Source organism: Desarmillaria tabescens, assembly GCF_030435595.1.
Source record: "Desarmillaria tabescens strain CCBAS 213 chromosome Unknown EV420scaffold_87, whole genome shotgun sequence".
In the NCBI taxonomy this organism is placed as follows: Eukaryota; Fungi; Basidiomycota; class Agaricomycetes; order Agaricales; family Physalacriaceae; genus Desarmillaria; species Desarmillaria tabescens.
In genome coordinates, this window is record NW_026848386.1 from 18177 (window position 1) to 158076 (window position 139900).

Consider the following 139900-nt stretch of genomic DNA (forward strand, 5'->3'; position numbering starts at 1 on the left):
TTCCGATATCAATCGATTCCTCCATCACTGCAAAATGTACTTCCAGGTTTTCCCCATGTACTATACAATGAACGACCAAGGGCAGAACCCTTACCGGATTACATTCGCCCAAGGATACCTACAGGGGAAGGCCCAAGAATGGTGGGGAGACCAGTACTATCGTTACTGGGACCCACGTGGACACTGGCAGTTCCCAACGTGGGAGGAATTCTCCCATGATCTGACTGTCCAGTTCTGCGAGGTAGCCGAATTAACCATCTGGAAGCAGGAATGGAAGAAGGTCCACCAATCGGACTTCAAATCGGCAGTGGAGTTCTTCGCGAAGTTTGAATGACTGGCTCACAAGTGTGAGGAATTCAGAGACGAAAAGCAGATGTTCGAGGCAGTTGAAGCGGCTATCAGGCCCACGGTCCACAATACGGTTATGCATGGGGACAATGAGCACCCCACAACCTACGCAGAATGGAAGGCGCGCGTCTTGAGGATAGATGCCAACTACCGATACGGCGTGGCCCAAGGATTGGGCAGTAAGCCCTCCCAGAACCAAGGAGGTTCGGGTCGAGGCAATCAGAATCAGTTGAAGGGCAGCGGCCAGAGCTTGGGTGGCGATAAGAAGGATGCCACGGGAACCACTTATGGTGGAGCTGGCCAGCCAATGGAAATCGACAAACTTCGAAGTGATAAGCGGTGCTTCAAGTGTGGGAATACTGGGTGGAGCCAAGACCATAAATGTCCAACGGACAAATCAAAGTGGCTCCCCGTCAAACTCCCACCTCGCAAGAAGATCCCCACACAACATCTACACCAGCTACTCACAGAGGCCGAGAAGGAAGAATTGGGAAAGGACACGAAGGTCAAGGAGGTCAAGGATGATAAGTCGTCAAAAGACGAGCCGGCGTCGAAATAAGCGATTCGACGGCATCGGCAAAGGACTTAGTTTCATCTGGTGCGTGCTCCTGTACTATTAGTCAGACTTATACTACGTATGTAGGTACTCCGTATGAACAATATACCAACTTTTTCGCCATGTTACCAGTCGAAGAAATTAAGGATGAAGAATCGCAAAACCCTCACGGCGTAGGAGGGGATTCCCGCCGCTTAGCGCAGTCTGCATCTAGCAATGAACCCCTAGGGGCTGGTCCACCTCTGACACCCCTGCTTGACCGAATGGGGAAAGTTCTGGAGCACCCAGCGAGCGCCTCAGGTCAAGACAAGATGGATGCCAGATGTGGTGGTCATCGCCCCAGCAGGGTTAATCGGCCAACGACTCCGATGGGTGGGCCTACCCCAATTGTTCCTCCCGTCAGTGGCGGAAAAGCAGCTGAGGCCAGGAACCAAGGGGACCACCTACACTCAGTAGTGGCCTCACCCGCAAACGGTGCCGACCCCCTTGGGGAGCCAATATGTGTGCGTCTGCCTAGAGTTTCCGAGAGTACCGCCGGCATTAGGAATGAGGATGAGTATGGATCAAACGTAGAGGTTACAACGCTGCGCACAAGTGCCCTTGGCCAGGGCCGAACACAGGGCAGAGAGCCCTCCTCTACCAACTCGATGGAAGGTGACCAAGTGCCACCGAGGGACCCTCTTCGGTCCAGTGACCAAATGCCACCTCGAGGCAAGAAACCCTGCATTTCTATAGAAGAAGTCGAAGATGAAGAAGCCCACTTACAGTCCGACATCCCGATCACCATGCCTAAGGGGACGTCTAATGTGACCCCTGAACCCGAACTGATGCCTGAAGCCAAGTGGGCCATTCTTGATATGTACTACGAACCTTTCAGAACCCACTGGACCCGGAGGGCTCTACGACTTGCCAAGGACGAATCGACCGCGTTTGCCACCCTAAAACGATGGGCACATCCACACTGCCAAGAGGAGGTGACGAACGAGTTGTGGGATTCACTAAAAGAACAGCCAGAAACCGCGGCCGAGACTAGGAGCAGGTGGGAATGGATGGAAGATTTGAAGAAACCCCCCATGTACATATGTGGAAGGAAGGGGCGCAATGTATCGATTAGTCTGCAGTTGGAAACCCTAGACACCCGAGAGGTTTTCTCTCTCAAAGTGTTAGTAGACAGTGGAGCCACAGGGAGTTCCATCGACCAGGCCTGGGCCCAAGAGCATGGTCTAAACCTTAAAAAGGCAGCACGCCCCACTCCGGTCTATAATGCCAACGGCACGAGGAATAAGGGAGGGGACATCACCGAGTATGCCGAGGTACGCTTACAGATAGGGGACCACGTGGAGAGGATTGAGTTGGCTGTAGTAGACCTGAGTACCATGCCCCTGTTCTTGGGACATGATTGGCTACAAAGGCACAATCCGCTTATCGACTGGGACACTGAGGCTGTCACCCTTGCCCGATGTACCTGCCGTAAGATCCCGTTCTCCCTCCCGGACACAGACCCTACTGCCTGATGGGAGGAGTACAAGGAAGGAGATACCATCCTGGTAATTGACTTCGATGAAGCCTTTCATGTACGAGCTATGGGGACTAAGGCAAACGAGTTAGCCGCCCAAGCTAATGCCAAGAAGACTGCCAAGTCGTTTGAAGAAATTATGCCGGAGGAGTACCGGGAGTTCAAAGATGTCTTTGACAAGGAGAACTTCGACGAGCTACCCCCACGGAAGCTGTGGGACCATGCGATCGAATTAATCCCCAATGCCAATGCCAACCTCGACTGCAAAGTCTATCCTCTCAATCCTACTGAACAGGAAGAGCTGGACAAATTCCTTGACGAGAACTTGTCTACTGGTCGTATTCAACCCTCGAAATCACCCATGGCATCACCTTTCTTCTTTGTAAAGAAAAAAGATGGAAGACTACGTCCAGTTCAAGATTATTGCAAGCTCAACGAAATGACTATCAAGAACCGGTACCCATTACCGTTAATTGGGGAGTTGATGGACCACCTCAAAAAGGCCAAGTACTTCACCAAGCTGGACGTACGGTGGGGCTATAATAATGTCTAGATAAAACAGGGGGATGAGTGGAAGGCTGTGTTTCGAACCAATCGCGGTCTCTATGAACCCCTGGTGATGTTCTTCGGACTCACCAATTCACCAGCCACTTTTCAGTGGATGATGAACGACATTTTTAAGGACCTTATAGCTGCCAGAGAAGTGTCGGTTTACCTGGACGACATACTCATCGCGTCCCAAAGCAAGGAGGAACACCAACGCATTGTATGCAAGGTGTTAAAGATACTCCGAGACAACAAGCTATTCCTGAAGGCGGAGAAGTGCGAATTCGAGGTGGAGGAAACCAAGTACTTAGGAGTCATCATCAGTGAAGGAAAGTTGCGGATGGATCCCGTGAAGATAGCAGGCCTATTGGAATGGCCAGTTCCTCTCAAGAAGCAGGAGCTGCAGTCCTTCCTAGGCTTCTGCAACTTCTACTGACGGTTCATACGTGATTACAGCAAGCACATTAAACCCTTGACCTCGCTTACTGGAAAGGTGGAATGGAAGTGGGGGAAGGCGCAACAGGAGGCATTTGACAAATTAAAAGAGTTATTCCGGGAAGACGTAGTTCTGGCTATTCCCCTCAATGAAGGAAAATTTAGGGTGGAAGCCGATTCCAGTGAAGGAGCGGTGGGGGCAGTCCTTTCTCAATTACAGGACGACAAATGGCGCCCAGTTGCTTTCCTCTCCAAGGCCCTCTCCGTGATGGAATGCAACTACAAGATATACAACAAAGAACTTCTGGCCATTATGATCACTCTGGAAGAATGGCATCAATATCTCATGGGTGCCCAAGAGAATTTTGAGATCTGGACGGATCACTCCAACCTCCAATACTTTTGCAAACCTCAAAAACTCAATCGACGACAAGCTTGATGGGTGACTGAGTTAGCGGAATATCAAATTTCCCTACATCATAAACCAGGAGCCCAGAACCGCAAAGCGGATTTATTATCCCGACGAGCAGATCATGATCAGGGGAAGGAGGACAACAAGGATGTGATCGTCCTAAAAGCTGAACATTTTTGAGCCTTGATAATGCCCATGCAGGAGGAGCTACACGAGAAGGTTAAATTGGCCACCCATAACCCACGCAAGTGGGACCGAGGCATCTCGGACTCTCTTAATCACGAGAAAGGGGTCACTCAAGACAACGACCTCCTGTTGTATGGGGGACATATCTATGTACCCATGGATAGGCAACTTCGAGGGGAAATCATCATGTTATGACACGATCACATAACCGCCGGGCATCCAGGCATAGAAAAAACTAAGGAGCTCGTTCTACGAGACTATTGGTGGCCTCGCATGTGCCGAGAGGTGGAGGCATATGTCAAGGGATGCGAAGTCTGTCAATGAACCAAAGCAGACCGCCGCCCTAAAAAGGCGCCTCTTCACCCAAACGAAGTACCCGCTAGGCCGTGGACCCACATATCGGTCGACATGATCACCAAACTCCCTAACTCAAAAGGATTCGACTCCATTCTGGTAATAGTCGACCGTTTCTCAAAGACTATCATCCCAATCGCATGCACTGAGGAGATTACCTCCCTCGCCTTTGCCAAAATTCTATGTGACTATGTTTACGTGCCGTATGGGGTGATGCCTGAGAAGGTTATCTCAGACAGGGGGGCTATTTTCGTATCCAAGTTCATGAAGGAATTTTACAAGCTCATTCAGGTTGAAGGTAACCCCTCAACTGCCTATCACCCTCAAACAGATGGGCAGACAGAGCGGGTCAACCAAGAGATCGAAAAATACCTCAAAATGTTTGTAAACTACCGACAAGACGATTGGAGCGAATGGCTACCGTTAGCCGCCTTCACTCACAACAACCGAAAGCATTCGGCAATGGGTTTCTCTCCCTACAAAGCGGTCTTCGGAAGGGATGGACAAGTCATCAAAACAGCCCAACACCCAGATAGCGTCCCAGCTGCCTCGAAGCTGGTGAAAGGGATTAAAGAAGTTCAGAAAAAGGCTAAGGAATCCCTGGAGCGAGCGGCCGAGTTGATGAAAAGGGCCTATGACACGCACAAGGACAGTGCAGTGGAATATAAGGCCGGCGATAAGGTATGGTTGGACTCTACCAACCTAAACCTTCCTCGACCCACGAAGAAACTCGGTGACCAACGTGTAGGACCCTTTACCATCATAGCCAAGAAGGGCGCTTCCACCTATGAGCTTAAACTCCCAGTGGGCTGGAAGATTCACAACCGCTTCAATGAATCGCTTCTAACCCCGTACCACGCACCGGAGTTTTCTAACCAACCCCGACCCGAAAGGCCACCCCCAGAACTAATTGATGACGAGGAAGAATATGAGATAGAGGAAATAGTCAAGCAACGAGATAAGGTGGTGGGATGCGGACAAAACCGCCGAACAATCACCCAGTACCTGGTGAAGTGGAAAGGATACCCGATGGAGGAGAATTCCTGGGTGAACCGCTCTGACATGGCCAATGCAGAGGCCCTAGTCAACGAATACGAGGCACGCATCCAAAGAATCCAATGGGAGATCAATAAAAGGGGAAGGCCAGTGGGAATCAATACTAATATTCCCCCAAACACCCTAGCAAAATATCATGAACCAGACACCCCGTGCATCACTGACGTCAAAACCGTCTATTCGTCCCAATGCTCAAATCGGAGACACTCGGACACCCAACAAGACTCTTATCCCTCTTCAGAAGTTATTGATAACATCGAAATTCCTCCAGAGCCACAAGTCGCAATCAAGTTAGATGAATGGCTCGATACCCTAGCAAAGGCAAAAGGAGGGGACTCACATCCACAAGAGTCCCAACCACAGCAGGAAAATAACATCAGCCAGCTCCACTTTACAGAACAAATCATCACTAACTCGGCGAACGACGAGGAGGAAGAAGTAACCCTTCAAAACCTCGAACGGATACACGAAAACTGGAATACAGATGAAGAAGATGACAACGACATACCATCTTTCTACTCTGAATCCAGACATTCCTCTTCAGATGATGACAAGTGGGAGTCAGAGGACTCATTCAGGACGAACGAGTCTTAAGAAGGGGGTAATGTTACGGTTTATTCATTTCATTTCTTTTTCTTCGTATTACTCAGCCTGATTACTTGTATGCGATCATGACAGATCGCTTCTCACAGTACTATTATTAGCATATCAACATGTATTTAAGTAGAGCCTCAGCTGGCCTAAACCCCAGCTTTGGCTAAGGTTTATTCTACCCAACTTGAACTCCCTGCTTTCTGACTATCTAAGTCCCTGATTGACTTCTCATATCTCCTTTGACCTCTAAGAGTGTCGACCACCGAAGTGCGAGTGGCGACCCTTAGTTGATCTAAGTCGATATTAGTTGGTTGTTGACACACAAGAGAGTACTTCCGCAGAGACGACCTTGCAGAGGACAGTGGAGAACTTGGCCTTGGGGCCTCCACTGCAACTACCACCGGTCCAGCTGCCACAGACCCCTATGATAGAAGAATTGTGCCAGGCAGCAGAAGAGAGTGGCAGGGGATTCCTGTGGCATGGTACCCCCACACAAGTTGGGTCTTCGCCAGGGAAGAGGCTTTTGTGGCCGGAGTATCAACCCAAGCTGCAGGGCCTGAGGACACCCCCATCCCAAGGACCGTTACCCTCCCTGCTGAAACAGAGCAGCGTATCTGGGACACCATTGAGGCGTACAACCTGGACACCCAGGAAACTCACTCTAATACTGCTGGAGGAAGTGCCTCCACCAACGAACTCCCCAGAGTCCCCGCTTTCACTCTGTCAGTCACACCAAGAGCATTCACCACCCCCGTCCCCTTCAATCAGCGACCATGGACTGATGAGTACAACACACTCGTCAAGTCTAACTTCAACCCTCAAGCTGCCTGGCTCACCCCAGAGAGAGCGGCCCAAATGGACAGAGCAAGAACAAACAGTGTGTAACGAGCATCCCGACGGAAACCCGACTTCCACTCAACCCAACAAGCCACAGCCCAGAAACCTACGGATCTCGATTCCCACTTTCTATTTCATACTCCATTTCATATTCCATTTTATATTTCACTTCTCCATATTAATTTATCAATAGCCCGACATCGGTAGCGAACATGTCATCGGACCCCATCGGCTACCGACTGGTAGAATACATCCTCCGACAACCCTAGAATGTAGACCACTCCGAGTAGGAACTAGATCGGACTCCTAACTAGTATATAAGCCTTAGAATTACACTGTAGATACTCACTTCAAATATCAACTTGGTTCAGCCAAATCTCTCTCTCTCTAACTCTAAGTCTAACTCTCGTTCTCCAGTCCACGGAACTCCGATCCGTTAGACTTATCTCTTACCTCGTCCCTGCCACTCCACGGACTTCTGTCCGTATCCATCTTAGGGCTTCGGCTCAGGGGTGACGTTGCTAATAGCTTCGCCTATGCCCGACGCATCCCGCGGCATTCCGCTACGTGCACTTACCGCCGCAATCCTATTGGCACGATCCTAACAGTATATTCGAACTCAAACCCTTGAGTCGAAATTTCTTCCTAACCATGTCTTCTACTTTCACTGTTCCTCCAGAAACCAGCTGCAACTCCACAGTCAACAACCGAACCTACACCATGGACGATATCCCTGCCTCTGCTTCAAAAGAGGGTCCCCTTCTCTTTGGATCGGATTCTGCCCCTCGCCAACAATCCCGTAGGGAAACCTACCTTCACAGTGGCTTCACTGCTCGCCAATCCGATGTTAACTGATCGCCTAACCCCTTCCTAGCCCAGCGATCAGAATCCAATGGCTGGGGTGAGTATTGAAGCAACCCCCCGCGGAACCCAACTACCTCTCTGTTCGATGACATCCCAGGTCGGGATGACGACGACGACCAAGGTTCAGAAGACAGGGAATTCCCCTCTCACATGCCAATGAATGGCCATGGAAACCCATCAGGAAATCCTGGCGGTGGCCCACCCAATCCAGGTGGCCCTGGAGGTCCTGGAGGTCCTGGTGGTCCTGGAGGAGGACCTAACAACAATCCTGGTAACAACCCTAATCCTCCCAATAACGATGCCCAGATCCTCATTCAACTTATGAATGTCCTCCGTGGTGTCTCCGATGCTGTCAATGGCAATTGACAACGTGCTGTACACACCAAGGTCAAGGAACCAGATACCTTTGACGGTTCGGACTCCCGAAAACTCAAAGCCTTCATTGTCTCCCTCCAGTTAAACTTCAACGACCGTCCCGACGTGTTCCGCTCAGACACAGCCAAAGTCAACTACGCCATCTCCTTCCTCTCCAGTGTCGCACTTGACTGGTTCGAACCAGATATCCTCCACCCTAATCACCACAACCCTCCTGCCTGGGCATACTCCTATGCCGCCTTCCTTTCAGAACTCCGAACCAACTTCGGCCCCTTCGATGCCGTCGGAGATGCCGAAGATGAACTCGAAAACCTTTGGATGCGTGACGGAGACTGCATCATGAAGTATATTGTCAAATTCAATCAGTATGCTGCCATTATTGGCTACGGTGACAACTCCCTTCGTCACGCCTTCTACCATGGCCTTTGCTCCCGCATCAAGGATGATATGGCTCACCATGGGAAACCCGATAATCTCCGTGATATGCGGAATCTCGCTCAAGAGCTCAACGCTTGCTACTGGACTCGGAAAGCCGAAATCTCCCGAGAAAATCGCAGCAACCCATCTTCCTCTTCCAGCAACAGCAACAAGGCGAAGGGTTCCAACTCCTCGTCTCCCAACTCCAACTCCGCGAGCCAAAAGTCCTCCCATTCGGGCTCCGTGGGATCATCTTTGTCTTCCTCCAACAACTCTCCCTCTTCCAACCCTAAGCCCTACGCTGACAAGTTAGGCAAAGATGGCCATCTTACTCAAGAAGAAAAGGATTGCCGTCGGAACAATAACCTCTGCATGTTCTGCGGAGGTAAGCACAAGACCGAAGATTGCAACAAGCGCAAAGCCGCGGCCTCCGCTCGGGGTCGTGCAGCCGCAGCTACTCCTGCCCCTACTCCCGAGTCCACTGCCTCTATTGAAACGGTTCCATCGGAATCGGAAAACTAGAGAGCAACCCTGTATCCTCTGCACTAGGACAGGGTTGCGTTGACTGTCACAGTGCACTGGAGATCGTAACCCTCAATGCTGCCGCTCTTTCCAATCATTCCTTGACTGTCTCTCTCTCATCTGAAGTCGGCTCCGGATCGGAGTCCGACGGTTCACCCATTTCTACTATCCTTTGTTTTCTCGCACTCGTTGATTCTGGCTCTAGCCACTGCTTTGTTGATTCGAAGTATGTTGAGGATCACAATCTCCTTACCAAATCTATCCCACCTGTCCAACTTCAGCTTCTTGACGGCTCCGTCGGATCTCACATCTCCCAATCCATTTCCCTTCCAATCCGTTTCCCTTCCGGAGACATCCTTCCTATTGACTTCTACGACACTCATCTAGATTCATCTTGTAATGTCATTCTGGGATACAACTGGCTCTCCTGCTACAATCCGTCGATTGACTGGGTAAAGCACAGTATCACTTTCCGTTCACCATTATCGGTTGTTTCTTCATCAAGCGCTTCCACGGCTGCCGACACACAGGTGCCAGTCCGCTCGGACTCTTTCAGTCCAATCCAACCATCCCAATTGTTAGCCACTAACTCTAATCGACTTAGATCGTACTAGGATCCCTACTCGCACTTCGGTAGGAGATACTCTAGCAAGTCAAAGGCGACGAAAGTCGATGGGACAGATAGTCGCGAAGACCGGAGTTCGATGTTAGGTAGAATAAACCTTAGCTGAAGCTGGGGTTTAGACCAGCTGAGGCTCTACTTAAATACAAATGAATGTGCTAATAATAGTACTGTGAGAAACAATCCGTGGTGATCGCTCTCGCATAATCACGCTGAGTAAGAAAAGAAAAGAAAAGAAGAGAAAAGAAAAAGAAAAAGAAAAAGAAAAGGAATAAATCGTAACATTACCCCCTCCCTAAGGCTCATTCGTCCCGATGAGACACTGAAACCTTCTGTTCTCCTTCCTTCCACAAGAGCGAGTATGAGGGTCTCCCTTCTGCTTTAAAACGGTTTTGTTTGGGCCTCCACTACACCATTAAGAGTCACTCCGTGTGTTTGGCTTCCGACCCGCCCGCCACCTGGACTTAGGCGTCCGTTAGAAGTCCTAAGCCACCTTGCGCCGGTTAGGCCTCAACTGTCTGTCGGGATCCGTGATCCCTAAGGGTTCAATGCTCGTAGTTGAGCGGTGGAAATCCCCTTCTACACCATAAATAGGCTTTTATGACTCGTTCGTTCCGAACGAGCTGTTTGATTCCTCTTCAACGTTTGATGTTGATTCTCGTGACTGTGAATAGAAGGACCAGGTATCATCGTCGGTGTCTTCATCTTCATCAGTATCTGTGTCCCAGTTTTCCCGTATGCGTTCGAGGTTTTGGAGGTTTACCTCTTCCTCTTCATCAGGACAATCGTCGGGAAAGTCAATGTTGTCAATGATTTCAGAAGATGGATAAGAGCTTTGTTGAGCGTCAGAGTGTTTCGGATTCGTACATTCGGATGAGTAGACTGTTATGATGTCGGTGACACATGGGGTGTCAGGGTCATGGTATTTGACAGGTAGATTACGGGGTATTTTGTCGTCGAATCCGATCGTCTTCCCCTTCTCGTTGATTGTCCACACCATCTTTTGAATCTGGGCTTCATAGTCATTAACGAGTTCTTCGGCATTGGCCATATCTGAGCGTTTGACCCATGAGTTTTCTTCTATAGGGTACCCTTTCCACTTGACTAAGTATTCGGTAATGGTGCGACGGGTCCGTCCACGGCCGACGATTCGGTCTCTCTCCCTTACGATTTCTTCAATCTCGTACTCTTCTTCATTGTCGATGAGTTCCGGAGGCGGTCTCTCCAGGCGCGGTTGATCTGGGAAGTCGGGAAGGTGGTATGGAGTTAACAAGGATTCGTTGAAACGGTTGTGGATTCGCCACTTTGCTGGGAGTTTCAGCTCGTAGGCTGAGGCCCCTTTCTTTGCAACGATGGCGAACGGTCCTACTCGTCTATCCCCTAGCTTTTTTGTCGGGCGAGGAAGGTTTAGATTGGTGGTGTCGAGCCAGACCTTATCACCGACTTGGTACTCCAACGCTTCTCCTTTATGCTTATCATAAGCCTTCTTCATTGACGCAGCAGCTCTTTCTAACGACTCCCTTGCCTTTTCCTGTACCTCCTGGATCCCCTGGACCAGTTTGGAGGTGGCTGGTACTGTATTCGGGCGTTGGGCTGTTTTGATGACCTGCCCATCACGTCCGAAAACTACTTTGTATGGAGAAAAACCCATGGCAGAGTGTTTGCGGTTATTGTGGGTGAACGCGGCAAGTGGTAGCCACTCGCTCCAGTCGTCCTGTCGGTAGTTGACAAACATCTTGAGGTACTTTTCGATTTCTTGGTTGACCCTTTCCGTTTGTCCGTCCGTCTGAGGGTGGTAGGCGGTTGAGGGGTTCCCCATCACTTGGATGAGCGCGTAGAACTCCTTCATGAACTTGGATACGAAGATGGCGCCTCTGTCTGAGATGACTTTTTCCGGCATCACGCCATAGGGTACGTAGATATAGTCCCGTAAGATCTTGGCAAAGCCTAGGGACGATAGTTCTTCGGTGCACGCAATGGGTATGATGGTTTTAGAGAATCTGTCAACTAGTACAAGGATGGAGTTGTGCCCCTTCGAATCGGGGAGTTTAGTGATCATATCGACCGAAATATGTGTCCACGGCCGATCGGGAACTTCATTAGGATGAAGAGGCGCCTTCCTTGGACGACGATCCGCCTTAGTCCTTTGGCATACCTCGCATCCCCGGATGTAGGTTTCCACTTCCGAACGCATCCGCGGCCACCAATAGTCTCGCAGTACCAGCTCTTTCGTCTTTTCTATCCCAGGGTGCCCCGCGGTTATGTGGTCATGTCACAGGGCTATGATTTCACCCCGTAGTTGCTTATCCCGGGGCACGTAAATACGTCCATCATACCATAACAGGTCCTGGGCTCGGGAAATCCCCTTTTCGTGGTTAAGGGAGTCAGCGATGCCTTGATCCCACTTGCGAGGGTCGTGAACTGCCTGCCTAATTCTCTCGTGTAACTCTTCCGTGGTGGGCATGATAAGGGCTCAGAAGTGAGCCGGCTTTAAGACGGTCACGTCCTTGTTGTCATCTTTTCCTTGATCGTGATCTGCCCATCGCGACAGTAGGTCCGCCTTACGATTCTGGGCCCCAGGCTTATGGTGTAGGGTGAACTGGTATTCGGCCAGCTCTGTCACCCACCGAGCCTGTCGTCGATTGAGTTTTTGGGGCTTTCGGAAGTATTGGAGATTGGAATGATCCGTCCAGATCTCGAAATCTTCTCGAGCGCCCATGAGATATTGCCGCCACTCTTCCAATGCAATCATAATGGCAAGGAGCTCCTTGTCATAAATTTCGTAATTGCGTTCAGTGACTGATAGCGCCTTGGAGAGGAAGGCCACCGGTCACCACTTCTCCTCCTGCCACTGGGATAAGACCGCACCAATGGCTCCTTCACTGGAATCAGCCTCTACTCGGAACTTCCCTTCATCGAGCGGGATGGCTAGGACTACATCCTCGCGGAATAATTCTTTAACCTTTCCAAACGCCTTTTGCTGAGCCTCCCCCCATTTCCACTCCGTCTTTCCGGTAAGGATTGTGAGGGGCTTGACGTGTTTACTATAGTCACGAATAAACCTCCGGTAAAAGTTGCAGAAGCCTAAAAAGGACTGGAGTTCCTGTTTCTTCAATGGAACGGGCCAGTCCAAGAGGCCAGCAATCTTTACGGGGTCCATGCAGATCCTTCCTTCACTAATGAGCACTCCTAGGTATTCCGTCTCTTCCACCTCGAATTCACACTTCTCCGCCTTAAGAAACAACTTGTTCTCTCGGAGGATTCGGAGCACTTCGTGCACTATGTGTCGGTGGTCCTTCTTGTCTTTTGATGCGATGAGAATGTCGTCAAGGTAGACCGATACTTCTCCGGCGGTGATGAGATCTTTGAATATGTCGTTCATCATCCATTGGAACGTCGCCTGCGAGTTGGTGAGTCCAAAGAACATCACCAGCAGCTCATAGAGACCATGGTTAGTTCTAAAAGCGGCCTTCCACTCGTCTCCTTGTTTTATCCGGACATTGTTGTACCCCCACCGTACGTCTAACTTGGTGAAGTATTTGGCCTGCTTTAGTCGATCCATGAGTTCGCCGATGAGAGGTAATGGGTATCGATTCTTGATGGTCATTTCATTGAGCTTGCGATAGTCCTGAACTGGACGAAGCTTCCCGTCCTTCTTTTTGACGAAGAAAAACGGGGATGCCATTGGCGACTTAGAGGCCTGAATACGTCCGGTAGATAAGTTCTCGTCCAAGAACTTATCCAACTCTTCCTGCTCCGCGGGATTGAGAGGGTAGACTTTACAGTCCAGGTTAGCGTTGGCGTTGGGGATTAACTCGATAGCATGGTCCCATGGTTTCCGTGCGGGTAATTCGTCGAAGTTCTCTTTGGCGAACACGTCTTCGAAGTCCCTGTACTCGGCCGGCACTATCTCTTCGAAGGACTTTGTCTCTTTTCGAGCATTAGCCCAAGCGGCCAGCTCGTTGGCTTTGGTCCCCATCGCCCGCACATGGAATGCTTCTTCAAAGTCGACCACTAAGATTGTATCCCCTTCCTCATATTCATCCCATCGGGAGGTAGGGTCCGTATCCGGAAGGGAAAAGGGGATCTTTCGGCAAGCACAGCGAGCCAAGGTGACAGCCCCTGTGTTCCAGTCGATCAGTGGGTTATGCCTTTGGAGCCAGTCATGTCCGAGAAATAGAGGCGTGGAGCCTAGATCTACTACGGCTAGTTCGATCCGTTCCACGTGGTCCCCGATGCGAAGTCGCACTTCGGCATATTCGGTAATATCACCGCCTTTATTCCGGGTGCCGTCGGCATTGTAAACCGGGACGGGTCGAGCCGCTTTTTTGAGTTTGAGAGTGTGTCTCTCGGGTATCTAAGGTCTCCAATTGCACCGTAACTGATACATTGTGCCCTTTCCTCCCTCGTATGTACATGGGCGGCTTCGTTAGATCCTCCATCCACTCCCACCTGTCCCTGGCTTCCGCGGCGGTTTCCGGTTGCTCCTTGAGCTTCTCCCACAACTCGGTCGTTACCTCCCCTCTGCATCTGGAGTGTACCCAGCGATAGAGGATGGCGAATGCAGCCAATTCATCAGAGGCGAGCCGTAGCGCCCTTCTAGTCCAATGTAGGCCAAAGGGCTCGTAATAGGTGTCCAGGACGGGTTTACGAATCTCATCCTTCGCGGTAGCGACGGGGGTCACGCGCGACTTCCCCTTCGGTGCGATGGTCGGTATGTCGGACCGTAGGTGTGCTTCCTCGTCTTCGACTTCCTCCACAGAGACGGGGGGTTTCTTACTCGTGAGTGGCAGTTGGTCACCGGGCCGGTCGATAGGGCCCCTCGGCGGCACTTGGTCACCTTCTGACGAGTTGGTGGAGGAGGGCTCGCTGCCCTGCATTCAGCCCTGGCCAAGGGCGCTTGTGCGCGGCGTTGTAACCTCCACAGTTATCCGGTACTTATCCTCATTCCTAACGCCGGCGGTACTCTCGGAAACCCTAGGCAGGCACACACGTATTGGCTCCTCGAGGGGGTCAGCATCGTTTGCGGATGAGTCCACTACTAAATGTAGGTGGTCCCCTCGATTCCTCGCCTCAGCTGCTTTCCCGCCACTGACGGGAGGAACAACCTGTAGGGAAGGCCCACCCATCGGAGTCGTCGGCCGATTCTCCCTGCGGGGGCGACGACCACCATGTCTGGCGTCCATCTTGTCCTGACCTGAGGCGCTCGCTGGGTACTCCAGAACTTCCCTCGTTCGGTCAGGTGGGGGTGTCAGAGGTGGACCAGCCCCTAGGGGTTCATTGTCCATCGCTGACTGCGTAGGACGGCGGAAATCCCCTCCTACGCCATTGGCGTTCTGCGATTCTTCGTTTACTTGTTCTACGGGTAGCGTGGCGAAAAAATTGGTATATTGCTCGAACAGAGTACCTACATATGTAGTATAAGTCCGACTAGAAGTACATGAATGCGCACCCGTGGAAACTAAGTCCTTAGCCGATGTCGTCGAATCGCTTATTTCGACGCCGGCTCGTCTTTTGACGACTTCTCCTTTTTGACCTCCTCAACCTTGGTATCCTTTCCCAACTCCTCCTTTTCGGCTTCCGCGAGCAGCTGTCGTAGGCGCTGGACGTTGGGTTTCTTGCGAGGTGGGAGTTTGACGGGGAGCCACTTCGATTTGTCATCGGGGCATTTATGCTTGGGGCTCCACCCGGTGTTCCCACACTTGAAACACCGTTTGTCGCTCCGCAGCTTGTCGATCTCCATCGGCTGCCCGGCTCCTCCATACGTGGTGCCAGTGGCGTCCTTCTTGTTGCTGCTAGAACCCTGTCCCTTTGACTGACTTTGATTGCCTCGACCCGAGCCGCTCTGGCTCGGGGAGGTCTTACTGGCGAGGCCCTGGGCCATGTCATATCAGTAGTTGGCGTCGATCCTAAGGACTCGTGCCTTCCACTGTGCGTAGGTTGTGGGGTGCTCATTGTCCCCATGCATAACCGTTTTTCGCACTGTTGGCCTAATCGCCGCTTCGACCGCTTCGAACATCTGCTTCTCGTCCCCGAACTCTCCGCACTTGTGGGCCAATCGTTCGAACTTGGCAAAGAACTCTACTGCGGACTTGAACTCCGACTGTCGCACCTTCTTCCACTCGGCCTTCCAGATGGCTAATTCAGCGACTTCTCGGAACTCCACAGTGAGGTCACGGGAGAATTCCGCCCATGTGGGGAATCTCCAGTGCCCTTGGTCGTCCCGGTACTTGTAGTACTGGTCACCCCACCACTCCTTGGCCTTTTCTCGTAGGTACCCTTGCGCGAATGTGATGCGGTAGGGATTTTGGCCTTGATCATTCATGGTGAAGTGTAGCGGGAATACCTGGAAGTACATCTCGCAGTGATGAAGAAATCAATTAATGTCCGTGGACTCCCCCGTGAAGTATTCCGGTTGCGTAATTAACTTGGGTTTTACGTCATTCCACGGGTTGTTGTCCTTCCCTGCCGCCAATGTCCATGGCGGTATTGGATCCGGAGGTGAGGGTGCCCTGGGTGGTACCGGAGGGTTCGGGGGTCGCGGTAGTGATCGCAGGCGGTAATTCTCCCCCGGTGGGGGGTAATCGCCTGGATACGCGGGTCGGCGTGGCGGTTGAGGCGGCAGTTGAGATGGGGCCTCAGGCTGTTTTCCCTTATCAGAGGGTCCCGCGCCTGGGTCGTCCATATCGTCGTCATTGGGCCCGGCGCCCGCCCAAAACTCTTTGGTTTCGAGCGGGTTAGGCATTGGTTGCGGTCTTCGATAAGCCGCACACTCCTGTTTTGGTTGATCAGGGTTCGCTGTGTTCCACACTAGCGCAGCCCTGTGCCAGGTCTCCACCTCAAGAATATTCTTCATGAGGTAGACATCCCCTGACCGTTTCGCGTCTAAATAGTCTTCTCCTGCCTCCGTTAGGAGCCACTGGGAGTCTCGCTCCATATCTTCCATCATAATCTCGTATAGGCCGTGCCATGGTAAGATATTAAAGATTGTCGGCCGAGGGTGAAGGGGGTAGATAAGGAGGTTCCGGACTGCCGTCATCACTTCCACCTCGAGGGCGCTGTTCGGTGGTCGGCTCGGCATTCTCTGCCTCCTCCCTCGCTCTGGCGAGCCTGTCGAGCTCCCGATTCCTCTGCCACCTCCCGATGTCGGAGTCGGGGTCGCTAATCTCGGCCTGGTAGGAGTTCCAGGCTCTTCTTCTGGCCTCGAGGTCGGTGCCTGCTCTTCGGACGGCCCCGGAGTATCGAACTGCGGCTGCGTGGATTCGATTGTCGACCTTGGCACTGGTGGCATCGGGCTCGAGCGGGAGGTCCCACCAGCCGCTGGGTCCCTGGAGAGCGTCCTCTTCGGCACGTCGGATGCGTGTGTCATGCGCTCTGCCTCGCTCCATTCGGGCCTCGACTTCTGGGGCAAGCCGAGCAGCTCGAGTGAGTCTGAGGGACTCGATGTACGTGTGGTAGAGTAGGGGCCAAGGACGCTGGGAGGCCGGGACGGGATCGGCGAAGGCTCTTGACGATACTGACGGCTCCCAGTTGGAGACTCCGGCGAGGCGCTCGGAAACGGTAATTGTTCCAAGTTCCTCAGCGTCGTAATCTGGGAACTCGTCCCAAAGCTCCCCACTCGTCGACTCAAGCGGGGGGACGGCGGGCTCGACCGTAGGGGCCTCGGGCCCTTCAGGGACCGGGTCGGGCTCTCCTCCGGGCGTGATTCGGGCCACAGTAACCTCTTCCCTCCTGTCGGCATAGACCCAGCTGGTACTGGGGTGCCAACCGACTGGCTCTCCCCTATCGGTTGGCCAGGACCTTGGAAGAGACTGTGGCTCAGCTGCACTGGTGGCAGCCGTGGAGGCTCCGAGGGGAAGCTCGCTGGAGTCACTGTCATAGTCGTCCTCCTGGGCAACCCTGTATCTCCTACTCTCGCTCTGCCAGACGGCGTCTGTCCACCTGTGTCCTGACCTTCCGCTGTAGTTATCTCCGGTATCGGTCGCATCTTCCTCCGTGTTCGGGTAGAGGTCATTGAGGAGGTCGTCGAGCCGGGTGCTTTCCCACTTGGTGAGCTCGTCCCCTTCGTACTCGGTGTCAGGGCTTTCTTCGCCCTCGACCAGAGGCCTGGTGCCTTGTCCTCGCCTTCGGTCGGGACTTGGCTCGCCTTCGACTGGAGACTGGTCGAAGAGGCCTGGTAGGGGCGAATCTCCTCGGTCGAGGAGTACCCCCCGGGTATCGGTGATGTCGACGGAAGCGGCTGACTCGCTGGTAGCACTTCTGTAGGAGTCTGTGCTCGACTCTGAGGATCGTGAGCTGGGTTGCGACGATGTGTAGAGGGATCCTCCAGGTCTCCTGGAGGCGCTGGATTCGACATCTCCTATCATCTGTTGGGATGCCACGGGGATGTGGATTATGGGCGGCGGATACGCCGGGGTGCTGGGAACGTAATGAAACAGGAGTTGCGTGCGAACTCGTCTCTGCTGCTGAAAACAGCGGCGCAGATGGTACAAAGTAATGGACAAGAAAAAGAGTATAAAAGTCGTGAAGACGGCGGGAATGGCGTCGGACCAGGGCATCCGTGAGTGGATCTATCCTTGGCGTAAGTCGACGACTGACCATGCAAGCTGGTAGACAGCAAGGATGGTGAGGACAATGAGAAGCGCGATAATCAAGCTAAGGTCGGTCTCGTAGTTGGAACCATTCATTAACACAATTTCGCAGTTTTCGGAATCCGAGGTGCTCGTTAATACTAACAGCAAGACTGTCAGTATAGATGCGAGCTGGAGGGCGAGGACGAAGGGTTTCGTGCTTTTAATAATGGCATAGGAATCCGACCCAGAAGAGCAGGAGAAGTCCTGCAAATACTGGGGATGGGATGTATACGCAAGCGAGGAAAACTCGGAGGATGGTTACGATGACCAGTCCGAGGGGGTCGTTAAGAAGGAATCATAGCACAGAGAGTGCGACGACGGTTAAAAGGATAATGGGTAGAATGTTGGGCAACGGTAAGTTGTTGGGCAACGTAGGACGAGCTTCGGCTAAATGTTAGCCACTAACTCTAATCGACTTAGATCGTACTAGGATCCCTACTCACACTTCGGTAGGAGATACTCTAGCAAGTCAAAGGCGACGAAAGTCGATGGGACAGATAGTCGCGAAGACCGGAGTTCGATGTTAGGTAGAATAAACCTTAGCTGAAGCTGGGGTTTAGACCAGCTGAGGCTCTACTTAAATACAAATGAATGTGCTAATAATAGTACTGTGAGAAACGATCTGTGGTGATCGCTCTCGCATAATCACGCTGAGTAAGAAAAGAAAAGAAAAGAAGAGAAAAGAAAAAGAAAAAGAAAAAGAAAAAGAAAAAGAAAAGGAATAAATTGTAACACCAATCATCATCTTCCACCCCAAAATCGAGATCCCGACGGGCTCCGCCGCCTTATGAACCTATCTATTCCTACCCTACCATTCCTTCCTTTGGTGCTTCAGCCGCCCCCAAGATATCTATTATTTCGGCTGCCGCTTTTGTCCGAGCCTGTGCGGAAGAAGGAGCTCAGCAGTTCACATTGCAGCCTTCTATGCCTAGTGTTAGTGGCAAAGCTACCTCCGCGGCCCCCGCTAACTTATCCGATGTCCCACCGGAGTACCATGAATTTGCTGATGTATTCAGTGATTCCCTTTCTGAAAAGCTCCCTGAGCATCGCCCTTATGACCTCAAGATCAATATTGAGGAAGGCTCCACTCCTCCGCTCGGACCCATCTATTCCCTTTCTGAATCCGAACTAAAAGCCTTACGTGAGTTTATTGACAATAACGTCCATAATGGTTTCATCACTCCTTCCCGCTCTCTGCACGGAGCTCCGGTACTGTTTGTCAAGAAGAAAACCGGTGAACTTAGACTCTGTGTAGATTATCGTGGCCTTAATAAAATCTCTAAAAAAGACCGTTACCCTTTGCCCCTCATTTCCGACCTCCTCGATTCTGCGCGTTCCGCTCGTCTCTACACCAAGCTAGACCTTCGTCATGCCTATCATCTCGTCCGCATAGCCGAGGGTGATGAATGGAAAACCGCTTTTCGGACCTGCTACGGCTCCTTTGAATGGCGTGTCATGCCATTTGGACTCACTAACGCTCCCACGGCTTTCCAGCGCTTCGTCAATGACATCTTTTCTGATATGCTCGATGTATCTGTCATCGTATACCTTGATGACATCCTTATCTACTCCGACAATCCCGAGGATCACCGAAAACACGTACGCGAAGTCCTTCGCAGACTCAGGGCTAATGGCCTCTACTGCAAGGGTTCCAAATGTGAATTCCATCGGGACTCCGTCGAATATCTTGGTTACATCCTCTCACCCGAAGGCTTACGCATGTCCGAAGACAAGGTCAAAGCTATTACCGACTGGCCGGTCCCGCGGAAAGTCAAGGATATCCAGTCCTTCCTCGGCTTCGCTAATTTCTACCGCCGTTTTATTCACGAGTACAGTGAGATCGTCCTGCCCTTAACATGACTCACTCGCAAAGGAACTCCGTGGAAATTCGACGACGAATGCCTATCCGCTTTCAATGAGTTGAAGCAAGCTTTTACTCATGCTCCTATCCTTACCCACTGGCTTCCCGACCGTCAACTGGTTGTGGAAACCGACGCATCCGACTACTGCTATTGCTGCCATCCTATCCATTTACCTAGAGGATGGTGAGATCCATCCAATCTCCTTCTTGTCCCGGAGTCTCCACGGTGCCGAACTCAACTACGATACGCACGATAAAGAGCTTCTAGCCATCTTCGAAGCTTTCAAATACTGGCGCCACTACCTTGAAGGCTCCGCGGAAGCCGTTGACGTCGTTACAGATCACAAGAACCTTGAGTATTTCTCTACTACCAAGGTCCTTACTCGACGTCAAGTGCGCTGGTCCGAATTCCTCTCCCAATTCAACCTTGTTATTCGGTTCCGACCGGGTAAACTTGGTGGGAAACCGGATGCCCTCACTAGACGATGGGACGTCTACCCTAAAGAGGGGGATAGTCAATATGCTCAAGTCAATCCTCACAATTTCCGACCCGTTTTCACTCAAGAACAACTCTCCGCTTCACTCCGCGCTACATTCCTTGAAGGTCCTGTCTTACGTGCTAGTGCTATCATGGACATCGACAAGCTCCACTCTGATATCAAGAATGCACAGCTGTTGGATTCCGCTTCCACCGAAGGCTTCCAACTCGCATCTTCCCCTTCCAACTCCTCTCGGTGGTCCGTGGATGAATCAGGACTACTACGTCTTGACAGTCGCATTTATGTCCCAGACTCCGATGATCTCCATCTTCGCGTTCTCCAAAACAATCACGACCACATCTTGGCAGGTCATTTTGGTCAAAATCGGACTCTCGAACTCATCCGACGGAATTACACCTGGCCACAGATGCGTGAATACGTTCGCCACTACGTTAAATCTTGCACTACCTGTGGACTGTAACAAAACACCTAGACACCGCCCTTTTGGCTTACTCAAACCATTGCCGGTCCCAGAACGCCCAGTGGGATTCCATCTCCATGGACTTCATCGAACAATTACCGGATTCCAACGGATTCACTGCTATCCTTGTAGTGGTCGACCGCTGCAAGTAAGCAAGCAATTTTCATTCCTACCCACTGACACCATCAACTCTGAAGAGCTCGCTCAGGTTATTCGTTAACCATGTGTTCGCTAAACATGGCGTCCCCAATCATATAACCTCTGACCGCGGCTCCGAATTTGTCTCCCAGTTCACTCGTGCTCTTGCCAAAGCCTTGGATATGGAGCTTCACTTCACTTCCAGGATATCACCCGGAGGCCGACGGACAAACTGAACGTGCTAACCAAACTCTGGAACAGTACATCCGCATCTACTGCTCCTATCAACAAGACAATTGGGATACCTTACTACCCATTGCCGAGTTTGCTTACAACAACGCTCCCAACGCTTCCACCAGGATCTCCCCATTCTTTGCTAACAAAGGCTATCATCCCAATATCACCGTACATCCTGAACGCGACATCGCCTCCGCTCGGGCCCGTGACTTCATCGTTAACCTCGATGAAGCTCCACCAATTCCTTCGAGATGAAATCACTTATGCTCAGTCCCGTTACAAATTACAAGCGGACAAGCGGCGGTCCCCGGCTCCTGACTTCAAAGTAGGTGACAAAGTCTACCTCAGTTCCAAACATATCAGAACTACTCGCCCTACTGCGAAATTTGCCGAAAAATTCCTAGGACCATTCGATATCATTGCTCAGCCAGGATCCCATTCCTTCACTCTCAAACTCCCGTCGGACCTCCGCTCCATTCACCCTGTGTTCCATGTCTCCCAACTTGAACCCGTGGAGACCAATACTATCCCTAACCGTACCCAACCTCCACCACCTCCAGTTGAAGTCGACGGTGAAGAACAGTATGAGATCTCTCAAATCCTCGACTCTAAACTCGACCGTCGGTTCCGCTGTCCACTCCTATACCGAGTCCAATGGTTGGGTTATGAAGGTACCGATGAAGAGTTTGCCTGGATCCCCGCTACAGAATTCTCCGCGGACGAATATATCAAAGACTTCCACCAACGTTACCCAGACAAACCAGGACCGCTATCCAAAGTCACCATCCGCAAAGTCTCCCTCAAACCCTCGCCCATTGCTTCTTGACCTACTCATAACTTATCGGCTCCCTACGGTCTCCGCTCCTCGAATTTCAAATCAAATCCTGGAAAACTATTGCAAATTACCTTCCTAATTGGGAACGGAACCCATCGGACGCCTATTTCTTGCTTTCCTTCTCCCTCTTACTCACTCAAGCCTACAAGCCAAGATATATATATATATTTATGCCCATCGGGGCCCGCGTTTCAAAATCCAGTGTACAAGACAACATCCAAAAAAATATATACAAGTCCAAGAAGAGCGCCTAGGATTCCGCGTGCACCAACTCTCCCATCACCACATCCTCGTCCACCCTATCTTCCCCTCCACTTCCTTCCTGCTCCTCATCACTCATAACAATAAGCTCCAGCTCATCCAGTGCCGGAACGCCGATGGCACCCGCGCCCGGGCACATCTCATCCCTCTTCTTCTCCTCGGGATCCAATTCCCCTTCGGAATCCTCTACCAAAAACTCATCCGCATCCTCCAAATACCTCTTCCACAACGCCCACTCAATCCGACGGCCTCCGAGCGCATAGAACTTGTCCCTTGTGTCCAAGAAATGGTCACGACGTTTGATGGCCAATCGAAGACCGTCTTTCCCAAGGCAGCCAGTACCAAACTTGCATGTTGGCGACCTCGAAGGGATCCGTGGCATCGAGGGTTTCGGTACCCGTCACATGTGGGCATTCCACAACTGGGCAACGTCCTTGTCAAGTCGCATACGCATCGCGATCCGTAGGGCCTCCGAGTTCACGTTCTTGAGGTTTCCGAGCTCGACCTTAGACGCCGCCCATTCCTCCCTAAACTCCTCCTCGACGAAATCCGACGGCCATTCCGGAGCATCACCCTCATGGAAATCGTCGACCAAGTCATCGACTGCGGCTTCCGAGGAAATCCACCTTTCCCTCTACCCTTTCCAAGCCTTCTTGGAAATTGTCCATCTTGTCGCAAAGCTTTTGTAGGAGGTCGATGACCTCACTGGACCCCTGCGGATCCCGAACTTTCACCTTGTGGAAATACACACTTGTTCTTCTTTAATTTGCACCGTTCGCAAGTGCGCCCGCGGCGAATGAAACATCTTACGTTGTCTGTCTTACAACGTCCACAACGCTCTATACAGAGCAAATCAGCATAAGCGACGGGACCCTATGGAAGTCACTTACCGTTACCCTTATATTCTTCGTCGTCCGCCTGCATCTCAGGCTCCGTCTTCAATTTCTTCAAAGGCCTTCCCGACGGCCCCAGCGACTTCCTCTTCCCCACTGACCACTACCGCACTAGACTTGATCTTACGCTTCCTCGAAACATCCGCGGCCTCCGAATCGGTCGCCTTGCCCTTACCCTTCCTATCCTTCCTCTGCTTTACCAATTTTCTCAACGCCTTCTCCTTCGGGGCCTTCTCCCGCTCGTCATCTCCGTCGGACCCGCTACCCACCTTGCTCCCCTCATTCCCATCTTCCTTCTCCTTCTCCGCCTCCGCGGCCTTGCTAGCTTCCTCCAAGGCCCTGGCCTCCTCTTCCAACCTCCGCTGCTCCGCGGCGGCCGCCTCTGCCCTTGCCTTAGCCTCTGCCTCCTCTCGCCGTTTCTTCTCTGCGGCCTCCCGCTCCTCCCTCTCCTTCCTTGCTTTGGCCTCCGCAACCTTCCTCTCCTGCCCCAATTTTTTCTCTCGCCGTTCCAACTCCAGAGCCCGCCTCTTTTCCTCCTTTTGTTTCTGCGCTTTCCAGGCCTCATGAGCCTCCGCGGCATCCTCCCTAGCCTTCTCCGCGGCGTCCCTGCTCGTCATAAAAGGCTTCCAGGTCTTCAGGCCGAATATCTTCGGGCGTCGGGGCAGGCTCGTACGGTTCGGGCGTCACGGAAACACGGTACTCGATGGTTGACGACATGACGAACGACGAGGACGAAATTCAGAAAATAGAGGAGATGGTGGTGGTAGAAAGCTAAGAGGTGAAAAGCCACGTGACCAACCTGAAAAAATTCCACGCGGTCACACCCAGCCATCAGGATCTGCGTCCTTGAGGGCAAGAACGCTAAGGGGGGGATACTGTAACGAGCATGCCGACGGAAACCCGACTTCCACTCAATCCAACAAACCACAGCCCGGAATCCTACGGATTCCGATTCCCAGTTTCTATTTCATATTCCATTTCATATTCCTTTTATATTTCACTTCTCCATTACAATTTATCAATAGCCCGACATCGGTAGCGAACATGTCATCGGACCCCATCGGCTACCGACTGGTAGAATACATCCTCCGACAACCCTAGAATGTAGACCACTCCGAGTAGGAACTAGATCGGACTCCTAACTAGTATATAAGCCTTAGAATTACACTGTAGATACTCAGTTCGAATATCAACTTGGTTCAGCCCAATCTCTCTCTCTCTGACTCTAAGTCTAAACTCTCGTTCTCCAGTCCGCGGAACTCCGATCCGTTGGACTTATCTCTTACCTCGTCTCTGCCACTCCGCGGACTTCCGTCCGTATCCATCTTAGGGCTTCGGCTCAGGGGTGACGTTGCTAATAGCTTCGCCTACGCCCGACGCATCCCGCGGCATTCCGCTACGTGCACTTACTGCCGCAATCCTATTGGCACGATCTTAACAGATCCCGACACCCCATGTGTCACCGACATCGAAACGGTATATTCCTCCGAGTGTACGAACCCGAAACACTCCGACGCCCAACAAGACTCTTATCCCTCTTCCGAAATCATTGACAATATTGCCCTTCCCGACGACTGCCCTGATGAGGAGGAAGAAGTGAATCTCCAAAACCTCGAACGTATACGGGAGAATTGGGACACCGAGACCGATGAAGATGAAGACACAGACGATGATACCTGGTCTTTCTATTCAGGGTCCCGACAATCCACCTCAAGCGGCGGAGAGAACTCAGACAACTCATTCGGGACGAACGAGTCTTAGGGAGGGGGTAATGTTACGGTTTATTCATTTTCTTTTCTTTTCTTCGTTTTACTCAGCACGATTATGTATATGCAATCGCAACGGACGCATTCCCACAGTACTATTTTTAGTTTACCAACATGTATTTAAGTAGAGCCTCAGCTGGCTTAAACCCCAGCTTCGGCTAAGGTTTAATCTACCTAACATCGAACTCCGTCCTTCATGACTATCTGTCCCATCGACTTTCGTCGCCTTTGACTTGTTAGAGTATCTCCTACTGAAGTGCGAGTAGGGATCCTAACACGATCTAAGTCGATTAGAGTTTTTTTTTTTTTTTTTTTTTTAAATCCTAAGTATATTGGTTACGCATGCGTATGGTCCAATTTAGCTACTTGTGTTACTGTGTGTATGATGTCATCGATTAAGTCAGCTTAACAAGCTGTGCACTTATGTTATGGCACGAAATTATCCCTCGCCCTCGATAACTTGGTGCGACTCGGGCACTGCCACCTTTTCCCACTTTGGGAAATCCTGACCTCTGCCGAGAAATGGCCGCAATCTATCCGTCACCGTCGTTTCTTCACCAGACCCTTCTCATGGCCTAGTCCTACTTCCCACCAAACTCCATCAATCCCAGTCCTTCTCCGGTCTCTCTTTCCCAGACCTGCCTTACTCGGCCAAGATCACCAACACAGTGTGATCAATTGATGCGGGGGCGATGTGCCGGGCCGGGGTGTGCTTGGATCACCACTCCATTTTGTTACACCTGGGTCCCAACCAGGCGGCAGCCTTGCGGCACGCGACTCCGTTTCCCTGTCTTATTCGAAAGATCACTGGAAGGGCCTCGAACCGATGCCCAGAATGGCAAGGAGAGATAAGATTTGTCGTGTGATTTTAGAGGGGGTAATGTGCGTGACTTGATCATGTTTTAGAAAGGGAGGCTGCGTTTCACGTGATTTGGATATCGGAAGTGGTAGAACCCGGAAAGTGTCTAGAGTGTTACTTTCTGGGGGGTGGGGGGCTCGAACTCGCGAGTGCGAAAATAAATATTTTCTGTGTGGAACGAGGTACAATCGAGCAAGCAGAGGTAACCACTACACCATCTGCCCCCGTCGATTAGAGTTAGTGGCTAACAACTTGGCTAAAATCAGGGTTTATTTTAGGCACCTCCCATCCGCATAGCATAGCGTAATGGTATCCTTCCTGGTCATGCTTCCGCTTCGACGTTCTCCTCAACTAATTGTGGGCTAGATATCAATTTCTTCTGCTGAGAAAGCCGTTTTTCGCTAGCTACATGGATGGTGACTGAACTCGAATAAAGAAAAATGCTCCCTGCTGGATAGGCATGCATCACAAGACTACGGTTTAAACAGGTACCGTACCTTGGATCTGTAATTATTGCATTATGGGTGGTTTACAAAGAAACATTGCAATTCATCCTTTGTGTAAAGATTGTTCGAATCCTACATTGCAGGGCCTACTTACCATGCAGAATGCGAAGGAGGATTCGTTGTTGTCTGATCTTGTTCAAGGCTTGTGTGAGACGAATATGGTCCCACGAGGGACAGAATAAGGTGAGTGGTTAGAAACCCCCTCGAAAAAACCTCGGAATTGTTCACTATCATGGGATGCGTTGTATTTTCATGCCCGAATTCATGGGAACTTCTAGAGACATATATTTACCTTTGGAAATAAGCTCGTAGTCTATCAATTTTAGAACGTCGTATTACTATGTCGCACCATTCCCTTGCCATTCCCATGAGTCAGGCATCAGGGACCTTTCCTCTTAACCAGGATCACTGCACCTGCTGCTTCTATACATTGCAACCAAGCATGATTGCACCACACCTTAGAAGACCCAGTGGATTTTTTGTCGGCAGCTCAATCAGTCCATCAGGATTCAGCAGGTGTTCAGGATGATCTGCGAACATGTTTGAAGGAGTCTGTGTATCTGTCACCTCGTTCATCTCATGTCGACTTTGGATACATTTGACATGCACCAAGATTAGGTTAATGGATGTATTCTCACTGCATCTTGTGTCATGCCTGCTTGAAATACTAAGGTATGAAATATAATTGGTGCATGAGTAGGAATGTGCCGATGGTGCGACAGTTATCATGCTTGCCTTCCATCTCATGTATGGGTCGTTTTATCAAGCGGTAGGGGTTTGACTCCCCTTCTGCGTATTCCATATATCCAATGATTTTTTTTTTTTAAAAAACTACAAAATGAAAATTACTTTAATGTACGCTACTGGAACTTGAACTCCCATGGCTGCTGGCATGAGAGTGTGTATGTCACTGTTTTTTTAGCCACCGCTCCTTGACTCTGGGTTCCTCATGTTCAAGACAGAAAACATGTCCATTTCACGCATAATCTGTTTCATCTGAGTATCCTTGCGTCTTTTCGCAGTCACAGTATATTTTTCCCTTTCTTCTCTGCTATGAACGCTGCACCGTCTGCTAATAATTTCGGCCTTTTCCCTGGGACCTGAGAGTGACTCTATGCACGATTGCACTTGTGTATTTAGACTTGGAGATCCATTTACAACAAAAAGATACATGTATACCTACCCTGATTATTGGGAAGATGAAATGAGCCAGCACTTCCCGACCACACTGGAGAGTATACTTCAAAAATGAGCCGGCGACACTTGTGATATCATGCGATGCCGTGGCCCACTTTAACATGAGGAGCCTTTTATACTAGGTTCTTTAAGCATGTGAGAAAATCTGTCGATACACCTTATTCATTGAAGAAAATTTGTCGATGTCTTTATGACGGTGAATATCTCCTACACCCCCCTTCATACACTCACAATTCACGCTGTAGATCGTTCGCATATTGAATAATCTTACTCGACACACATACCCTTCCCCACAAATAGACAAAAACTTCTTAATTCTCGTTTCTAGTGTCTCACTAGAACAAAGAGGGACTTAGCTCTCTTCCATTTACCATCAGTGATTTCCCTCTGAGGCGAGACCTAGTAACGGCTTGGGACTTAGCACCGAATGATGTGGAAAGTTAAACTGCCATACAGTGGGGAGTATAACGAGTTTTACCGGCGAATGGTGACATCCGGGAACTCGCTGAGTTGCTGACACGTTTCAATGCTAGTTGTTTGGAAAGAGGATACCTATTGTCGGGCTGATAATTCCGACTGTACGTACCAAAGTCGTAGTACTTTAGCTTAGCGGCGAGGTGCTGCCTTTGTATCATGCTCATCTTTTTTTTCCCGTTCAATCCCCCCTAAGGCCGCGGCATTTCCTCATGCCAGGCGCCAACTTTGTCGTATTCACTTTGCAGGAATGAAAGAAATGTGTTGAAGGAGTACTGGAGAATTCAGTTATACTAGTCCTGTTTCTCACTCATACGTTCAAACCAGCAGTTTTGAGTCCATAACGATATAGATCCCTGGAACGGAGGGTTCTTGGGGGTAAATCCTTAGCTAAAACTCCATCCCATTACACTCGCATCATATTCAGCTAACACGTCATGAAAAAGCTTAGACAAGGATTCAAACCACTTGCCTGTACGGGAATACTTACAGTTATGCCTACACGCCGACCAAGAACAAGTACAAGACTAGCGGCTTCAGCATGCCGACGTGTCCTGTAATGACGTATCAGCCCGAAATTAGACGAAAAGGGCAGATCGTGACCGCAGGAGTCGGACCCAACGAGACACCCCGCCGTTTAAAGTCAATCCTGAACACAATCTGCTCTCCGGCTTCCAGTACCAGCGTTGTGTGAGGGGTCGCAAAATTCTCAAGGATGAAGTGGAGGTACTTTACGCATCTTCATCCGCTTGCGGAACAGAAGCTGAATAGCCGCAGACAGAGGGGATGCACAGGATAGTGGGTGAAATTTTCCATGGTAACTAACGTTTTCGTTCAGTATGCGCAGGAGAATGTCGTTGCGCTACTAGGCGGGTTGGGGAGCATCCATACTAATCTCGCGGCATCGACTGGCAGGCATCAGATAAGTTCATAGAGCATGTTATGAGGAGATAACTTACAAGGAGCGACGATGCGGTCGCGCGTAATGATGGGCCCATCCGATCGATGACAAGAACCAGAACCAGCAGTGCAAGCGGTGACAATGGCCCAGGGAAAAGGTTCCGTATCTGTTGCACGCAACGTCAGTCTCCCGCCAACTGGAATCAATGACAGTTAGCGCGAGGGGACAGTTCTCCTGCATATGAGACTTGGGCCTTAACGCGACAGGACCTCCTGCCAATGGGATAATCTGTGCAGAAACATTCATGATTATGTGCGTCCATGCCTGCTCGTTTGTGCGTGAAGTGAAACATATCGCAATCTTTCCACCGACCTATGACTTTGGCAAGCAGACATCCATATGTTTGAACGGATGCCGAGGAAAAGACACTCAGAGTAAAGGCAGAGATTGATCATTGATAAGATCACACGTTCGTATTCGGCATGATTAGTTACACGGGTATATGCTATAACTAGGTATTAACAGGTTGTTACGCTGTGTAGAGGACGGACTTACGATTATAATACAGCGCTTTTTGTCTGTCAGCAACTATCTAACCTCGTACTCGGCAAGAGACGCCACATCGGTGCGTATACAGGTCTAGTTTCAACGGTAACGGTGCAAACGTGTTTGTTCCCGGCTCGATGGCGAGTGTGAACGTTCGGCCCCAATGTTCGAAGCAGAGAAGCCAAGGAATGTGCGTATGTTTGAACATGTCCTGCGCGTCGACAGGGTAGAGTTGAGGCGAGAGAATATAGGGCAAGCGCTGTCCCATTCGCTGCGTGTTGATATCATCGACATGAGGACCGTGCGCTGAAAGAATTGTGAACGAGAGAAGGACCGGGTAAAACGTGACGTACGCAGTTGCAAGCACGGTCACTATAACTGCAGGGACGACTGTCTCGAACGCGGTGTTCTCTGTGTAGCGAGTGATAGGAGCTTTATAGCATCCAATTATGGAGAGCAGAGGGCGGAAACGAGCGAAAGCAGGATGTACACCACAGGAACGTGCCATGAGGCTACCAGGAGGTTGAAAGTGATGGTAAGAGCGGGCTCGTGACGGGCGTGAGCTATCATCTTCATTGACGGAGATGCAACTGGATCAATGTCTGTGGTATTGTTCGGCTTAGCATGAAGAAGCGAGTGAATCGATGTCCATCCGGTATCTGCTGGTGCCATGTTCAGCTTTACGCGGCTGGAGATTGAGGTCGTGGTGTAGGGGTGAAAGGAATAACATGATGGCAGGCACTAGATAGACTGTCAACATAGCGTATTACTTTGTCCAAGGAGGAAGCGTACCATGCTCGTTTTGAGTCTGGCCGAATGTGTCCTCGTCTCTGGTTCCTAGGTAAACCTTGTAGATGCACGGGTAAACGCCCTCCGAATGCTTCAGCTCGAGAAACGCTTCCCTCGTGGTGGTCTGCGCTTCCTTATCGTGGTCTCCATCCAGCGTTTGGCTCAAACGACTCTCGTTTCCGAATGCCAGACGATCACGCCAGGTCCTTTGTTGTGGAATATCGGGGGTCGTTCTTCCGACCGGAAAATCCCGTCTCAAGCCCTCTTCGACGACCACGCTACGCTCGACCGTCGTGGTGAGTGTACGCACTCCTTGGGTGAGTTAGGAGGATTATATGCTAAGAGGAATGTGAGCCAGAGAAAGGCCTGGTAAGATGTAACATACCTAGTTACGAGTACTGTCACTTTAACCCCGGAAGAGTCTGTAACATATCGCTGTCTAGTACAACATCCGCCGTCTGGGATTGTGAGCCTGCGCTATGAGTGTCAAAAGGTTTACTCTCATCGTGCCCTGGCCTCTGCTCTCTCGGAGTTTAGCACTTCCGTGCGCCCGCCACTAACCTCCCTTTGAACGCTACCGCACCCTTTATATCCCCTCGTCCACGCCATGATCCGCGCCTCTTCCTCGACAGTCTAACACCCGGCCGTCACTCGGTAATCAGTATCTTGGAGTGTCGGTAGTCCCTTCGATGGCGTGACACGTCGAAATGCAACCAACAGTATCATTCCATTCATAACTGTAGTCGTGGTTTATCTCCCCAGGGGTAGTCACGGTCCTTGTTACGGGTGCGAGGGTTGGAGCAGAGGATATCAGGAAGGAAGAAAAACTGAGCCAGATCAATAGACGCAAACACGGGCATCGGGCCGATCATTCCCATCGTACATACCATAACCGTAGCACTTTCGTTCAACGGCTTGGTGTTGCACTCGCCCATTCTGGAAAACCTTTTTTCACGTTCGATTCCCACTAAAGCAGCGTCTGAGAATGATGAAATAGCTGTTTTTCCAGAGCCCTCAATTTGAGATGACTATTGATACAAGGACAAGAATTCTTGTACGTTTTGTCTGGTTGGATGGGTTTTGTGTCTTAAGGAATCCCTCATAAAGACACGTTCTCCCAACTGGGGTATAAACAGAACAGAACACGCGCTTCTCTTGATAGGCCGGTGCCTCACCACGCAGCATCACTCAGCGCTACGATTAGTTCCCGAAATCCTAACTCATGAGAACATTCAGGATATAACAACCATTCATCGCTGAGTAATGACCCGAAGACAATAAGACTGCACTCAGGTCAGACTAGTAGCACTATGTCTACCAGATCGTGACTCTGGTCATTATGGGTAGGGAAGACGAGTACGTATCCCAGGGAGAGGTGCGGCATGTCATGAAACAGTCTCCAAATATAAAGGATTCGGCTGGAGAACGTGCCTCGGTAATCTTGCCATTGAAAGACGCCCGTAAACCGAGGTGGTGGGTTTATGACGATGAGCAAAGTATTTATCTCCCAGAGTTCGTCTTATTTCCTGGCCGTCATCTCACTAAAGCTGGTGACAGATAAATTGCGAGAACGGCAAGTCATAGTTGTATGCGCCTTGTGCGGTCCTTTCAAGATCGGAAGTCGAAGATGAAGTGGTTCTGTCCGGACTAATATTATAACAAAGTGTCATTCCAAGTTCGTTGGTACATGTACTAGGAAAGATAGGCTTGGATTACGCCAGTGTGAAGGAGCGCGTACTACCTGCCATTCATCAAATGGTGATAGAGTAATGGCTCACCGGCTGATCAGAAGATCCCTTATTTCACGGACACAAGCGAGATACGGCATAATTGCAGCGAGAAAATGAAAGATGGTGCATCAACTGGAGAGCCAGATGAGTCAGTTATCTATTAGAATCCCGTCCCAGGCAGTGTGGAACTATTGCAGTAAAGAAGATTGCTGACGACGCAGTAGGCCTGGATGCACTGATTGAGATATGGAAGATAAAGGAAGAAAGATACCAGCTTACGGTAACGATGCTGCAATGTTCATCAAATGGATTGAAGGGTGTTCCCTCTTCTTTCGAACAAGCGGGAACATAGGGAGGAGAGCAAGGAAGAGATGAATGCCATTAATTCATCAGCGCGCAGACTCCGAGAATCGACATGTCTCTTACACCGCTTTCCGATGTCGAATAGGCAGAACTATGCGCATTTTCGCCAAGGAACGATGTCTACGTCGTTCATGAGTGGGCACCAAGTTCAGTGAGTACAGGTGTACGGAAAATACAGGCTATATGTGCATAAGGGTTGGCTGGAGTTTGGCGGAATAGTTGAAGCCACCGAAAGGGTTGGCCGTCCTGCAATAAGAGCCTCGTTCTAAGCGCAGACAACCAGACAGTTGCTTTGATTCCGCACGGATCTCATTCCATTTGTATATGGGAATGGGTGAAGTATGACGCGGCTCCATGACTGAAGGATGGATGATGGTGTCGCATATGATGCGCACTCGTTGTCGTGTCTGCGCAGGCTGTAGGCGATGAGAGAGAAGAGGGGTGGAGAACGTCCACAAGCTGACACGGTCCGATTGGTGCCGGAAGAAACAGCACGTGATAGCTGGCCTCATGTCATTCCCTCGGCCACGCTCAGCACAAATCCCCACTTCAAATTACCAGTCTCTCTATGCGCATAGTCCACTGAATGAATGCCCATCCGTATCCATTTTTAAGAGATATTTACTATGAAACAAATAAAAGCAAAGCCCGAAGTTTGCAGATGCGCCGACGGCTTAAAAATTACATCCAACTTTATACTGCCACACATTTGTAGGGGATCAAATCCATCCCAAGTGAAAGACTCAAGGCTTCTCCCATGGTTACGCGCGACTTCAACGGGAGGAACCGTCTTCTATTCACCTCGTTTGTGAGTTCACTCAGCTGAAATCAAGGCTTATTTTAGACGCTTCCCACCCATGTAGCGTAATGATATCCTCCCTGGTTGTGATTCCGCATCGAGGTTCTCCTCACCTAATTGTGGGCTAGATATCAATTCCTTCCACTGAGAGCGCCGGACATGGATGGTGATCGAACTCGAACAAAAAAAGCTCCCTGATGGATAGGAATGCATCACAAGACTACAGTTCAGACATGTGTGATCATTACATTACGGGCGGTTTACAAAGAAACGTTGTGAGTCGTCCTTTTTGTATAGATTGTTCGAGTTCCAGGTGATAGGCTTCATTGTCGTCTGATTGTATCCTTGTCGGTGCATCAGTGTAACAATAGAGTCTTGCGTGAGACAAACATGATCCTACCAAGGACAGAACAGGGTGAGTAGTTAGAAAACCTTGGACTTGTTCATTATCATGGGATGCGTCATCCTACTTCTATCACCGAATCCATGAGAGCTTCTAGAGACATTGATTCCTGATGTCAGGAGATGTACTTATGGTTGGAAATGAGCTCATAGTCTATCGATTTAAGTACAGTCCTTGGCCTTTCCTCCTGACTAAACTTTCAGGGATCACTGCACTAAAGATATTTCACACTCCTCTTTTCTGTGGCAACCGAGCATGATTGCACTGCACCTTAGAAGACCCGGGGTATTGTTTCTCGGCCAGTTAATCAAGGTACTCGCTGCTCAGGATGATCTGTGAACACTTTTGAAGGAGTCTGTGTTATCTGTCACCTTGTTCATCTCATGTCGACTTTCGATACATTTAACATGCACCAAGATTAGGTTGACGGATGTATTCCTTGCTGCATGTCGTGAAATACAAGGTACGGAATATAATCAGTGCATGAGTAGGATGAACGATCACTTGGTCCCTCATCACCAAAGAAGGCAACACCGATGGTAAAACAGTTATCATGCTTGCCTTCCATGTAGTTGGGTGATCCTTTTAGCAAGCGGTAGGGGTTTGACTCCCCTCCGGCATATATCTTGAACATCTTGGGCTTTAATGTTTTTTTTTGTTTTCCACACTACAAAGTGAAAACGCCAAAGTTACCATCCTGGAGGTTTTGTGCACAGCCCTATAAGTCAGTTTTTTCGTTTTCCACCATTCCTCATGTTCAAGGCAGCAGACATGTTTACTTGTTGCAAAATATTTTTGGCATGAGTATCATGGCTATCAGAATGTTCTTTTCACAGTGATATTATATACTTCTCTTTCCTCTCTGCCATGAATCCTACACTGTCCACTCAAAATTTCTGTTTTCCCTGAGAGTGGCTCACAATTCACAGCATAGATTGCTCGAAAATTGAATACTCTTGCTTGACATGCATATTCTTCCCCACGGACAGGCAAAAACTTCTTAATTCTCATCTCTGTAAATTTCTAGTGGCTCACTAGAACAAAGAAGCACTTGGCTCTCTTCTGGTTATCATCAGACATTATACCTAGTAACCAGCAGGTGAGGGCCAGCTCATATGGGTGGCAATTCCGAGTCCTATTTTGTGTCACACATACAGGCAAAAGATATGAAAAATATCTAAGCTATACTTGGCAAAAGAGTACAGGACATTCATAATTAAGATTCCGTATTATCTACTCGGACATGTTGAATGACAATCCTGTTGATTCAGTAACTTGTGCAAAGTCAGAAACTATGATAGAAACGGTGGCAATATGATCTATATCACTGGTACTGGAGCCAAGAGCTTGAATGAAACAGAAGATGTCAGATTAATGATTCTGAAAAATCCATGTAAAGCATCACCCACCATCACACTAATATCACAGGACATTATGACCATGACAGTGCAAACAAAGAGGTACTGACCTTAGCAAAAACAGCAGGGATTCCTACAACATCAGATGGCATATTAGCCAGAACAATGATACTAGCCAAACACGACATACATACCTGCCATCCTCTGGCCTGCCACCTATTACCTGATGACTTTATTCTTGAATATGTTGAGACGTCATTATATCTTGCTACATGAGAAATACAGAGTTTTAGGTCAAAGAAGGGTAAACCTGGGAAGGAATACATACCTAGAGTATGGCAGCATTGATACAATTGAAATCGGAGGTCTTCTGTCACCATTGAACAAGCTAAGAGGAACACTCACTGATCAGCACTGATTGTAACCAGGTAACAGAACAAACCCTTACTCAAGAGATGTATAGCGGCTTTACTTGAAATTCTACCGAGGTAGCCTCAAATTTGTACAAGTGTGTGCCCACAATTCAGCCTGTCTTAACATCACACAAAGGGGAGACACCACAGTGAAGACTGTGAATGAGATAGAAAGCTCAGGTAAATATCAGTGATTGAGGTGGGATCCCAGGACTGGAGGGATATACAGTGCCAGTCATAGTCATGCGAAGAGTATTAGTTTCTCCCATGGCAAGTTGACACCTGACAATGATAGGTCAGGACCAATGTCCTAGTTGCAAAGTTCTCATACTAGGGCTACATCTGTGTGGCATAAAGTGCTTAGAGTTAGTATCAGCAGGGGCTATCAAATATATGTGTTGGAAATGCTTACCATGTATACAGACAATCATTCCATCGGGATTTGGGAACCACATGAAGTACCATCACTTCAATGACCTTCTTTACATGCTCTCCGAGGCAGTAATTAATGAGTGGGTACTGTATGCAGTGCTGAGGAGCATGACTGTCAGATTATGCTATATATAGGGCAATCATGTGTCTGTGTCCTGTTAATGTGAGCTGAAGTTTAGGAGCAGGAGAACTAAAAGGAATTCACCATTCATCCAGAAAAATCAAAGCAGAAGAATTGAGCCCTCTTTGACTGAACGATGCTGGTGTACATGTCTAAGAAGTGGCAAGCTTGTTTGAATGTGCTGTGACTTAGACCTCTCTGAAGGAAGTCCTGTCAGTCCATAGAGAAAGCCTAACAGTTGTGCCTCAGACATATGTCATTCCAAATAGATCAGTACCTGAGTATCCCTGGGACACAATGGCTTACAGATTTAGAATAATTGGACATTATATCATATATACTAATATACATAATAACTAAAAGTATATTATATATAACCAAAATTGTATTTGATTATTCACTGCAAGAAATATTGATATTAATAATATACACAATGTTGGGTCTGTCTTCCTCTCCTATCCCAAGAAATATAATGCATCAGTATCACTTTCACCTGCACTTGATCTGATTTTCCAGATGGAAAAAGACTGAGTCATCAGTCTTATCATATAACTGGTCTGATACAGAATCTCCATCATAGTGCAGGCATAGGGCCTGCTCCCCAGGTATATGCATCAAATGCCTTCACTATCTTGTGTGTCAGATCATGGAAAGCATGAGAATGCTCCAACTATTTAAAAAATTATTTGTATCTCATTAGTACACTGCATGTGAGTACACACCTTACTATTCACACAATGTGTCTTCCCCTCAACATAGCCTTAAATCTCTTCTGTCACACAATGTCTGCACCAAGACCCTCACCTCGCACTGATAAATTGGCCTACTTTGTAAATGCATATGAGTCATGTGATCCTCTGATCTCTTTACATGGTCTCACTGCTGACCAATTGCATGACTGAGAACAGATGGTCAGCTGTAACAGTCACATCCAATTCTTGAAGCCATTAAGAAACAGTAACCATAGAGGCTATTTTCTGGTCAGAATAAGATTTGGGCTGGCTTCTGGTAGCTGGATGTGTCAGGAAACAGTACTAGAATGTTTATAAACATAAATAACATAAAAGTAGACCTGCTGATGATGTATGGGGGCTTTGGAGAGTGGGTAGCATAGGTAATTTTGCAAAAATGGCTGCAATATTCACTGTTGGGGTTTTTCAAGGAGATTGTTACGATTATTCTTTTCTTTTTCTTTTTCTTTCCTTTTCTTTTCTTTTCTTTTCTTTAGTCAGCCAGATTACGCAGTGCGCGATCATCACGGACTGACTGCGCAGTAGTATTTTTAGAATACTCACATGTATTTAAGTAGAGCCTCAGCTGGTCTAAACCCCAGCTTCGGCTAAGGTTAATTCTACCTAACATCGAACTCCGCCCTTCGTGACTATCTGTCCCATCAACTTGCGTCGCCTTTGACTTGCTAAGCGTCGTCTACCGAAGTGCGAGTAGCGACCTTAGTACAATCTAAGTCGATTAAAGTTAGTGGCTAACATTTAGCCGAAGCTCGTCTTCAGTTGCCCAACGACTTATCGTTGCCCAACATTTTCCCTATTATCCTCTTCATAGTTGTGGCACTTTCCGTGCTGCAATTTCTTCTTAATGATCCTCTGGGATTGGTTATCGTAACCATCCTCCGAGTATTCCTCGCCTGCGCATACGTCCCATCCCCAGTGTTTGCAGGACTCCTCCTGCTGCTCTGGGTCGGATTCTTGCGCCATTATTAAAAACACGAAACCCTTCGTTCTCGCCCTCCAGCTCGCCTCTATCTTAACAATCGCATTGTTGATAGTAATGAGCTCCCCATCCGACGAAACCTGCGAAAACCTGTTAATGAACGGTTCTAACTTTGAAACCGACCTTAGCTTGATTATTGCCCTCCTCATTGTCCTCACCATACTTGCTGTTTATCAGCTTGCATGGTCCATCGTCGACTTACGCCGAGGATAGACTCGCTGACGGATGCCCTGGTCAGAATCCATTCTCGCCGTCTTCGCGACTTTTATACTCTTTTTCTTATCCATTATTTTGTACCAACTACGCCGCTGTTTTCAACAACAGAGATGAGTCCGCGCGCAACTCCCACTCCATTACGTTCCCAGTACCCCGGCGTATCCACCGCCGGTAATCGACATTCCTTCGGCATCCCAGCAGACGATAGGCGATGTCGGATCCAGCAACTCCGAAGGACCTGGAGGGTCCCTCTACACATCGTCGCGACACAGCTCGCGATCCTCAGAGTCGAGCACCGACTCCTACAGAAGCACCTCCAGCGCAGCAGCAGACTCCATCGACATCACCGATACCCGGGGGGTACTCCTCGACCGAGGAGACTCGCCCTTACCAGGTCTCTTCGACCAGTCTCCAGTCCAAGGCGAGTCTGGCGACGACAGAGGCCGAGGACAAGGCACCAGGCATCTGGTCGAGGGCGAAGAGACACCTGATACCGAGTACGAAGGGGACGAGCTCTCCGAGTGGGAAAGAACCCGACTCAACGACCTCCTCAACGACCTCTACCCGAACGAGGAGGAAGATGCCGCCTATCTCAGAAACTATTACAGCGGCAGGAGGAGAACAGACGCTCTCTGGCAGAGCGAGAGTAGGAGATACCGGGTCGCCCAGAAGGACGACTTCGACAGCGATTCCGGAGAGCTTGGCCTCGGAGCCTCCGCGGCTTCCACCAGTACAGCTGAGCCACAGTCTCTTTCAAGGTCCTGGCCGACCGATAGGGGAGAGCCCGTCGGCTGGCATCCCGCGACCAGCTGGGTCTACGCCGACCGGCGGGAAGAGGCTCCTGTGGCCGGAGTCCCGACCAGAAGAGAGCCCGACCCGGTCTCTGAAAGGCCCGCGACCCCCGCGGTCTCTCCCTCCGTCGCCTCGCACGAGCCGACGAGTGGGGAGCTTTGGAGCGAGTTCCCAGACTTCGACAATGAGGAACTTGGAACAGTTACCGCTGCCGAGCGCCTCGCCGGAGTCTCCGACTGGGAGCCGTCAGTATCAGGCTGAGCCTTCGCTACCCCCGTCCCGGCCTCCCAGCATCCGTGGCCTCTCCTTTATCACACGTACGTCGAGTCCCTCGGACTCCCTCGAGATGCCCGGGAGTCCCCAGAGGTCGAGGCCCGAATGGACCGAGGAAGAGCGCATGACGCACGCATCCGACGTGCCGAAGAGGACGCTCTCCAGGGACCAGGAGGCTGGTGGGACCTACCTCTCGAACCCGACGCCACCCCAGAGGAAGTCGACAATCGAATCCGCGCTGCCGCCATTCGATACACCGGGGCCGCTCGAAGAACCGGCCTCGATCTCGAGGCAAGAAGGCGGGCCTGGAACGCCTATCAGGATGAGATCAGCGACCCCGACTCCGATATCGGGAGGTGGCGAAGGAACAAGGAGGTCGACCGAATCGCCAGAGAGAGGAAGGAGGCCGAGGATGCCAAGTCGGCCGCCGAACAGCTCCCTCGAGACGGAGGTGATGACAGCGGTCCGGACTCTCCTGGTCCAACCCCTCCACCCTCGTCCGACCATTTTTAATATACTACCATGGCACGGCCTCTATGAAATCATGATGGAGGACATGGAGAAGGACTCCCAGTGGCTCCTAACGGAGGCGGGAGAAGATTATCGATACGCGAAATCGATGGGGGATGTATATTTGATGAAGAACATCCTCGACATAGAAACCTGGCACCGGGCCGCACTGGTATGGAACCTGGCGCATCCTGAAGACCAGAAGCAAGAATGCGCGGCCTATCGACGACCGCAGCCGATGCCCAACCCGCTCGAAACCGAAGAGTTTTGGGCAGGGGCTGGACCCGACGACGACGACATGGACGACCCGGGCGTGGGGCCCTCGAATAAGGGAAAACAGTCCGCGGTCCCGCCTCAACCGCCGTCGCAACCGCCACGACGACCCGTATACCCAGGCGATTACCCTCCGCCTGGGGATAACTACCGATTACGGTCGCTCCTGCGGCCGCCTAACCCCCCAGTACCACCCTCGATGCCGTCTCCCCCGGATCCGATTCCTCCCTGGACGTTAGCCGCGGGCAAGGATAACAACCCGTGGAATGACGTCAAACCCAAACTCATTACACAGCCGGAGTACTTTACTGGGGAATCCGAGGATATCAACCGATTCCTCCACCATTGTGAAATGTACTTCCAGGTCTTCCCGCTACACTTCACAATGAACGACCAAGGCCAAAACCCTTACCGCATCACCTTCGCGCAAGGGTATTTATGGGAAAAAGCAAAGCAGTGGTGGGGCGATCAGTACTACCGCTATCGGGACGATGAGGGACACTGGAGATTCCCTACTTGGGCAGAATTCTCCCACGACATCACGCAAGAATTCCGAGAAGTAGCGGAAGTCGCTATCTGGAAGGCGGAGTGGAAAAAGGTCCAGCAATCGGAGTTCAAGAGCGCAGTCGAATTCTTCACGAAGTTCGAAAGGCTGGCCCACAAGTGTGGCGAGTTCGGAGATGAGAAACAGATGTTCGAAGCAGTGGAAGCGGCGATTAGGCCAACGGTGCGCAAGACGGTTATGCATGGGGACAATGAGCACCCCACAACCTACGCCCAATGGAAGGCGCGAGTCCTGAGGATCGACGCCAATTATCGATACGACGTGGCTCAAGGCCTCGCCAGTAAGACCTCCCCAAGCCAAGGCGGTTCGGGTCGAGGCAATCAAAACCAATCGAAAGGAAGCGGTTCCGGCGGCGATAAGAAGGACACCACGGGAACCACGTACGGTGGCACGGGGCAACCCATGGAGATCGACAAGCTCCGATCCGAAAAGCGCTGCTTCAAGTGTGGGAACACGGGGTGGAACCCGAAACATAAATGCCCGGACGACAAGTCGAAGTGGATCCCCATCAAACTCCCACCTCGTAAAAAACCCAATGCCGCCCGTCTCCGCCAGTTACTCGCTGAAGCCGAGAAGGAGGAATTAGGAAAGGACACGAAGGTTGAGGAAGTAAAGGAGGAGAAGTCGTCAAAAGACGAGCCAGCGTCGAAATAAGCGATTCGACGGCATCGGCAAAGGACTTAGTTTCTCCTGGTGCGCACTCTTGTACTATTAATCGGACTTATACTACGTATGTAGGCACTCCATATGATCAATATACCACTTTTTTCGCTGCGCTACCAATTGAAGAAGCTAAGAACGAGGAATCGCAAAACGCTAACGGCGTAGGAGGGGATTCCTGCCACTCTGCGCATCCTGCGCTCAGTACTGAACCCCTAGGGGCCGTCCGAGCTCAGGAACCCCCGGCTCACCGCACAGGGAAAGCCCCTCGAGGGCAGAGCCCCCTAGGTCGAGTCTCGACTGCACCCCAGACATGGGGAGGTCACCCCGGAGAGGGAGAAAGGTCGACAACCCAGCCCGCTGGGCCTGTGTCCCCGTATGTGGAGCCGTCTGTTCCAGTGGGAAGCATCGGAAAAGCAGCTGAGGCGGTGAACTCGGAAGACCACCCTCACCCAGTAGCCCTTACACCGGCAAACAGTGAGGACCTTTCGGGGGAGCCAATATGTGTGCCCCCGCGAAGGGTTACCCGAAGTACCGCCGGGTCTAGGAAGAGCAGTAAGTACAGATCCAAAGTGGAGGTTACAACGCCGTGCACAAGCGCCCGTGGCCAGGGCCGAACACAGGGCAGCGAGCCCTCCTCCACCACCTCGATTACCAAGGGCGCCCAAGTGCCGCCTCGGGACCTTTCTCGTCCCGGTGACCAAATGCCACTTCGAGGGAAGACCCCCTCAGTTTCACTAGAAGAAGTCGAAGACGAAGAAGCTCACCTACGGTCCGACATCCCGACCACCATGCCGAAGGGGAAGTCGCGTGTGACCCCCGTCACCACCTCCAAGAGCGAGGTTCGCAAACCCGTCCTGGATACGTACTACGAACCCTTCAGGCCGCACTGGACCCGGAGAGCCCTCAGACTCGCTAATAATGAGTCGGCCGCCTTTGCCACCCTTGCCCGGTGGGTACATCCCCGTCGAAAGGGAGAAGTAACCCTCGAGTTATGGGAGGCCCTTAAAGAGCAACCAGAGACTGCCGCGGAGGCTAGGGAATGATGGGAGTGGATGGAGGATCTTAAGAAACCCCCCATGTATATACGAGGCAGGAAGGGACGAAATGTATCAATTACCGTACAATTGGAAACCCTAGACACCCACGAGGTGCACTCAGTAAAAGCACTAGTGGACAGCGGAGCCACCGGGAGTTCCGTGGACCGCACCTGGGCGCAGAATCACGCCCTTAACCTCAAAAAGGCGGCCCGACCTGTTCCAGTGTACAATGCCGACGGAACCCGAAACAAGGGGGGGGATATCACCGAATATGCCGAAGTCCGATTGCGGATTGGGGACCACGTGGAACGGATCGAACTAGCCGTAGTAGACCTAGGCTCCACTCCCCTTTTCCTCGGACATGACTGGCTACAAAGACATAACCCACTCATTGACTGGAATACCGGGTCGGTCACCCTGGCGCGTTGCGCATGCCGAAAGATTCCCTTCTCCCTGCCCGATACTGATCCCTCTGCACGCTGGGAAGAATACGAGGAGGGGGACACCATCCTAGTAGTCGATTTCGAGGAAGCCTTCCACGTGCGGGCTATGGGGACTAAAGCTAATGAACTAGCCGCCCAAGCCAACGCTAAGAAGGCGACCAAATCCTTCGAAGAGATTGTTCCGGAGGAGTATAGAGACTTTGAGGACGTCTTCGCCAAGGAAAACTTTGACAAACTGCCGCCCAGGAAGCCGTGGGACCATGCCATCGAGCTGATTCCTAACGCCAACGCTAACCTGGACTGCAAGGTTTACCCTCTCAACCCGACGGAACAGGCTGAGCTCGACAAGTTCCTTGATGAGAACCTTTCTACCGGTCGTATCCAGGCGTCGAAGTCTCCCATGGCTTCCCCATTCTTCTTCGTTAAAAAGAAGGACGGAAAACTCCGCCCGGTCCAGGACTATCGAAAGCTCAATGAGATGACCATCAAGAACCGCTATCCGCTGCCGCTCATTGGAGAACTCATGGACCGGCTAAAGAAAGCCAAATACTTCACGAAGTTGGATGTACGGTGGGGGTACAATAACGTCAGGATAAAACAAGGAGACGAGTGGAAGGCGGCCTTCCGAACTAATCGGGGCCTTTACGAGCCCCTCGTCATGTTCTTCGGCCTCACCAACTCGCCTGCCACTTTTCAATGGATGATGAATGACATTTTCAAAGACCTTATCACCGCGGGGGAAGTATCGGTCTACCTCGACGACATACTTATTGCGTCAAAGTCCAAGGAGGATCATAGGCGTATTGTACGAGAGGTGTTGCGAATCCTTCGCCAAAACAAGTTGTTCCTCAAAGCCGAAAAGTGCGAGTTCGAGGTGGAGGAGACAGAGTACTTAGGAGTGCTCATTAGTGAGGGGAAGATCCGCATGGACCCCGTCAAGATCGCCGGACTACTAGACTGGCCGGTCCCATCCAAGAAGCAAGAGCTCCAGTCATTCTTGGGCTTTTGTAACTTTTATCGACGATTCATCCGCGACTACAGTAAACACGTTAAACCCCTCACCGCCCTCACAGGAAAAGTAGACTGGAACTGGGGGAAGGCCCAACAGGAGGCCTTCGAAAAGCTCAAAAAACTATTTCGCGAAGACGTGGTGTTGACCATCCCCCTTGATGAGGGAAAGTTTAGAGTGGAAGCAGACTCCAGTGAAGGGGCGATCGGGGCCGTTTTATCTCAGTGGCAACAGGAGAAGTGGCGACCAGTCGCCTTTCTTTCTAAGTCCCTATCTGTCACCGAGAGGAATTACGAGATCTACGATAAGGAACTCCTGGCGATAATGATCGCGCTGGAAGAATGGCGCCAGTACCTAATGGGCGCCCGGGAAGACTTCGAGATTTGGACGGACCATTCGAATCTTCAATACTTCCGCAAGCCTCAGAAGCTAAACCGATGGCAGGCTCGATGGGTGACTGAACTGGCCGAATACCAGTTCACTCTCCATCACAAACCCGGAGCCCAAAATCGAAAAGCGGATCTACTATCCAGAAGGGCGGACCATGACCAAGGGAAGGAAGACAATAGGGACATAACGGTCCTAAAACCGGCACACTTCCGAGCACTAGTCATGCCCACTGCCGAAGAACTTCAAGAAAGGATTAAACTGGCCACCCACGATCCCCGCAAATGGGATCGGGGCATTTCCGATTCCCTCAATCACGAAAAAGGGGTCTCCAGGGATCAAGAACTGCTGTGGTATGACGGACGCATTTATGTGCCCAAGGATAGGCGGTTAAGGGGTGAGATCATAGCCCTACGACACGATCATGTAACCGTGGGACACCCGGGTATCGAAAAGACCAAAGAACTCGTCTTACGAGACTATTGGTGGCCCCGAATGCGCTCGGAGGTGGAAGTATACGTGAGGGGATGTGAAGTTTGCCAACGTACGAAGGTAGATCGCCGACCTAAGAAGGCGCCCCTCCACCCGAATGAAGTCCCAGAGCGACCATGGACGCACATTTCGGTGGATATGATCACCAAGCTCCCCGACTCGCATGGAAATGACTCCATTCTCGTCATAGTCGACTGATTCTCCAAAACCATCATACCCATCGCCTGTACTGAGGAACTGTCCTCCCTGGGATTTGCTAAAATCCTACGAGATCACATTTACGTGCCGTACGGTGTGATGCCGGAGAAAGTCATCTCAGACAGGGGGGCCATCTTTGTATCCAAATTCATGAAGGAATTTTACGCCCTCCTTCACATTACCGGAAATCCATCGACGGCTTATCACCCGCAGACTGACGGACAGACAGAGAGAGTCAACCAAGAAATCGAGAAATATCTCAAGATGTTCGTCAGTTACCGACAAGATGACTGGAGCGAGTGGTTACCGCTCGCAGCCTTCACTCACAATAACCGCAAACATTCCGCCACGGGTTTTTCTCCGTACAAAGTGGTCTTTGGACGTGATGGGCAGGTCATCAAAACCGCTCAACGTCAGGGCGCAGTGCCAGCGGCATCAAAGCTGGTCCAAGGGATTCAAGAAGTTCAGGAGAAAGCACGGGAGTCCCTCGAGCGGGCGGCAGACTCAATGAAGAAGGTTTATGACAAACGAAAGGGGGAGGCAATACAGTACCAAGTCGGCGACAAGGTATGGTTGGATTCAACCAACCTAAACCTCCCTCGTCCGACGAAGAAGTTAGGCGACCGACGAGTGGGGCCCTTCGCGATTCTAGCCAGAAAGGGGGCTTCGGCGTACGAATTGAAGCTCCCCGCGAAATGGCACATTCACAATCGATTCAATGAATCCTTATTGACTCCATACCACGCCCCTGAATTCCCGAATCAGCCGCGCCCCGAACGGCTGCCCCCAGAGCTCATCGATGATGAGGAGGAATATGAAATAGAAGAGATAGTAGGAGAGAGAGATCGTATCGTGGGTCGCGGACGAACTCGCCGCACCATCACCGAATACTTGGTGAAATGGAGAGGTTATCCAGCAGAGGAAAACTCTTGGGTAAAACGTTCAGATATGGCCAACGCCGAGGAACTCGTCAACGACTACGAAGCCCGCATCCATAAAATGATTTGGATGGTTAACGCAGAGGGGAAGACGATCGGATTCGACGACAAGATACCGCGTAACTTGCCTGTCAAATATAATAATCCCAACAGCCCATGTGTCACCGACATCGAAACGGTGTATTCCTCCGAGTGCACAAATCCCAAGCACTCTGACGCCCAACAACACTCTTATCCCTCTTCCGAAATCATTGACAATATTGTGCTTCTAGACGACTTCCATGACGAAGAGGAGGAGGTAAACCTACGAAACCTCGAGCGCATACGTGAAAATTGGGATTCAGACACCGATAATGATGATGACACCGACGATGACACTTGGTCCTCTCATTCAGACTCACAATATTCCACCTCAAGCGGCGGAGCAGACTCAAGCGACTCGTCTCAGACGAGCGCAGCCTAGACATGGCATTTCTACGGTGTAGAAGGGGATTTCCACCGCTCAATCACGAGCACTGAACCCTTAGGGATCGCGGATCCCGACAGACAGTCAAGGCCTAACCGGCGCAAGGTGGCTCAGGAGTTATAGGAACCTGAGTCCAGGGGGAGAGAGGGTTGGAGGCCGAACACACGAAGTGACTTTTTACGGTGTAGCGGAGGCCCAATCGATCCTGTTTTAAAGCAGAAGGGAGACCCTTGACTCGCTGGTGGGGAAGGAAGGAGATATATTCTCATTCGGGACGAATGAGTCTTAAGGAGGGGGTAATGTTACAATTATTCTTTTCTTTTTCTTTTTCTTTTCTTTTCTTTTCTTTTCTTTTCTTTAGTCAGCCAGATTACGCAGTGCGCGATCATCACGGACTGACTGCGCAGTAGTATTTTTAGAATACTCACGTGTATTTAAGTAGAGCCTCAGCTGGTCTAAACCCCAGCTTCGGCTAAGGTTAATTCTACCTAACATCGAACTCCGCCCTTCGTGACTATCTGTCCCATCAACTTGCGTCGCCTTTGACTTGCTAAGCGTCGTCTACCGAAGTGCGAGTAGCGACCTTAGTACAATCTAAGTCGATTAAAGTTAGTGGCTAACAGAGATGCATGCATTGGATTGACCAGAGAACTTCACCAATTGATTATCTGACCTTGAAATCTCAGGCCAATTCCTCTATAGCACTTGTAGCACATTTTATTACTAGGATTAGACGAGCACATTAGCTTTTTAAGAGAGGATTGGGGTGCACATATGGTTTATTTTATTTTCTGAGGTTCGGATGAGACTGGGATTGTTACCAACAAATTCCTTGACCTTGAAAACACTGAAATGACTATAGGAACAATTTATCAGGCTCCAGAAATGGTAGTAATGATAATATTACAGTTCAGGAGGAGCACATATGGGAAATCACTTTTCTGTGCCTTGAAACACTTCAGATCTTTTACCATTGTATTTCAAGATCTCAAAATCCTTCAAATAACACCAGGACTCAAAGAAAACCTTCAGAAATACATGTTAAAAAAGAATAATAGGGGATGGAGGAGATATACCTTGTATTACACATTTCTAGTGGTTGGAGAAGGTATTACTGTTATATAATAGATGATATATATTGTCTAATGATGTGTGTAAATGTTCATATCCATCTGAAATGAATTGGAAGAGATATAAGTAAATCATTCTGCAAATGATGAGGAGCACATCTCCAATTTTGATATTCTAGCCATCCCATGGGCTACGGACTATCAGAATCAGATTCCTTGATGCATAAAACAGTAGAATTATAAGTTATTCATTTTTATAATTGTTTTATTTATAGGTGACTACTCCTAAAACCTAAGTACTTTGTCTTTATATGGTTGATTAATCTTGTTCCATTGAATTGGTCATACTAACAATGCACTTCCCTGGGTCTGATTACTATAAATAGTATTTTGAAATTCAGAATGGCATATGTCTGAAGTGCGACCGTTAGGCTTTCTATAAGTCCATCCCCTTCAAAACATTCAAAACTTGATGCCACTTCCCACCACCAGTCAACCAATGAGAAAGAGGATAAATGACAGAGCTTCGAGATGTGAACCTAGTTGACCATCCCTTGAGGATGCTACTAGAAAGGCCATGAGCATTGCTATGTAGACAGCGCTTGAAGAGACGGCATACCGAATGGTGTGGTAGGATGCAAGAATTATGTGCTTGGCAGATTTGAAAGGCATTGTGGAGCAAGCTGTGACTTAGACTAGTTTGGGTTTGAAGGATGTTTGTGTAGAAATAACAAATCCATGAGTCATTTTATATATGATAGCATATAGTGACCTGATGGTCCTGTCAGGGAAATTTATTTCAAAAACAACATGATACATTGCTGAAACTTTGCATTGAGAGTAGAAACACCAGATTCCTTGAAAATCACAATCAGCACTCCTGAAACGTTTGATTTGATGAAAATGAGTCCAAGATCTGTGATATCAATCATACATTCTATGCCTCAATGGGCTAATCTTTCGTAGCAGGTATAGAGATGTGAACAAATCTAACAGATCACCTGCAAGAGAATTGAACAAGATCCTGACAAATAAAATCAGTTGCCAGGAAGCAGGTGGGTATCACAATATTTGAGGATACAGCATGTGATTTAAGCTCGACTCTTTAGTGGCCATAGAAGTAATATTTATATTCCAACAACAGCAGCAGAATTTTGAAAAAAAAAAAAAATCTAGAGGCAGAGCTGCAGTTTATCCCAAGATTCAAGTTGCCATGGTGGAAGAAACCACGGACAGAACACTGACAATTTCTGTCAGGCTGTTACAGAAAAAGAAAATACAGAACATAAAGGATAGAAAACAAAACGGCGATATGAAGCAGGCTAGAGGGAATGTGACGTAGCACAAGGGCGAAACGCGGAGCCGGAAAAATGCGGGAATTGCCGTCCACGAATAGAAAATTTCCCACGGGGTTTCACGACAGCATAATAACCGAGTATCCTATATTCATAGGACTCGGAACGGTTTAGGTTCCTCCACCGAATCATACGGAGAGTTAAACTGCCATGTGGTGGGGAGTATTTATAACGAGCTTGACCGGCGAATGGTGAACTCGGTGAATCGCTTTGCTAGTTCCAAGTTTTCTGGAGAGACGACTTCGAGATCCATTATTATCGGGCTGATGAATACCGTGGTACTTTGGCTTAACGGCGAGGTGCTGCATTCGTCAGATATTGGGTGCTTTTTCTTTTCATGTTCGATTCCTCATACTAGGTGCCGCCAAGATTATTCTGCAAGGACAAAAGAGATGTATTGGAGAATTTATTTATACCAGCCCCGCCTCTCACCCATACAGCGGTTCTGGGTCCAGATCCCCGGAATGGAGGGGTCGTGGGAGGTAAAAAATCCTTAACGTAAGCTCCACCCTCCCATAGTTCCCCCAACGCTTAGACATGGATTGCGGTAGACGTCCAAGTGCTCGGCTTGTGCGGGATATGCAGGTACACCTGCAAGAACAAGATCAGCATCCTCAGCATGCAATTCTCCATGATACCCGGTATTTTGTTCCCGTTCAGTGCACACAGGAGAATGTCGTTTGGGCTACGCGGGTCGGGGAACGTTCAGATTAAACCTGCACATGTTAAAAACAAAGAGCGACGATGTAGTTGCAACGTACTGATTGGCTATCCTCTCTGACCAGGAACAGTGGGACACGGTTCTGTCATGCAAGCGATAACAATAGTGTAGGGAAAAGGCTCCGTATCAGTCGCACGCAATGCCAGTCTCATATATCATATCGTAACTCTGACTTTGGAAAGGAGAGAACCATAACCTTGAGGAAAATACGCTCAGAGAAGAGAGGCACAGATTGATCATTGATAGGTCGATCAGATAAGCGCATAATTGTATTCAGCAAGGTTAGTTACACGGGCATACGCTATAATCAGATATTAGCAGGTCGTCACGTATTTTAGATGAAAATGGCGGCTCACGATTACAATATAACTATTAGTAACCACCTAACCTGGTACTCCGCAAGAGGCGCCAAGTTGGTGCGCATATACGCGCGTGCTTTCCTCCCCTCTTAACGATGTCGATGACAGTGCAAATAGGGTTCCTGGCTCGATAGCGAGTGTGAAAGTTTGCCCCACCAACGTTCAAAACGGAGAACCCAAGGGATGTACATATGCTCGAGTGCATCGACCAGGTAAAATTAGGGTAGGACTTGATTAAGGGAGAAGAGAGGGCCGCCACTGGGCTACCGGGATGTTGAAAAGTAGTAGAAAGAGTAGAGCTATCATCTGGTTCATGCGTGGGGACGCGACTGGGTCGCGTCTGTGGTATCTGAGGGTGTGTTCGGGGTATGTTAGGCCTAGCACGGAGAAGTGAATCGATGACCATCCGGGTGATCTCGGGATGCTGGTGCCGTGTTGAGCATTACGCGCCTGGAGAGTGAGGTCGTGTTACAGCGGTGAAAGGAATAACATGATAGCAGCTACTGGACTTTCAGGATGACGAATAACTTGACAGAAAGAGGAAGCTCACCATGTCCGTTGTGAGTCTGGCTGAAGAAGCCGTCTTCGTTCTCCGGTTCCACCGGTAAGCGTTGTAGTTCCGCCGGTAACCGCGCTCTGCACGCTTCAGGTGGAGGTATGTTGCTCTCGTGGTGCTCTGCGTTTCCTTTCCGTCGTTTCCCTCCAAAGCTTGTCTCCATCGACTCTCGTTTCCGAATCGCGCTAGGTCCTATGTTGTGGAGCATCGAGGATCGTTCTCAGGACCGGAATATCTCTCGTCTAAATACCTCTTCGACAACACGATACGCTCGACTGCCGTGTTGAGTGTACATACTCCTTAAATGGGAAACTAGGATTGTATGCTAAGAGAAATGTGAGCGAGAGAAAGGCTGGGTAAGACGTGACGTACCTGGTTACGAGCGCCGTCACTCTGTAACACGTCGTTATCCGGCACAGCATGCATGCCGCCATCTAGGATCATGAGCCCGTGCTATGAGTGGCGGGAACTTTATGGCATTAGAGGCTGGAAGCGAGGTGCGGAGTGGGTAGGACGTTGGGGAGGGGTGGTGTTCATAACTGACATGTAGCTTATGCACGGAGTTAGTACACGCAACGAGGCGGACTCGGTTATCGCAATCTTGATTTGCTGTCGTACTCTCGTCACGTTCTGATCGAGATCTCTGATCTCCCTAAGCTTAGCGGAGTTCGCCGCTAACCGCCCTCTGCATGAAGCCGCACCCTTTATACGCCTTGTCCGTATCCTACTCCGCGCCTGTCCATCACGCCCCATCGGCCAAGCATCCTCGGTAGTCGGTATGATAGAACTTCAACTGTCCCTCTCATAGGTCGATGGCATCGAGATGTGAATGAGAACTGTGGTTGTTCCTACGTTCGGGCCTCTCTCCAGCGGTGGTCATCGTCCTTGAGAGGTTTGGAGGGGATGACGACAAGAAGGAAAAACCCAGCAATAGATGTAAACACGGATGGAATCGGGCCGTCTGAACCGGCGCGGGCTTAACGTGTTCTTATAGTCCGCAATCATTTGTGGTCCTTCCATGCTTCTTCCTCTTAGCAATATCTATGCAAAAATTGATTTATATTTGATGCTCAGTTCATCGCTGTTGCAGCTACATTCCGAGTCGGTGAGATTTACCTCTTCTACGATGAAGAGCAACTCAACTTGAATCCGTCGCAGGCGCAGGTAGTCTGACCGGGGTCCAGGTTTGGGCAGCGCAGGACTAAGTGCTGACCTAACACAGATCTCTTCCTGGATGTGGAAATCCCAGGCATGATAACGTGCTGAAAATAGGATTCTCTTCAGAATGTAAAGCAAGACTTGATACTTATTTACTTACTGCCTTCATCCCGTAGCACTGATTGGAATGTCAATACGGAGAAGGGATCACACTGCCACACAGAATGTTCACTTCGGGACCCTCGGGCATCAGAGTTTATTGATCCTATGGACTCGCACCTATTTCGAACGTGATGAGTACGATGAACCATGAAAGAGGAAAAAAAAGGATCGTCAAAAGCCAGGCTGTCATTCACTAAAAGTATGCTAAACAGACCCTTGTATATTGGATAGAGGGAATCGAACCCTGCCCCTCAAAGGTATTATACCGTACCCATTGACCACTACTCCTTATCCGAATGAATACCGTGGATAAACATGTATTCCTTACCTGCTCGTCGAATTCCATTCTCAAGGGATACCGGAATAAACGTTGTACACCATACAGGAAAAAAAAACATCCAGGCGCACGAGTCACCATACTTTCACTCTTTAAGAAAAAGTCCACAGTATGCAATTTTATACGGATATGGGGACTCGAACCCCGACTATGACTACCAATTAGCTGTCATGCCACTTACCCTTTGTTATGGATATTGGGTATCCACTGATTCGGTGCATGAGTCAACACATGCCCGAACTCAGCCTTCTCGGTCCTAGTAGTGACTCGCTCGTACTTTCTCTTACTTTCTCTATTCTTCGTATTGATACTAGAATATTATGGAACATTATAGGATAATAATGACTCTAATCTTTCCTTAGTATATAAACTCGTAGGTAACATTGTATTAGAAAGCTTTTACCAATCTACTACTTTAAGGACACCTTCACTGCGTGAACCCTCAGTTACGCCTAGCGCTTGCTGAACAACTCGTTGGATACGCCTAGCGCTTTCTGACACCAACCCGAAGGTTACGCTTAGCGCTTGCCTTCACCCTCGGCCCGTAATAGCTTCGCGCTTACAGGCTTTCTATATCGGTAATTGCTCCGTGCTTACCGGCCACTTCCCTCAGTAATTGCTTCGTGCTTTCTGATTTCCTTTATTTCACAAACCGGACCACTCAGGTCTCCTCACGAACCCTCGCCGGAATCCATTATATTCCCTTACGACGTACATCATTCCTAATTACTCTTACCTCACTTCGATCACCGCTCCTCGCCTCGTGCTCGCATCTCCGGATTTCGGCAGATCCATAACACCCTTAACTGATGGTTTCCCTGTTCGTAGTTCAATCCTGAACCACTGGTTAATGTCATGGTACAGGGAAAGGGTCAGCATTTGATTAAGGAAATCTTTGTTCTCGATATGACGAAAAGCACGGAGTGAAAGTAGACACTCGCGAAGCGGAGATGATCACCTGAATGGGGGATAGGGGGTAAAATCAATTTACAGACGGAGAAGAAGCGATGTCGACTGCTAGCTGCCAAATTTTTAGTAGGTAGAATGGATTTATGAAGCAATACAGGTAATAAATAAATAATGGCCTCAACGACAATAAGCTTGAAGAAGAACATAAGAGGGTAGGAGATTCTCACTATATAGTAATTGTTTCAATCCAGGTCACCAATACCCCCTCCTACTCATAGCAGCAAACCCCGCACGCCTCTGCGAACCCTCAACCTTATACTCCAGATCCCTCCACGCCAACTCCGTCCGAACACCCTTCTTCCTCGCAGCCTCCTCCAGCTCTTTCGTACGCACACTCTCATACTCGTGCACGTGGACATTCCTGCCTCGTCCTGTCTTGTATGTCCCTCTCTCGCCAGGATAGGACAACCACCTCAGAGCAGGGAAAGAGTCATCTCGGTTGAGTGCCTCGGCAAAAGCCTTACGCGTCGTTCCTCCGGTATCGGTGTCCCCGTTGAGGTCGATCGAATGGAAGCCGGGCGCATTGGAGAGCTCACTTAGGATGAAGTCTCTCGAGGGGTGGTTTCACCTCCCGATATGGATAGACTCGATGGAGGGTAGGACGTTTCGGAGGACTGCGTCAATCTGAATTAGAAAGAAACGTTAGCGATTACACGAGGAAAGCTGAGGGATAGTTATACCTCTTTGCACCCCATCGTTCAGGATTCGAAGGTCTTAAGATTCTTGGCGGATCCCGCGAACGTGGGTGCTAATTTTTCGAAATTTGACATGCAGCGCTCAAAAGTGACAGATTCTAATGCACACGTTGCTGGAGGGATCGTTGAACAGTCTTCGCTGCCGTTCGTATCCACAGCAAGATATAGCTGGTTGACGAATTCTCAGCATATTCCATAACAACCTGATGATAATAATTACAGTCCGGAGGTTCGGCCAAGACAAGACCAATTTCATCAAGCTGTACTGGCCGAAATCCGTGCGCGCGGATGTCGTGGCATGGTGAGAAAAGTTCTCGACATTCTTCAGCGAGCATAACGCGACAATGAGCTTTTCTCCGAGACAATCCGAATACGTGTCAAGATGACCAGACTAGAATTACGCGTCAAAGGCGTGTTTGGCCATGAAATGGACGGCACTCACGAAGTTGAGAGTCAGGGTAGTAAGGTTGGGCGTCCAGAAGACGACGTTGAGTAAAGATACAACACGCGGTGAAGGGAAGACTTGCTGTTTCAGTAGCTCGGCGATCTGCTCACCGCGTTTACTCTTCTCTTGATACTCGGCCGTCGAGAAAGAAATCGTCTAGACACGCGTCAATAAGAGTGAATCCACGAAGGAGACATCTCATACCAGTCCCTTTACGTCCTTCGCTGTGCCCCTCCCAAGCAGCGTCTTGATCAGCTTCTTGATCTCCCCTTGGCCGCTGAGGTTTCGGTGCCGGCGCTCTTGTTATCGACTTTCGGCATCGTTTTTGGCGAATTGGCAGGGCGTCGAATTGTTGCTGTGGTAGTGGTGGTGTGGAAGAGAGACAGAGAGGGGTTCGCAGTCTCAACAAGTCGGAAGGCATTGCAAATCCGAAATGAAATAGACGCATCCGTTGATACACGTGACAATTATTCTCACGCCATCGACGCATCGCGAACGTGTCGGAATCCTGGTCTATAGTAGCATCTGTGCGAAAGGTCATGTCAAATCTAAGTAGAGAAAAGTACGGAAACCAACCTAAGTAGTCTCAGCTGCACATGCCCCGTGAGGAACAGGTACTGAATATGTCGATCCCGACTTTCAACGATTGCAGCTCCAATGGCATTCCTCAAAGAGTCTTCTAGAGCAATTTCCAAGAAATGCTAACAGGACAATTAGAATGGCACTGAGACACAAAAAGACGCATACCATTACGTTTCAATGTGTATCTGATTTCGAACGCTGAAGCAGACGTCGAAATCCCACGGTGCTAAATTCGAATTTCGAGCTGTCGATAGAATGGAGCCACCATTCGAAGAGCATCTCGTGAAGCTGAGCCATCCTCACGTTTCGACCTTCAGGGTTTCGACTTATTGGTCCCTGTTACTGATATCTAGCATTACTACTTAGTCAGTCGCTGATCACTGTAATGTGAGTGGGTAAACGTACTTGAGATAGCGTACAGTAGGAATAGTAGACACCAGGTCAATAGTCTACCTTAAAGATGATAGGTTTTTGAGGTGACAAGGCGAGTCTTTCGTCCCGTCTTACTGACAATGATACGGATACTCGCACACCAAAGATTATTGTGCAAGTGATTTTGATAAGTGTCAGGTTGCTTCAGTAAGTTCTACAATATAAACCCATGTTTCTTTTCCGTTAAGCATAAGGAGAGGCAAGCAATGATGGGAGTAGCAGAAGAAGCAGACTCGGCAAACTCCGTGCTGAACTTCTTCGCTAGCACCGAACATCATAGGAACTCGTCTACAGTCCCTAAGGCGGCAAGAATCAAAATCGATGATAAGCAACGACCCGTCTGCGTCGAGCATAATGTTACTGGGATTAATGTTGTTCTGCATGGTAATAAGTAAGGTGTCTATTCCAGCGCTTGCAAGATGAACTTACGTGTAACAAGCCAAGACCGTGAATGTGCTCGACGCCCTTCTTGATCTGGTCAAACGAGGATTCGACATCCTCCTTCAGAATCACACCCTTCTTCACAGACTCTTCAAACGTTTGTCCATATCTCTTAAAACCCAATCCGACCATCAATCCATCCTTCTCAACGTATCCGTAGTAGCGCGCCACATTCGGATGAGGGTGCTTCATCAGCGTTTCGCAGACCCGAGCTTCCTGGATCATACACGGCCAAATCGCACACCTGTCTAAATCCTCCGGATGAAAGTGGAATATTGTCCCAACTTTATTGTAACTATCGTCGGGAAGAGGTTCTGGCGCGCGTATTAATTCGGGAGGAGGTACGGTTTGGTATAGATACCGTGGTACTAGTTTCGCATCACGGCTAAGGGTAGAGCGAGTCTCCTCATCCTCGTCGCGAGGACGCCGAGTATAGAACTGGAGGTAAAAAAGTCCTCCCCGTCCGACCACAGCAGTTCCCGTAAATGAAAGGGTGAGGCAGCCGTGACATCCTGGATTTCGATGTCATGAACAAGACGCCTTTCACGACCTGCAGATTCGATGGTCGTCATCAGGAAATGTATAATCGCAGTCAGCACAATATGGAACTCGAGGCGTGCACCATGCGGGAATCAATCAGGTTCGAATTCTGACTCCGAAATGGCTTGCTACTGACCCACGTGGACAGCACCGTCGGGAACCGAGATACTTCGCGTCCTTTCTCGGAGCTTTTCTTTCTCCTCCTAGTGTCTTGTCCTCTCATCCAACATAAAAACCCTTGTGACGCAGAACATGGTCATTTTGTGTCGTCTTTTTAACTCCAAGTCAGGGTCAGCATTTTACTTTTTACTTTTTAATTTTTTTCAACGCCGTGCTATGACCGTATAACGACATTCTCCACATCTCGCACCTTGTTTTTCCTAGGTGATGATATTCGTGTGTGACTTTCTTAATGTCAGTTGTTTGAAACGCCAACTCCAGAAAACCAATAAGCGCCAATTCAATGATGTACATGCGAGAAGATTAAAATGCGATACATGTCGCACTTCAAAGAAGGGGCGCCAATCTACTGAAGTAAGAGCCCCACGCGAACTGCACTTTGAACAAGCTAGTTCTTACCCGCACGTAATAGACATCATTGACTCGAGTGTGCCTTTCATATGTCATGTACGACACGTAAGTACTCTGAAAATTATCACCGTTTCTCATTGTCAGATACACCCTGACTGGCTTTCTGGACGTTATGGTACGCTTTCCGCCCTTGATTCGGATTAGGGCAAGGATATCATCCCTAGCATGTATCCATATATCTGAATTTCTCCACCATTTCGGCAGAGGATTTTGTCATCGCTGGCGCTATCTGGCACAAGGGCAGGTCGATGACCAGTTTCTCCAGATGCATGTTTCATACTAGTACTTATATCTATTTACGCATAGTCTGAGGGGAGTTCTTATACCACTACGAAGATAGTTATGAGGCTGGTGCGACTCGTAGTGATATCTGGACTGGCGATGTCAGAGGTAAGGATCTCGAAATTATGCGATGCCTTGCCAACTAATCCCCAGCGCACTTGGCGCATGCTCCCTTTTACTGTCGTTGCGGTAATTAATACCCTTCATCACACGTTCTTTCTCAGCCTGATCCGGTATACGTACGGTACATCGTCTAGCCAAATCCTCCGATGTTCATATCAATCAACTTCAAGGCGTTAGTATCTACGTCTTCTTCCTCTGCTCCTAATACTAAGGTCTTGCTGTCAGTTTATATTAGCTCTCTTGTCGCCAAGTGAGTCCAACCCCACTATCCTTTGTATCTTAACTTTAGCTCTTTTTACCGGGCTCAACTCTCGAAAGGACAGACGGTACGTACAATATTTTCCGCGACCGGGATTTGCCACCTGAATCTTCCTTCGGTCTCTCTGTGCGTTAAGCAGAAATGGTACACCATTAACATTCCCTTGAATTGAACATTCTATTTACAATATCGCTCTACCTCTCCCACATAAGAAGGAAGGCCTTCGAATAATAAGAGTAATATTACTTTTGTGTAACGACATAGCGCTCTCACATCGCTTAGTTTGACTCCCTGTCTTTCCATCCCAATATGACTTCTATTTGTATTCATCCGATACCAGTTGGAGCATCGCTACCTGGTGCATCACCTATGCCGAACGCAGACCAACAGTCTTTCACAGACATTCGTTCTAATAAGCCGTTTGAATGAAGATACGATTCACATGAGAGAACAGCCCAATCAATTCGAGGCGCGCATTTCATATAAGTTCACACAGTGAATTGACAACACATATCAACATATACGAATCACAAATGTATATAGTACAACCACATTAGGTAAAAACCTTCCGGAACACACTATTCTGCATATCAAGTCAACGAACGAGAAAACTTCCACATTGTGTAAGTTTCTTAGGATGGTGGACTATGTAGGGAAAGAAATCAGTACACAACGATACAATTTGAGATTTGAGAGCTTCTTACACTGGAGCAACACTGGTGACAGGGCCAGGATCAGCCGTAAGAGTGGGGAACGGAGCAGTAGCGCACTAACAGAAAATGAAAAATCTATTCGTGGAAACATGTCAAAACGGCTTACCGCCTGTTCAATATCACTCATATCGAATCCAGCGGGCAAGTGCGCGGCTTTCGCAACAGCTGCTAGAGGGATGGGGATCACCTCGGTGCAATCCACCATATTAGATACGTCTTGTCCGAGCGTAGAAAGCTTCAACATAGCAGCCTTGAAATCGGTCTGCATCTTTGCCTGATCATCTGCGACAATTGTCGTTAACATTGACCCCTGTTGAGAAATATGCGACAGCACATACTGGCGAAGGATTGCCAGTCACAGGATGTTCTAGAATCTGTGAGAAAGCTACAGCTGCTGGATTCAAACATCTGTCAAAACATGGACGAACCGCGAGCCAACTGGTAATCGCAATGAGCCCATCAATGGTACGTTATGCACCGTGGCGACTCACCATCTCATCTGATTGAATTCGTATTTCTCCAGCCAATGGAGACTCAGCTTCACCCTGATTACTGCCGTTCCTGTTCAAACACCTGTCAACGACCAGCCTGCCAGAGAGAAACAAGGAGCGTGTACCCGGGGAAGGCGGTGCCTCGTAATTGGACTTCTACAAAGAATTGAGTGTCGAAGAGCGATGGGGTTGAGTCAAAGGGAGTGCTAAAGAATGTAAATTAGGGAAAAACTCAAGGAATCCATAAGGTAGGTACAAACCCCGGAATCTGTAAAGATCCTTGAGCAAAAGAAGATGTATATACAAATGAATGAACGCTACCGTCGGGTCCACGTGGTCGGCACCAGCGACTGAATGCCTAGAGGGAGTTGTCAAGCGAATTTGTCAGAAAGGTAAAAGGAAACAGTGCCGCACGAAGCTAGGAGAGCAATAATTTCAGGTGACTCGAACCCTGCGTCAGCGAACCTCGCGATGATAGTTGTCACATTATCAAAAGGCTCCGGGACGAGTAGATCTGGGGAGGGGGCAGTGGCTTCGGGACGTCCCAATAAGAAGTTTAATTGTGGAGCACCCGGACAGTTGGACACCCCAACTGCGCCAGCCAACTGGATACTGAGAAATTTTTAAGAAGGTTATGAGTCCGAGATGTATTAAATATCGTACAAGTCTCCTGCGGTCATGTTGTGCGCGTTGATAAAAGGCCTCTGTACTTCCACAATTCCATCTAGATGAAAAATCCGTGAATCCAGGGTCAAGGAACTATGATCATTATGACCGTACCGATTCCGTTGTTTGCGTGGAAGGCCGTCTCGATGTCGGAGAAGGTGACGATAGATCCATCAGCACCACCACCGCTGTTAAAAACATCGACTTATTGAAATTAAAAAACGAGATAAAGCCAGACCCTTGAGTAAGGGAAAACCCGATTGCATCGTGGAAGGTCAAACGAAGCGACTCGTGTACCTAGGTAACGGGACCGCCCACAGTCAGCAAACGCTCGTTGAAGACTGAGAAGAATACCAACCTCTTCTCCACACTCTCCGCCGTCGAACAGATTCTCTTGGAGGTCGGCTACGACGGGGAATAGGGCGCAGCAGGCCTCATTGGTGGCGGTGTGGACACCGTCGGCGCATGCCACTCGCTTCGTGAGGGCAGCTGGTTAAACGGTATTAGCGTCATTGCAAATATAAGAACGCTAAGCAATACCGTCGGACTGGCGTACAACGGCGAGAAGGAAGAGAACAGCTAGGAGGGGTGCAAAAGCCATGTAGTCTTGACTACTGCTGTAAAGACATATCCTGTCCACCTTTTATATGCCTCTCATATCCCAGAGAGAGAATATAAATGGTATGCCAAGACGAACTTGTCCAATGACGCCTCGCCTACGACGACTTGCTTAATGCCCACCTCTGTCATTCCATAAACGGATGTGAAAAGAAACCCGGGAAAGGATTCTCCCATAAAACATAGTTCAATATCCGCATCTGCCATTTCAAAAACAGATTGTGAAAGGAAAACGCGCTCGTCCAATAGCATATTGCCTATAACAAACCACTTGCACATGAGTGATAATTACGGAAGACCAGTGGGATACTCGCCTCCGACAGAACGAGACGAGAGCTCGTCCAATCACACATCGCCTATAACACATCGCTTCACATATGATGAGTAACAACTTTGGCAGACTGCGGAAGTCAAATCTCCCTCGACCCAGAGCACTGGATCATGGTCGGGATCGGGAGAAAATCTGGAGTGTAGGCGCGTCGTCGTGAGATATTTCCATGTGTCATTGTGCCTCGTGTCTGTGTGTACAGCCTATGTGGGAAGCTCCACAGAGAGTATCGCACCGGATTAGAGACATTGTTCAATGCACAGGAGGGAACGCGATCCGGTTGTTGCAGGAGCAAGTCGCCTCACTGATGCGTGTCGAGTCACCGGAGGAAAAGTGACGTATACCAACGAACACGGCTTTGTAAGGTCCGGTTCCGGGTTCATAAGTTCCACTGGAAAAACCTTGTTGCGGTTGATTAACGAGTGATAGCCTATGTCCGGTTTTGGTGTAAGATAATTACGACTTCGTAGGGACGCACTAAGCCAGCAAGTGAAGACTCGTCCTAAATCCACGTGTGAAGCCATATCGTTTTGTAATTGTCGGACGTACGATGCACTCATTCGCGTTAGACCATTCTAGATATAATGCGTTCCCAAGCTTGTTGAATGAACAGTTCGGTATATCTGGCTACCTCCTCGGGTTAAGACCTAGGAACCGGCTTGCACAGAAGAAACCTAGTTAACAGTGTACCCGAAAACTATTGAGACAAAGGAAGAGAGCATGCAGTCTGCCTGAGAGTCAAATGCCGGGTCTCGCAGTCTATTTTTTCCACCATAAACGCACTGTAGGACATTTCCATGAGTTGAGATTGATTGTCTGCGCTAGCTTTGAAAAGTCAACAATGATGTCGCGAGAAATTAAAGGATAGAACTTGAGATCGTTAGCTTCGTTAGAGTACCAGGAAACGGAGAGGTGACCGAGGACAGAAAAGGAAAAAATACCACGCAGCATTATTCCTTGACAATGATAATCAAGCTCAAGTTGGTTCTCGAGACATTCTGTGACTCGCGCTCGGACGGAGGCGGCGGTGCACGTGATCATGAATGATGTCATTTGAACTTAAAGGATATCGACCCTTACATTCTCGAATCCATCTTGACACGTCGGTTCAGCTAGCATTGAAAAAACCGACGGCGATAGCAAATACCGGAGGTCATGCGGTATTCAACTTTAAATTCAGGAGGCGCCAATAAGAGCTGACCAGTGACCACTGACGATAGATAGTAGGAGAAATTTTTGGAAGATAAAAATAGGCCTTGGCGTCCGGACCCGGACGCCTACTTGCTTCTTTCTTATACGAGGCTTATGCGCTGATAACTGTCAGTGAGGACCCACGCTGCCAATCATGATCGGAGAACTCAGAATAGATCGCCAAGCCTAACGTCACGGTTCATGATACAGAACGGGCTTGTACAGGGTGATAGGCAAAGCGGACGCCAGACACCATGGACGAGATTCAGGTGATTACTTCTGATAAGACTGACTGTACCAATGAAATCTCAGAACGCCTATGATGACGCGGATAATAATCAGTAACTCTGGTACTACTGATTGCTCCGTCGAAGGAGCTTCATGTTGGCCCACCACTTGGCCAGGACCAAATCTGAACCCCATATCGCGACTTGGCCAAGATAGACTGGAGATATTCCCATGTCCCCAGCTACGAACCTGCGAGCTCGTGCGCACACCACCGAGCTATCTTAGTGTTAAAGGGCGGTGGCGGGATTGAGGGATCTGAGTTGTGAGAGTTCAGACGATGGACCAGAAATACTTGTCAGTCTTCCCCACTCACAGAACTCTCATTTTTGCTCCGGTCTCTGTAAAATGGTCGCTAGATGGGCATGCATCAACGCGTTATGCCTCGGAAGGGCCATGAACGGTGATGCCGGGATCAATATCGACAAGGACATCATAATCCAGGGGCGTTCGTGACTCGTTCGGTAGTAGGTGAAGAAAGGAAGACTCGGAAGCCTTCTTCGTTTTCGCCATCTCCTCCGTGACGGCAGACAGCTACGAATAGTTCTTTCATGCAAGTTCTGCTTCGCTGTCATTCTAGAAAATCTGTCTGTGAATATACACGTAGGACACGGCCTTCTCGAGCCTATCAATCCTAGGACATACGGTCTCAAACACAGGAACGAAAGGCTGTCGACAGCGGGAAGCTTCAAACGATGTATGAGATATCAGAATGGGGTGTATCATCGATTCATGCGGGTCCGATGGGAAGGATGTGTAGCGAAGCTGTTTCATGAAGACGTATATCCGCATCCATAGCATCGCCTACGACCGCTGGGACACTGGTATCGAGGAATACTAAGTCTTCTTCTGCGTTCTCTTATTATGATGCGAAAATATTTTGTACTTCAACAGAATAGTTCTGTGAAGACCACCGAACCCCTGAATAAACCGACGTCCAAGATTCGGTGGCGTAGTTAGGAACAATTAATCGTTGATCCTTCAAGTTCTGCGTGGTAATTCCCTTCGGCATAGGGGCACTGACAAGCAGGCATACTACATTGTATGGATCGTTCGGCATGGCAATGATTGTTCTGCGCATTTCCAGAACCACCTAGATGTGTCTCTCTACCCTCTCTGTATTCGCCTGAAGAGATCCAAACAATCCTCTTACTCTACACGTGAGAGTAAGATCTGTCACCGTGCCGCATCCCGGGGTGATTCCACTTCCGACTTTCCCCCAGCAGAAAAGTTCTCTCACTGTACAATAGTTCCTAGCCTGGATGTCGCATTACCCCATTGTGGCAATGTTTTTCTTTTTCACGTTCGATTCCTGCATTAGTATCTGAACATGAATTTACTGCAGCAGTGAGCAAGGAATGTTAAATAGAGGTTATTCCGCGCTCCCCTGCAGAATGTTAGCTCTGAGATGCGCGACACGAAAGCATGGTAGCTCTGGGCTAGATGAAAAAGCACATGATGGTTTATGAGGATGCCGAAAGGGAATTGAACCCGTACTACCCAGCTGTTCCACCAGGGAGATTTATAGCACCGTCAAACTATTGTTAGAAAATTAATCACGTATCGTAATCATCGCATTTACTTCCGATCGTTACATATTCTGCTATTCCTTCGGAACCTCCTTCCACACCAATTCAGCACCTCAATGTTCGCTTAGTAGACGATTTACCAGTCCCTTTCATCGTGACTGTTCTAAATCCGTCATCCCCGCTTTTATGATACAAACGGTTGGAGATGTAACGAGTTATGCATCCTTGCGCTAATTAAAAAAAGATGTCAAATTAAAGCAACTAATAATACGTACCTCCTTCAAACCCGTCTGGAAATGCGGAGTGGTGGGTTACTGCCAGTGATGTCTTTCGGATTGCAGGGGTAAAAATGAGTCGCTGAGAAACAATACGACTTGGACGTGTCGGACCTTCTATTCTGCCGCAAGCGAATCATTGACTGGTATGATGCTATCACATGTGTTGATAGCCGCTCAAGGCTGCAACAGACCGATTACTCTGAGAGTTATCCCCCTCCTTTTGTGTTTGTCGAGCGGTTTCGAAGCTGGAATAAGACGTACAGTATTCAGAGCGTGGCGGCCGGACATCCCATATAACGAATTTGCAATTCCCAAAAATCTAACCAAGATATCCGGAATTGAAGCCGTGAATATGATAACACGACATATGCCGGGAACAATGGAGATCACAAGAGCACTTCTGGGGTAGGTACAAGAATGAGTGCTGCAATCGTGTATCAGCCATTATTCGAACGATCTAGATGAAGAAGATAGATTTACCGGAACATTGCTCGCTGATCCCTTCATCAAAGAAGCCATCGTCTAGGTCAAAGTCAGAAAGGCCTTTACTCTCTTAACAGGAAAGTGTTGAAAATATCTGCTCTGCTCTGGCTATAGGTTGTCGAAAAGACGAATTTGTAGGCCCACAAGATGCCAGACCTGCAATGGAACCCTCAAGTCAAGTTACCCTAACAGACTCAAAGCTGAATAGCCGTAGACAGGAAGGATACAAAGAGCGAGGCCTTGGTTCACTTGGGGTGCAATTCCCCATCCCGATCCCATGATGCCGAGCATTTTTTAGTTCCGGTGGGGAAGGGCTTGGATAAATTTTATCCGTAGACACGGACAGCATGCCCGTCAAGATGAAATTAATCAGCGTCCCGAGAGGATGTCGTTGTGGAGCGAGCGCCTAGACTAAATCTGTCTCACATCACAGACGACAGTATTTAAACCGAGCGATATTACCTAAAATATGGTGAGCTCATGGACAATATGAGTACTTACGGTGAGGTCACACCTAGACATGGGGGAGACTTGTTTATGCCTTATGAACGACCTCGCAAAAGAACACGGATTTCTAGCGAGATTGGCAGAAAGCAGCTGATTTGGTGTTCTGGTAACACTAGAACTAAGAGCTACAAGTGAAAAAAGGTAACCAGGACTAGGTCAGTTTCCCGTGAACACGTAGAGCGAAGGTGAAGGCGATCTCCCCAAATTGAGAGATGGGCCTATTGACAGGCCACAGGTGCTCAATATTCTACGTCAAGCCTCAAGCTTCAAGGACGTCGGTATCCTTGAATTACGCCGAGGACTTGACACTAAGAGTAGAGGATATCTCTTGATAAAATGAGCACATGTTCGTATTCAGCAGCGTAGTCACATGAATATATGATATATAATCAGACATTAGCACACCGTCGAATTGGTTAGTTGAAAATGGCAGACATACGATTACAATACCAGTCTTTTTGTTTGTCAGCCTCCTACCAGGTCGCAGAGATAACTTCCTACATTGTACCCTGCAGGCTGCGAGAAGACCCGCACTGGAATGCATATACGCAGTGCTCCCCTTCGATCTCAATAATGCTGCTAGATAATTGTATCTGCTCCCGGCTTGGGAGTGAGTATTAATATTTACTCTACTGGCTGCAGTTACGCTCGAGGGAATGTGTGCGTGCTCGAGCGCATTGTGGGTATCGACAAGGTACGGGTTTGTGGCAAGAAGATACAGGTCAAAAGGGGGGTTGATATAATGTGAACGAGAACCGTATGCTAGAAGATGCGTACGCCAGAGAAGGGCGGAATAAGATACGACATACGATGCTTAAGTACTGACACTATAACCGCGAGGAAGAGTGCCTCGAACGTGCTGTTCTCTGTGTAACGAGTGGCCATGGTGCAAACTTTATAGCATCCAATTAGGTAGAGCAGAAGGAGGAAGTGGGCGGTAGCAGGATGTACAATGGCGCAACACGCCACCGCGCTACGGGGTTGGGAGGTGGTGGTAAGAGCGGGTGGATGACGGAAGATCATCTGGTTCATGTGCCGAGACGCGACTGGTTCGGTGTCTGTGGTGTCTGAGGGCGTTCTCGGGACGCTCGTGCCGTGTTCGGCATTACGGGCCGGAGAATGTTAACGAGGTCGTGTTACAGCGGTGAAAGGAATAACATGATGGTAGGCACTAAATAGACTGTCAAGACAGCGTATTACTTTATCCAACGAGGAAGCTCACTACGTTCGTTGTGAGTCTGGCTGAAGAAGCCGCCGTCGTGCCGTTCGCTTCGTGTTGCGCCTCCCTGTGTCCTCGTCTCTGGTTCCCAGGTAAACCTTGTAGTTGCGCCGGCACACAACCCCACATGCCTAAAGCTCGAGATATGTTGCCCTCAGCGTGCTCTATATTTCCTTTTCATGGTCTCAGCATCGAGGGGCGTTCTCCCGACTGGAAAATCTCTCGTCTCAAGAACTCTTCGACGACTATGATATGTCCGACCGCGGTTTTGAGTGTGCGCACTCCTTGTATGGGAAACGAGGATTATATGCTAAGAGGAATGTGAGTGAGAGAAAGGCAGGGAAAGACGCGACGTACCCAGTTACAAGTATAGCTACTATACTCCTGCACGCGTCGTTGTCCGGTACAGCGTAATTGCCGCCATCCTGGATCATAGGCCGGCGCTAAGAGTGGCGTAAGCTTTAATTGCGTCCAATTCAGAGGAACCAGAGGCTGGAAACGAGTCGGAGGGATGGCAGGGTCCACAGTTACGGGGGCGGTAGGACGTTCAGGAGGGGTGGTTTCCACGACTTAGATCTGGCTCATGCGCGGAGGTTCCTCTGACAATTATTGATCACGTCCTCGGGAATGTGGAGGCGGAGTCGGTTAGGTTTCGCTGTCGTGCTCTCGTCCTTCACCGGTTCTGGTTTCTGATCTTAGTAGAGTCAGCCGCTAGTCACCCTCTGTATCCCTTTCCAATATCATGCACCGCGCCTTTTCCTCAACAGTCTAACACACGACCATCACGCACCATCCTCGGTTACCGGTATCTTGGAGTATCGACAATCCCGATGGGGTTGAAATGCAAGTGAGAACTATAGCTCTTCAGACGCTCGGTTTCTCTCCCCAGAGATAGTCACAATCCTTGTTAAGGGTGCGAGGGTTGGAGTGAATGACGACGACAGGGAGGAAGAAAAACCCAGCGACATCAACAGATGTAAACATTAGGTGTCCGCCGGATCATTCCTATTGTACCCATTGCAACTGTGCTGCTGTGGTTTAATGGCTTAGCGTTGTGTCAGTTGGTAACTAAGACTTTTTTATCACGTTCGATTCCCACTGAGGTAGTATTTGTGGATGAGGAAATAATTGTTTTTTCTCGACTAACGGATTAGAATAGAGCTCAAGTTGCGTTCCTCTGTAGAATGTTAGCCTCAAGAAAGCACCTCTCAATCTTTGATCGTTGGTTTCGCCCTTTCAACCCGCCTGACCTTTCTCGACCCTGTTACATTCAAAAGTAATGCACCCAGCGTGGACGAAACCTCTAGTACGAAATGTATTCGAGTACTATACAAGCATTGAAGAACGGATTTGCACTAGCTCAAGCGCAATCCGGGTGATATCGCCAATAGATGCACGGTATCAACCTCATACTTACTACTAATAAGTAAGCAGAAGATTTTCCGATACCCCCATGAGCCCTCCTGGACCAGTTTTCCTGTGCTCTTGAAATGTTGTGATCCTTCGAAGGTCAAGACTCAAGTGTCTTGGAATTGCATTGTAACGCACAAGAATTCGTGGTGCGAGGTTTTCAAGGGCCATTCTTCGAGCCCGAGCGATACAAATAAATCAAGATTTGCAAGAAATACCTGAGACGAGGATCGAGATACGAATTCTTCAATCATTGCAACCCAACTGTGCACGCGCAGCTATATTTCGATAAGTGAGTGATAAGCAGACTTGAAAAGAAATTATACGCACAACAACGGTACAAAGACGATATCGCGTCTTGGGCGTTTGCTAAACCGACTGTTTGCCTTGGCTAAAAGAACTAAGTAGGTATAAGGAATGGAATAACGCGCGCTGACCCGTATTCAAATACACCTTGCCTCTGTCGCATGCAACTCACGTTCGATTCGTGGGAGTTCCTGCTTCTCCGTCCAACGATATCACCGTCAGCCCAGTAAACAGATATTGCACCGGCCTTCAGAAATGTTATAAGCTGGGGACATCGGCGCCATACTGGCAGTATACACCCACAATGTCCCTGTAATCACAATATACAGACATCTGTAACTGCTTCATGAGGAATAACTAGGGCTGAATAATATATACCACGCTAGAACGCTTATTACCGGTGGAGAAAGCAGCGTCTTGCACAAAGAGGTGGCCGCTAAAACCAATGCTATCGCAAGATGTGGAGTTGGGTATCGAGAAGCCGAGACGGACGAGACAAAGCATTCACAAGAAGATTTTCCCGTGTGTGATAAGGATGAGGAATTCATCCAGATAATCAACATAAGGATGAGTTTATCAGTCGCATAAAATGGAAATACATGCTTACAACTTGGGAATGGATGACCTGCTTCCACTATCTTTCAGTACTATGTAATCCTGACTGACTAACTATAGGCGAAATAAAATTTACTGCCTTCTTAATAAGCGATGAAAGGGTAGAACAATATCCGCACGGTATTTCTGCACTAATTTTACGTCTTTGACATAGATGTCGCCATGTCCTGTATCGCCACTTCGACAGTCATTTAGCAATCCTCTATAATTAGTATAATTATTGTTGTGACGGGCTCGTCCTATCACGACGGTACTGTAGCATGGAGGATATGACAGTTGCAGATGAAGGGGGTGACCGTCCGTCGGGTATAATGGGGTGTCCATCCCGAATGTCGAAATTCATTTGGTGCGCGCTGTTACTTCCCGTAGTACGTTGGCGATGCCTGGATATCTAGGCAGGAATATGGTAGGACCTTGACGAAAGGTGGTGGTAGTGAGCCAGCGACTGGAGACATTGTTCATACTAACCAACATCTACTAATGTGCAGAAATTAGTTATCAAAGCTTTCTACGACATAGTGCTGAAATTGTTCCGCAGAAATCGCAACTTTATGTCTTCTAAGAATAGTGAACTTCGTAGACATGCTGCGAGTCATATGATATTCGAGACACCCACAGACTGTCATCTCTGACACAAAGCAACTTGAAGGAACTATGGGAAGGGATGGTCTGGCTCAAAAACCTTTACGATATTGGACATCTTGTCAGTTGTAACACGCTTCAGGTCGGATCATCCCGAAAATGTTGAAAAATCCTTCTTCATAAACTACAGTGTCAGGAGTAATCTCCGAGTAAATTGAAAATAATATCAAGTCAACGTGAAGGAGAGAGTCCCCAACTCAAAAAATGGTAGAAATATAATAATAATAACGTAGAAAGAGAAATGTTAAAGGAAAGAGAGAAAAATAGAGAAGAAACTGGAAGCGACCCGATCGCTTAGTGAGTCTAAAGAAAGTTCCTTCGCTATTATCTATACCATCTCACAGCTATTAGAACTGAATCAGGCAAGAATAGTTTCAACTCGGCGATCTGCAACTCCAAGCTGCTTTAGCATCCTTTGTCCCTCGATGTCCGCGATATTGAAAACCGACAATTTCTCGAACCTGTGATGTGGTTTATACCAGCCGATTACCCAGTACATCATCTCGAAATCTTGGTAATCCTCAGAGAAGCGATTATAGCCGGCATCACCACCTATCAGTGTATAAGGTCCATCGGGTATCGGGAATTCATGCTCGGCAATGATCTTGATTGTTTGGAGTGTTCCGGTGTGATCTTTGATGATCAACCGTCCCTCTCGAGGCATCCCGCCTTGAGGTCCGTTGGACAATCCCTGAACGTCACCTAAATCGATGCAGGGACCTTCGTATAAGTCGACATTCTCTGCCCATCCCACTCCACCTTTCACCCCCCTGTACCTTTGAGCTGAAGGAAGTGTCTTCGTCATTACCTGTTTCCAGGATGGTCTCCAACATATGCTTCCGTCGCCAGGTTCCGGGTAGAAGAAGAGCAATTCTGCCCGTTTGTCAACGAGCATCGCATTCACAAGCGCTGTCCATGCTTCCTCGTCCGACTGATCCTCACGGTAGATAGGGATAGACCAGAAGCAGCAAATGTTTGCTAAGCCTGCCACTTTATCCAGAGGCTTTGTCGACACCCGTTTCCGCATTTCCGACAGGACATCAAACATGCTGCCATGTTTTGCCATATGCTGTAGCGATCCAAGCTGTTGATTGAACCTCATTCTTACGTCTTCTTCCATCATGACGTTATCTCCGGTGCCCCCGCAAATGATCGGTTTCTCGGTGATCTCTTGCAGCGTCCATGCTCGATTAAACCAACACAGCTTACTTTCAAAGTCGCCCGCCTTCAGACTCAACGGCCGACCCAGCCCACTGAAATAGCACACCACCTCCGAATTAGACAAGTTCTGGTACACGAACCCGATAGTGGGCACGTCCACCTTCCACTCATCCCTGCGTAGATGCTCCCCCCGCCCACCCGGCTGTCTCAAACACAGAACGTCCAACCAAACAAGTTCTGCTCCGAGGTTCAACATCTCGATTCGGATGAGAGCAAGGTCGGCATCTTTCGGTATCGGAACAGGCCATTCCTCTTGGTTAATGGGTGTCCACACTTGAACACGATCGTTCTCATCCATCCAAGCATGCGATATCCCCCAGGGCATTTTGTACGTGATCCAGTAAGGAACCACCCGATTTGCATACAGATCCCAGACGCGCCGAGGGGATCCATCTTTCTCGTGGATCAAACCATTGACAATGATATTTTGTGGTGTCTTCAGATCCACTTCAGAAGTAAATCTAGGGATGGTAGATTTGATCCAATCATGGCGCAAGTAGGCGTAGGCAGTGCCAAAGTCGTAATTTTGTGTGATGCAGTTTTCAAGAATCCTGTGTATGGGCATCGGTTTCATGTGCCGCCATTCAGAGCGTCGCTGGTGGGGGAGGAAGTATGTGTCTAGTGTATATGACGTGGTGAGTGTTGCGTTGAGCTTCTCCAATAAACCGACGACACCAAGGTTGGAACAGGGTATGTTGGCTAGTTTGGATGGTATGACGGGTTTTTTACCACGGTAGACCCGTTGGTTTGGGACTAGAATGGTTGACTTTGCTTTGCGAGTCTCAGTGAACGCGGAGAGTGTGACCTTAGGGCTATTCTCCTCTCTCAATCCTAGTCATACTTGAATGAGGATGCTATGACACATTGAAAGAAGGCCAAGCACACATACTGCTCCTATATATACCCGACGCCGACCAAAAGAAAGTCATGGTTACATGAAAAGGTTTATGTCGGACCAAGGAGAGTCATCCGAAGGCGAAAGCCTCCCCTGCCTTCAGGGTCCAGAGTCGTCCTGGTGGGATTAAGAAAGGGCCGAGAGACTACGGTGCGCCTAAACAAACCGCCATCATCAGCCACGCTAGTGACAGATAGACGCCTGAGGATGTTGTTAATTCTATCTGAAGATGTCATATAAGTATCGTGATATACATCTGCATAAGTTAAATCGATTTAATACTGTAGATGGAGCACCTGTAGACTCACTATGTATGCGCTGATACAAGTTTTAGCACCGTGTGTGTAATCACTGTATCCTATTATATACGGTGCCGACAACAAAGGACCATCAGTCATCCGATTCAGGCTCACATTCTGTCTGCCATAGAAACGCAATCTTCCCAGGACCAGTTGGAACTCGAACGGTCTAGACCAAGAGAACAGATCACGTCAACGTTCAGTGACCATAGGCTTGTGATATTGCATGAGGGAGTCGCACAGACCGGCGTTGCTGAAATACCTCCGCTCCAGCTTCCAGCACCATTAGCGCTGCGTGGGCATGCTTATTTGAGCTGTACGCTCACGACCTATCCCATCCAGTTATAAGGCGTTCCGGTTCATTGGCCGCCTTTGTTGATCACGTCTAAATAAGCAGACAGTACAGTTTACAAGATCCTGATTTACCGCGATGCTGAGCTTTTGTTTGAGTTCCATTCTAGTTGAGGCGTACAGCATAATTATAGCAAGCAAATGTGGAAATTGCACCTTTATCTGTAGATACAGACCGCATACCCGTGGAGATAACTAGTGGGGTGAGGGCCAACGCATCTGCATGGCATGTCCGAGTCCTATGTGTCTTCTTTCTGTCGGGTACGCCAGATTTCATATATTGGCCCGCCTATATATGAACACGCCGCAGTCTTTGCCCATCTTGTCTCGCATCATGTCGACATCGTCAATTGACCTTCCTGTAACAAATGTCTGCCTAATGCAATGATGTTGTTAAACCATACTTGGTTCTCCGCATCTACAAATTGGGCAGTGAAGTGTCACACTCCATAATACACAATACCGGCCAACCGATACTCTGTCAAATTACCAAGGGCACACCAATCCTGAAGGAATCTCCGTGAGCATGAGTGTGGATGTCGACCCAGACGGTATCCTGGAGAGATTGGCAGGAAATAACTTCTTGGTTCACACAGAGGACAACGAGGTGAGCTATTTCAGGGGCGTAATTGAGGGAGGCAAGAAGAAGTGAGTGTGACATTCCAACTCCAAATGGACCCCATCTGACCAGCGGTGACAGATATGTAAAAGCGAAGCCGCATATGTTCAAGATAGGCGACGTAGTGGAAGCGCAATACTCTGTCATATTCACGAAGTGCCAAGGAGGCAGCGTAAGGATGAAGATGATATTGCGAGTGAACTGTGACCACGCTACAGTAATCTACGAGCAATGAATGAATAAACACGCAAACTAACATTATTTCAGAACGCTGCGAAGAACAAGGATACTGCAAGCGACAAGGACCCACAACACATGCCGAAGATGAAGTGGCAAACCAGGTTTGAGTACAAAGAGGAAGAGGGAGAGACAGAAAGCAAGTGCGGGAGAGATGGTAAGGTATGAAGTAGAAGGGGAAGAGGCGGAGGCGGAGGCACATTTTGAAGGAGAGAAAGAAAGAGATATTTGAATGACTGAGTAGGCTACGTGGAAATAGATGAATTATAGATTGCAAATGATCTGACTTATGGTACGATGAGGAAGAGCAGAAATAAATGACAAGAACATAAGACAGAAAGACAGAAAAGAAAAGCAAAAAAGGAAAGCCGAATGAGAAGAAAAAAAAGAGGAAGAAAGCGGGCGGAAGAGGAAGAAAGCGAGCACGTGAAAGGGAAGCGAAACGGAAAGTAACGGGATAGGCAAACGGATAAAGACGGCATCGAATAGAAATATTCCCACGGTAAGGCCAGGTAGATGAGTCGGCAAAAGCCGATAAGGTTTGATACCTCGAATAGAATTTCCCACGATAATTCAAACTGGCATAATAACCGATACCTATATACATAGGACTCGGAAAGGGGCACGGTGAATTCTGCGTTTGCGTTTACATGCGTGCGTTTGCGTTTAAACGCATGCGTTTGTCACGCTTGCGTTTGTGTGTGCGAACTTGACAGAGATGCATTCGTGAGCAATAATACTTTTAATGTACTTTAGTTATCAAATAGACGGAATGTAACAGTCTAACGTACTCGTAAAAGATCTCAACACCGTACTTTAATGCCAATAAGGTCTCATCCCATAGAAGTACTCTCTCCCCGACTAAGTTTGAACTCACCTGATCACTCATGTGGATATTTCCCTCAGAAAAACACACCTTGAGAGCTTCCATTGATATTAGACTATGTTAGAGGTATGAAAATATTATGAGCAATACAAACAGACTCGGAGGAAAGAGAAGCAGTTCAAGGCGTCTCAGCTAAATATTGGTAGGTTTCCGCAAATTATAGTGAGACGTATATAGCAGGAATCCTCTGTAGAATCTCTAATAAGCTTGGAGAGTATAGCCAAGCACATATGAAGTGCAACAGCAGAAACCACCACAGTTCAACTCGAGTTCAACGCAGTCTAACGCAAACGTGACACGCCGTCACAACCATTGTCACATTTGCGTTCTCGTTTGTGTTTTGTCTCGAACGCATGCGTTACTTTGTGCAACGCATACGTTTATTACAACGACGCTCGCGTTGGATTTATTAACGCATGCGTGACTTATTTTTGAGTTGCGTAAGCGAGTTGCGTCGATTCGAGAGGTGCACGCAAGTTTTCCGGTTTACCAAAAGTCCAAAAAAAGCCGGGGTTCACAACTATTTCAACGCGAAATGATATTGAGGTAAGAGTATTATGTTCTAAGACATATAACAACTAAAATAGACCCATTTATGGCTTTCCAAGACAGTTTCACACTGTTTCTAAGTCATAGAAAGCTGCCGATAACATATCCAGAAAATACATCGAAAGTAGATAAGTGCACCATATAAATACACATGACAGTATTATTCTTGAAGGTAGATCAACTGTCAGCAGGTCACGCACTTGAACGCATCGAAGGAACGCAAACGCATCCAAGTTAAACGCATTCAAACGCAGTTGAACGCACGCACGCAAGGGTCTAACGCAGAATTCTCCTCACCCGAGATAAAGTTAACCAGAGAGGATGTCGTTATACTACGCGGGTGGGGTAGGGTGAGTCATCTAGACTGAATCTGCCTTATATGGAAGATGGCATTTTAACCACGCGACTAACCTGGCATCAATGAGTGCACAGACGAGGGAAATAGAAAAATATCACTTACAATGAGCAACGGTGAGGTCGTGCGTAATAATGGGTGTAGACTTGAGACCTGTATATTAGCAGCGAGACACGGCCTATTCGGTTCTTTCGTGCGGGAGGCGACAATGGCATAACTGTAATTTGTTGCAGGCAATATCAGCCTCTCGCAAACAGGAATCAATGTCAATCAGCGAAGCCGTGGGAGATCTCCCCAATTTGAGGTATAGGCTTAGATTTGTGCAAATGTTTGCAAGGTTCGTTCATGATTGTGTGCGGCCAGGTCTGTTCGTTCTTGAGTGAAAGCTTTCATGATATGACTTTGACAGACGTCTATAGCCTTGGACTGATGCCGGAGACAGGATGCTCAGAGTAGAGGTATCGCCTGATATCTCAATAACATGAGTACGCGTTCGCATTCGGTAGGGTATCTACATGAATATATGCTATAATCAGATATTAACAAGCTGTCGCACAGTGAAATGGAACGGGAGATGTACTATTACAGTATTAGGACTCTTGTCGACCGCTTGCAGAGTCGATGTCATCGGGAGTCGCACGGATGCTTTCCGACCTTGCATTCCGCAACGGGCATATATGCAGTGTTCTCCTCTAATCTCAATAATGATGGCGTAAGAGCCGGCTTGGAGCGAGTCTTGCCCTAACTTTAAGTGTCATATCAGGAGAGGGGAGGCGTCGGGAATGGGGGGTGGTAGGATGTACAGTGGTGGGAGGCGCCACGGTGGTATCAGGAGGTTGAGAAATGGCGGGGAGTTAGGCTTAGCGTGGAGAAGCTAGTGAAGCGATATGCATCCGGTATCTGGGGATGCTGGTGTTGAGAGGAATTACCACTTAACCAACGTTGGTTAAGTGGTAATTATCTCTCGACAGCTGGTGCCGTGTTCAGCATTACGGGGCCGGAGAATGTTAATGAGGTCGTGTTGCAGCAGTGAAAGGAATAACATGATGGTACGCACTAGACAGACTATCAAGCTAGAGTATTATTACTTTGTCCAAGGAGGAGGCTCACCATGCTCGCTGTAAGTATGGTTGAAGAAACCGCCGTCGTGTTGTTCGTTTCCTGTTGCATGCCCTTGTGTCCTCGTCTTTGGTTCTAAGGAAACCCTGTAGTTCCGCCGGTAATCGCCTTCCGCACGCTTCGGTTCGAGATATGTTGCCCTCATCGTGCTCTGCGCTTCCTTTTCGTGATCTCCCTACAGTCTTTGGCTCCATCGAATTCGAATCTCGTTTCGGAACGCCAGACGATCGCATCAGGTCCCATGATGTAGAGAACCGAGTGTCGTTCTCCCGACCGGAAAATCTCTCCTCTCAACAGCTCTTAGACGACCACGATACGCTTGAACGCCGTTTTGAGTGTACGCACTCCTTGTATGGGTAACGAGGATGATATGCTAAGAGGAAAATGAGCGAAAGAAAGGTCAGGTAATACACTACATACCCGATTACGGCTACTGTCACTATATCCCCGGAAGAATCTCGAACACGTCGCTGTTTGGTGCAGCATACTTGCCGCCATCTGGGACCGAGAGCCAGAGTATCTAATTGTGAAATGGAGAAGGGCCGAGTAAGACGCGAAGTACTCAGCTGCAAGTACTGGAAGAGGGACTCGAACACCTTATTCCCTGAGCAGTATAATGGCGGAATGGGTAGCCAGAACTTGATAGTATCCGATTCGGGAGAGCAGAGAGCGGAAACGGGCGGTAGCAGGATGTACAATGGCAGAACGTGCAGGAGGTTGAATAATGATGGAGAGAGCGCGCGCGTGAGTGGAGAGGGTTATGATCTCATTCATGCGCGGAGACGCGACTGGAATGATTCCATCCGGTATCTGGGCGTGTGCTTGGGCTACTAGTGCCGTGTTCAGAGTCGCATGCCTGGAGAATATGGTCGTGTTTCAGGCCTGGGGGCGAGAGAAATCACATGACGGGAGTTACTAGGCGAACGGTCAGGACAGCGTATGACTGCATCCAAGGAGGATCTGGAGAATTAGTGTCGTGTTCTCCGTTTCTAGTGCCTGACTAAGCTGAGCAGTTCCACGGCTAATCATCGATTCATCCTCTGCACGCTGCACCACCCTTTATGTTCTCACATCATGTTGCGTGCATCGCTCTCAATGGACTAGCAGTGACACCCGACCATCACGCCGTATCGGCCAAACGTCCTCGCTAATCGGTATCACTGAGCTTCAGCAGTCCCTTCATAAATCGATGGGGTTGAAATGCGAGTGAGAACTATAGCTTTTCCTACTGTCAGTTCTTCTCCTCAGTGAGTCACAGTCTTTGTTAGGGGTGTGAGGTTTGGAGCGGATGATGATGACAAGGAGGAAGAAAACCAGCGAGATCGATAGATGTAAACACGGGTGTCGGGCCGATCATTCCCACGAGCCCCCACCTGCCGAAACCGTAGCACTTTTGGTTCAACGGCTGGGTGCTGCGTTATCCTATTGCCGAAAATATTTTGTCACGTTCGATTCCCACAGCGATAGCGTCTGAGAACTTTGAAAGCAATTGTTTTTCAGAGCACTCAATTTAACGTTATGAGGTCAAGAATGGTGGCACATCTCGTCTACATAGAATTTGTCCGAGTTCGCTTTGACACATCGAAGTCTCAATTAATGCCCATGAAGACGCGTTCTCCAATATCCCTCTGTGGAACTGCGTATAAACAAAACAGAACACGCACTTTAGGGTTGCTCACGAAACCTCTAGGAGGAGGGTAACTTACCGGGAATAAACCCCGGTGTATCAAAACGTAGGGTTCCGTGCGCAACCCTAACGCGCTTCTCTTGATGAGCCGGGGCCTCTCACCTGGTTATCGCACCGCATCACTTCGCGCTACGATCAGCATATGCCGCTGAATAGAGTTTGTCAAATCATGGAGCATAAATGAAAAGGAAGCGATACGCACTGCATCCTGGAAGCTTTCACACAGCATTTTACAGCTCGCCGCATTCAAAGTTCCGTGAGTGCCTACAAGATGATCAGATCGCCAATGAAAGGTACCCATGCTATCCTCTATAACTGTGCCCATATGGGCGGATATGTGGGTGTCGGACACAGATAGATTGTCGATGGTGTGGCTGGCTCCGTGGAGATCATCCAAAGAATATGGTCGTTGTTCACATTCAGAAGGGTAGGGTCCGAGTCTGAATCGTGTGAATCTGTTCCCTCGAACCGGTAACGCTGTATCGTCCCACATTGATATTATCATAAAAAGAATCCGTACAAATCTTGGGATCGTCAGGTAAAGGAAGAAACATAGGAACGAGAAGAGTATGATAGATACTTTAAGTTCCAGATGGCTAAACCTTGTACCAAAGGCTCTCACGCTTATGTTTCCCAGCGACAACCGGAGTTTGGCCACGTCTCTGTGGTAAGGAAAAAAGGAGATCTACGTACGTTGATTCTTGACTCAATTTTCCCGATCTCAGGGTACCAATAAGACCCTGGGTGAAAATCCCATTATAGTACCCGGCCTCATTCTGCACCTCTTTCGCAACCTGATAGTCCTTGCACGCAGTGAGAACGACATACGAGGACATATCCGGCCGCCATTCCCTCGATGAGATTTCCTGATAAGCTTCGTGACCAAGACTTTCGTTCACCTTGTCCAGCATACGTCGGAGGGATGCACGTGGAAGTGGGGGAATGGTACGTGTGCCGGGATCTGGGAAATGTCGAGTATGTCTACCTGAATGGCAACAGTCGAGGATAACGGTAATTCGGTGTCCCTTGCTACGAGAAATCTTCTGAAAGATGCCGTTGATTTCCCGGTCGCTGACGTCGGGGACATGTAACCCGCTGGCGTCGATGGTATCTCTGTCGATGGGGCAGATGGCCTCGATGGATCGATCTATTGCACGAGGACTCTCGTCAGCCTCGTCTGAATCGGTGTCGCTGTGGAAATAATCGCTTGAGGAATAACCCGCGCCATGACCGGAAAAGTAAATGATGATGTTATCGCCGGGTAGAATTGATGGGTTGCTGATGAGACCCAGAAGCGCCTTGATGATGTTGACACGGGACGGGTAGGACGGATCCTCACATGAGGCATGTTCAGAACCAAGAAGGAGCTGTATTTGTTCTTGGGGAACTCCTACGTCCTCTTGCAAGTATTCTGCAACCAATAAAGCATCTGATACGCAGCCTCGCAATGGATACGAATCATATGCATCGATTCCGATTATTACGGCCCAGAATGGTGAACGCCCAACATTGAGAGGGGACTGAAATAGAAGATTAGAAATCGTACTAAAGATCGGAATTGTCAATTACTTCGACAATCGAGGCGCTACTTTGTTTCTCAAGAAACGGCAACGTATCGGATTTGTCTCGAAATCTTGACCTGAAATAGTGTTGGTGACTTTGATACGCAGGAAACAAAGGGTCATAGTTCTTGTGTGCTGCCCTGGCTATCGCCTCCTGTAACGCTCCCGCCGAATCAACCTCATGTTCCGCTCCCGTCATCGCTCCATATTCTAGTGCCAGCTGTTTCTCGGACTGCTCTAGAGAGCTGATCAATTTTGACGGTGCCTTCTGAACCAATGTTCCAGCATTGTACAGTCAACAATACAAATCACTCACAGAATCCACCTGTGATAAGAAATTCACAGGACCATCTGAATGTTCTCTCGGCGGTGCAAAGATCTTTGTGGTTTTCGTCAATACGAAAGAGACTAGGGTACATAGGAAAGGAGCGCTCACCAATCCCGTGAAGTAGAGACCACGCTGCATGAGGTTGTTGGGGTGTGAGTAATTGAGGAGGACCGGCGCTTAATATGGGGGTGGTGAGAGATTCCCACGTAGTTCCATTGCACCGGCCGCTTACAAGGGTGGTATGCAGTGCCATGGTTACATCATAGTTGTGTGATTGAGCAGAAAAAGACCACGTTACGAGTGTTTCCTGTGATACTAGTCCTAAACAGATAGATAGATAACCGGCCAAGGTCCCAAAAAGGAACCAGACTTGCCACTGGAAGATATACAATCGTACTGGGTAGACGCACAGACTTGAGGTCTGAATATTTTGGTTCCAGGAACCCTGCGAACGCAGAATGAGATGATTGACGCTCAGCTGCCGCCATACTCCACAAGAAGGTCTAAATTTCCTTGTAAGGTTTAATATGATATCATACCTTCTCCGGAAGTGGGGATCCAGCGAACAATGAATGTATATCACTGACACCACCTAGCTCCCCATCATGCCTAGTGCCTTCCGTCATAAAAACTTACACTGTTTGGAATAATGATAGACGCGTTGAATTTGACGCCAGGATCATGCTGGAATGTCCGAGATTTCTGGCTCCATAGCATTATTCCCGATGTTTGGCTGGATACTAATATCGCTTCTGGTACAGAACGGAAACGGTTTTCATCACGAGTATTGGGAGAAGTGCTAATGAAAACCAACCTAACATGTCTCTGTGGGAGTTACTGTGGCTGTACGAGCCGTCGGAATCAACCGGCTCCGAACCCGTTACGTACCGTACCCGCAGTTTTCTTTTCTTTACCGTTTACCACCATGTCGACATACTAAGTATAAACGAGTTGCTCATTTTCGTTCCCTCCCGTGCTCGAATTTCAACAGTCTCCGATGCTATCGCAGGTTAGCATTTTTGGTCGGGCGCCTAGCAATGTATCTCTGATGACTTCTGACAACGCCGAAGCACTGGTATACCCAAATAATTGATTGTAATTACATAGAGCTGTTCCGCATTAAATATAACCGAAGAAAGTCGTAGAAAAGTTGGGTAACACCTTAGACATCTCCCACCAATTCTTCGCCTCCTGAAATCCATCCTGCAACACAACCATGAGATTCAGCCGTATGCACATAGTGCACGACGAGCATGACTCTATAATCGACAGCAAGTCGAATTTCTCTTTAGAGGCATCGCAGAATGAAGCATCTGCTGACTTGGAAGTACATCATGTCGCATTGGTATTAGAAAATGATGGTAGCTCAAGTGATTCGACTGGGAATGGCCTTGTACGAGCCTACTTTAACTCTCACTTTTTTGCTTTTGCTAACGGACACGAAAATTTCCTAGGATACAGATCACTTGCAACCCCACTCTTTGCATCGGTGTTTTGCCGATGACTCGGATGCTGAAGCCCCGGTATACTAAATTTGTAGATCTCTCAGCGCTTGTTCTCACCGTCAACCTCAGGATGATATTGATCTTCCAGATGCATTGCCAATGGACGATCCTGAAAACGACGCAAATGGAGACGTAGCTGCATCTCTAGAAAAACTGGAGAAGGAATTTGCCGTGAAGCATGGTTTCGCAGATGTTGATACCGACCCTCGGGATATCGACTCTGTAGCTATACATCAAAAGGCAAAGGAGATAGCATCGACCGGCGATGCATCTTACCAGATGCTATATGAAAAGCTTCATATGCTCTATCAGCTACGTACTCAGCGGTATGAATCAGGAATAAGGCCTGGAGCCGTTGAACCAGAGTCTTTTCCTAGCATTGCTTCATCACGGGTGAGCGCAATCTATTCTTATTCACCTTCATATTGATCACCGGTGGAACAGACTCCACACTACGTCGATGCCTCGCGGTTTTGGGCTGTTATAATTGGCATCGATGGGTACAAGACGTTTCCACTGCGTGGCTGTGTTGAAGATGGGTTATTGATGAAGACATATTTGGAAGATGATCTCAAGGTACCCAGCAACCGCATACAGCTTCTCCTTGGTCGAAGGCATACCACCCCTAACGATCCTTCCATTCCTTCCCGCAACAATATCATGGAAACCCTTCGCAGTCTTATCAATAACTCCCATATCAAGAAGGGAGACAATATCGTCATTTATTATTCCGGTCACGGTTCGAGCTACCCTTGTTCGCAATGCATAAGAGCCATCAGGGAAGGGAAGTCGATTATCCCGGATACACGTGAATCGGTGCCAAACTTTGTCACGAACACCAAAGGTTACCAAGGTATCGATGCTTTCTGCCCAATCGAGGCACTCTGTCCCATCGACCGCAACATCGATGTTTCCAACGGACGCATAGTTCCCGACATCAGTGATCGAGAACTCAATACAGTGCTTCATGAAATTTCCCGAGTTAAAGGGAATCATATCACCGTCATCCTCGACTGCTGCCACTCTGCCAGCATCACTAGAGAACCGATACCTAGGATGCGCAGTGCTTTTCCCCTAACCGATGCACGCGATATTATGCTCCGTGTCGGAATGCAGAACTTGAAGTCCATTTCCAACCGTACTTCCGTAATGGAAAAGACATGGTTCCCGGATATGTCTTCTCATGTCGTTTTGGCAGCGTGTAGGGAATTCGAATCCGCGAGGGAATACGAGTTCAGAGGAGGATTTAATGGGATTTTTACCCATTCACTCGTTGGAGCTCTCAGATCGGGTTTATGTACGAAGGAATTGACATATGCCAATCTTGTAAAGGGTCTACCACGGCAGCGCATGCAGACACCAGTTGTTGCTGGTGATTTCATGCGTGCACGCCTTTGGTACCAGACGACGTAGGCAGGGTTACTTGTGTCAGGGGGTGGGATCGAACAACGAATATATAAACACCAAGAATTTGTACAGTTATAGATTGCTATATTATACCGTTAGAGATGTTAAATCAGCAATGCAGCCATAAACCTTACCAAAACTATCGCCTACGTTATGGTGCTGTCGATGAGGTATCTATACCATGCTCGTTCCCTTCTCCATGGAAGAACAGTATCCTGATGACGACGAATATCCGTTGTTGAAATGTGAATGCTATTCAACGAATCCAACGGTGCACAGCATTGCAGACCATGCCGAAACGAACTCGTCGACCCTAGGTAAGTATCACAGGGCCAGAGATGAAGGTACTGAGCGTCATGCGATGACAAGGAGGCGTATTGCTCAATAGAATATATAGGAGAGAAGGAATATGTGAGGAAGACATCAGAGATGGGAAGGAATGCAAAGCAAACGAAAGGCTGGTCACAGTCCCTGAAAAATATTATTGAATCCTTGCCCCCAGGACGTACATTCGAATGGCAACAGCATTGTTCCCGTCATTTGAGGACATTGCACTGGAAAACGAAAGGTGCGGCTGCTGTTCTGGAAGTAAACAAAGGTACTAGGAAGGAAGTGGTAGGGGACGTACTAACTTTGTAGCGCAGTGGTATTATTATCGTTGTTGTGATACACCCACAATGTAACATAAGCATCGATGTGCAATGATAAATGTACGTGGGAAGACACGATGTCGCCACAATGCCTCTAAGAACATTTCCATTGCCCTTAAAAATATCGTTAGTAGGATTGGCGGGCATACAAGCCTGCTCGAGTAGTTCAGTCTGCAGCGACGGCATTTACAGTCGTCGGGTAGCATAGTGCCCAAGTTAGATATTAAGTGTGCTTGGATTCACCTTTATAAGGAATAAGTCGTAACACGAAGAAAGCCAAGGAAGCATTTACCGAATTTTCAAAACAACACCCATGTCGATTCTGAAGTCTCAATGCTCATAGCACTCCATTATGCATGTAAGGAACCGCCTGGCATGTTCGAACTCTCGTTAAGCTTACTACACCCCCAGAGAGCAAGACGGCATGGGCAAGGGACCATCATTAGTGCGTAGTGCAAAATTACGCGTATTTGCGAATTTCGGAATCCACCGGAACATTGCTTTTTGACCCTTCATCAACCGTATGGCTATGGACGAGCGCTCTCACCATATACTCAAATGCAAGCTAAACCTGCATCTAGGTCAACATCAGAAACTCCTTTACTCTCTTAACAGGGGAGCGTTCAAAAATATCCGCGAACATGATGTTAATCCGGGACGATGGTCGTTGTTGGGCGCACGTCTAGACTATATCTGTCTCACGGCAGTATGTAAACCGCGTGATGTAACCTAATATCTGGTGAACTCATGAATAGAAAGGAGGTCAGTCACGCATAGACATTGGGGGGGGGGTTTCCTTGTGCCCTATGAACGACCTTGCAAAAGAACACGAATGATTTGATGTCATCCATCAGCCCAGCGATAGGCGTCATGGTGTGGGTAACCACGACTAATTCAGTCTCCTGCGAACGCGGACCGACATGAGGTAGCGAAAGCCGGGGTGGTCTCCCCAAATTATCAAGCTTCAAGGACGAAATTTTAATCTTTCGCCATGGTGGTTGCAAAGGTGTTTTCATAATTGCGTGCGGCCGGTTTCATCAGCTCGTCGGTACCCTTGAATGATGCCGAAAACTTGACACTAAGAGTAGATATATCTCTCGAGCACGAGTTCGTATTCAACAGGGTTAGTTACATGGATATATGCTATAATCAAACGTTAATACCGTCGAGTCGTTTGGAGGAAAATGACAGACGTACGATTAAAATACTAGCAGACCGTATGGATACTTTCCGACGTTGTACCCTGCAGCGAGACGCTACGCTGGTATGCATATACGCAGTGCTTCCCTTCAATCGCAAAGACGCTAACTAGAGAAGTGTGTTTGCTCCTGGTTTCCAGTAACGTTCGAAGGAGCATGTGCGTGCTGGAGCGTATTGTGGGTTATCAACTGGGTGAGGATTTCGAGACGAGGGGATACAGACCAAGAGGCGTGATGATATCATGTAGACAAGAACAGTACGCTAGGAGATGTGTATAAGAGAGAAGAGCCCAGTAAGATGCGACACATACAATGCTGCAAGTACCGTCACCATGACCACGGAGAAGATTGATCTCGAACGCATTGTTGCAGAGGGAGACACGGGCAATAGCAGGAGGTGATGCCGGGGAGGTCGAAATTTGATGGAAAGAACGGGCTCGCGACAGGAGAGAGCTATCATATAGTTCGGCGATCTGGGGCTGGTTGGGCTTAGAGCGGTGAAGTGAGTGAATCCGGTATTTGGGGGCGCGCTCGGCAATTCTGGTTTACGTTCCTGGAGAATGATGTTTTGGTGTAGCGATGAAAGGAATAACAGGACGGCAGGCACTAGACGGTCGGTCAAAATAGAGTATTACTTGACCCAAGGAGGAAGCCCACCATGGTCGTTTTGAATCTGGCTGAAAAGCCATCGTGCCGTTCGCTTCCCGTTGCGTGCCCCTGTGTAAACCTTGTGGTTGCACTGGTACCCACCCCCACACGCTTAAAGCTTGAGATATATTGCCCTCGTCGAGCTTTGCGATTCATTGTTGTGGTAACCATCCAATCTTTGGCTTCGTCGACTCCCGTTTCCGAAAACCACAAGATCACGGTACGACATATGTTGTGGAGTATCGAGCGTCGTTCTCCCGACCGGAAAATCTCTGCTCTCAACACCTCTTCGACAATCAAGATGCGCTCGACCTCCGTTTTGAGTGTACGCACTCCTTGGACGAGTAACGAAGATTATATGCTAAGAAGAAAATGAGTGAGAGAAAGGCCAGGCCAGGCCAGGCACTACATACCCACCCAATCACGGGTACTGTTACTATATCCCGGAAGAGTCTCGAACGTGTCGTTCTCTTTTCCCATCACATTGCTAAGCCTTAACCTGGACGCAAGTCAAGCGATATCATCAGGATAGCGTTTAACTCCGTCCAAGGATGATGCTCACCATGCCCGTTGCGAGTCTAGTTGAAGCTGCTGTCGTGCCGTCAGCCCCCTGTCGGGCGCAATCATGTCCCTAGTCTCGCGGTTGCACTAGCAACCGCCCTTCACTTGTTGCTACGTCCTTTAGCTTCATCTCTGCTCAGACCGTGGCGGTCTGCTCCAAGACTCCCTCCAACCTTTGATTCCATCACCTCTTGTTTCCGGATTCCAGACCATCACGTGGCAGGTCCTCCGTAAGCAGTGTTATTCGCTCTCCTGACCGGAAAACCACTCGTCTCAGAAGCACGCCTCCTCGACGAACCCGAACACAGTGTGTAATATATGCTGCCCGGGAATAGGGAAGGAGGATAGATGGTATTCTGGTAGGAACGTGAGCGAGATAAGGACCAGGAAAGGCCTGTCGTATGAGTACTGTCGCTATATCGCAGGATGAGTCCCGCGTCGTTCTCCAATGGCGATTGCCGCGTTCTGAGATCGTGAGCCCACGCTAGAAGTGACGGCAATTAAAATCTGGGGAAGCAGAGGCTGGAAACGACTCGGAGGGACCACCGAGTTCGCAGTTTCTAGGACGTCGAGGAGTGGCGGGAATGCGCCGTTGACTGGGGAGGACCTTCTGGGGTATCATCCATGATGATTTCGAGGATGTGGAGGCGCGCTCGGATTTAAGCGGCTGGAGAGTTATAATTAGGACTGTCACCATAACCGCGGAGAAGTGTTCTCTGTGTAAGGAGTACAGGAACTTTATAGTGTCCATTTCGGAGAGCAGAGGGCGGAAATGGGCGAGAGCAGGATGTACAGTTGCAGAACGCGCCACCGGGGTACAAGGAGGTTGGAAAAGTGCGGGCTCGAGATGGCAGAGGGTCATCATCGCGTTCCTGTGACCGGATCGGAGTCTGGGGTGTATGATGGCGTTTTCAGGCTGGGTTCCGCATTACGCGCCTGAAGAATGAGGTCGTGTTGCAGCGGTGAAAAAGAATAATATGATGGCAGGCACTAGATGGACTGTCAGGATAGCGTATTACTTGATTTCAACGAGGCTTACCATGGTCATTGTGAGTCTGGCTAAGTAAGACGTCGTCAAATTGCTAGCTTCCTGTTGCGCGCCCTTCTGTCCTCGTCTCTGGTTCCTAGGTAAGCCTTGTTGTTCCGTCAGTAACGGCCGTCCGCACGCTTCGGTTCAAGATATATTGCCCTAGTCATGCTCTGCACTTCATTTTCCTGGTCTCCCTCCAATTTTTGGCTTCATAGACACTCGTTTCTGAACGCCAGGCGATCACGCCAGATCTTATGATGTAGAGTACCGAGGGTCGTTCTCCCGACCGGAAAACCTCTGCTCTTAATACCTCTTTGACGATCATAGCACGCTTGACTGTCGTTTTGAGTGTACGCACTCCTTGGATGGGAAACGAGGATTGTATGCTAAGAGTAAAATGAGCGAGAGAAAGACCAGGTAAGACACTACATACCCGATTATGGCCACTGTCACTATATCCCCAGAAGAGTCTCGAACGCATCGTTGTTCGGTACAGCACACTTGCTGCCATCTGGGATCATGAGCCTGCGCTGTGAGCGGCAGGAGCATCATAGTGTGACAGCGAGAAGGGCAGGATAAGACGCGACGTATTCTGCTGCAAGTACTGGACGACCGTCTCGAACGCCTTATATGGTTTACCAGAACTCGATAGTATACGATTAGAGATAGCAGAGGGTGGAAACGGGTGACAGTGGGATGTACAATGGCAGAACGAGCCGAAGGTTGAAGCTAAGAATGACGGAAAGAACGGGCTTGTGAGGGGGGAGGGTTATGATATGGTTCGTGCATGGAGACGCGACTGGAATGGTTCCATCCGGTATCTAGGCGCGTGCTTGGGTTACTAGTGCCGTTTTCGACGTCGCATGTCTGGAGAATATGGTCGTGTTTCAGGCCTGGGGGTGAGAGAAATCACATGAGAGCAGCTACTAGGCGGATGGTCAAGATAGCGTATAACTGCATCCAAGGAGGAGGCTCACCATGCTCGTTGTGAGTCTAGTTGAAGATGCTGCATCGTGCCGTTCACAGGTGACCGCCCTTCGCTTGTCAATCGGTCCTTTAGCTCCATATCTGCTGCTATCGTCGCCGTCTGGGCCTCCAACTTTTGATTCCATCAGCCCTTGTTTCCGGTTTCAGACCAGTACGCGCTAGGTCCTCAGTAGGCAGTGTTATGGAGCACCGAGTGTCGCTCTCCTGACTGGAAAATGATTCGTCTCAGAGGCATGCATCCCCGACGAGCCCGACCTCGGTGTTGAGTATACGCAGCCCTTGGATGGGGAAGGAGGATGCTATTCTAGGAGGAACGTGAGCGAGATAAGGACCAGGGGAGACGTGACGTACCTAGTTACGAGCAGAAAGATTCTCGCGTGATTCTCGAATTGCCGCCTTCTGGGATCGTGAGCCTGCGCTGCAGGCAGGAAGCTGAAGAACCAAGAAGAGGAGGAGTGGTCGAAATGCATCCTCGACCGGAGAGGACGTCCTGCGGTGTTCCAACTGGACCAGATTTCTACGACGATTTTGAGGATGTGGAGGAGAGCCCGGATTTGAGCAGCTGGAGAATTAGCGTCGTGTTCTCGGCGTGCCCTCGTCTCTGGTTCTTGACAGAGGAGGTTCGCGGCTAACCACACTGTGCACGCCGCACCACCCTTTATAACCCCTCGTCACGCTCCGCATCTTGTCCTCGACAGTCTTACACCCAACCATCACGCTAAACGTTCTCGGCAATCGATTTCATGGAATTTCCGCAATCCTTTCTTTCGATAGCATCGAGATGCGACCAACAGTATCTTTCCGTCTACAAGCGTCGTCGTGGATTATCTGCCCAGTGGTAGTTACGGTCCTTTGTTAAGGGTGGGAGGGTTGGGGCGGATGGTGATGGCAAGCGACAGAAACCAGCAAGATCAATAGACATCAACACGGGTGTCGGGCCGCTCGGGGCCGATCATGCACATTGTACGTCTTGGAGTTGTGACACTGTAGTCTAACGGCTTCAGTGCTGCCGTGAGCTGATTGTTCGGGACGTTTTTAATCCACCTTCGACTCCCCATACGATATCATCTGAAGATATTGAAGGAATTGTTTTGCAGAGTCCTCAATTCGAGGTGCCGTATTACGAGAACGTATGTTTCGTCCAGATGGATTTTGTCCGAGTCTGCTTCCACATCTCAAAGTCTTCTAGCCAACTACGGTATCAGAAGAACGGAACACGCGCTTCTCTTGATGAGCCGGAGTTGGCCTCACCACGCAGCATCTTGGCTACGATTAGTTCCCCAAAGCTTAATTCTGGGAACATTTCGGGTAGCAACAACAATCATTACCGAGTTACGGACCCGAAGATGAAAGACTTGCACCCATGATTCCACGCGTTACCACCAATTTATTAGCATTATGCCTACCAGATGATGAATCTGGTCGTCGATGGGTTATTATTCGTTAGAGAGCGAATACGCATTGCAGGGAGACTCAGAGGTGCAGTAGCTACTGCACGTCATAAAGAAATCTCCCGAACTATCACAACGTCACAGTTCGCCGTGTAAACGAACTGTAAGGATGTCCTAGGAGTCCTGCTTCAAAAGAACATGGTTTACCTGGGACATCTTATGTGAGGGCTACAACAGATGTCGCTACATCTTAGAGCTAAGGGACGATAGGCGAAAGACGCGTCATAGTGGGGATACCGACGACATAGGGAAAACGATTTATACTTGTTACGGCCAAAGTTCAGGCTCCAGCACACAGGAATCAGCGTCGTGAGGGGGGAACACCCCAGTTTGAGGTATGGGCTTAAACGTGGTAATTCAACGAATACTTAGATGCAATAAATCAAATGTTAGCAGGTATTTTGTATGAAACCAGCACACGTACGATTACAATATTAGTCAGAAACCGCCGGACGAGAGAATTCCATCTATCAAAAAATCTACTTTCGCACTCCAGGACAATGTATCAGCGGTACGCATATATGCAGTCCTCTCCAATCTCAAAGACAGTGCTACGCGAAGAGCAGATGCATCCAGCTTCAAAGCGATTGTGAACGTTCTTCCCACCAGCTCTGGCTAAACTCGAAGCAGAGATCCGACGTGGCCGTTGACTGCATGTTAAAATGATGGATTCGAGGAACGTCTCCTCAAAGCAGTGTGAGAGAAGAGTGTTTCGAATGTGTTGTTCTCTGTGTAACGAGTTGCAGGAGGCATAATAGCAGAGAGAGCAGAGGAAGAAAAGAAATGGGCAATAGCAGGACGCGCCGCCGGGGGAGGCCGAAACTTGATGGAAAAAGCGAGCTCACGACGGGAGAGGGGCCATCATCTGGTTCATGCGCGAAGCCGGGACTGGATCGATGTCTGTGGTATCTGATGGCAACCTCGGGCTGGGATAGGCTTGGCGTAGAGAAGCTTCCCGGTATGTCTGGGCGCGCGCTTGGGACGCTGGTGTCGTGTTCGGCATTACGGGCGGCATAGCGTCAATGAGGGTCGTGTTCCAGAGGTGAACGGAATAACATGATGGCAGGGCACTAGACGGATTGTCAAGATAGCCTACTACTTGGTCCAAGGAGGAGGCTTACCATGCTCGTGGTGAGTCTGGCTGATGAAGCCGTCGGCGTGCCGCACCCATCCTGTTGCGCGCCCTTGTGTCTTCGTTTTTGGTCCTAAGGAAACCATGTAGTTCCGCCGGTAATCGCCCTCCGCACGCTTCGGTTCGAGATATGTTGCTTTTGTCGTGCTCCGCGCTTCCTTTTCGAGGTATCCTTCCAATCTTTCGCTCCGTAGTTTCCGAATGCCAGACGATCACGCCAGATCTTATATTGTGGAGCACGGGCCGAGGGTCATTCTCCCGACCAGAAAACACGATACGCTCCACCGCCGTTTTGAGTGTACGCACTCCTTGGATGGGTAACGAAGATTATATGCTAAGAGGAAAATGAGCGAGAGAAAGACCAGATAAGAAACTACATACTCAATTACGTATATCTCCGGAAGAGTCTCGAACGCTTCGTTATTCAGTACAGATTACTTGCCGCCATCTAGGATCGTGACCCTGCTGTGAGTGGCGGAAGCATCATATCGTGAAAGGGAGAAGAGAGGGGTAAGACGCGACGTGTTGGGCTGCAAGTACTGGAAGACCGTCTCGAACGCCTTATTCGGGAATGGGTTGCCAGAACTCGATGGTATCCGATTAGGGAGAACAGAGAGCGGAAACGGGCAGTAGCAGGACCTACAATGGTAGAGTGCGCCGCTGAGCTACAGGGAGGTTGAAAAATGATGGAAAGCACGGGCTGGCGAGGGGAGAGGGTTATGATCTGGTTCATGCGCGGAGATGCAACTGGAACGATTCCATCCAGTATCTAGGCGTGCGTTCGGGCTGCTGGTGCTGGGTTAGGCGTTGCGTGCCTGGAAAATGATGGTCGTGTTAAATTTCAGGCCCAGGCTTGAGCTTCGCCTTGTGGGTGAGATAAATCACATGACGGCAGCTACCAGGCGGACTGTCAGGATAGCATATAACTGCATCTAGGAAGAAAGCTCACCATGATCGCTGCGAGTCTAGTTGAAGATACTGCATTGTGCCGTTCACGGGTGACCGCCCTTCGCTTGTTGTTACGTCCTTCAGCTCCGTCTCTGCTACTCTCGCCGCGGTCTGCGCCTCCTGCTGCAGGACTCCCTACAACTTTTGATTCTATCAACTCTTGTTTCCGGATTCCAGACCATCACGCGCCAGGTCCTCCGTAAGCAGTGTTATTCGCTCTCCCGATCGGAAAATCGCTCGTCTCAGAAGCATGCCTCCTCGACGAGCCCGACCTCAGTGTGGAGTATACGCAGCCCTTGGATGGGAAAGGAGGATGATATTCTAGAAGGAACGTGAGCGAGATAAGGACCAGGAAAGACGTCACGTACCTAGTTACGAGCACTGTCACTATATCGCAAGAAGAGCCTCGCGTCACGCGTGATTCTCGAGTTGCCGTCTTCTGGGATCGTGAGCCTGCGCTGCGGGCAAGCCGAAATGTACCCTTGACCGGAGAGGACGTCCTACGGTGTTCCGACTGGACCAGATTTCTACGACGATTTTGAGGATGTGGAGGAGAGCCCCGGATTTGAAGCAGCTGGAGAATTAGCGTCGTGTTCTCGGCGTGCCTGCAGCCAACCACCCAACAACCCTGTGCATGCTGCGTCAACCCCTCGTCACGCTCCGCGCCTTTTCCTCCACAGTCTAATACCCAACCATCACGCCAAACGTCCTTGGTAATCGGCTTCATGGAGTTTTGACAATCCTTCGATGGCGTCCAAATGCGACGAACAGCATCTTTCCGTCCACAACCGTCATTGCGGTTTATCTGCCCGCGGTAATTACTGTCCTTGTTAAGGGTGCGAGGGTTGGAGCGGATGGTGATGATAAGTGACAAGGAAGAAAAACCAGTCAGGTCAATATACGTAAACACGGGTGTCGGGCCGCTCTGGGGCCGATGATGCACATTGTACGTTTTGGAGTTGTGATGCTGTAGCCTAACGGCTTCAGTGCTGCGTGAACTGATGCTTGTAATCTTTTTATCACCTTCGATTCCCCATACGATATCATTTGAAAATATTGAAGGAATTGTTTTGCAGAACCCACAGTTCGAGGTGACTAGTGGTAGGCGACGACTGCATCAAAAGAACACGGGTTATGTGCGACATCTATGCGAGCACCGCAAGAGATGTCGCTACATCTTAGAGCTAAGGACGATAGGCGAAAGACGCATCGTAGTGGGGATGACGACAACATAGGAAAAACGATTTATACTTGTTACGCGCAAAGTCAGGCTCCAGCACACGTCGTGAGGGGGGAACACCCCAGTCTGAGGTATGGGCTTAAACGTGGTAATTCCACGAATAGTTATATGCTATAAATCAAATGTTAGCAGGCAGTTTGTATGAAACCAGCACACGTACGATTACAATATTATGCTTTTGTCTGTCAGAAACCGGTCGACGAGATAATCCCATCTAAAATAATATCTACTTTCGCACTCCAGGACGAGATATCAGCGGTATGCATATATGCAGTCCTCTCCTCCAATCTCAAAGAGGGTGCTACGGGAAGAGCAGATGCATCAAGCTTGATAGCAATTGTAAACGTTCTTCCCGCCAGCTCTGGCTAAGCTCGAAGCAGAGAACCGACGTACCATTCACTGTATGTTGAAATGACGGATGCGAAGAACGTATCCTCAAAGCAGTGTGAGAGAAAAGCCGGGGAAGATGCCACAAATACAGTGCTGTTGAGTTAAGGATTTTCTGGCGCGAAAATGAGAACGAAAAGGCTGTGAAACACGTCGCGTCGCGTTAAGGGTGAGAATAGCTTGGTACAAAGACAAGGACGCTCCCCAGTGTAGTCGCGTCATTGTACGCTTCGACTTATAGCACAGCTACAAAGACAGTAACAATGGACCCTGACATATGCACTGCTGTCGCTTGTGACGGAAATACGACCCCCTGGTGCTCTGAATACGCCGGATAAAATCGTAGTCGTCGTTGAAAAACAGGGATTCCCTGGTGTTCGACTGCGGCGATGAGCCAAAGACGACGACGGGGACAGTGAAATGTATCCCCCAGCGAATGCGGGTGTTCCTGTTGAAGTTGCAGCAGTCTCCATGTTGATCGAAAGGCTTATGACGCACTACCAGAGTCTTCGAGAACGATGGGGTTGTTAGATGCTGGAAAGGGTAGGAAAGTTGCAGAAGATGATTATATATCGACTGCAGTGCGATCGGAAGTCCTTGAAGAGGTCATGAGTCGCAGAACGATATAATGGACGTATAGACTCTACCAAAAATCCCAAAACACTGCGATCGACGACCCTGCCATTTACAGTAGCGTTCAGCCGTGTACGTGACGCAAAGAGGAGGTGCGAAGGCTGGAGAATCGATGGCAATCTGACGAGCCAACAATAATTACAGAGACGGATGTGTTCGACAAAGGGAGAGAGAGCTGGATAGTGCGTACAATTCACTTTAAAATTTGACGGTGGAACTATTCGTCCGATTCATAGACCGCATGCCATTTAGCCCTTGATCAGCCCGTAACGTCTACGACAAAAAGATATGAGGGTGGCACGACCCCAGCAAGACGAGCTTGCACCACGATTTTTTCTGATTATTCCTAATATATAAGCATGGACGTGAGCAGAAGCAACGAAATGTAAGAGATACGACACACGTAGGCGCTTCGCGAGATGACGATATTCTCACTCTATCTTTAAATCCATGCGAGTTCTCGTAGGGTACCCTGACGAGATCAGAACACTCGCATAGGTGCCGTATGAACGCAAATGCTAATATTTTAGTGGAAGCCTTGGGCATTTGAAGCGACGCTTAACGGGGGCTGTGATAGTGCGACAGAGGGCTACCACGTCTTGAAGATGGTATGGAGGTCGGCGTGTGGGCCCTTGTCTGGGGCTTCAAGCAGTGGAGAGAAGAGTAGATGTACTGCTTCGAATTCTTCTACCAGACGAGAAGAAAATCCAGATGGGAAGTGCACGCTTAAGTTGTGCGTCAATAGCCGCCTCAAAGACAAGGTTGCCGCTGTGGAAGACTTTACTGGAATGTTGTGAGTAGACAAAATACGACCAGCAGCCTGGTTTACTCCACACCACAGCATTCAACCGGTGTCAAATCGGTGTGGCAGGCGATCGAGAGGTCATGGTTTCTTCCCACACTGAACGTTAACATGTAAGTAGACGACAAACGATCAGCAGGAAAAGGCGAGATCACCCCAATCTGCTGAGCGAGGTAAAGGCACCGAGGCTCATGACACTCCGGGAATACAGAAGTTTGAGAGCATCTGATTTACTTACCTATACACAAGATTCCAGATGAAAAACAGGATGTACTGATACTGGTAGCTATACTAAAGGTTCAAGGAAGCTTTCAATCGTCCCCGGAATGTAAGATACACTCCGGGAATGCGGAAATTTGAGAGAGTCTGATTTACTTGCCTATACCTAAGATTTCATGTGAAAACAGGACTTACTGATACTGGTAGCCATACTAAAGGTTCAAGAAGGCTTTGAATCATCCCCGGAATGTAAGATATCGGATTTGAATCCAGGCTGCCATAATCGAGTTCTGAAAGCAAAGATTCAGGAATTCCCTGAACTAGTGACGAAAGCCTCCGTTCAGGGCAAAGTTTCCGCAGATGGTAAACCTAAGGTTTGTGGGGTCCCGGAACGCATGCCTAGACCTTTAGTTCCCGTGCCGACATCGAGTATACTAAAATTAGGTTTTGGGACCCCGTTCCGGCTGAGGACGCCCCAAACCTTAGTTTCGGCTTTGCCTAACATGGATACCGAAATAAAGTATTCCAGACGAGATTTCGGTAGCACTCACATTTTCGGTGCTGGTCTTGCCAAAATAAGTACCGAAACAGATGCTTTCGGCATTGATTCAGGGTAACTGGGAACAATTAGCTTCGGCTCGAGTACCGGAATCTCATGATCCATTCCTGGTTTTTTTTGATTTGAGATAAATTTCACGCTGTCTTGGAACTTTTGGTATCGGACGGAATTTCAGTAAATCTCATTCACAATCCGAAAACTTAGGTATAGGTGCTATAATTGGGATGCCCTAAATTTCTGGATTTCCGGTGTGTGATGAGGGGACGAAGGATGGCGACAGCCACAAGAATCAACATATGACAATAATAAAGTCGGGATGCTGCCGGTCCGGGCTCCTTGCAAATCACGTTCACCACGTCCTCTGGGTAATTCGCTCTGTCATATGCTCTTTTTCAACTGGATGCCGAAGTCCCTGTGAGTTATTAGGGTTCCCCCCTCCATCGTCCTTACACAAATATGTAAATTTTCCGTGCGGAACTATTCGTTCACACCAATGGATATCTTCATACTTCAGTTATACTTTCGACACTACAACAACGAGGCGTTGGAGGTGATTCTTCGCGACCTTTATACTGGCTGTTACATCTTCAATTCACGCTCTCCTTACGGAAGTGCTGAAGTCCTGCGAGCTCAATGCCTTTTACTGCATGGAATTACTGTATACTGAGACGCCGTTGCGCTGTTTTCGAACAACATCTTTTTGCAGGGCTTGTAGAATTTTGCGAGCGCACTTGCAAGCATGCGTTTGCTTTTTCCCGCATGAGATTGTCACACTTTCATTAGCACGTGCAAGCATGACAAAAGTCAGTGCTCCATAACACTGGCGAGCCAATTGCGAGCCGCTGCAGCTCACTTGCGGTGAATTTCGAACCGCATGCGTTATTTTCAAGAACGCATGTGTGCCTCTTCTTGAGGCTTGCGTTCGACTTTGGCATGAATACGTGACATCTTTGTGAGATGCATAAGCAAGTTTTGTTCGTTTTAGAACCTGTTCATCCCACCAAGATCAAAAAAAAGGTAAGATTTCTTAATCATTTCAAAGTGAAATGTCGCTGTGATGGAGGGGGATCCTTTTATAGCGAAATCGTATACATTTATAGCATTTTCATATGTTCAACATCTTTCCTGAGTCATAGTAAGTGATATTGCGCTGGTGGGACATATCCAGGAACTCCGAAACATTAATTAAATGTTCAAGATAAGATACAGTTTACTAGTGTCTTTAAAACAGAATTAGGTATTCATAGGCCACGCAACCGAACATATCCATATGTGCGTAAATGCATGCAAGTTAAATATAGTTCAACTTGAGTTCAGCGCAAATGAACTACAGTTGAATTGCAGTCGCATGCAACTCGCAAGTATTGCTCGCAAAATTCTCCTGGCCCGTGGTGAACATGTTGAATTCCCCGTAGGAGACAAGTCTCAGATAAGATTGGGAATGGAAAGCAAGGAGAAAATCTGAACATTTTGGGGTTGCGAATGCCAGGGCAATGGACCTGCCCTTACATATAAGTCCGTGAGGGTCAATGAGGTGAGAGTCGAGATAATGATAGGTCTATGGCCTGCAAGGACTGCTAGTCCACTCATTCCGTATGCGATATTGAGACTATTCAGATTCTTCAATTGTCGAAGGCGATATCGTCCCGATCAAAAATAGAAAGGTTAAGGTGAACAATCTGAGTCCACGAGAAACGGAAAGAAAAATGAAAGCAGTCGTGGGCCCTCATTGTGACCGTTTTCAACTTAGGGGCATATTCAAAAGCGTCAATGACACTCTCTACACCCCCTGACGACAGCGGTCCCGAACTGAGTAGAAGAGGGGTTGTAAAAGAAAGATGACAGAGCTGATCTAAACGTCCCCGCCACCGTGAGAACGCCGGATAAGATATGAGGGAAGTGTCGATGCGAAGATTTCTTATTGAAGAAAAGCGCGAGGAGATGAGAAATATCAAGGGATGGTTACAAATGTCAACATCGGTACAACTTGAAAACGACATAATGAGAAGGAAATAATGAGATCTCTCGAGTCGGAGTCCAGTCTTCGACATCTGACGGGCGACTACAGGGGTTTTGTCATTGTGTTTGATCACTAGTGACATGGATGACCACACATCCGGTGCGTTCACAATGGCTAGCCTCCATCTATGAGAGACTTGTGTCAATGTTGAGGGCGAGCCACCGTTATTAAGGCTATCTCGCTGCACGGTGGAATTCAAAACCTCGTACGAGGAAGGGATGGCCTCTAGAGCGATAGCGCGGAAAACATCAGATGGCAACCTTCATATAGGAGAAGATAGCATTCTGGCATCATCAATATTTGTTTCAAGAACGCTACGCTGGCGGATTAGCGTATTAAGGTGCTCCTTAGCGCTCGAGATCTTCCCATCGAGGTCAGCGAGACGCTTAGGCCCACTCCTGACGGTGTTCAGGAAATCAGAGAGCTCAACGTCCGACGGAGGATCGTTGGATCTCAGCAGTTCTGAGATAAGAGGTGAGAGCTCATGCCCTGAAAACATTGTTTTCATGGAGCCTCCACATCTCCACATATAGGGCAGGTATTGGGGAGATCCGTCGTTGTTGATGGCATCTGATAGGTTTAATAAAGTTAGTCACAGAGCCGATGACAATACAGAAATTAAGAAACTGTACCTGCGTTAAAGTTAATCAGTGAGAAAGAAAACGTTGAGGTGACGGCAGTGGAAAGAGAAGCACGTTCGGTCGCACCGGATCATACGTGTAGCATTTCTCACGACATAGCGAGGAAGCACCACACATCTGCGTCGCGTGTTTGCCTGAGAGTCACATTGTACTGAGTTATAAGAGAAAAACGAAACCAAACTAATTAACAAATTTTCATACACGTTTGGCGTATCGGTTGTTTGAAGTCAACAAACGTAGCCAGATAAAGGAGAGAACGACCCGTTCGAGCGGAGGAGTACCAGTCGATGATATAAAGGTCCAAGCCCGTCTTTCCTCTCCGCATCGCGTTCTCCATGTGCAACATTGAAGGAGGAACAGATACATAACAATAAACAGCCATATGCATAAAAATCCAAAATTCAGATAACGCGATGATTACAGTTCGGGAGAGTCAAGGTGAAGGACATCCTTCCACGATCCACATCATAACTTCCTAAACGCGACCTTCAGTCCTCCGTCACGTAAGGACTTCCACAATCGACTGTAGAATCCATTAAGTGAGAGAGGAGCAACCGATAATTTCCAGACTCTTGATATTCGCTCGTCGAAGTTCAAGGCATTACTGGCTCGAAGCCTTAATTGGGTAAGCTGGACCCAGGGAATCAGAATAAGTTCCTCCGGTTTCTCCACCGTCGCTTCGAGCACTCGTAAATTTGGTGCATACTCAAACGAATCAAATATCCGCTCTACACGTACATCACTGGCAGATTCAATTTTCAGATGACGGAGACTTTGCCAACTTCTCCGTGAGCAGGCAAGGCCTCGAGTGAACAATCAAGATTGGATGAAAGATAAAGGTTTTTGATAGAAGAGGCGCGGGCGGCAACGAGGGAAAGAAAAGGATGTTCGGCGGTTCGCATGGTATCGTGAATCCAAAAGGTGAGAGGGATACTCTGTGACCTTTCAAGGTGGAGTACAAGCAAGAAAAATGGACGGCAAAAAGCTGACAAGGGAGCATTGGGACGGTACTTGATATTGAGTGATATGGATGACCATAATTCCGGCGAGCCGACAATGGCCATCCTCCAGCTCCGGCAGACTTGAGATAATGTCCATGGAGCTCTCGTTCTATCTAGACTGTTGTGGAAATATATGTTTGAGCCCATGATCTCGGAAGGGGAAGGGATGGTCTCAAGAGCGATGGAATGAAGAACGTCAGGGGGCAGTCTTCGTACTGGAGAACAGAGTACTTTGGCATCCCCGATATCTGTCTCCACAACATTACGATGATTGATAAGAGTATCGTGGAGCTCTTTGGTGTGCGCGATCTTCTGATCAAGATTCGCGATACGCCCAGGTCCCTGCTGGATGATGTCCCGGAAATTGGAGAGTTCGCTATCCGAAGGAACATCGTTGCATCGGAGGAGTTCTGAGATACGAGGCGTGCGTGCATCACCGGAAATTCTTCGTATCGTGAAAGATCCACATGTGGAGCATATGTCAGGGAAGGTGGACATGTTCGACATCTGGCGGATCAAAGACTGATTTTTTTCCAGCTATGGTCAAGGATAATATTTAGGGAAAGCCGCACCTGAGTTACAGTATTCGATGAGCAAGAAAGCCTTGAAGTGATCGTAGTGGTCAGGGAGAAGTTCGATGCCACGATAGGTCACATATTTATAAAACTTCTCACAAGTCCGGCTCGGAACCCCAGAGACACCGTTGTACCATAAGTAAGGAAGAGAAAACCATCATAGTGTAGATAGCGGACTTCGATGCACCTCTAGTCTATGGTATTATAAGAATCAAGAGTACGTATCGATGGAAAGAGAAATAACACATGGAGGTCAAAGACTAGGGAACCATACCAGAAAGTTCGGTATTAATCTGCCACGTTCTGGGCTCCATACATGACATTCAACCCGCCTTCGAGGAGATTGGACCAGATCTCTGCAGTAGGACCACCTAGTTCGAGTGGAGTGGCTAGGTAGAGAGTTTCTAGTTGATCACACTTCGAGTGATCCCCTTGTCTACGAGCCTCGACCATCTTGACGAAGCTTGAGTAATCACAATCGAGTTCGCAACCACTGAGATCGAGCACTCGGAGGTGACGTAGAGGCATGTTTTCCGATGACGGGATGCCTCCAAGTAGAGATATATCATCCGATGATAATGCTCTAGCGGAGTTAAGAGCAAGACAACGAAGATTCGTTACGGTATTTAGCAGCATCAATAATCCAGGAAATGTGTATTTCTGGTTACCCCCAGCAGTAGATGATATCCGTGTTAGTTCAAGCCTGGTGATGACGTTGGGCTGAATGCTGATATGGGGAAGCACTGGCATTGCAAAATAGGTAATGTGCAAATCGACGAGATTTGGGAGAGAAAGTGAAGAGAAAATGACCCGGAGATCAGGCGATGGAGTAGCCACAGGATTCTGCGACGTGAGCGCCAATGACGTCAGACGGGGGAGGTGGATGGGTTTATGTCCTTGAGGAACTCTCAACAAGTTTCCACCGCTGCATATGTCTGCACTTTTGACATTATCCAGCAGCTCAAGAAGTGGGAGGTCGTGCTCGTCGTCAATCTGAAGAGTACAGTGGCAAAGCTGGAACCATGGAATCTCCACGGCGCGAGGAAAATGATGAATGGGTGCAATTAATATGCGCAACCTCGGCGCATACTCGAATACATTGATGGCCCAACCTTCCGGTAGCGATTCGTCGTTTGATTCAAGTATGAGATGTTCCAGGCGTTCCAGACGTCCTCGACACCCGGAAAATGCTACGAGAGACCTAACAGGAACGTGGATACGAAGATTCTGCAGCGCATAGGCATGAATAGAGATAAGGGCAAGAAAGGGGTGCTGGGAAACATCGCTGGCGCTCCATAACGACAATGTGAGAGGAAAACTCTGTGACCTCTGGAGTCGGATCCCAAGCAGGAACATGCTTTGGAGGTTTGACCGCGGCTTGATCAAGCCGCTGGCAGTCATTAGTAGCGACTGTGTGGCATTGACCAATGACGTGGATGACCACAGTTCTGGGGAGTTCACAACGGTTGATCGCCATCTACGACAAACCTGGGATATTGTCCATGGAGAGCTCCTAGTATTCAGACTGTCACTGAACTCAAAGTTTGGCGACATGATATCCAATGAGGAAGGGATAGTCTCGAGGCATATGGAATGGAGAATGTCGGGCGGTAGTCTTCGTACCGGCGAAGATAATATTTTCGCATCCTCCATATCCGACTCTAGTGAGTGACGCTCACGCATCAGCATGTCAATCAGGTTCCTGGACCGCTCAATCCTCTTATCGATATCGGCGAGACGGCCGGGTCCGTGCATGATTACATCTTGGAACTCGGATAGTTCTGTCTCGGAAGGGATATCATTGCATCGCAACAACTCTGATACTCGGGGAGAACGTGTATGTGCTGCAAATGGTTTCGACGGCGTCTTGTTGACTGAACCACATGTGGGACACGTTGGCGCTGCATTGAAATCGTAACGGCGAGTGAATAATGCCATTGACTAGAACTGTGGGGTGAACATCAGCTACAAAGGCTATGATTTGAGGGAAAGTATACCTGAATTGTGCTGTGGAAGATAACCTTGAGGTGACGACTGCAGAAGGTTGAGGTCAATAATGCACGAGGCGTCGAAGGCTAAGACCATGGGAAAAACTGGCACGTGACCGGCAAATACGGTAATCGCAGCCCCGGTGGAAATAGCCCCTCGTCACGCTCCGCGCCTCTTCCTCGGCAGTCTAACACTCGACCATCACGCCAAACGTCCTCGTTAATCGTTTTCATGGCGTTTCGATAATCCCTTCGATGGTGTCGAGATGCGACCAACAGTATCTTTTCGTTCACAGTCGTTGTCGCCGTTTATCTGCCCGGCGGTTGTGAAGGACCTTGTTAAGGGTGCGATCTTTCGAGAGGATGATGACAGGAAGGAAAAAAAGAAACAGGGAAACAGGGAGATGAATAGATGTAAACACGGGTGTCGGGCCAATCATTTCCATCGGAGCGCCTACCAAAACTGTCGCACTGTAGTCTAACGGCTCAGTGTTGCACTAGCCTATGGTAGAGAATATTTTTTTCACGTTTGCTTCCGACTGTGGTAGCGTCTAAAAATGTTGAAAGAACTCTTTTTCCAGAGCGCTGAATGTTGACTAGAGGTTATCCCCCACCCGGGCCCCTGAGCGCTCCTCTGCAGAATTTTAGCTCCGAGTCGCGCAACACATCTACTATCGTATGCATCGTGTGCCAGTATATCTAGCGTGAACCAGCAGTTATGGTTGATTGACATGTCCATAATGATGGTGTGAAAGTGAGAACGAAAAGGCTGGAACACAACGCCTCGCATAAAGGATGAGAATAGCCTGATGCAAAGACGAAAGACACTGGTCCAGTCACATCGCTGTACGCTCAACCTATGGCACAGTTTTGGTTTCTTGCTAGCAGCGCCATGCTTATAAAGAAGAGCATAGAAAGAGTAACATTCGAGTCGGGCACCCGGTATTGATGTGATAATCATTGTGCAAAGAAATACTATGGCTGCCATTAAACAGCACCGTATTGTCGGGTACATCAGCAATTTCACAACTCTATAGGGACTATAGAGAGTATAGGATGTATAGGGTAGTTTTCGGTCTATGTCTACTCTATACCTTCCATGCTTCTATAAAATATCTATACCCTTCCTATTAATAATCCAATCTACGCGAATCACCTTGAACTTCTGTCGGCTCACCATGCTCTGAGTCTTTCTCCATCTTAAGCTGAGCATTCTCTCTTTCCACGTACTCTGACCAACCCTTCCACAACCGCTGGTGTTCTTCCTCAGCTTGCGATCTCAAATCTGCCTCGTCAATCCAATCTGCCAGCTCCTCGAGCTGTTCCAGAGCCTCTCGGGTCTCTCTCAAACCAGATCGTAGTTTGAGGGAGTTAATCCGGACACCAAACGATGTACGAAAGCGTTCGAGCTCATCAAAGATAGCTGTCATGCCATTTGACATGTCAATCTCCAATGTCATGAAGTCCCAAGTACTCGGACCATTGTATTGATTTTCTGCCTCTGAATCATGAATGGGTGTGTTGCCCGGTGATGCTGGCACGAGTCGATACTGGCTCTGAGTTTCGTCTAGCCTCTTCTTTGGTATATTCTCTGGCCTAATTGCTCTGAGCCTCTGGCATCAATGTACGAAATCTAAGCAAAAATAGACCAATAACGTACAGCTTTCCCATCCTCCGGTTCTTAATTGCAGCACTCATGGTCCGCCAATGACGTTGTTTTGTAAGTGGTGCCAGTTTACGTGGTCTAGCTGGTGCATTAAAGAAAGCGTATGGATCCTCGGGCATGCTCGGAGTGATAGCACAAGCACGAACAGTGAAAAACAAATTATATTATGATTAATATTTAAAATAATAAAGTCAAATAATAATCTCATGCATATGATGGTCAGCGTAACGATTGACATAAAATGCTTCAAAACAATCCAAAGAACGTGAGTAATGAAACTTGTGAGGTAGTGGTCAAGTACCAAAAACAGGTAGAAGATGAGCGCCACGGAGCAGAGTATCTAAATGAATCACACTCAGGACAGGACTACGCCTCACAGAACCACGAAAATCGGGCCGTACTATCCACATTCCTGTCTTTGGGTCTGGTCCACGTCCGTAAGTCTTGAACCAATGCACGAGAGCACACGGAAACTCTCTGCCATCGTGTTTAAATGAAAAGAAAAGCAGGACCCGCACTGCGTTCATTCCACGGAAGCCTGCTTTATCCTGGTCCATCACAGCAAGGGCACAATCATATTGAGTGTACCCATGCCAAGACAGGGTCGCACGTATTCGTTCACAGCGCATACCTCTCATGCCTGAGATATCACTGGGCGAGTAGAAGGTTGCTATGGCAGAATGGAAAACACGTATGGATGAGTCGATGATAGGAAGCTCCGAGTCCAGCACATGCGCATTATCTGTCGACTCTTGAGAGAGCTGCTCGCGGAGAAAGTGTTGCATAAGCTCTGGAAGATGTGGATAGACGATGTATTGCCCCAGACGCTGTAGGTCTTTGGGATATAAACGCTCTGCAATACGGCGTGAGCTTTCATGAGCTGAATATCATAGCGAGATCTTACCTGACATTCTAGCTAGTGTCACCTTGCCTAGGAATCTTTCTCCATCCACTGCACCTTCGTCTTCCGTTCCGGCTTCAAATGGATCAGCCACTGGAGAATGCACAGGTTCAACCAGGCCACGCTGAACCAAATCTGTGTGAAGAGCACTCAATTTGTCCAGGCGCTGGTTTGTAAGCAGCATCTGGCTTAAGGCATCATACCGATTAGACTGTTGCCATGGTTTTTTGACTGCGGTGATATGCCGTGACTCTGTAATAGATGAGCATAGTCCATTGGGTGCACCAAACTCCATGATATGACTGGGATAATGAATAATAGCATGTTGGCATGGTAATGAAAAATCTTCCTGAACACCTGAGACTTTGAATGCCTCATGGTAATGATGGTATCGTTGGATTGTGTCTTGAACTTTATGGAGACTCGATTCACTGAAGTCTGACCGCCGTACAAGATAGCAGAAGTCCATGAAAGCTGAGAGAGCTTTCATGATAGATTCAGGGAGATACTCCGCAACAGCTGACAGATAAACCTGGCTCATAGATGTCAGTTATGATCACCTATTAGCGAGCCCAACATACTTTCATCAGAACTTCGAATTGTCACCGGTCCACTGTTTAAAACCAGCGTCCATGCGGAAATCTGCGTAACCCAGGAAATGGTGGCATCGCTGCAATGCTGCAATTATAGAAGAATAAGAACACTACCAGCCATCACAATGAATCAAGTAACTGACTGTCGGTTGATATCATCCATGATTTCATTGGCTCACACTTCACCTTCTTTGAGGACTAGATACTCGTAAACCCATTCAACCAAATGATCTTTGAATGATCCTTTGATTATTTGGTGTAACAGGTCAGATGAGAGCATTTCATGTATATCTGCACGGGGAAAATTGAACGTAAAAGGCTGTCCAAAGCCACATAGTAATTAGTGTGAGAAAGAGAAAAGTTTCAGGGCTTCACTGACCAAAATGTCCTCGTCAATGCCATAATTATCCCATAGAACATCAGGACTCTCTGAAAAAGCCTCTAAGAGAACTTCTGTATGCTTTCATGAGCGACGATCTCCAGGTGCGTCGAGATTGGCTGCCGGTGAAGTACATCTGAGGTACTAGTTAGCTCTGAGCACATGTATAACCTTGAAATGATACACACTTGGCACACCAGCCCTGAACGATGCCTGCGAGAAGGACCTGCTCACGATAATCTGCAATATAGGGCCCTAGATCATATATCACCCGTTGGTAGTACCCATCAGGGCATTGACGCACGACAGGGTTGGTCATTGCTGGCACTAGCGAGTGCAAGATGGCAGTCAGTGATTGATGGTATAGCTTCTTCTTGAATACTCGAAAGGCAATATCACGATCATATTTGCGATCCGCTAATAAAAGAGACCATGTTATCAACCAGACATGAACATGGAAGACAGCTGAGACATACATTTGGGAATGGCTAGGAAACCAATTGGTACCACTCCATTGCAATGCCCTCACCGTGCTGCATTGTGAAGGTTGCCGATGGAGAGATACACAGGATAGTACTCCACGTTTCCAGTCACCACGGTGATGTGCTCGGTAATGGCGAGTGACAAAAGGCTAGTGAATGGATATGAACACCACAACACCAAAACCCTCTACTACTCTACACTAATCACCCATATTATTGAGTTCGGGTGTTTCAAGTATGATAGAAGCACTCTGCAGACTTCAACAAATCAGGGAAAGGTTGTTTAAAGATGTATATTTGGTACTAGCGAGCTACACAAGAGGTAATACTCACGCTAGCGGGGTTTTAAGACACGATTGGATGAATAGTGACTTGTGTTGAGCAACTGCGCTCGGTCTAACTCTGATACTTCGAAACTAGTGGCACTCTGGGCCAAATACTGGGTCTCACAAGCGGTCTACACTTGACTAGCGGCACCCTAGGCTCGACTAGTGGCACTCTTGGCCTAAGAACAAATACTTTAACTCTGAGAAAATACTTTAACTAACTTCGAAACGCTCCGAGTCACTCCAAGATGGAATAGTAACTTTAAGACACTTCAATTCGTTCAATACTATAGGTGACTAAGCGACTAGTAGACACTTCGTCGAGGTTAAGCACAAAAGCCTTTAATTGGGGCACTAGAATATGGACTAGTAGGTCACAATCGCGGGGATGGCTTGCCTGCTTGCGAGGCCGCCCCATCTACTACTTATATACTACAGAGACAGGTACAGAATAAATATAAATAGATTCTCTAGGGGTAATATTGGTAAGGATGTCTTGGCTAGTCACAAAATATGGTGAATAATCACACAATAGTCGGCCTAGCCTGTTCTTTCTGTTGGATAGCAGGTCAAGGGACTCCGCTATTGGGTCGTTTCTGCACCCTTTGCCCAGTGGTGCTCCACTAGTGACACGGCTATACGGATAGTCAGGTAACCATGCCTGTAGCAACTGCTTGATCGTGATTGGGGCGCAGCCTGGCTATACTAGTGCCGATCATATGAGATCTGTATCACACTAGCCGGATCTGGGCTAAGGGTTATGCCTTTACTGGTTCATTTCTAAGTCCTTTCAGAAGTGCTCGCATGACTAGTCATCCTGACTTAGGCATTCATGCCCAGATTGGTCCACTAGCGACTGAATAGTCGAGATCTGTGTGGGTTCTTACTTCTTGTTTGGGCGCTAGCAGCGGTATTCTTTACTAGTGACTGTATTTTACTAAGTCATACTAGCTTTGGAGGTGCTAGTCCGGTCGGCTGGTAGGGCTGACCCACTAGTGGTATCATTCCTAATTCCTGACTCGACTAGTAGCATGCTAACTTGACTATCAGTCCGAAGTCTCAACTATAGCCCTTGATATACAACTAGTATAGGATAGACATGCAATAGTATTGTTATAAAATCGCAAAATCTAGGTGTGAACACGTAGACGGTGTATCAATGGAAACCATCATCTTGTCGCTTCCAAGAATGATACTGACATACATAGCACCTTTTGTGTCAGGATTTGTGTCGTAAATCTGTGTCTGAGCTTTTGTTAGCATATCAAAGTCAACCCGACCACTGATTCTACATACAGCATGCCGCCAAGCAAAGTTTCCGAACATAAAATCACTCCAGCATCGTTGGCCATCGGAATCAGGATGGATATATGGTACCGCATCAAATTCCTTGGCAAAGTCACGATTTGCTAGGATATTCTGGATGACAATGTCAGGATCCCGAAACCAAACTTGGTACGACTGCTTCTGCCAGTCAGGTGCATCTCAGCCAAGATCGTCAGGTACCACCATCTCAAAGCACTTCCAGGGTGCACTGCTGACACGAATCTCATCAATGGCCTTGTAAAGAGTCTCATAGTTGTCGAATGGTGCATTGCCACCACATTTCTGTGCTATATCCAGTGCCCACAGGTCCATAAGGTTGTTGATATCACCTTGTGACATCTCAACCTTGCGGAAGAGAAAGTCAGCCAGATGAAACTGAACCTCTCCATTGAATGGCACCCAGACATTTTCCATGGCTTGCAGACGAGGTGCCGGAGCATCAGCATCCACTGGAGCTCCATGCTTGTCACATTTTTCACCTGCTCAGAAGACAATATTAGTAGTGTATCAACAGTATAATGCTCGAGCATATCTCACCTGTGAGATATGGATGGTATACTCATTTATCTTTGGCACTGGGAGGTGTAGAAAATGAAGGCTGTTCTGAAGGAGATGGTGGTGCATCATACTCATTGGAAGTAGATGTCATGCCCACAGGTTCCAAGACCTCCTGCTCTGAGGATACTGATATGTCTGAGTCTGACTCGGCAGGCATGGTGGATCTGAGAATATGGTGACAAGAATTGACATGCTTTGTCAGATCGCCTGCATGCTTGAACATTCGAAAACATCCTCTCCATGGACATCTGTGGTGTGACATGGCTGAGAGAAACTGTAGTAGACAATGATTGGGGAGTGAGCAGGGACAGATAACGGATCGAGCTTACCAATTTTTTTTAGGAGACAGGCGGTGAAACTCCTGAGTCATCGATCGCTCTTGCTTTTCCTCCCACCATGGCTTCTGAGACTCACATGTCTACCTGTGGCAAATCAATGACAGTGCTGACACAGTGGATCCCTCACAGCCGTGCTGAGATTACCGATGCTCAATGCAAATGTGCTGAAGAAAAGGAACGTCAGCAGGAGGTTGTTGCAGAGCAAAAGCAGGTAAAAGCGGAGAGGTGGCAGATGGCCAAGAAAAAGGTAGCAGCGCAGGAGGATGCCAATGCGAAGGAGGACAGAGAGATCCAGTCACTTCGTCCTGATATCATTCTCATGAAGAAAGGCTTACCTTCGTTTCAGGCTCAGCCACCCAAACAGACGAGAAAGAAGGTTTATCCTACCGATGTCCTCCCACGAGCAGTGACGCCAGTCATTGAGTCGCCACCAGGTGCATTCGCAGTACTTCCAGAAGATGAAGAAGCATTCGCACTGGCATACAATGTTGATTCTGCAGAAGATCTGCCTCCCATGTCCACCGCAGCGACATCAGAGTCTGAGGGGCCGATAGATGATATTATGGATGTTGATGTGCAATCAGAGAGTGAGCCGAATGTTCTAGTCGCTGACAAAGTGGTTGCCATGAATGACAGCTCGGATGACGACTATGTTCCAAAAGAGAGTGACAGCGAGGGGGAGGATGAACAAGCCTTGTTCAAAGAGTTCATGGCGCAACGGCGGAAGGCAAAGCTTGCTGGTTCGATGGAGCAAACCGTATCTGTACCTTCTGAGTTGAAGGCAGACATCGCCACAGCAAAAACTCTGTCAAAGACGAAGGTGAGTACCTTTAAACAGGAATATTAGATGATTGCATATACTTACATGACTCGTAGACAGCGGTTAACAAGTTGGAAGTCCGTCAAGGTATCACAGACTTACACACCATTGCTCCCATGCCAGCGATTCATCCAATGCCAGTGAAAAAGCGTCCAAGCCAGGCATCTGAACAAGATGACCTGTATGAGATTTGTACCTTGGCCATGGCCTTCACACGAATGAAACAGTGACTAACCACAATTCCTAGATCTGCGAAACATCTGAAATCCGAGAGTATTGGAGGTCTCATCACAAATTGGCAGAAAGTGTACAAGGGAAGTGACCCTTCCACTTCTGTGACATCGCTTGCAACGTCCAATGGTGGAGATGAAGTGCAGGAAATCACGGAGAGTCCCACGCCAGGCGAGTTCGCTGAAGACGAGAGTGCCGATGCTGTCAAAAATGCAAGAAAGGCCAAGAACAGGTCTCAAACAGATGGAAAGGGATCCAAAGTTGACAAGGTATTTATTTCTCAGGCTCCTGACCAGACACTGACAGTTTGCCATTAGAAGTCCATCACGGTCAAGCTCGAGCTGGAGAATGTCAATGAGATCGATGGTAAGGAGTGTGGGAAAGTAAAAGGAAGAAAATCGGCGTGGAAGTTCGAAGACTTGCCTCTTCCGTCTGCCTCTGATGTCAAGCTCTTCAAGCAAAAGGTTGTAGTGCCCATCCTTGACTGGTCTGCAATGCTCGAAGGCCAGTTCAGTACCAATAACCATTCCGAGTTGAAGCCTACTGTGGCTGTTCTGTGGAACAGTGCATTTGGACACCTTCCCAAGCATCTCAACAACGATAAAAAACAGCTTCGAGTGGACCACCCAGCCATCATAGGCATCGTAAGTTAACTTTCTTCTCGTGTACATGCAGCTAATGTTCGTGCAGATACAAACTCAAATTTGGTGTCATCGCAGCGAACTTGGAAAAGCGGCCATGGCTGCCATCTATCGGAACTGGAAGCATCCAGATCTCAAGGGGTGCAAAACGGCTGAACAACATGCTGAATGGGTGAAAAATGCGATGAAGAATAAATGGTTTGTCTATGACAAACCAGAGAACACAGTGCGTGCCTTATGCCTGATTCAAATGATACATGTTTGCTGACTGACATTACTTCTAGGCCGTGGAAGGACGTGGAGCATACCTTGGATGACTACTTATCCAGACAATGGCCTACCACATCCAGTGCATGCTCTCAACCCCAACAATGTTTGGACCACCAGCAGGAGCGCTAGCTCTGGCAGCTGCTGCAGTAGTATGTACCTTTGCGATCATCCTTGACCAGATTGCATGTGTAACGAGAGGCCCTCTGGCAGGTTAAACGTGCCCTTCAAGCATGGAAGAAAGGAGTCAACTCTCTCGATGGAAAGCAATCAAAAAATTCACTGGAGAGTTTTGGTGAGGATCCCTGGGCAACGGTTGTCAAACAGCACTTCAAGAACATGAGCACATTGTCGACCAATAAGTGGAATGAGATATATCTTCATTGCCGAGAGTTCAGCTCAGGTGGAAAGGGTGATGATGGGGAAGACTCGGATGATGAAGACGACGATGACAGCGATGATGTGGATATGTCTGAATGATGGCAGGTTAGCAGGTACCATCTCTGAGTCTATCATTCGACATGGCGATGGCCCTGATTTTGGTTCCAGATTCTCCAATTCCGAGTGAAAGTGTTCTCAAACTGTAGCTACCTCTGTCTCAGTGTACAAGCTGTATCTCAACCATTTTTCTGTTGATATAGTAGTATACTAATGCATTGGATATCCTGTTATAATTCAATTGTTTACTGGTGAGAAAACAGCTCAATGCATGCTATAGGGAATGTATAGCTCTACAACCGACACATATAGGAAGGCTATAGGTCTATGAAAGCTGGTATAGAAAACATGCACCCCCCTTATAGCCCTATACCACCTTATAGGGTATAGAAGGGTATAGGAGGGGTGTGCCTATACACCCTATACCGTTTGCGAGATTGCTGATGTACTAGAAATTCAGCGTGGTCACCTGCATGGTACCATGCATGCATGGCACATGGCCATGCAGGCCTGTTATATGGTACTGTTCCCTTCGGTTTATCTCTATTATTTCTTAGTGCCTTCACCTCCATCCCCCTTTTTTCTGATTTACTCACAGTGACTTGTTACTGAGTCTTCTGACTCGCATTGTATTATTACTAAGTAGGAGTCAGAACCCCATAGTATATAAGGCTGTCACTATGTACTGGAATATCAGAATTCTCTCGCCCTTTTCATTGTCTGACCGGACTCAGGCCCGTCTCGATTAGAGCGATATCTCAGGCCACGCAAGTCATTAGTTGAACAAATTGAGTTGAACTTGCCTTGACTGAACATAATTACTGCATGATGATAAGAATGCTTTGCTAAACGTATCTTTGTATCTATTTCTTATTCATTGGTAAAATTTCTGCAACAAATAGACCTTTGTTCAAAAATGTTTCAAATCTCAGTTTTTGCCAATTAGAGTTTTTACACTTTCAAATCTCGGATTCCTAGGTGCCATTGTATCTTCCATGAGTGTATCTATGATTATGATAAGGTTAAATATCGAAAATTAAGTACTCTCTCATTTTTCCAGCTTGAAATTATTAATCCAAAGATGTTGTGACACCATAAACATCAATTCAACGTCGACTTCACATGAATTGCACCTTGATTGCTTCAATACCATCTAATTGATCATCTAATTCCCACAAGAACAACCCTTCCTTATATGCGGATATACCTTGGACCACGAGAGTAACCACGCTAGTGTACCATGCAGCCACGCAACCATGCAGCCATGCAACCATACCATGCAGGCTGACCATGCACTGCCATGCTGACTAACCACGCAGCCACGCAGGCATCACTGGCCCATACAACATTTTCCTCATAAAACCTGTCTTTATTCATATGTCAGTAAGGTATAATGGCCACTTATTTAATTGGCCTCTTTCCTCCGTGCCATTGATACCTATTACCAACCATAGATTATGGGGCAAGAAGAATTCGACGTGGTCACCTGCATGGTTGTGTGGTTGCATGGTGCATGGCTGCATGGTTGACAAATTACGGGACTTCAATCAAAAGTTGATCAAGTCCATCAAACGCGACTTGAGTCGACGTGTTCCGTTCTTTTCTGTTAGTACTTGCATAGAATCAGCTGGATTGTGAATTCCTGAATGTTTAAATATGACAGCTTTAGTGTGATATTGAAATGCTTCAAAATATGGTCAATATCATGAAAATATCATTCAAACTGGATTGCTAAGTTTAAGAACATCAAAAGTATTGTAGCTGAAGTAAATAATTTTATGAGTATCCTAACAGTATAAAAAGGCCTTAGAGGTGATCTGCCAAGCTAGAAGCAATAAGGTACACAATGTGGGGTTCCCAGTTGAGTGGACATGATGAGAAGAATATGGAGTTCTACACTTGATATGAACAGCACCAAAGAAACAAGCGAATTAAGAGGCAATTATACAAATGATACACTTTCTGAGGGAAAACTTATATGGGTTAGTGTGGTGCCTGCGAGGTGCCTGCATGGTCTGCGTGGTTGCATGGTTTGTCAGCATGACAGTGCATGGTCAGCCTGCATGGTGTGGCTGCATGGCTGCATGGTTGTGTGGCTGCATGGTACACCAGCATGGTTACTTGTGTGGTCAAGGTATATTAGTACATAAGGAACGAAAATTCTAGGGAGAATTAAATGACCAATTTGGTTAGTATTAGAGCATTCAAGGAGTAATTGATGTGATGTCAACGTTGAATTAATGTTCATAGTGTCATAACATCTTTGGATTAACGACTTGATGCAGGGAAAATGAGAGAGTAGCTAAGTTTTGATATTTATCCTTCTCATAATCATAGATACATGCATTGAAGATGCAATGGCACCTACAAATCCGAGATTTGAAGGTTTAAAACCTTTAATGGGCAACAATTGAGCATTGAAACATTTTCGAACAAAGGTCTGTTTCTTGCAGACAATTTACCAATGAATAAGAAATACATACAAGTATATGTTTAATGAAGCATTCTTATCATTGCGCAGTATATATGTACAGCCAAGGCAAGTTTAACTCAAGTTCAACTACGGACTTTGCATGGCCCACGTGGCCACGCACCACGCACGCGTGGTACCACGCAGGTGACCATGCAGAATTTCTAGTGCCCTAGATTATGGTGTCTCAAGTCTCGACAAAGTAAGCGGCAACCCCACATCATGTACCTTATTACTTATGGCTTAGAAAGCACCCTTTGCGGCCTTTTCGTGTTTTTGGAATACTCAGGAAATTGTTTTCTTCTGCGGCAATGCTTTTGACGCTCTTCAATTGTGGCAATCCCTTTCAAATGATACTTTTATGATACAGATATCCTTCGAAGTATTTGGATAGTGACACACTTAAGTAGTCATTTTTAAACCTTACAAATACTCTCAATCAAGACGGTTCCATGAAGGCTGCGACAGAAGAGAAGGAAACGCGTTGAGTCGCGTTTGATGGACTTTTGATCAACTTTTGATTGTCCCTGTGATTTGTCAACCACGCTGACGACCACGCAGCCACGCTCCACGCGACCACGCAGCCACGCAGGCTACCACGCAGATTTCTTCTTGCCCCCGTATTGTCCACTTAGGTTCCGTGAGATGTAAAAGTTTCTCCCACGCCAATACTACGACAATGTCAGCATCATGCCTCGATCAAAGAAAAATGTCAGCACGTACAAAACCATCGACGGATTCGCTGGTAGTATCGGCGCATTTGGCATGGCACGATAGGTCCACGCCTGACGGCCCGACGAAGATAGCGACCCCGGCTACGCTTCTCCTGGTTGACAATTTTCATCTACCACCCTGAGCGAGACGGCTTCCTCCATAGAAGGACTGAAAACAATCCATGTGCGTGCCGCGCGGCTGCCATGAATCCAGATACAGATCTACAATGTAGAAGGGGTAGTGTCTTGTCACAATTCTTATGGTTTCGGTCGTCGAGGTGGTGTATTCGGTAACGAGGATAATCTTTAAACCATCAAAGGTGGTCAAACGAAGATGACAATAGCGACGGATCCCGTGGAACAGGATTTACATGCTGGAGAACGGGTCGTGATCGTTGGGACGCTTTGTAGCACGGGAACGATCCTCCGCAGGATACGAGCCAAGGAAGAGTTTCTTGTCGGATACGGCGGCAACATTGGCGTAGCGAGGATAAAAAGAGTCACTCGTGCAGTAGTTTCTGTGGTGTTTACGAGTCGACATCGCGCAGGTTTACCGAAAATCGCCCTTCCAGGTACACGTCAAACTGAAGAAACTCGGGAACCACGTGTATGAGTGCTAGTCTCTGTGGCACTCATAGCCCAGGACAACGTCGTCCTTGGTATAGAGTAGGTGGGCGGGGTATGTGGTGTTGGACGATGGCGGCGGCACAATGACGACCATGATAACTGCATAAACAGTCCCCTCACGTCCTGTCCTTCTTGATGCGTTGGTCAATGACAAAATAGTTGTCGCTACATGAGTCGTCAGGGGGTAGTTGAGGGGAGAAGGTCAACAGTTGCACCGCAGAAACCATGAAGACCATAACAATGGACCCTACGTATGCATTGCTGTCGCTGGTGAGAGAAACGCGACCCCCGGTGCGCTGAATGCACTAGAGAAAATCGTAGTCGTCGTTGAGGGATAACCTGGGATTGAAGTGCGGCAGTAGGCAAAAGGCATCTGCATGGGAAGGGAAGATGTATCGCATTGAATATGTGTACGCTGGAAGTGCCGAGAGAGAAGGAAAATGGAAAAAGGCCTGTTGTTCCGATGCCGTCGAAACAACGCTGCTCGCTTCAGGCCATATGCGAGTTGGATATTATAAGAATTGTTCGTCGAGCCACGATTTCAACCCTGCCAACAGCGACAGAAGAACGTATCTAAGCAAGGCTCAACTAAGTCTTTGCGACAGGAAAATAATGAAACAATACTCACCGGAAAACGTCTTTGGTCTTAAGAATATACCTCGTCGACGGCCGCAATATGTTTGACATCCACGTCGAGCGTGCGCAGTGCTTGGATTCTCTGACAAACGGTAATCCATTTATTGCTTGGGGGATGCGAGAATTGTAATGCTAAGAGAAATGTGAGCGAGAGAAGGGCCGGGTTAGACGCGACATACCGGGTTACGAGTACTATCACCAAATCCTTCGAGGAGTCTTGAACGAGTTATTCTCCGCTATAACATGCTTGCCGCAATCTGGTTCGTGAGCCTGCATTATGAGTTCGGGAGGAACAGAGACCGGAAACAATTCGGAATTAACAGGGCTACCGGGATGTTGAAGAGCGGTCGGAATTCACCGTTGACTGAAGAGGGTGTTCTGTGAAGTTGCAACTGGATCGATTTCCATGACGATTTAGAGCATGTCCTTGAGTGTCGCGCTTTCGTCCAATCGCACCCGGTGCCTGACTAAGCTTAGCAGTTCCGCGGCTAACCGCCCTCTGCACCCCTTCCCTCATCCTAACCCACGCCTCTGCCTCTAACTCCTAACACCTGACCATCACCCGCCATCGGTCCCATGTCCTTGGTACTCGGCATCGTGCAGTCAGTCTCTTCAATGGCGTCGAAATGCGGTTGAGAACGGTAGCTTTGTGCCCACCACAGCTGCGTTCGGTTTATCTCCCAAGTGATAGTCACAGTCATTTGTTACGGGTGCGACAGGACTTATGTTACAAAGAGAGAGCGAGAGGATGATGATGGCAAGAGGGAAAACCCAGCGAGATCAATAGATGTAAACACGGCAGTCGGGCCGATCATTCCCATCTCATCTACTAAAACCTTAACACTTTGGTTTAATGGCGAATGTTGCGTTACCAACAGCGGGAAGTTTTTTCACGTTCAATTCCCACTGAGGCGGTCTCTGAGCCCTATGAAATTTTTTTTTCCCAGAGCACCGACGGGCTACGCAATACAAGTGCAGGAGTGTGGGGAGGGATGCCAATAAGTACAATTCTTCGCAGCAGCGGGATGGGGCAAGTCGAGGTTACTTAAGACCTTGCTGTTACGAGGACAAGAAATCTACATGAGCTTGGTACATAGATTCTAAGCATGACGATCAAACTCGGAGTACCACTGCAGATCGTGAAATCTTTCCTCGAGAGGTAGGGATGACGGCTACCTATCATGCAATTCTCACCGCCGAATGACGAGATGAAGCACAGTTCCTGCTGCTCGTTGTAAAGAAGACACAGACTTCAGGCAGAGATTTTTGGACCGAAAAAATCTAGCATAAAGATAAGCTCGCCGACGAGTTGCTTTCTAAAATCGAGTAGAAGTCTAGGAACTCATGGGCTCCAGGTGAGCAAATGCAACGCCAGACGACTCACTCAAGATTCCGTGCGCACCTTCACATTATCCAGAGACTCGTTTTGACACCCTCGTTCCCGAGAAAACATGTCGCCAAGATCAAGAGGGAGAAGAGACCACACATGAGGGTATTGACGCGCACTGGTCTCTGCAATATCTTCAATAATTTGAAGATGTCCTAATGGTCGCGCAATTATGCGAAAGCTACCAACCGAGAAGTATGACACCTGCACCCGGACATTCTACAAGGCAGGGAGAAATAAAGGGATACGAGTCCAAATAACCGATGTCCGTACGAATTAGAGCAGTTGCATATATGATATATGAAGGAAACGCGTTCAGATTTCGCTTCCTAATTACTTGAAAATATGCTATAATCACGTTTCAACATTCCTTCAAACCGTTAATATTAAAACGACAAACGTACAATCATTTGCGTACAGTATTTTCCTCCGAAATCAACATTGACGCCTCCCAAACCTATTCGCTCGTGGCCAGCACTAGTTCCCAAAGTACACATCTCAACATCGTCACCAAACACAAATATCAAAGTAACAATACTCACCTAACTTGGTGTTTCTTGTTTCGAGCCAATCGACAGTCATTCAACAGTGGTCCTGGGTCGTAAAGTATCAAGTGTTCCTTTCCGAATCAATTGTCGTTGAGGCGCCTCAGAACGTAAGCGTAAGAAGTATATTCGGATTGGTTAGCATCTCTTCTTTCGAAACAATTTTCATTGAAACGTGTCGGCGATTGCCTACATTCCTTGAAGTTAGTGTTCGCATGGAACCTTTTCTATACTCGGCAGCCAAACTTTGTATATGCGCGCGCACATGTAGCGGATAGTCTCATGTCTGCGGTAGGTCTAGCCCTAAGAAGGAAAATGGCTAAAGATAACTGGAAGACCGCCATGTCTTCCTTTTTATCCTAGCGATACACTAGTATTTTAGGGTGGAGCGAGAGACTGGAATTAAGCGGGTTTTGGTTATACTTGGCGATAGGGTTATGTGTATTGAGCATGATCCTTCAGTGGCGGGGAGAACGATCTATGGCAACAGTTGTGACTTGTTGGTATATGCGGGGATGGAAATAAGAATGCTTTACAGTAGTGAATACAAGGGCTCTAGGATTTTCCTTCGATGTACCACTGTGATTAAGACTTGTCTTAGAGACGTTACAAAACAAAAGTGTCGGTGTGTTAGAGTTGGTACGACATCACAAGGTACCATAAGTGATCCATCTCCGAAGTAAATTCACCGGTAAGTTCGATTCAGCGCCTTCAGAAAATAGTCTGGTGGCTCTTACTCCTTTTGTTTGACGGCGTCTTATTCGCGACAGTCATTTCTACTTCCGGTGAAATTGGGACTTGTGTATATCCTTCATGTGGCATGGAGTAGATCTGAGTCTAAATGTCCAACGGAGATATTCAGCATGACGGCCGAAGATTAAAGTACGGGTATTCTGATCATGCAGTAACCGGATTTTCGCGAGACCAACGTTATGCTATCGAGAGGAAGACCTGCTCTCCTGCTTTCGTAGGGAAATAACAGCATTGCGTCTGGATTTTTCCCGTCCTGAAAATAGAAACGTCAGGGATTTGATACGACGGTAGGAATGGTTCAATTCCGGCGGTGGATTGATACGACGATTAGACCAAGAAAGTGCAAGTAAGGTGTAGGGAAGTAGACTGAGTAAGATGATGTGTAAGGAGTTGCGAAAGGTGAAGAAGCGCAATCATGCATACAACCATTCTCAGGGAAAAGTCCGAGTGTCGGAGGAGACTACGCAGGTGTTATAGCACAGAAAGTAAGGAAGTGATGAAGCAGTGCTTATGGAAAGAGCGTGATAGCCACAAGGATACACTCGCCAAGAAGATTACTGATGAAAAGGGCGTCATTGTAGGCTCGTGGAGGAAGATGTTGGAGATTACCGATGAGTCTTGTGCTTTACATGGGGGCTCGGTAATCTTCCTGATTGGAGGTGGAAAAAGAGTGTGAAGGGGAGGAACTCGTGAGCCGGACACGATCTAGCTCTAGGAGAAAATGAAATAGGAGATGATAATAGGTTGAAAGGCAGTCGAACCCTTACCATAACCCTTTCGGCATCAGTGGTGTAAGATTCACACCTTGACGAACAAAGAAACCAATATCTAACGAGCACACCACTCTGCCCTAAACTCACAATAACACATATGATCAACCGTTCCTTCCATATTATGAGTATTGATGTTCTTCGGAATATCCTTGCACACCAATCGATGGGGGATGTAGCTTGTATATATCATCGCGTCATAAAGAGACTCCATCTTGAAGCGTGGACTTGTCCCGTGCTAGGAAAAACATGTGAATGCTCGAAGGGTAAAAAGACGCGATAAACAAAGAGACAAATAATACGTACTCCAAACCCCTCTAATTTGGCGTCGCAAAACGCCTAGGATAGATATGGCTGAGCACGAACGATATCTTCAGAATAGGATGTCAACCAATAGCAGAAGCAGAGATAAGCTGCTAAGAAAGAATACTCCCTAAACTTGAAGCATATCGAGTTAGTCTTCTATTCTGTTACGCATTGGGAAAAGCGCAGTGGTACAGAATCATTGACTGCGGTATCCCCGAAGTACTCGGATATGAGACCCGCTTGAGGCGGCAAAATACACGGCACCTTGCAACCACCCTTCATATTGGTTGGAAAAGAATTGTTTGGAGATTGGATCAAGATGTCCAGTGTCGAATATCTTCAGCAGGTTTGTGACCATACACCAATTCTACATTCCAACTAGTCAACCCCTTAAGGGGAAATGAGGAGATAAAAAATACATCCAACCCCGACGTGCGAAAATTTGTTGAGTTTCGGTTTCGAAAATAATCTCTTCGCTTGCAGAAGAGAAGATGATTCAGATGGAATAGCCGCAGAGGGCGCAGATGCGCGAGACAGACCTTGGGAAAACGTAGCCACGTTAGTTTAGCAGTGGGTGCAATTTGTCATGATTCAGAACTTTTTTGTTCGTGTTTAACGCCTGTTAAGTCGTAGAGATGTTTTCCAGCATAATATAAAAATACAGAATAAAGGGGGTTTTACGGGTTTCAAAAGTGCTATGCGGTTGATTTCATTCTCGCTGCGAGGGATATCGTTATATCCCGGAAGGAATGAAAACAGATGAAAAGACATGGACAAGCTGACGTTGCAGCAGTGTTCGTAGCAGATGGGAAATGCTCCCTATCTGTTACGTGCAAAACCAGTCTCCACCCAAGGATAGTCAATAAACGGTTGCAAGGTACGCTCATGATGATATGAGGCCAGGCCTCCTTCACCGTGGGTGAAACATAGATCAGGCAAGCGACTCGATCGTATTACAACCGAGATTTCACTGACCGAAAACCGTCCGTACCCTTCAACGATGCGAAGGAAAAGAGACTCAGTGTAGACGACTTGTCTAACAGCTGGGGATATGGTGGCCACTGGTTCGTATTAGCAAGATCATTACATGAACGTATGCTATAAGCAGATGTTCGCAGGTCATCGTGATGAAAACGGAAGGCATACGATAACAATATTAGGCATTTTGCCCGCTGCCAAAACAATATCGTCCAGAGTCGCACAAATCCTTTCCTACTTTCTAATTCGCAACGAGATGCCAGTCTGATGTGCATGTACGCGGTGCTGTCTTCCGAAATTAAGGATCTTGTGAAAACGTAGATTCATTGCCGGATCTACAAAGAGCGTTCACATTTACCTCGCCAGTTCTGCGTAGATATGTCTTTGCTAAAGTAAATTGGGTCGACAGTACTCACAGGGAAGATCTCTCTTGCTTAGATATTTTACCTTGCCAATGTTCATGTAATGTTCGATGACGCACTCCCCAGTTTCCCCATTAGAGCGCGCTATGCTCACGCGCCTGGGCGGTAAGCAGTATTATAGAACATCGAAAGTCTGTAACCCTTCCTCCAAAAATAGATGATGCAGAAGCAATGCCGCTGGCGCCAGAGCATATCTGATTCAGATGTTAGGAGAATTGATGGTCTTCGCTCATCACTGTTGTATTCGAGCCGCATTCGACCTTTCTATCCCCAGTAGTAGTCACGGACATTGTCATAGGCTCAGGAAACCAGGAATAAGCAGGCTGTAGCAGAAGACATGTGTTGGGATTTACAACTTCAAGCTTGTACTAGAAGATTCCCGAAGCTTCGGCTTACTCATTTAGTCACGATACTTAGATATATTTAGTACTTTAGGTAGAATATTCTAGATACTTTCCGTAGTATATAAGGAGCTCATTAGGAGCTCTAGTAGCTAACAATTAAGTATTATACCTACTGCAAGCCTCCCACTGCAATAATTCCAACAACATGTCAGACGATGGTTTAGGTGGAGAGGGAGCAGATGATGATGACAAGCAGATGACAACAAAGAGAATCCGGTAAGATCAATAGATGTAAATAGCCGCCTTGCGGATGTCGGGCCGATCCTTCTCATTGTATCTTTATGCACGTACCAAAACTGTAACACTTGGTCCAACGGCTCTGTGTTGCGTTTCCAGACAGTAAGTATTTTTCTCTTTCGATGCCCATTTATTCAGCATATAATATTATAAACACTATAAATGAACGACCTAAGACCTTTCCTACGTGTCTTTCAGGGCACCGGACATAAAATAAGGACGATGAGGAATACGCTCGACTCGTAATAGAGATCAGACAAACGTTATTCCGCATTCCTCTACAAGGTGTTAGCTCAGAGATACACACCCGAAAACGGCTACCATTCTTTAATCTTTCGTTTCCGCCTTCCTCCCGCCCAACCCTTTGGAATCGGCAGCAGATAGATATTAATAAAAGGCTTTTTTCTGCGCCACCGCCAGGGCTGCTGCATTCAAAGGTGATGTAATCGACGAAGACGAAGGCGCTGTTACGAGATGTATGCGAGGAACATTGAAGAATTTATTTGTTCCAACCGCGTCTCCCAGCCAAATAAACTGTACGGGGACCTCGTAGGTCCTATATCAAGTGTGCCAGTTGCATCAAGCCAGAAGTTATGGATTACAAGCCATAACGATCTAGATCCCAGCATTGGCTGGAACGGTTTCATTAAGTAGGGTTTTTCGGACATGCAGTGGGTGGTCCTTAGCGGAAATCCAATCCGTGCCACATGTCCTGACCCTGGCAACGCTATTCAGTCCAATGAGGGAACCCACCGACGCTAGCGGGGATATTCTTTCCGTTGCCGAACACGGATACTAAGTTCAGGTGAAGTAAACGTCCTAGATGCAATTTCGGCTAGGAAATACATGCTATGCTCGGGGTAAAGTTTAATATGTAACTTGGTAACATGGAAGGGAGAAATCAGAAACTACTGGTGTTCTTACTCTTAAGATAACAAAAACTCTGGATGCTTCCTTTGGATGAATTTTATCTGAATCCGTTTAGGCATCCCGACGTGCCATTCATCAACAAGTACTTTATGATTAAGTACGCATTTTCAAATTCTCCTTCTGGTCACCTGCGGCATAATAAGAACGAACCACGCGCTTCTTGTTTCATTATGGATGAGCCGGGGCATCTCACCTGGTCACCGCAGCATGACACCGTGTTATGATTAGTTCCCAAAGCCTAACTTATGAGAACATGCCAGAGATAGAACAACAAAAATACTCACAATCTGGGCATGAAGACCGAAGTTCGAACTCGTAGTACCAGATCATGAATCATTCCTTCCCTCAATTGGTAACGAAGAGGAGTTTCTATCACGCGATTGTCGCTGGGGACTGACGGGATGAGGTGCGTACGTACTGCGCGTTGCGAAGGGGTGTCCTTAGTTAACTACTAAAGGCCGAGATTGTGGGAATTGAAAGAACATACCAGTGGCCTGGTAGTCGAGCTCTGAAAGAAATTGGCATTAACTCGTGCAATGAAGAGAATGGAGGGGCGATGAGCACAGTAGGAGAGAGAAAGGACCAAGGTAAAAGTAGTAGCAACCGGATTTACTTTCATGAACCAGATATATGGAGGATCCGAAGCTCGGAGGGCATTTATGATTCAAATACGCCCACAGATGACGGGAGAGTTGCCGGGATCAACAGATATTTTAAACGCTAGTAGCTTGTCTGGTGTGAGCTCCATTCCTGGTGGGACTTAAGAGCCCCATATTTTTTCGGTTTCGCAGGCGATTCCAGCATATTGAAAGGGAGATATTTAGTTCCGATTCTACATCCTACTTTACTGCATTCGTCCCATATCTCTCATCTTTATTCACTGAGCAACGTTGGGAGCGTTGGCATAGCCCGGTTCCTCCGCGATCACGTGTATCATATCCGTAGTTTCCCGCTTGTCCGTAGCCACATCAGCGACTACTTATTACTAGCGATTCCCATTCCTTCTCTTGGACATAGCGATACGGTTCCAACGTTACAAGTCCAAGAGCTTACCTTCATACTAGTGCATAAAGTCGGTAAGCTTACAAGCAGTAGAGTCGAGCACGGACATTTGTCAATACCGAGGTGTTTCAGCAACGGTTGTGCATAGGACAATTTCAATCGGATCGACAAGGCACTTTTGATCCATGGCTGAGCGTCCCGTTCTTGGTATTGAATGTAGGTAATTCTACGCCGCAAATTCGATTCTCCAAGAAGCGGGTATTCGTCCATCGTTGATTCTAACTGTGCGATCCAGCTAGCAGTTATGGATTGGAAAGAAGGCCGTGATAATCTAGACCCTCTAACGTCACACCTCTGGCCTTTCGGACATGCAGTGGATAAATGAATCCTTAGCTCAAACACAATTCTCTCATTCCGACGATGAAATCTCGCCGACAGCAGCGGGAGGAACGCCAATCAAGCCATGCAAGTATACTAGAAACGAGAACGGGTGACTAGGATCAAGAGCTTTTTCGTTATCTTTATTGAGGGGTAATCCGCATCTTGCAAAGCTGGAGGAGTGATGGTAAGCCGTATGAATATGTCGTCCCGTCATCGAAGGAGCCGGGATCGATCAATATCATAAGAGCTCTGGAATGGTTTCTTCAATTCCTGGTAAGAGAACATATAACGCTCTCTGTGGTTATCACCTCCAGAAGCGCTGCAGTCTGCAAAGTTTCGTTTTTACAATAAGCATCGTAACATTGAGATGTAGTTCATTATTTAACGGCAGGTGGATCCCCAGAAGAGAGCGGTTCCGAATCCAACTTCAGGCACCAGAGTCGAGCAAGTGATCTCCCGTCCTTATTCTAGTCGAGTGCGGTGGGATCAGAAGAAGAGTGCGCGCGTATCAGGATGATCCGGGTCCTCACCATGCAGCATCTCATCTCGGATCGTCTCTCCCTGGTACCCTGATTCGCACCCGAAATTGAGAACACGACGGAGATAACAAAACTCGTCGAACGCACGGACGACTGAGAATCCGTAGATTGTACATGTACTAAAAGACATCGCTTCACGACTTAGAGAGACGAATACGGGTGCTGAAGGGTAGCTCTTCTTTCGTTATATCCATTAATGGTACGAGAGTCCCTTGCGGTAGGTGCATACAGCGGGTCCTGAAGAAGTCGTGTAAAAAGTCAACGCCGCAATGTGCGAACTGAAAGAACTTGGCGGGAACTACACGCAAGGTCACCTGTCTGCAGATAGTCGGCATGGGAACGACTATCCAACACGCTTTTTTCTTGGATTACACGTTTCCAGTACTTGGCGGCGTAAGCAGGAACGAAAAGCAATAATAGTGCTAGTGACAATAGGGAAAAGGCTTTCCCGCAGGCTTCGGATAAGGAGAACAAGATGCTCGGCGGGTGTATAAATAACCAGCCTTGATCCGAGGATGGCAGAGTGCTGATGGTTTAATTTTGCTGGTGATTCCAGAGGAGGTTCTTGAAGAAAGTGCGTAGAGAAGAGGGAGAGAAACGGAGTGGCGGAGGATCAAGCACGCGCAATCATCGGTACAGCCACTTGTAGGTAAAGTCCGAGTTATTCTTGAAAACGATTCGGGTTTTATTTCAGCGGTACCGCGGAAGCAGATGCAGGAGACGAAATAGAATGGAGCAAAGACAACCCAGACTAGCGTATGCGAATATCCTTGTGCTATGAACGTGCTAACCGCAAGGATACTCGCGCAAAGGAAGGAGAATGTGTGGTGCACGCGCGAAAGAGGCGTGTTGGTTTTGCCCTGAAACATGAGGTTCGCGGAGTAAGATACCGGAGATTGGCCAGAATTCTGTTTACAGGTACCGCCGGAAGTCATTAAGACAAGACGTTGCTAAGCGGAACAAGAGAGAATCCGATGGTGGAGGAAGAGAAGAAGACAAAAGAAGGAAGCGTCTCGTGAGCCAGGCACGTATCAGGGGTTAACCGGTTACGGCCGGAGCCTCGATGGGGTGGTTTAGTTGCCGGGAAGTAAGACCAAAAGTTCAGATATTGAATACCGTACGCCGAAAGGGAGTCGAACCCTTACCGCTTGCTTAGTGCTTGCTTACTCTTATGGAAGGCAAGCATGATAACCGTTTCACCATCGGCGTGGTAGCGAGCAATTTTGGCACAACACCTCCCATGCGTCCCTGAAGCTATGTCCTTCCATTTCGGCATCATCCCACAATCGATCGCACATAATCGATGCAAGATCCGTTTGAACCGCTCGATTACATCACGCCGGAGATAAGCCGGAAAAGGCTATTTTAGTGTTTCAGGTTTTCTCTTTTATACTACGACGACGATGTAGGATGACTAGAGATGCTGCCCTCCATTCGACAGCTGCATCCAGTATCTCCCGTCCTCTTCTGCTGGTGATGGTGAAGGCGAGGGTGGTGAAGAGTGGAGGTAGACGAGCCGAAGAAGAAGAAGAGGCGGAGACAGGCGCTGAGCTGCACATGGTGCGTGTGTATAATCGAGATAATAGTCTGATTCTAATACTGATTCTGCGATGGTTAGAGTGTAAGCGCCGCAAGATCAGATGTGATAGGAACCAGCCGTGTGCGCCGTGCATCAGGCGGGGCGAGCAGAACAAGTGTCTCTGGAACTGTCGTCGAGCCGGCTGAAAAGTACGCGACTCGGGCCGAGTACGACGAGCTCAAAGCGCGGGTAGAGCACCTCGAGGCTCTCGTCGAGCGGCTTACCCAATCCCAATCCCAGTCCCAGACTCAGTCCCAGCCTGGACCACCGCCGTTCATCACCCCGCCTCCGCAGCCAAAAAACTGGGCAGCGCTGACGTTCCTGGTCCTGGGCGGACGTCAGCGCTGTTCTCGCCGCCTCCACCGCAGCCGCCAGCCGTCTCGGAGGTATACCGGCCCCGGATCCCCTTTTAATCCACCATATCAGTCCCCGTACTCCCCGTATTCGCCTTACCCATATTCCCGCTCATTCCCCGACGTACTCGTCTTATGCTCAGTCGTCAATCCCGTCTACCTCCACGTCGGGATTACCCTCTTCATCCACTGCTACCTTCCTCGTCTGCTACCTCTTCTTATCCACCTCCAAACCCGCCGTCCCCATCGCCCCCTCGGCGCTATAGCGATCCCGAGAGGAGGTAACCATCTTTAGCGCATAGTCGCGTGCCCTGTTTCATATCCTAAGCCCTGTTCGTGTATACTTATCTACCTACCTTGTACGTCGTAATACTGTACTCAAGTTGTAGTATATACATACTGTATACAAGCTTTTCTCTTCTCGTGTCACGCTTACGGCGCAACGACGCTTTCGTCTCGGTAGGGATTCAAATCCTTCCGGCAAATATCGCTGTGCCGTTTGTTTAGTCAAGCGAAATCCTTGGTGCCGAATCTACACCGGCCAAGGATAATTATACGAAGCTGCTTCTCGCCAAGAATCGAACCCGTGTCACAATGGATGAAAAAGGTCTATTCGACGTAGATGGCACACTCTAGCCACTAGACTGGAGTGCTCGGCGGCCCGCATTTATCAAATCTGCCTCGCGTGCTGAAGGGTTTTTGAAACAAGAAACGTTACACTCCTCCCGTTATCATCGAGGGATTTCCTCGTCGAGTTAGGCTTACCGCACTGCTCCACTAGGCTCGCCACGGGTCTGGGATCTTTCCTTTCGAGAGACCTTTTATTCGGTAAATATCATGCCCAGCAGGGTTACTGCGCGAATCGGGACCACTGATGCTTGTGGTGGATCAGCAGGTACTCTGCGCTTCAGCGGGAATCGAACTGACAAAAGGGACTCTATGCGACATACAATGCAGCACCCGCTGCTGAGCTAAAGTACCACGTTAGTATGGTCAAGATAAAGTAACAAGTAGGACTCCCCTCGGAGGCAGATGCGGAAGATAAATAACGTCCGTCTTGGGAGTGTCGAACTGGGGGCAAGAAAAGTTCACACGTGCAGAATTATGATATAAAAGTGATTGAAATCCGTCCACACAAGGAGGGCCAACTGGGATGTACCGTGGTATCATGGTGACGAGGATAGTCAACATAAACGACCTTCAAATGTGCTGAGAACACGGCGTACGTCCTAGACCAAAGATTGCTCGAGGACACAGGGGACCGAACCGAGGAAAAGGAACAGGGTTGAGTCGCCCATAATATACCACTTGCCACTAAACTAAAATGGTATATCTATACGACGTCCGCAGGTAAATTAACCTTCATCAGGCAGGGTAGTGTTGATTGGTATCTTGTTTATTCAAGATTCTTCTACGCTCAAGTTTCCTGGTAACAGAAAGAAGGAAAGCAAGATCTTCCCAGGGGGGGGGGGGGGGAAGAAGGCCTGAATGCTACTGAGATACAACGTGACGCTCCTCGCATATTAATAAATTTTCTGTATCGTTTTAGCCCGTAAGTGTCCATTTGGATATATCAAGCAGGCGCGTACTGCAGGGCTTTCGTAGGCTCCGAGAGGCCCCACTTGCTTCCGGAAATACGGTAGTAGTTTGACAGGTCGGCTCTATGGTAACGAAAGTAGCGGAAGGCAGTGCTATTACCTTGTCCGAGAGATACCCTAGACAAAAAATCAAAAACCCAAAAACCGGTTAAAATGATCTCCAGGAAACCGGAAAGAATTGGCGGCGTGGACTCTGCGCCTTAACGAACAAAAGTTCGTCATGTAACACAATTCACAATGATTCCGTACCCACCGCTGTGCTAGAATGATACTTCCGTACGGGCGAAATTCGAATAAATTGACAAGTTCGGCTGGTCGGCGGTTAGCTATGAACGCGATGTTTACATCTGTTGGACCAGCATCTTCTTCTGCCTGACTCTGTTGTATCATCGCTAGAAGACTGTAGTTATCTCGCTATCACTCTTGGCCGTCGGAAAGAACACCGTCTCAAAGCTTGATGATACTGAAACAATAGCGATGAAGAGCTGGCGTCTCCTAGGCGCTTCGATGGGCCAGGAGAATTTTGCGAGCGACACTTGCGAGCTTGCGTTCAACTGCGTTCATTTGCGTTCAACTCAAGTTGAACTGCGTTCGCTTGCGTTTAACTTGCATGCATTTGTGCGCCTATGGATACCTTTGTTTGTGTTTCATACGAATGCTTAGTTCTGTTTTAAAGTCACTAGTAAAGTGTGTCTTATCTTGAACATTTACTTACTCTTTCCGAGTTCCTGGATATGTCCCACCAGGTTAATGTCACTTACTATGACTCAGCGAAGCCATTGAATAATATTTTAATGCTAGAAAGGTACCTGTGTTCGCTACAAAAAAAGTTCCCTCCATCACAGCGACATTTCACTTCGAAATGACTATGAGATCTGACCTTTTTTTGAACTTGGCAGGATGAACAGATTCTCAAATGAATAAACCTTGCTTACGTATCTCACAAAGATGTCACGCATGCATCCCAAAGTCGAACGCAAGCCTTAAGAAGATGCACGCATGTGTTCTCCAAAATAACGCATGCGATTGGAAATTAAACGCATGCGAGCGGTAGCGGCTCGCAATTGGCTCGCAAGTGTGACGGATGTGTGACATCGTGTAACATTTGCGTTCGATTCGAGTTGAACCGTCTTCACTGTTGGTCGCTTCTTATATTTCTGCGGCATGGGCTTCCTGTCATTATATCTTGGTTCTTTTGATATTTTTATGATTCTTACTGTATGGAACTTAACCTTCTCTGGCCCACGACCTCTGCAAGACCTCTGTTTGGGTTCTCTTCTTCCGGCTGTCTTGAACTCCTTCCTGTGAGTCTGTCCGCATCGTACCTCAATTTTCTTAGGATTATACTCTACATCGTGACACTTCTTGAATGTATTATTGATCTACTAGAATCTCGAGTTGAATAATTACTCTGCAACTCAATGTTTTGGCTCTTGATTTTGGACTTTGAACTTTGAGGGGGGATTACCTCAAAAGAACCTTCAACGTTGTAATCGTCGGCAAATGGTATTATATCATCTTCATCTAGAATCACTGGCTAACGTCTGCTACTATTTTTAGATAAGAAATTCCGAGACAGTTCTTTGTCACGCTCGCAAACGAAAACGCAAGTGTGACAACGCATGCGAGAGAACGCCAACGCACGCTCGCAAGTGTGCTCGCACAATTCTACGTGCCCCGCTTCGATAAAGGAGCAGGACGGCTACCAAGCGCATTATTCATGCAAATTCAGGGTTGGGTTTCCCAAAAACAGCCAATAGAATGCATGTGAGTGTTGTCTCTGCTGTAAAGATGTTGCTGAGACATACCTAGTCAATGATGTGCAGTAAACGTTGGTACTCACATTGGCAGTCATGAGAACGTCACTCTTGGGAATTTGAGTGAATGTTTGGTTAATAGGTTGTCTGGGGGATAGTCTGTGCTATTTTTCAGGCAGGCGTTTGGTGGAGGATACAAAAGTCAACGTTAGAATAACAGCTTAGCGATCTTGGAAGGGAAGAGTGTGATGTCACTCATAAGGCCCGTATATATTCGTCTCCGGATCGAGGTATGCTCCCGCCGTCGTAGCGCTGCTGGGAACGCATAATCATTTATTCCAGATTTCTAATTGCTCCTCCAATCTTGACACAGACGCAGAGTAGTTGACGATTCATAAGTTGAGCTCCCGATTCTCGATTTCGACTGTCTATCACAGGCGACTATTCAGGATATCTCGGTGAATGAATTAGTACTCACAACTCCAGAGTGAGCCCCCTCGAATTCAGAATGTCTCGGCTCGGGACTTAAACAGGTGTAGTAGTGTATTCTATCTTGCCCATATTCCTATGTTGAGGGAAGAAGTAGCGACGGCGCATGCAGATACGTTCAGATGATATTTACACAGCAACCGCCGCGAGAATCGATACTTGTTCTATCGTACACCTTGTTGATACTGAATTTCGGACATCAGAGAGATGAAAATCCGTCGTTGAGAATGCAGAACATACATCAAGCCTCGCACACAAATCGAACCGCAGTTATCGGATGCATCCTCCCATTCCTGCAAGGGTGACAAATTCGAGAACATATCGTCGTGTGCCCCCCTAGCGTCCTGCGCCACAACAAATTGCATACCCTGATGGTCGTCTTCACGTAGTCTTCTACCAACACATCATGCGTGGTATGCGTGCCCCCGACGTGGCGCAACAATTTTCGGAGATACCACCAAACCAAGCCTTCGGTGGTCAAAATTAATTGGGATTGAAGATCTGGGTGCTTGACACCCCACGAAGCAACATGCCGCTCTACAAACGACAGGTACGTGCGCTGATCATGGTGCATGGGCCCCTACACTTTAATAAGTCTCCACCGAGGAGAGAAACTCAAGGTGAGATGGGGAGAACTCCTAGAAAGACTATTTTCGGTCTTGGATGTTTTCAGGGACGTTGGATTGTGGGTGTAGGATGTAGGAGAATATTTTAACGACGACGTTTCTACCTGTGGAGTTGGCGGCGTGGATGACGCGTGGGGGGCGTCGACTAACTGAATGGAGTATTGTTACCTCTGCGACTAGTCCCTGTGATGGAAATATGTTTAGAGTGTCCAATGAATAGAAACAAAGACAACACAACACCTAAGCTAGTTTCGCAGTACCCATGTGGATGTCACATTTCTCGAGCTCAGATTGGCAGTGTCGGACAAATCGCAACAAGGAAGGAACATATCCGAGCGGCGCGTTTGCGTATCGTTACCGACAGGTTGAAAAAAGAGGATAATATACCATGTACGCACAGTAGATCTTTTCGGGTCTTTTCTGATTGATCCACAAGAGCTTCCACACGTCAGGTGAATGTCTCGATATTCGGAGCGACCTGAACACTTTGATAGCTTCGGAAGCAGGACCTAGTATCATGTTCACGTATATGGGTGGCAGACTGCGATAGTCCAAATAGCACGACAATTTTTGCGTCGCTAGTGGTGAAAGAACAAGGCGACCTATAATACAGTTAACTGAGGAATTGATTTACGAGGGGGAGGAATGAGAAAGGAAGAGGCGAACCGAAGGTATCCGGCATTGTCGGAAGAGGAAAGTCCTACATGGGTTTTCTCTGAATTTATGGATTATCCATTCTGTGGACGGAGGAACCGACAGGGATAGCAGGAGAAATCAAGGTACTAAGTTACGTTCAACTTGTTGGTAAAACGTTGTCGCGAGGAGCTATCAACACGAGGAATTGAATAATAAGGCTTGAAGAATTGAATACATCATTCTGGTGCGCAAGTATTGTTACGGTTATTCCTTTTCTTTTTCTTTTCCTTTTACTTTTCTTTTCTTTTCTTTAGTCAGCCGGATTACGCGAGGCGCGATCCGCACGGACTGACTGCGCAGTAGTATTTTTAGAATACTCGCGTGTATTTAAGTAGAGCCTCAGCTGGTCTAAACCCCAGCTTCGGCTAAGGTTTAATCTACCTAACATCGAACTCCGTCCTTCGTGACTATTTGTCCCATCGACTTTCATCGCCTTTGACTTGCTAGAGCATCGTCTACCGAAGTGCGAGTAGCGATCCTAGCACGATCTAAGTCGATAGAGTTAGTGGCTAACATTTAGCCGAAGCTCGCTCTACGTTGCTCAGCGTCACTTCCGAGAAAGAGCGCTGCCCAACTCTTTTACGAAATCTCATCTCGCTTGACCAGAAGAGGTCATCGCCTGCGTTCGTGTGGACAACCCAGTACTTGTCAACGCACAGCGAGTGGACCAACGGAAAAGCACTCACTTTCCAAGATTCATCCGATACACTTCCTCGTCGCAGTAGTCCTTTGGGTAATCCCCTTCCGACTACTCCTTCTTGCGCTCGTGGTCGACTTGATTTTTGAATTTATCCTTTTCGACGACCTTATCCTCGCAGTCTTTGCGACTGTAACCCTTACCTTCGTCCTAATCGGACTCGGAGTATCGGCAGTGTTGCTAGCAAGCTTGCTGGTCGCCCTGTACACGCTATATCCCCGTCTCGTTTAAGGACACCACGTATCCCAACACGAAACCCTTCATCCTCGCCCTTCAGCTCGCCTCTATTTTAACAGTTCTGCTGTTAATAGTAACGAGCACTCCTCCCGACGAGACCTGCGAAATCTCGTTAATGAACGGCTCTAATTACGAGACCGACCTTAGCTTGATCATCGCTCTTCTCATTGTCCTGACCATTCTTGCTGTCTACCAACTTGCATGGTCCATCGTCGACTTACGCCACGGATAGATCCCCGGACGAATGCCCTGGTCCGAATCCATTCTCGCCGTCTTCGCGACTTTTATACTCTTTTTATTGTCCATTACTTTGTACCAGATTCGCCGTTGCTGCCAGCGGAGACAAGTCCGCGCGCAACTACCATTCCATTACATTCCCGCTACCCCGGCATATCCGCCACCAGTGATAGATATCCCCTCTGTATCTCAGCAGACGATAGGAGATGTCGAATCCAACAGCTCCGGAGGACCTGGAGGGTCCCTTTACACCTCGTCGCGACCCAGCTCGCGATCCTCAGGGTCGAGCACCGACTCCTACAGAAGCGCCTCCAGCGCACCAGCCGAGTCCATCGACATCACCGATACCCGGGGGGTACTCCTCGACCGAGGAGACTCGCCCTTACCAGGTCTCTTCGACCAGTCTCCAGTCCAAGGCGAGTCTGGCGACAACGGAGGCCGAGGACAAGGCACCAGGCCTCTGGTCACGGGCGAAGAAAGCCCTGACACCGAGTTCGAAGGGGATGAGCTCACCGAGTGGGAAAGGACCCGACTCGACGACCTCCTCAACGACCTCTACCCGAGTGAGGAGGAAGATGCAGCCAATACCGGAGCTTCCACCAGTGGTGGCCACAGCGGGTGGGGACATGGGGGAACATGGGAAGAAGTCCGCGACAGGAGAATTGCGGCGGATAATGCAAGAGACCGCGCCAGAATCGCCAGAAGTAGGACCCGGCGGGACGACTACGACGAAGAGCCAGGAGAGCTGGGCCTCGGAGCCTCCGCGGCTACCACCCGTCCAGCTAACCCACAGCTTGTTCCAAGGGCCTGGCCGACCGATAGAGGCCCCCCAGTCGCCTGGTACCCCGACACCAGTTGGGTCTACGCCGACGACGGGGAAGAGGCTCCTGTGGCCAGAAAGCAGACCGGACCTGAGCCCGACCCGATCGCTGCAGGGACCGAGACCCCAGCGCTCCCTTCCCCCGTCGCCTCGCACAAGCAGGAGGATGGGGAGCTTTGGGGCGAGTTCCCAGACCTCGACAACGAGGAACTTGGAACAGTTACCGCAGCCGAGCGACGCGCCGGAGTCTCCAACTGGGAGACGTCAGTCTCGTCGCGAGCCTTTGCGGACCCCGTCCCCCTCGCCCAGCGGCCGTGGCCGCTCCTTTATCACACGTACGTCGAGTCCCTCCGACTCCCTGGAGATGTCCGGGAGTCCCCAGAAGCACAGGCCAGAATGGACCGAGGAAGAGCGCATGACGCACGCATCAGGCGCGCCGAAGAGGACGCCCTCTACGGACCCAACGGCTTCTGGGATTTACCCGTCGAGCCCGACGCCACTCCCACCGAGATCGATAATCGGATACGAGCCGCTGCCGTTCGCTACACCGGATACGCCCAGAGGGCAGGAACCGACCTCGAGGCCCGAGCCCGAGCTTGGAGAGTATACCAAGAAGAGATCTCCAACGAGGACTCAGACATCGGTCGGTGGAGACGAAACAAGGAACTTGCCCGCCTCGCCCGAGAGAGGAAGGCCGCGGAGGATGCCAAGTCGACCTCCGAACCAAGCCCTGGAACCGACGGTAATGGCGGCAGTCAGGCAGGTCCTTCTGCAGGGCCCAGCGCCTAGGCCGGGCATCTTCGAATTATTACCATGGCACGGGCTGTATGAGATTATGATGGAAGATATGGAGAAGGACCCACAGTGGCTCTTCTCCGAGGCGGGAGAAGATTACCGACACGCGAAGCAGTCAGGAGACGTCTATTTGATGAAGAACATCCTTGACGTAGAGACATGGCACCGAGCGGCCATCGTCTGGAATTTAGTAAACCCGGGGGTTGCTCAACCCCAATGCGAGCCCTATCGTCGGCCGCAACCCATGCCCCCACCTGCCGACATGGAAGGATTCTTCCCAGAAGGGTTCTTCGGCGGAGCAGGAGGGGACGACGATGATATGGATGACCCGGATGCCGGGCCATCCCGCCCAGATAAAGGGAAGGGGTCCACGGTGCCCCCTATCCCGCCAAAACCGCCGCGATACCCGGATCCTGCGGGATATCCCCCTCCGGGCGAAAATCGCAACCTACGGTCGCTTTCAAGACCGCCCAAGCCGCCTGCACCACCTCACGTTCCGTCACCACCGGATCCAATTCCTCCCTGGCAGTTAGCGCCTGGAGGGGCGAATAACCCCTGGAATGACGTCAAGCCCAAGCTGGTGACCCAGCCCGAATACTTTACCGGGGTGTCCTCGGACATCACCCGCTTCCTCCATCACTGCGAGGTGTACTTCGCCGTATTCCCCATGTATTACACAATGAACGATCAGGGGCACAACCCCTACCGTATCACGTTCGCGCAGGGGTACCTACGAGGGGACGCCCAGCAGTGGTGGGTTGACCAATACTACCGATACCGGGACCCGCAAGGTCACTGGAGATTCCCCACCTGGGCGGAATTCTCAGAAGACCTCCGGCGCGAGTTCCGCGAAGTAGCGGAATTAACCATATGGAAGTCGGAGTGGAAGAAGATCCGACAAGCGGATTTCAAATCCGCAGTCGAGTTCTTCGCCAAGTTCGAACGACTGGCCCACAAATGCGAGGAATTCGGCGACGAGAAGCAAATGTTCGAAGCGGTAGAAGCGGCGATAAGGCCAACGGTGCGAAACATGGTTATGCATGGGGACAATGAGCGCCCCACAACCTACGCACAATGGAAGGCGCGAGTCTTGAGGATCGACGCCAACTACAGATACGGAGTAGCCCAAGGGCTGGGCAGTAAGTCCTCCTCGAACCAAGGCGGTTCGGGTCGAGGCAATCAATCGAAGGGAAGCGGGACGGGTTCCGGAAGCGATAAGAAGGACGCCACAGGAACCACGTACGGTGGAGCAGGGCAGCCAATGGAGATTGACAAACTGCGATCCGACAAGCGGTGCTTCAAGTGTGGGAACACTGGGTGGAGCCCAAAGCACAAGTGCCCTGACGATAAGTCCAAGTGGCTTCCCGTCAAACTCCCACCCCGAAAGAAACCCAACGTCGCCCGTCTCCGCCAATTGCTCGCCGAGGCCGAGAAAGAGGATTTAGGAAAGGATACGAAGGTCGAGGAGGTCAAGGACGACAAGGAGAAGTCGTCAAAAGGAGAGCCGGCGTCGAAATAAGCGATTCGACGGCGTCGGCCAAGGACTTAGTTTCATCTGGTGCGCGCTCATGTACTTGTAGTAAGGCTCAATCTGTATGTGTAGGTACTCCCTACGATCAATATATCAATTTTTTCGCCGCGCTACCGATAGAAGAAACTAAAGACAACGAATCGCCAACCACCCACGGCGTAGGAGGGGATTCCCGCCTCCTGACGCGGTCTGCGTCTGGAAATGAACCCCTAGGGGTCGTCCCAGCTCAGGAACCCCCGGCAGACCATACAGGGAAAGCCCCTCGAGGGCAGAGCCCCCTAGGTCGTGTCTCGACTGCACCCTTGATGAAGGGAGGTCACCCCGGAGTGGGAGAAAGGTCGGCAGCTCAGCCCGCTGGGCCTGCGTCCTCGTCTGTGGGGCCGTCTGTTCCAGTGGGACGCGTTGAGAAAGCAGCTGAGGCCGTGAAGAGGAGGGACCCCCCTGCCCTTAGTAGCCAAGGACAATGCTGCGGCAAACGGTGCAGACCCCTCGTCGGAGCCGAAATGTGTGCGCTCACGAAGGGCAACCCGAAGTACCGCCGGGTCCAGGAAGAGCATAAGTAGCGGATCAACAGTAGAGGTTACAACGCCGCGCACAAGCGCCCGAGGCCAGGGCCGAACACAGGGTAGCGAACCCTCCTCTACCACTTCGACGGAAGGTGACCAAGTGCCGCCGAGGGGCCCTCTTCGGCCCGGTGACCAAATGCCGCCTCGAAGCAAGACCACCTCAGTTTCGCTGGAGGAAGTAGAGGATGAGGAAGCCCATTTACGGTCCGATATACCGGTGGTGACTCCCAAGAGGCCGGCGTCGCCCGCCATGTCGCTCACCGCGAACGCCAACGACAAGAAAGTGTTCGCGGAGATGTATTACGAGCCGCATGGAATCCTGTGGACCCGTCGAGCCCTACGAATTGCTCGAGGGGATGCGGCGGCGCGCGCCGTTCTCAACGGATGGGTACACCCGCGACGACGCGAGGAGGTAACCGATCAACTATGTCATCAACTAGAGGAACAGACCGAGACGGCCGCTCAAGCTAGGGAGAAGTGGCAGTGGATGGAGGACTTGCAGAAGCCACCCATGTACATACGAGGAAGAAAGGGGCGCAATGTCTCAATAAAGGTGCAATTAGAGACTCTGGACACTAGGGAAACCCATGCCGTGAGCGCCCTGGTCGACAGCGGGGCCACCGGGAGCTCAATTGACCGGGCCTGGGCCCAAGCCCATGACCTTAACTTGAAGAAAGCGGCCCGACCCGTCCCGGTTTACAATGCCGACGGCACCCGCAATAAGGGTGGAGACATCACCGAGTATGCCGAAGTACGGCTACGCATAGGGGACCACGTGGAGCGGATCGAACTAGCCGTAGTCGACCTAGGCTCCACTCCCCTGTTCCTAGGGCATGACTGGTTGCAACGTCATAACCTCCTGATCGACTGGGACACCGGGGCGGTGACCCTAGCTCGATGCACGTGCAGGAAGATCCCATTTTCCCTTCCCGACACCGATCCCTCGGCACGATGGGACGAGTACGAGGAGGGAGATACCATTCTCGTCATCGACTTCGAAGAAGCCTTCCACGTGCGAGCTATGGGAACCCGGGCTAATGAACTAGCAGCCTGAGCCAATGCCAAGAAAGCCACCAAGTCGTTTGAAGAAATAGTCCCAGAAGAGTACCAAGAATTCAAGGACATTTTCGACAAAGAAAATTTCGACGAGCTACCACCCCGTAAACCCTGGGATCACGCCATTGAGCTGATTCCCAACGCCAACGCCAACTTAGACTGCAAAGTCTACCCTCTCAACCAGGCTGAGCAGGAAGAGCTAGACAGGTTCTTAGACGAAAACCTGTCCACAGGTCGAATTCAACCCTCGAAGTCTCCCATGGCTTCGCCGTTCTTTTTTGTCAAGAAAAAGGATGGCAAGCTACGCCCCGTCCAAGACTATCGAAAGTTAAACGAGATGACCATCAAGAATCGGTATCCGTTACCACTTATCGGAGAGTTGATGGACCGACTGAAGAAGGCCAAGTACTTCACCAAGTTGGACGTGCGCTGGGGTTATAACAACGTGAGGATTAAACAGGGGGATGAGTGGAAGGCCGCTTTCCGAACCAACCGCGGACTCTATGAGCCCCTGGTGATGTTCTTCGGACTAACCAACTCTCCCGCCACGTTCCAATGGATGATGAATGACATCTTCAAGGATCTCATCGCGGCCGGAGAGGTATCCGTCTATTTAGACGACATCCTTATCGCTTCAAAAACCAAGGCGGAACATCGACGGATCGTGCGCAGGGTACTGCAGATTCTCCGCGAAAACAAGTTGTTCCTTAAAGCGGAGAAATGCGAGTTCGAGGTGGAGGAAACCGAATATTTAGGAGTGATCATCAGCGAGGGGAAGATCCGTATGGACCTGGTCAAGATCGCGGGACTACTCGACTGGCCGGTTCCTCGGAGGAAACAAGAACTACAATCCTTCCTGGGATTTTGCAATTTTTACAGACGCTTCATCCGTGATTACAGCAAGCACGTGAGGCCCTTAACCTCCTTGACGGGAAAGCAGGAATGGCAGTGGGGAGAAGCCCAGCAGAAGGCGTTCGAAAGGCTCAAAGAGTTGTTCCGCGAGGACGTTGTCCTAGCCATTCCCCTGGATGAAGGAAAATTCCGGGTAGAGGCAGACTCGAGCGAAGGAGCGATGGGAGCAGTCCTTTCTCAATGGCAGGACGAGAAATGGAGACCGGTTGCCTTCCTCTCCAAGGCCCTCTCAGTCACCGAGCGCAATTATGAGATTTACGACAAGGAGTTGTTGGCTATAATGATCGCTCTCGAAGAATGGCGCCAGTACCTCATGGGGGCAAGAGAAGACTTCGAAATCTGGACCGATCATTCCAACCTCCAGTATTTCCGTAAACCACAGAAACTCAACCGACGACAAGCTCGTTGGGTTACTGAGTTGGCGGAATACCAGTTCAGTCTACACCATAAGCCGGGGGCTCAAAACCGAAAGGCCGATCTGTTATCCCGAAGAGCAGATCACGACCAGGGGAAGGAGGACAACCGAGACGTGGTAGTCCTTAAGGCCGAACACTTCAGGTCCCTGGTAATGCCAACATCAGAAGAGCTGCATGAAAGGGTTCGGGTGGCTACACATGATCCACGTCACTGGGATCGAGGAATTTCAGACTCCCTGAACCACGAGAAGGGAATCTCACGTGAGCAAGATTTACTATGGTACGACGGACGGATCTACGTACCTGTAGACCGCGACCTTAGAGGACAGATCATCGCCCTCAAGCATGATCATGTCACCGCGGGACACCCTGGTATCGAAAAAACCAAGGAGCTGGTGCTTCGCGACTACTGGTGGCCGAGAATGCGTCGAGATATAGAAGCGTACGTAAAGGGATGCGACGTCTGCCAACGGACCAAGGCGGATCGTCGCCCAAAGAAGGCTCCCTTACACCCTAACGAAGTCCCCGTACGCCCGTGGACTCACATTTCGGTAGATATGATCACTAAACTACCGAACTCCAAGGGCTTTGATTCCATTCTCGTCATAGTCGACCGCTTCTCTAAAACGATTATTCCCATCGCGTGCACGGAAGAGCTCACTTCCCTCGGTTTCGCCAAAATCCTGAGGGACTACGTCTATGTACCCTACGGGGTAATGCCAGAGAAAGTCATCTCAGACCGAGGTTCCGTCTTCGTCTCCAAGTTCATGAAGGAATTTTATACTCTCATCCACGTCCAAGGGAACCCCTCCACTGCCTACCACCCGCAAACGGACGGACAGACGGAGAGGGTGAATCAGGAGATTGAAAAATATCTAAAGATGTTTGTCAACGACAGACAAGACGATTGGAGCGAATGGCTACCTCTAGCAGCCTTCACTCACAATAATCGCCAACACTCATCTACAGGGTACTCTCCATACAAGGTGGTATTTGGAAGGGATGGACAAGTCATTACCGCGGCACAAAGACCGACCGCAGTTCCAGCAGCGGCAAAGTTGGTGGCGGAAATTGAGAAAGCACAAAGGGAGACAAAGGTGTCCCTCGAAAAAGCAGCCGAGTTGATGAAAAAAGCCTACGACAAACGCAAGGATCAGGCAACAGAGTATCAGCCTGGGGACAAGGTGTGGCTAGACACAACCAACCTAAGTCTCCCTCGCCCTACGAAGAAGCTCGGGGACCGTCGGGTTGGACCCTTTACCATCGTGTCAAAAAAGGGAGCCTCAGCTTACGAACTAAAATTACCTATCAAGTGGAGGATTCACAACCGATTTAATGAGTCTCTCCTAACCCCTTACACGGCCCCGGTCTTTCCTAATCAACCACACCCTGATCGACCACCTCCAGAGTTAATTGACGACGAGGAGGAGTACGAGATTGAAGAAATTGTAGAGCAACGGGATAAAACCATCGGTCGTGGACGAACCCGTCGCGCTATAACAGAATATCTCGTAAAATGGAAGGGATACCCGCGGGAGGAGAACTCCTGGGTCAAACGTTCGGATATGGCCAACGCAGAAGAGCTGGTAAACAAGTACGAAGCACACCTCCAAAGGATTCATTGGGAGGTCAACAAATATGGGCGAACGGTGGGGAGAGATGACAAAATACCACCGGACGCTGGAACGGCTTACCACGACCCGGATACCCCATGCGTCACGGATATCGAAACGGTTTACTCCTCCGAATGCACAAACCCGAGACACTCCCACGCACAATCATCGATAGCGATGCGAGAAATTACCACGGAGGAAGCAGATGGCATACCCATCGTAGAAGAAACAGAAAACGATGAGGATTCCAAGCTAGACCTCAAGAACTTACAAAGGGTATACGAGAACTGGGATTTCGACTCCGAAGATGATGACAACGATGATGACGATACCTGGTCTTTCTACAGCCAGTCCGCGCAGAGTGGGGAGAGTCAGGATTCATTCGGGACGAACGAATCTTAAAGGGGGGGTAATGTTACGGTTATTCCTTTTCTTTTTCTTTTCCTTTTACTTTTCTTTTCTTTTCTTTAGTCAGCCGGATTACGCGAGGCGCGATCCGCACGGACTGACTGCGCAGTAGTATTTTTAGAATACTCGCGTGTATTTAAGTAGAGCCTCAGCTGGTCTAAACCCCAGCTTCGGCTAAGGTTTAATCTACCTAACATCGAACTCCGTCCTTCGTGACTATTTGTCCCATCGACTTTCATCGCCTTTGACTTGCTAGAGCATCGTCTACCGAAGTGCGAGTAGCGATCCTAGCACGATCTAAGTCGATAGAGTTAGTGGCTAACAAGTATGTGTTTTCAATCAAAAGGAATCGTTGAAACTTAAGGAATTGGATCCTGCATGCCATAGGGATGAGTAATTTCAGAGACCAGCAGGAGTCAGGACTTTGTAACGTACTCATTAGGGAGTCTTTCCATCCGTTGTGCGTGAGCCGATAACCGCTTGATGAAAGGTGTTACCTTGGAATGACTCCAAAGAAGGATGGTAGACATGTATGAACACTTATCGATGTAAGCAGAGCCGAAATGGATAGGGTCCGGAGTTATCGGCATGAGAATGATGGTTGGATTTGGGTTGGATGATGCGGCATACGGCGGCCAGATCCGGATAATTCATACTCCGACGTCTTCCTCATCGAAAATTAGAATACTACTACCAGCTAACTACCAGCATCATGCCGCTACCTTCATGACGATATGCGGACGATGGTCAGCGACTTCTGTTACACAAACATGGAGGTGATCAAGAGCTTTGCCAATTTATTTGAGGCTGACGCAAAGGATTCTCTCGGTACTTTCCCTTTCCACGATTGGCGAAGCTTATTTTGCTGACCCAAAATATCGCAGATCAATCACCTGGCAACATTGAATTATCGGGCTTTTCTTTTTAGCACAAAATTGTGGTATCGATGCACGACAGGACGCAGGCATAGGCTTGAGCTGGGATGGGACGATCCATATCCGTGTTTGGGCGCTGCGATGGTATGTCAATGCCGGTGCGTTGCACAAGTTGTTCACCAATGTCATTTTCTCACACAAATAAAAATCCAGACTTTTTCGGGTTGTCTTTTCCTGTGCTGGCTGGTCCTCTCCCGACGTTAACCCTAAAATTGACTTGCTAAGAGGAGAAGGTAAGCAACTTTTGTCGCTTCTAATAATTTAACGAAAAACTGAGCATGTATATGAAACCCATACAGCCAATTTATGATTCTGTCGGAAGGTTCTGGAAGAGTATGCAGCAACAAAGACCTGGC

At 48.7% G+C, this 139900-nt stretch overlaps 21 protein-coding genes and 1 non-coding gene across 22 annotated transcripts; 6 read left to right on the forward strand and 16 right to left on the reverse strand.

Moving 5' to 3' along the window:
• Positions 1–28969: 28969 nt before the first annotated feature.
• EV420DRAFT_1486378 (uncharacterized protein) lies at positions 28970–31431 on the reverse strand (the record flags this gene model as incomplete). The annotated part of the gene is made up of 8 exons (XM_060470372.1): positions 28970–29023; positions 29220–29327; positions 29372–29533; positions 29766–30139; positions 30500–30774; positions 30882–30973; positions 31058–31129; positions 31384–31431. 8 exons carry the CDS (start codon positions 31429–31431, stop codon positions 28970–28972), a joined length of 1185 nt encoding a protein of 394 aa, XP_060323213.1.
• Positions 31432–49847: 18416 nt separating this feature from the next.
• On the reverse strand, positions 49848–50613 carry EV420DRAFT_1486379 (uncharacterized protein; the record flags this gene model as incomplete). The annotated part of the gene is made up of 3 exons (XM_060470373.1): positions 49848–50063; positions 50164–50361; positions 50542–50613. The coding sequence occupies 3 exons, from the start codon at positions 50611–50613 to the stop codon at positions 49848–49850; spliced, it is 486 nt and encodes a 161-aa protein (XP_060323214.1).
• A 2081-nt stretch (positions 50614–52694) lies between these two features.
• On the reverse strand, positions 52695–54211 carry EV420DRAFT_1584372 (uncharacterized protein; the record flags this gene model as incomplete). The annotated part of the gene is made up of 4 exons (XM_060474756.1): positions 52695–53330; positions 53694–53881; positions 53933–54091; positions 54140–54211. Coding segments are annotated over 4 exons (762 nt in total), but the record flags the coding sequence as incomplete, so codon positions are not given.
• Positions 54212–55251: 1040 nt separating this feature from the next.
• Positions 55252–55726, reverse strand: EV420DRAFT_1231926 (uncharacterized protein; the record flags this gene model as incomplete). Its single annotated transcript, XM_060466545.1, has 2 exons — positions 55252–55326; positions 55379–55726. Coding segments are annotated over 2 exons (423 nt in total), but the record flags the coding sequence as incomplete, so codon positions are not given.
• An 829-nt stretch (positions 55727–56555) lies between these two features.
• On the forward strand, positions 56556–57357 carry EV420DRAFT_1486381 (uncharacterized protein; the record flags this gene model as incomplete). The annotated part of the gene is made up of 6 exons (XM_060470374.1): positions 56556–56566; positions 56606–56636; positions 56828–56911; positions 57061–57176; positions 57216–57252; positions 57325–57357. 6 exons carry the CDS (start codon positions 56556–56558, stop codon positions 57355–57357), a joined length of 312 nt encoding a protein of 103 aa, XP_060323217.1.
• Positions 57358–57681: 324 nt separating this feature from the next.
• Positions 57682–59927, reverse strand: EV420DRAFT_1177061 (manganese peroxidase 1 precursor). The gene is made up of 15 exons (XM_060466205.1): positions 59596–59927; positions 59414–59544; positions 59294–59352; positions 59170–59243; positions 59053–59113; positions 58804–59001; positions 58711–58747; positions 58650–58657; positions 58515–58595; positions 58390–58459; positions 58327–58336; positions 58237–58272; positions 58005–58180; positions 57890–57954; positions 57682–57830 (listed from the first exon to the last, which is right to left on the reverse strand). Exons 1-15 carry the CDS (start codon positions 59654–59656, stop codon positions 57818–57820), a joined length of 1080 nt encoding a protein of 359 aa, XP_060323218.1. The 5' UTR covers positions 59657–59927; the 3' UTR covers positions 57682–57817.
• Positions 59928–68708: 8781 nt separating this feature from the next.
• On the reverse strand, positions 68709–70252 carry EV420DRAFT_1316250 (uncharacterized protein; the record flags this gene model as incomplete). The annotated part of the gene is made up of 1 exon (XM_060468680.1): positions 68709–70252. One exon carries the CDS (start codon positions 70250–70252, stop codon positions 68825–68827), a length of 1428 nt encoding a protein of 475 aa, XP_060323219.1. The 3' UTR covers positions 68709–68824.
• A 1506-nt stretch (positions 70253–71758) lies between these two features.
• EV420DRAFT_1486386 (uncharacterized protein) lies at positions 71759–74334 on the forward strand (the record flags this gene model as incomplete). The annotated part of the gene is made up of 9 exons (XM_060470375.1): positions 71759–71880; positions 71933–72023; positions 72119–72250; positions 72698–72742; positions 73071–73116; positions 73420–73520; positions 73700–73873; positions 74112–74215; positions 74298–74334. 9 exons carry the CDS (start codon positions 71759–71761, stop codon positions 74332–74334), a joined length of 852 nt encoding a protein of 283 aa, XP_060323220.1.
• Positions 74335–77051: 2717 nt separating this feature from the next.
• On the reverse strand, positions 77052–79038 carry EV420DRAFT_1177170 (caspase domain-containing protein). Its single transcript, XM_060466206.1, has 4 exons — positions 78683–79038; positions 78563–78625; positions 78254–78514; positions 77052–78204 (listed from the first exon to the last, which is right to left on the reverse strand). The coding sequence occupies exons 1-4, from the start codon at positions 78710–78712 to the stop codon at positions 77281–77283; spliced, it is 1278 nt and encodes a 425-aa protein (XP_060323221.1). The 5' UTR covers positions 78713–79038; the 3' UTR covers positions 77052–77280.
• Positions 79039–79843: 805 nt separating this feature from the next.
• Positions 79844–81580, forward strand: EV420DRAFT_1177226 (caspase domain-containing protein). Its single transcript, XM_060466207.1, has 3 exons — positions 79844–79967; positions 80029–80472; positions 80524–81580. The coding sequence occupies exons 2-3, from the start codon at positions 80179–80181 to the stop codon at positions 81490–81492; spliced, it is 1263 nt and encodes a 420-aa protein (XP_060323222.1). The 5' UTR covers positions 79844–79967; positions 80029–80178; the 3' UTR covers positions 81493–81580.
• Positions 81581–83148: 1568 nt separating this feature from the next.
• On the reverse strand, positions 83149–84610 carry EV420DRAFT_1486389 (uncharacterized protein; the record flags this gene model as incomplete). Its single annotated transcript, XM_060470376.1, has 6 exons — positions 83149–83214; positions 83353–83500; positions 83647–83888; positions 83993–84318; positions 84397–84482; positions 84546–84610. The coding sequence occupies 6 exons, from the start codon at positions 84608–84610 to the stop codon at positions 83149–83151; spliced, it is 933 nt and encodes a 310-aa protein (XP_060323223.1).
• Positions 84611–85405: 795 nt separating this feature from the next.
• On the reverse strand, positions 85406–86126 carry EV420DRAFT_1486390 (uncharacterized protein; the record flags this gene model as incomplete). Its single annotated transcript, XM_060470377.1, has 4 exons — positions 85406–85480; positions 85584–85668; positions 85751–85960; positions 86008–86126. The coding sequence occupies 4 exons, from the start codon at positions 86124–86126 to the stop codon at positions 85406–85408; spliced, it is 489 nt and encodes a 162-aa protein (XP_060323224.1).
• Positions 86127–90314: 4188 nt separating this feature from the next.
• Positions 90315–91302, reverse strand: EV420DRAFT_1734160 (uncharacterized protein; the record flags this gene model as incomplete). Its single annotated transcript, XM_060479973.1, has 3 exons — positions 90315–90413; positions 90461–91204; positions 91268–91302. 3 exons carry the CDS (start codon positions 91300–91302, stop codon positions 90335–90337), a joined length of 858 nt encoding a protein of 285 aa, XP_060323225.1. The 3' UTR covers positions 90315–90334.
• A 1409-nt stretch (positions 91303–92711) lies between these two features.
• Positions 92712–93990, forward strand: EV420DRAFT_1486394 (uncharacterized protein; the record flags this gene model as incomplete). Its single annotated transcript, XM_060470378.1, has 6 exons — positions 92712–92717; positions 92883–93145; positions 93172–93267; positions 93294–93327; positions 93404–93482; positions 93581–93990. 6 exons carry the CDS (start codon positions 92712–92714, stop codon positions 93988–93990), a joined length of 888 nt encoding a protein of 295 aa, XP_060323226.1.
• A 1485-nt stretch (positions 93991–95475) lies between these two features.
• On the reverse strand, positions 95476–96204 carry EV420DRAFT_1177338 (uncharacterized protein). Its single transcript, XM_060466208.1, has one exon. It carries the CDS (start codon positions 96032–96034, stop codon positions 95555–95557), a length of 480 nt encoding a protein of 159 aa, XP_060323227.1. The 5' UTR covers positions 96035–96204; the 3' UTR covers positions 95476–95554.
• A 987-nt stretch (positions 96205–97191) lies between these two features.
• On the reverse strand, positions 97192–98225 carry EV420DRAFT_1584418 (uncharacterized protein). Its single transcript, XM_060474757.1, has 2 exons — positions 98164–98225; positions 97192–98101 (listed from the first exon to the last, which is right to left on the reverse strand). The coding sequence occupies exon 2, from the start codon at positions 98099–98101 to the stop codon at positions 97352–97354; it is 750 nt and encodes a 249-aa protein (XP_060323228.1). The 5' UTR covers positions 98164–98225; the 3' UTR covers positions 97192–97351.
• On the reverse strand, positions 98198–100107 carry EV420DRAFT_1584419 (uncharacterized protein; the record flags this gene model as incomplete). The annotated part of the gene is made up of 2 exons (XM_060474758.1): positions 98198–98717; positions 98838–100107. The coding sequence occupies 2 exons, from the start codon at positions 100105–100107 to the stop codon at positions 98458–98460; spliced, it is 1530 nt and encodes a 509-aa protein (XP_060323229.1). The 3' UTR covers positions 98198–98457.
• A 1180-nt stretch (positions 100108–101287) lies between these two features.
• EV420DRAFT_1734165 (uncharacterized protein) lies at positions 101288–101942 on the reverse strand (the record flags this gene model as incomplete). Its single annotated transcript, XM_060479974.1, has 2 exons — positions 101288–101762; positions 101818–101942. The coding sequence occupies 2 exons, from the start codon at positions 101940–101942 to the stop codon at positions 101288–101290; spliced, it is 600 nt and encodes a 199-aa protein (XP_060323230.1).
• Positions 101943–102014: 72 nt separating this feature from the next.
• Positions 102015–106650, reverse strand: EV420DRAFT_1623207 (uncharacterized protein; the record flags this gene model as incomplete). The annotated part of the gene is made up of 13 exons (XM_060475915.1): positions 102015–102101; positions 102132–102703; positions 102728–103260; positions 103349–103402; positions 103497–103636; positions 103697–103746; positions 103792–103815; positions 103868–104113; positions 104173–104220; positions 105647–105743; positions 105801–105971; positions 106011–106292; positions 106486–106650. 13 exons carry the CDS (start codon positions 106648–106650, stop codon positions 102015–102017), a joined length of 2469 nt encoding a protein of 822 aa, XP_060323231.1.
• A 134-nt stretch (positions 106651–106784) lies between these two features.
• On the forward strand, positions 106785–109165 carry EV420DRAFT_1486398 (uncharacterized protein; the record flags this gene model as incomplete). The annotated part of the gene is made up of 7 exons (XM_060470379.1): positions 106785–107546; positions 107603–107772; positions 107794–108046; positions 108095–108421; positions 108453–108644; positions 108748–108837; positions 108899–109165. 7 exons carry the CDS (start codon positions 106785–106787, stop codon positions 109163–109165), a joined length of 2061 nt encoding a protein of 686 aa, XP_060323232.1.
• Positions 109166–123341: 14176 nt separating this feature from the next.
• Positions 123342–123432, reverse strand: EV420DRAFT_t282. Its single transcript has one exon. It is a non-coding gene; the product is annotated as a tRNA-Gly (tRNA).
• Positions 123433–123530: 98 nt separating this feature from the next.
• EV420DRAFT_1584435 (uncharacterized protein) lies at positions 123531–124321 on the forward strand (the record flags this gene model as incomplete). The annotated part of the gene is made up of 5 exons (XM_060474759.1): positions 123531–123673; positions 123714–123730; positions 123757–123787; positions 123844–123890; positions 123913–124321. Coding segments are annotated over exons 1-5 (534 nt in total), but the record flags the coding sequence as incomplete, so codon positions are not given.
• Between the last annotated feature and the right edge of the window lie 15579 nt (positions 124322–139900).

What these genes read in the sequence shown, in the direction of transcription:
- EV420DRAFT_1177061 (XM_060466205.1), bottom strand. Translation starts at nt 59,656, where the DNA reads ATGGCTTTTGCACCCCTCCTAGCTGTTCTCTTCCTTCTCGCCGTTGTA. An exon ending in CCACGCAAACAACGGAATCG is followed by an intron (nt 59,114 to 59,169) that starts GTACGGTCATAA and finishes TTTTTCATCTAG; the next exon opens with ATGGAATTGTGGAAGTACAG. An exon ending in CGAGGCACCGCCTTCCCCGG is followed by an intron (nt 58,460 to 58,514) that starts GTACACGCTCCT and finishes GTGTTTGAACAG; the next exon opens with GAACGGCAGTAATCAGGGTG.
- EV420DRAFT_1177170 (XM_060466206.1), bottom strand. Translation starts at nt 78,712, where the DNA reads ATGCAGCGTGGTCTCTACTTCACGGGATTG. An exon ending in TCTTATCACAGGTGGATTCT is followed by an intron (nt 78,515 to 78,562) that starts GTGAGTGATTTG and finishes ACATTGGTTCAG; the next exon opens with AAGGCACCGTCAAAATTGAT. An exon ending in GTAGCGCCTCGATTGTCGAA is followed by an intron (nt 78,205 to 78,253) that starts GTAATTGACAAT and finishes CTTCTATTTCAG; the next exon opens with TCCCCTCTCAATGTTGGGCG.
- EV420DRAFT_1177226 (XM_060466207.1), top strand. Translation starts at nt 80,179, where the DNA reads ATGGACGATCCTGAAAACGACGCAAATGGAGACGTAGCTGCATCTCTA. An exon ending in CTAGCATTGCTTCATCACGG is followed by an intron (nt 80,473 to 80,523) that starts GTGAGCGCAATC and finishes CCGGTGGAACAG; the next exon opens with ACTCCACACTACGTCGATGC.
- EV420DRAFT_1177338 (XM_060466208.1), bottom strand. Translation starts at nt 96,034, where the DNA reads ATGTCACTAGTGATCAAACACAATGACAAAACCCCTGTAGTCGCCCGT.
- EV420DRAFT_1584418 (XM_060474757.1), bottom strand. Translation starts at nt 98,101, where the DNA reads ATGTCGAACATGTCCACCTTCCCTGACATATGCTCCACATGTGGATCT.